Below are 133,144 nucleotides of genomic sequence, written 5' to 3' on the forward strand. Positions count from 1 at the left end.
AGCTGGCAGGAATTGTATTTCAGAACAGGTTTGGGGTGGGGAAAAAAGAAAGCTATTGCTGACAGGGAAGCTCTTTCTTTTTTTTTTTTACCCCTATTATTATGAAAGCTGCGTTCCTTGTATTAGCAGAATGGAGTCAGAGAGACCGTGCAGCCATTCGGAAAGGAGGAGGGGAGTTCTCCCTAGGGCAGGGGGACATGCGGGACCCAGCAGGGGGAGGGAAGCTATTATGAAAAATAAAAATAAGAAAATAGAGCTGTAAAGTGGGTGAGTAACTGGACTGAATATTGGTGCTGAACAGCGTCTGAGCACTAGCTGGGCCTGCCTGAGTAAGATTAAAATCTGCAGGGAAATTTTGTTCTTTAGCACTGGCAGAAATTAGGAATAAATTCAATTGCATTCTGCACAATAGCTGGAAGCGATTGAGGTTAAGTGGCCTCGCTCTCTGATGTGTTAGTATTACTGAGCACTCTCTGCCCATGTGACTCCCTGCAATCTGCTCCTGGAACACGTCGCCATGGCAACTGATGATTTCTATTACAGTACATTCAAGTTCACATTCTAGGCCTGTCATATGCTTGGAAATTTCCAGTTAAAATATTTATTTATGAAAAAAGCAAAAAAAAAAAAAAAAAAACACCCCCAGACTCTTTCAGGGATAGAAAACAAAAAGATGCCACAATGCTGCGTGATTTATCTACAGTCGAGAAGAGAATGTTGCATTTTCAACTTGGCTGTTTGTTGCCACCAAACAGAAAATTCCCCGCAGAGTGGCTGACTTTGTTGGGGAGGGGGAAAGTTGAAATCTCACCTACTGTGGTTTGTGTGCAGGTGTGATGTTGGTCTGAGTGCGGAGTGACAGAAGTGGCCTGAAAAACCTGCAGATCAGAGGTTCTGCTTGGCTTTTTGAGACACATGGTTCCAACCTCAGCCTCCCACTAAGGTTCTGCATCTCTTTATCTTAGTCAACTCTCAGCTGGGAAAGAGCAGCACTCATTCCCCAGCTATGATGAAGGGGAGGTGGGATCCCTCATTGGGTGGGTCAATATTCTGGAGTCCTCAGGAGTTCTCAAGCTGACCCAGGAGAGGAGGAGGGCAGCCAGGAACGTAACAGGGCACACTGCTCTGTCATAGAAGCTGTGCCGTGTTCCACGACAAAGGCTGATGTGACCCTCTGTGAACACCTCCCAGGCACTACCCACAGGGCCCCAGGCACACCCAACTCTTTCAGGAAGACTCTGTTTAGGCTTGATTATGCCAAGTGATTTCTCCCCAGAGAAAGACAATCAGGGGTTAAATAAGCCTTTCCTGAGAAAGAAAGCATTGTTTCCTAGCCCTGCGCTACACAAGGAGGAGTTGCTAACAAGGCCTCCTCTACTTCTTCCCCTTAGTCAAGCACATTAAATATGTTAATAAAAGAGTCCCCAGTGCTTCCTCCATCAGAATCTTCCAGGTAGCTACAATCACCCTAGGTGCCCAATTACCTGGTGAGGGTGTCCCACAACTCACAGATGGTTCTCTCTAGCTATTAACATCTCCAGTATCTTTTATTTTATTTTATTTGCCTTGTTTCTAGCTAGAACCCACTTCATTTAGTGGGGCTGTGTTTTCTTAACTTGATCAGCAGAGTCACTGGATTGCTTGTTTTATATATATACTCCCAAGTGCACCTCAGATTTACTGAGTCAGATTCCCCAGGAGAGAGGTTCGGGAATCTGTGTCTTACAATCAAGCACACTTGAGTCACGCTGCACTTGGATTGTGAGCGTATTGGCAGTGTGAGGGCTATATTGAAAACTTTCTAGTGACACATTCCTGATGTCTCTATGTAAGGTAGTGGGCCAAAAGTCTCCTGGGAAATTCCTAACCATTATGGGTGTAAAACGTGATGAGAAGACTGAGCAGTATATTGAAGAAACATGAAGAATAGATGGATGGTTGTGGTCCTGGAGATTCCCCAGTGGAAGCATGAATGAATCCAGTCCTAATGAAATGAAAGTATTTCATATGCAATGAAATACTCATTCCACGTGTAAGACAATGACTTTTTTCTTAAAACTCAGGTTGACAATATGCCTACCGAGAAGCTCTAAGCATGGAGTACTGTGCAGGCACAGCAGATAAGACTGCTTGGGGATGAGGGGTGATTTCTAGGGTTAAGTTTTTAGTGCCACTCAGCAGCTTTGTCCATGAGGATTTACAGGACAGGTGTTATGTTTACAGACTGCTGACTGCACATGTGAGAAGGTAGGAGAGGCAGCATGAACGATGGCAGCGCTCAAGCCAGAAACCTGACCTGGGAGATGCATGTTCTGCGTTCAGCAGAGAAGATGCCAAGCATGAAAGTGGCCCCCACACCCGATACTCCTTGTCTCCCTACACTCCTAACACAAGTGAGTGAGGCCTGGGTGTGCAAATCTATTAAGGGGCTCTAGATAAAGACCATGGTGCAGATACCACTCAAACTGATAGTTCTCCCATATTGTTCTGTTGATCTGAAAGGGTAAGTAGTCATGTGAGGTGGATGGGCAGACAGTTGGAGAAGTTAGAACAGATATGGTTTGTTTTTTTAATCAGTTTAAGAGTTTCAAAGAACTCCTTCACACACATTTCCATAAGCTGTAACAGAGAGAGAGAGATTTGGCATGCTCTTCTAGAGCCTGGTCTCATGGACCCAGAAATTACCTTTTCAGATTCTGGGGTGGATTACAGACGTGTGGGCTCTATCTAACCAAGGAAACGGCGGACCCCCAGCCCCGAATGGCTCTGTCCAAGCCTAGCTCAGGCTGTCGCCTTAATGTGGGGCAGCAGCGTCACCTAGTGATCCTGTGGTTTAAGTACACGCTCTTTTCCTGAGAACTATCCAATTTGATCAAACTGTAATGAGATCGATTATTCATATTAATGAATGAGAGTAGTTGTACGTATAATCCCAGACTGGAGATGACCTCCAATTCTGTTTCCGTTTAGCTTGAAATATGTTCTATGACTCTGTAGCATTTGGATTTTCCATCGACTAACAAAGGAGAGTATGACTGAGCTCATGCCAAGGCAAGATGGGTGGGGCAGGCAGAGCGGTTGGTAAGGTTAAAGGGGGATTGGGTCCTTGTTGTCAGTTCAGATTCTCTAAGAAGCAAATGCTGAGATAGAGTTAGACATACAAGTGACTTAGTGGTGTTCTCACCTGTCAAAGGAAAAAGGGAGATGGATCACTGGTAAGCAGGGAGAACCTTCAGACCACCATGCTGGTCTGACATCTGTGAAAGAGGATGGGATAAACAGAGCCTCAGGCTGTAGTGTAGCACAGAGAAGGGGTTGCCAGCACCCCTGGGAAGTCTGGTACAAAAATCCAGAAAAGGGGGGTCCCTGCTCCCACCACTGTGCCTGGTCATTGAGTAGCAGCTGCCTTGGAGACATCCATAGCAGGAAGCTGCCAGCTAACTGCACTCCTGAGGACTGATCCACTCTGGAAGGGAGACCTGAGCAGCAGGACTCTATGGCTACCATAGACTGGAAGGGAAACTGCTGAGATCACATACTTGCCAGCAGATCCACGTGTCCACACACAGACCCAGTCAAAAACAGAGAATGAAGGAACACTGTGGTCTGGTGCATTTAAATTGATGAGCATAGAATCTAGTACTTGTCCTCATTTCGTTAATGTAAACTAAAAAGTGGAACTCCTGGGAAGCATTTCTCAATCCCACATTTCTAAAGAGCAAGCTGTTTGCCATCCAGTGTATGACATTGAAACCAAGTTCAATGTCAACAACTTGGAACACCAACAGTATTTTAGCTTTTTTTCGTTGAGGATGGATTTGGGTCTGAAAATGTCTATATCCTGCCTAAGGTAGGAACAATGACCTCACATCTGTGCTGATTCTCTCCTTCCTGTAAACGGTCTTTGTTGCTGTTGACCATGAGACGCCACTGCCCTGGCAGTATGACCTGATCTCTATATTTAAAAACATTAAGGAACTTGCTCAAGTTCAAAGATTTTCAGAAATCCAATTTGGATGAATTAAGAAACCCAGATAGCACTACAGGCAAGGGCAGAAAGTTTCCAAATAACAGTTAAGCCACAAAGGCCCAGGATACCTTGAATTAAAACAAAAAAAAAATACAAGGAGCGCTTGACAAAGAACCTTGAAAAGATCTAAAGGTAGAAGAAAGCCCACTGTGGAAATAAAGGATGAAGAAGAGCACACCGCCCCACCACCACCACCATCACCACTCCAGAAAAAGAAAAATGAATGCACAACTCTCTCTAAGGCTCCTCAAGGAAAGAAAGATAAGAGCAGCGGAGAAGGCAGAATGCATTAGTACCACCAAAGAGGCTGGAGGCAAGGAAAACAGGCTGGGGAGGAAGAAACCTGGGCAATAAGGAGGCTGGCCTAATAAATGAGAAGGGGAGTGAAATTAATGATGACTCTGAGTGGCAGAGAGACCAAGCTGCTCTTTTAAATTGGTCTTTAACAAGAAAAATAAGGGAAGGGAGCATAGATAATTAGGAAGTAATGAAGACCTTTAAATATAGATGTTGAAATAAACCAGGTAAGGGAATACTTGAAAACATAGCACAATATGTACATCAGCAGGTCCAGATAACGCACGTTCCCCAAACTTAAGGGAATTAGTTAATGAACTTGTGCAACTACTGGCCATTATTTTCAAAGGCTCCAAGAGACCAGGGATTATACAATGAAAATATTTGACCAGTATTCTACCAAATTAAAAAAAAAAAAAAGCGCCCTTGATAATTACTATACCTGCCACTGAACACTCTTCCCACCTCATAGCAATGTTATAAAAATAGAAATTATGGAATTAGAAATATTAAACCACCCAGAGGAAAACATGGTGAGGAGGGAAGTAGCTGGTGGTGGTATGGATGATCCAGGCTGATAGACCGGAGCTGGGACATATGATTATGTGCAGAGCTAATGCAGATTTTTTTTTGTTTACTTTTTGTTCAGTGAAATGCATTTGGGGGTTGTAGAATTATATTTTTTGGCTTGTGTGTGTGTGTGTTGGCTGATATAAAATTTGTTTACATCCCCAGAAAGCAAGAGAAAGTCTTCATTGTAGGTGACAATCTATGATGTTAAATTTTCTAAGGATAATCCACAGATTGGATAATGGCATGTAGGCAGTATCAAAAATCTCCAAGCTTTCTCTTTAATAGACTGCCACAAGTTATTTTTATTTTAATCAAGATAAGTAATGCATTATTTTTATAGAAAAAGTGAAAAAAAATGAATAAGCAATCATCATCATCACCATCACTTAAAGTCCATCTAGGCACTATAACATGCACATCCTTCCCTCGTTTAAAATTCCTAAATAGTTATTTAACCAATAACTTTTGGACATTTAGATGATTCCTCCTTTCTTTTTGCTAGCAGTAACTCTGCAGGTATCATCTTTAAACAAACATCTTCATATACTTATTCTTCTCTTCCCTTAGAATAAAATCCTTTAAAAGGAGTTGCCAAGTAAATGGAAAATTTTTTTAGGATTTTTGCTCCATATTGCTAAATTACTTTCAAAAAGGAGGCAATTAACACTCCACAAACAATAAATGAAAATGTCAGTTTTGTCACATTAACACCAACTAGATTTAGTACCTTCTTTAGTCTTCCAGTTCAATAACATGTAAACATCCTATAGCCATTGGAGCTGGATCATTAAATAGAACAAAACACCTAAGGAAATTTATGTATCTTCTATACTAGCCTTAAACTATTTGAAGGGAGTTCTCTTTTCTCCCTCTTTTCCAACCCTTTTCTCTTTTCACCTACCTTCTTTTCTTTCCCTCCTTCCTTCCTTACCTGTCTGCCTGCCACCTTTCTTTTTGAATCACAGCTGCATTGACATATTTTTCATTAAGGGGTAAAAAATTCAAATGGCAGTGTTGAGAATAACAGTCTGGCTCTGTGTTATAAAGTTTGCAAGCCTCTGAACCAGGCATACACGTTAGAGAATCACTTGTACAAGAGCATGACCGTGCCCAAGAGTGCATACAGCGGCCCTGTCTGGCTTAGCTAAGAAACCTCCAACAGCCCAAGTGTACACCTGCAAGACAAGGGCTGAACAAATTGTGCCCTATTCCCAGAATGGGCTGTCACGCAGCAGTGAAATGGATGAACCACACCTAAGTGCGATCACATGGATGAATCTTTGAAACAACACTGAAGGAAAATAACAAGTTGCAGAACATTAAATAGAGTATGATACAATTTTTATAAAGCTCAAAAGCAAGCCAACTTTAAAAAGCTTATTGCTTAGGGGTACATACATATGTGACAAAAGCATTTTTTTCATCAGAAAAGTTATGAACACAAAATTGAGGACTGTGGTTACCTCTCAGGGGGAGACAGGGTCAGAAGAATGAAACACAAGGAACTCTTAGATGCCCCATCGGGAATGGTTCAGCTCCCAGAGGGGTCACACATGTTCACTTTATTGTTCTGTTTTATATGTGTTATAAGCATCTAAATGTATCAGCCGCAGAGAGGTTGGTTATGTATTGCAGAGTCGCTCGTTAGCAAATTTCATTTGCTAATACGGCAAATAGTTCTCTCATGTCCCCAAAGAGCAAAGCAGTTTTTCACTGCTAAAACCAGGCCCCATACTTTGCCGGCTAGATGCCTGCCACCGGGAATACGAAACAGAGCCTCTTGGCAGGATTCCGCAATTCCCCAGAGAAGTGGCTGTGCCCTCACACCTCAAGTGGAGAATTCCCTTCGCTCTGGAGAATCCAGAGGGAGAAAAATGAGCCCACAGGTACAACAGACACAACTTCAGGAGGAATTCCCCAAGGCCCAAGGCTGTGACCTTACCCATTCTCTTCTACTTTTCTAAAAATAGATCTCCAATTCTAGTAAATGCTTAGAGGGAAATAGCCTATTTTTAAAGGAGAGGTACTAAATAGCAAAATCATTTTGCTTAAGCAATGAGCCAAGTCACTTCTAATGAGGTTGTGGCATTACTGGAAATAGGAGAGATATTTAAATAAATAGTCCATACATTACCCCCCAATAAATCACTTGAAAAATATTCTTGAATGTACTGAATGTATTTTTAGTGGCATATGCGTGACCTTTCTGGAAAAAGAAAGATAATGCTGAAACAGTTAAGAATAAACATTTATTCAAATTAGTAGTCAAGACACTAGTGAGGATTGTAGCATGTTTTCTTAACACCTTTAACTATATCCTGTGCTTCAGAAACAACTTATTTTTTCCCTACCTTTAATAAAACACAGAATCTGTCTGTGAAGTAGCAGGAATATGAGAGATGAAACTTTTTTGATGACCCAATGAGAAATCCTATAATGGTCCTATTACTTCAAGGCCTCAGGCAGGATGGATATAGGGTATCTGCAACATTTCATAAAATGATTCCCAGTCCATAAAACGTTAGTTTTTTTTTTTATGACTGTATCTCCAAGTGTTTTATAAGCAGTGTCTTACTCTTTTTTAATAATATTCACAATAAAAATGTAAATAAGACCCATTTATTCATTCAACAAACACATTCTAAGAACCTGCTCTCTACCTGGTGCTCTGCTAGGAACACAACCTCTTCTCTCAAAGTCCTCACAGCCTGTGATGTCTTCTAAAGACCCCTGTATTAAATCTGCATCTGAACCTCTTGACATTATGTTCCACTGCCTGGAAAAAATAATATTGACCTTGTTCTCAGGAAATGCTTCAGGTTGAGGTTTTGCAAGAAGAGATTCCGCACCTCAATCTTACTTGTCTCTGATGCTTCCTCCCCACTCCCCACCCCCCTCCTCATTCTGCTTTTCCCCCTTCTCTGATCCTTAGCCAAGAATCACTGTCTTCCCTTCCTTTCCCTTTACTCTCTCTCTCCCCTCTTCCCTTTACTATAAAACTTCTAGAAAAACATTCACACCACTCTCCTCCAGGAACTCCGCATCAACTACAGCATTCATTTCAGTCCCCTGTTCTACCAACAGTGCTCGCAAAGTCATCGATGGCCTCCTTATCTCTAAAACAATGACCAGGTTCTCCTCATCCTACTTGGACTTCTCTCTCTGCCCTCCCATTGGAAAGGTCCTTCTGGGAGTTCTCTTTCTGTAGGCTCCTTCTCAGCCCTCCCCACCACTTCCCCTTTCTCTTCCCATCCCTCTAAGATTGGGACCCACACCCCAACCACATCCCCTCTTATCCTGTTAGTGACCACGAGGGTTCTCCTTGAATGCCATATGTAGTCACCCGTCAGTAACCCTGGATAAGTTTGTCCCTTTGCCTGAAAGGCTAAGCCTGAAATTCTCATCTCACCCATTCTCTCTTTTTTAAAAAATAGGTAAGTTCAATGTACCAGGACATAGAAGCAACCTCAATGTCTATTAATATCAACAAAGAAACAGATAAAGAAGATGTGGCACATATATACAATGGAATATTATTCAGCCATAAAAAGGAATGGAATTGTGCCATTTGCAGAGATGTGGATGGACCTAGCATCTGTCATAGAGTGAAGTAAGTCAAAAAGAGAAAACAAATATCACCTATTCCTCTTTTCTCCTTCTGCTCAATCCCACTTGTCTTCCAGGGACCACAGCATGTGGTAGCTAGGGACTTTGAAACCAGATGATGAGAGTTCAAATCCTAATTCTGCATTGACAAGATGTGTGACCTTGTTACTCAACCTTAACCTCTCTGTGCCCCAACTATAGAATGAAGGCAATGATCGTACCTGCCACCAAAGATTGCTATGAGAATTAATGAGTTAATATTTGTAAAGTTCTTAGAGTGGGTGTCATTGTAAGTCCTGTGGATGCTTAAGAAGGGAAAAAGTCAACTCTCAAAGTATTTTGCAAATGTCCATGCTTTTAATCACCTCTTATTAGTTGAATTATAACCATATATTATGTTTTTAGATAAGTGTTTTCCCAGTATACTCTGTGCTCCCTTGGTCAGGGACTTTGTCCCTGTCTCTTCTGTATTCCAACCTGGCATGTGGCAATTCTCTGGAAGCATTTGTTAAGTGAGAGGAAGTTCAGAAGAGATAGGTTCACCATGGCTACTCCATCTTAACAGCAAATCAGAGAGCATGAGCCTAGAATTTCCTTGGGAGGTATTTTGGCAAGAAATGAGGTTGGGGTACTATTAGGCACCAGCACTTTCCATTCCTGCAATTTCTTCAGTCCAGTAAACTGATCAGGTGACAGGAGTCATAATGGTGCCAAGCCCAATTAATCTAAACCAGAATGGCACACACTGTACCTTTCTGTATCACATCAGTTGAGTTTTATTTTCCATTCTTCATACCTGTTTCCTTCTCTGTATGTAGCTAATGAGCTTTACATTTAAAACATGAAAGGCCCATAAAACATAAAAATCACAAATCAACAGTGCTTTGTTCAAGAATATCCTATTTAAGCAAGAAACTTTCCCAAGCAATGCAGTCAATTCAGCCACCAGGTGCCAGGTGGCAATGGGTGCTGTGAGGGGAGGGCTGGGAAGAATATAAGAGAAAGCTGTATTCCCTTCCCTTGGGTGTAGGGGCTCACAAAGCCGTAAACCATCCCCCTCCTAGGCAAGCATCTTAAGAAATCAAAGCTATCCCCATACCTTACTAATGCATCTGTACCTTTAATTAGCCCAATCGAGCATATAACTCAGTAGAAATCTCTCACCTTTTTTGCTCCTTTCAACTAATTTCTGAACATTTCATTTTCTAGTAAGCTTTCACAGCATAACAAGCAGTAATGAAATGACCGATATTAACCCATTGTTAGATTAAGCACAGTACATCATTGTCAGATAGCATTCCATAGTATTGAGCCTTGAAATGGGTCCTATCCTATGATGAAAACATTTGGTATTTGTCTAATGAGACCATTCTTGTACCTACAAAGGAAAAAAAAAAAAAAAGACATTGTATTAAAACATTTCATGTTAACAACAGCCTGTTCAGCACTTTCTGCTCCCAGCCACATCTAAGGGTGAAGCAGATTTCTCAATATTAAATGCTGCAGTTGGGCCCATATTCTTAGCGAGCTGTCTGATTGGCTAGTCCCCAAATATAACTTAAATTGGCTTAAAATAGAACAATCACATGCTAACCCGGTAGCATTAGCAACTCTATTAACAGCCAATTTCACATCCACACCAGAGGGAGTAAAAGGTAATTTGCTCATTATCAACACCCTCTGGCAGTGGAAGGAAATGACTGTTCATCAAAAAGTATTTTCCTATATAACAATAGCAGCGCCCATATGTAACCACCTCACTCTCCCTTCCCTCCAAGACTCCATCACTGGAGAACAGCTACAGAAAAAGGACTTTGAAATGTAAATGAGTTTGAAGTATGTAGTCTACTGTCCCCACCCAATTCTAAAACCAGCCCTACCTTCATCTCATCTCAACAACCTTTTAGGGCTACAACTGAGATGTTGGACACATAATTCTATAGGGCACAGGGCAGATCCAACTGCAGCAGAAATTGTTTAGATTGGAAAGGTTTCCAAGTCCCCACAATCCTAGTACCTAAGTCCCCACTAGTACCTAAGACTTCTTTGAGCAAACCGTTCAATGCAGACAGATCTTGGAGCCCATTGTAACCAGATCTAACCTGTAGACTCATCTAGTAATTGAAGCAAATGAACCATTCAGAAATAGGTATCATCCCTTTGGGGTGATTTTAAATCTCACCCACCACCTATCTTTCTTTAGTAAGTATTTCTTTTTTTTCTAATTTTATTTTATTTTTAAACTTTACATAATTGTATTAGTTTTGCCAAATATCAAAATGAATCCACCACAGGTATACATGTGCTCCCCATCCTGAACCCTCCTCCCTCCTCCCTCCCCATACCATCCCTCTGGGTCGTCCCAGTGCACTAGCCCCAAGCATCCAGTATCGTGCATCGAACCTGGACTGGCATCTCGTTTCATACATGATATTTTACATGTTTCAATGCCATTCTCCCAAATCTTCCCACCCTCTCCCTCTCCCACAGAGTCCATAAGACTGTTCTATACATCAGTGTCTCTTTTGCTGTCTCGTACACAGGGTTATTGTTACCATCTTTCTAAATTCCATATATATGCGTTAGTATACTGTATTGGTGTTTTTCCTTCTGGCTTACTTCACTCTGTATAATAGGCTCCAGTTTCATCCATCTCATTAGAACTGATTCAAATGTATTCTTTTTAATGGCTGAGTAATACTCCATTGTGTATATGTACCATAGCTTTCTTATCCATTCATCTGCTGGTGGACATCTAGGTTGCTTCCATGTCCTGGCTATTATAAACAGTGCTGCGATGAACATTGGGGTACACGTGTCTCTTTCCCTTCTGGTTTCCTCAGTGTGTGCCCAGCAGTGGGATTGCTGGATCATAAGGCAGTTCTATTCCCAGTTTTTTAAGGAATCTCCACTGTGTTCTCCATAGTGGCTGTACCAGTTTGCATTCCCACCAACAGTGTAAGACGGTTAGTAAGTATTTCTTCAGAATGAAGTTCTTTTGTTTGCTTGCTTTTAATTACTATTCAGGAAACTTCAGCATGATGTGTTTGTGTATTTGGATATAATATTGTACTAGTATAGTGAAAAACTAAAGACACAGATTTCTTGCCTGTTACTCTACTCAGCTGGTTAACTTTATTTGAAAATCGTCATCTCCTAATTCCTGTCTAGCTCTCTGGGCCTTCTCCTCTTCTTCCTACCTCTGCTACCCTGTCTCCTTACACACAGAAGCCAGGCTAAACTGCCTGGAGCAACTCTTGCAGTGTCACTTCCCAGCTCAAAAACCTTCAATGGCTCCCTATTGCCTCTAGATAAATCCCAGACTCTACATCCTAGCATCGAAAGCTTGTCACAAACCTGACTCTCCTTGCTTTTCTGGCTCTCATTGGAAATTCTCATTATTCCCCAATACCTTAGAATACAACTCATCTTCCCTTATCAGAATCAAAGGCAAGATCAAATGCAGTCATCTCCATGGTCTTTCTTGATTGTTCCAGTGAAAAGTGAACCACTGTACCTCTGAACTGCTATAAAATTTTTGGACACTTTGCCTCTTCATAGTGAATTATGGGGGGTTACCCCAGAACTTGAAAATGAGAAAAAGATATATTATGAATCTAGAGTCCCCTGAGAGAGACAGAATAGCTTCCATATCTGCAAAACCAGACTGTACCAGAATAGACTATTTAAAGAAAGAGATTATCAATCTTGTGATGCATAAAGGGAGGAGGGAGCATTGTCACAGAGGGAATGATGCCTGGACCCTCCTAGTGATGTCCAAGAGACAGAAGGCCTTGGCCAACAGATGCTAATACTAGCTCCATTGGTAACACCTTTGCTATCTGATATGGTTTTATGAGGCCATCCTTGCCAGCTGCCAGTCAACCCTGGACTCTTTCTTTAGATACCCCTTAGTCCTGATTCTGTCAACCAAAATCCTTCTGGGTTTTTCATGTTGGTCTTCCTATATATAGAAAGAACATGCGCTGGTCGCATGGACTGAGAATATTCTAGCTCCTGTGACAGTGATTTCTCACTGTATATTAGTTAGTTGGCTAATCATTCTTTTAATTAATGTTATATCTACTATAAGAAGGAAATGGCAAACCACTCCAGTATTCTTACCTGGAGAATTCCATGGACAGAGGAGCCTGCCAGGCTACAGTCCATGGAGTTTCAGAGTCAGACATGACTGAGCGAATAACACGCACAATGTGTCAGGTATTTATCTACTCATTTGAGATAAGATGGTGAACAAGGCCATACAGTCCTTCAATCTAATGCATTTACATTCTAAAGCAGGGGTCCCCCCAGGGCCACAGACCAGTACCAGTCGGTCAGTGGTCTATTAGAAACTGGGCCACACAACAGGAGATGAGCAAGTGGGAGAAACCAGAGTCATCCCCACCCCACTTCCGGTCCGTGGAGAAATTTTCTTCCACAAAACCGCTCCCTGGTGCCTAAAAGGTTGGGGACTGCTGGTCTTGAGGGAGATACAGACAAGTATGCCCACAGTCCTACAAGGTGCGGTGCCTCGTTAGAAATGTTCAGGAACCCAGGTGGGAGCACACACTTGGAGAAAGAATCCAGGCTCCAGGAGCCAGATAAGCCTTTGTAGAGAAAATAATATTTACCTGAATCCTGAGGCATCAGCTGGAGTTAGCCCAAAGATGATAGGAGGAGGGAAATGGAATGATGCACATAAGCACAGACATCATGAAAAAGATTCAGGGTATGTCTGAGAAACTGAACATAGTTCAGTGGAGCTAGAGTGGGGAATGTGAATAAGGGCAGGGAGGAGGGCCAGGAGAGCAGCACACAGATCAAGGAGGGCCCATAAACCATTTTAAGAGTCTGTCCTCTATCATGAGAGCAATGCAGAATTATTGAAAGGTTTTAAGCAAGTAAATGCCATGATCATATCGCTGGTTGCTGGAGGAGCGGGCAGTGTCATTGGAGATGAAGAAAAGAGGACCGATAGAAGATTTATTTAGAAGATACAATAGGCAGGACTTGGTGAGTAAAGAGATAAAGGGACTAGGAGTGGAAGTGAGCAAGAGAGAGAGGAAGACGGAAGAATCAAGACGGTGCTCGCATTTCTGAGCTTGAACAAATAGAGTGGGTGGTTGTGCCTTTCAATGAGGCAGCATGTGACAGCGATTAAGAGCACAAACTCAGAGCTGGGCTACCTGGGTTTGAATCCTGGCTTTACCACTGTTTCATGTGGGGCTATTTATTTTTCTCATCTATGATGAAGATAACCAGAGTACCTGTATCATAGAGTTGTTATTTGGATTACATGGGTTAATACTGACATGTTCAGAACAATGCCTTGCAGGTAATAAATGTTATACGTGTTTGTTATATAACCAAAATAGATGACAAAGGAGGAGTAGCAGGTTTGGAATAACGGATTATGAATTTCATTTTGGAGATTCTGAACTGCATAAATCTGTGGAGCAATCAAGAATAGATCTCTAGTAGGCAATTGCATACATAGATCTGGAGCTGCAAATGGGATCTGTGCTGGGGATTTTGTTCTGGACTATCTTCATACAAATAGTAACTAAAAACAGTTACCTTTAAGTCTTGGCTCTTCTTCCAAGCCTGTGTTCTCCCCACCTCCTTCCCTTGAACATCCCTAACAAGAAAAGAAAAGGGTAGAAAGTAGCAGACAAAGAGAAACCTGGCCCAATGCCTTTCCACGTTTTGGAATCAGTTGGCTGCATTATGTATTCAAATGTTTAAACCTTTAACTTGCTGATACGAAGAATCATAGAGAAGGAGAAGCTGCAGAACAAGTCTGCACACTGTGTGAGGCCCCTTGCAGGAGAGAAGTGGACTGTTCTCTGGAACCACTATCCTGGTAGTTATATTTGTCTTTGTTCATTTCTGCTTCACCTGATGCATACTGGGTTCTTGGCACTTTTTAATTACTGAATACATTAATATTTGTATTTTTGTATTTCTCTTTTTTTCATCCACTGAGAGGGACTTTTTCTGCTATCACCTAACCTCTTGATTATTTAAAGTGACTGAGGTATATCTCTTTTCCCCTAGGAGATCTTTCAGATATGCCAGTGACTGTAAGAAGAACAGGTCTGGTTTAAAGTATGGGCATATAAGAGGCAGGAAGGGACTCCAGGAAAAGCTTCTGTTTATAGGATAATCGGTAAGAATCATTTCTTTTATCTATGGCTATAAACATTTGCATAACTAAACTTACCACAAAAATTATATTATCTAAAGCTAATACATGTTGACATGCTATCATTTTTCTATGCTTCTATATTAGATTTAGCCAGTGCTTTATTTCAAATAAAATTTTAATTCATTACAGAATTTAGCATGATAATCATCGATAAGAATAACAAGTCTTTTATAATAAAAGCCAGCATTCACATGTTCATAGCAGTTCATCTTTGCAGTCTGAATAACTTTTCATCCCACAAACCGGCACCAGCTATGTGATAGTCTTTTGAGCCCTTGGGTTGGCTTTTCCAAGTGAAGTTAAGGAATTGGATTGTCAGAAGTCTTCAGCTTCTCACACCATAATTAAGGCTTCAGGCCATCAGTACTCTCTCTCTCTTGAAACAGAAAGACCAAATTTGGAAGTCAGTCTAATGACTAGAATATCCATGTGAATATCTGCACACTGTATTATTTACCTATGGCAGAAAAGAAAAGATGCAATACAGAAATTTTTATAATGGGAGGGAAAGGTTGCTCCTGGGTAAATCATTTGAGGAAAATCAAAACTGAACTTCAACTCAATTTCTCCCTCATATGAATAATGGGATTAAGGGAAGGAGAGAGAACAGACCAGAGAACATCAGTGATGCCCAATGAGGAATCCAGGTGCATCAGAGGCATGCCCATGCTGGGCTAAAGGCAGGCAACCCAGTAAAGCAGCATTCAGAATCTTTCCAGGGGAAAAGATATTTGAGAGCATTGTGGAAAATGAAATTTGTGAAGCGGTGAGGAAAAGCAATAGGTAGCCAAAAACTTTAATCTAAAAAAAAAAATAAAAAGAAATTGTAAAAAGCAGCGGCAAAATGGAGAAGTGCAGTGTACCCCACAACCCAAGCTATCTTCAAATAAAATTCATTTCCATAAAGGGTCCTGACCGTTCCTAACTTTTGTAAAAGTCACACCCACATGCTGTAATGCACAGTAATCTTTTAATTTTCCCCTTCATTTTGGGGACAAAAATCCCCTTTGACACCTCCTTGTGATGGAACTGAGGGAGCGCCACCAGCGTTCACCCGGGGCCTGGTGGCCTTCCTGCCTCATTGCCACCCGCGCAGTTGATGTGCTCCTAGTTACACAGCGCCGGACTGCTGCTGCCTTCCGTCAATCCGTTTAGCCGAAGGCCTCTGATTTGTTCACATTTACTACAACACATACAGAGGGCTGGAGGATTTTTTTTTTTTTTTTTTTTACTATTGATCTGGTGCTTTAAGAGGGGAAAAAATCTCCTTGGCTGTCTAAACACTATTGATCCCTGCTTGGGAGTCGCAGCAGAAGTGTAGAAAGGGCGTGGATGAATTGAAATTTCATTTCCGACAACTTGTTCCTGTTATTTTTACCCTTTTGGACGGGGAGAAACACGTTGCTGCGGCTTCAGTCAATGTGGTCGATAGCTCCACTGAGAAACTCAACACGGTTTCTGCCAGAGGTTTGGCAATGAGACATGATGTTGGATTTAGAGTGTATGAAGCTAAAGGATGTTGGCGAAAAGCGCGAGGTCTTAACAGCAACTGGAGGCAGAAAACTAGCTTTGGGCTCGCAGTGACCTAACAGGCTTTGGAAAAAAAGGATTATGGGCACTTATGACACTGCCATTTGGGAAAGGCCCTGAGTAGCCACACCAGAAGCTTCACCAGGTTACAGAGTCCTCACTTCTGACTCTTGGGTGGCTGTATGTTACAAGCAGAGAAGAAACACTCTCTAGCTGAAGCTAAATCTCGGGCTTCAAAGAAGAGCATTGGGTTGAGCTCTTCCAGGAGGTTGTCTGTGAACTGTCCAGGAAAGAACAATATGAAAACCACAGCTGCAGACCCACAAGGAACCCGTGGATGACGCCGGGCTCCCTAGGGCACGCATCTACAGCCCGCGGCCTCAGGACACACACCCAGCCTGGAGCACACTGAGTAGAGGTGGTTGGTGCCAACAGCACCAGCTTTGTTCTTTTATGAGATGTTCAAAGAACACAGGAGAGAACCAGGCTCCTTCTTTCTAATGGCAACATCTGGCGTTTATGCAGCCATGCACCTTTGATCGTTAAGGATCCCGAAACCCTTAACAACTTGCTGTAGTGCTAATGTGGCCAGAGCAACGAGCCAAGTTCTTCCCACACCCGTTCACTTCTCTCCATTTTGCAGTGTACAGAACCATTCTCCATTCTAGGAGGAGAGTCAGTTTGGATCCCAACCAAACACCTCTTTCATTTGTCACTTTTTTGCAGAGTTTGTCCAGTACTGCCTCCTGCCTGTTTTCATCTAGAAGTATTTTATCACTGTTCTTATTATCAACAGTACTTTATTTACATTTCTAATTACTTTACAGGCCCATTTCTGCCCCTATCTCCATCCCTCCCATTCCAGAGAAAGACGAAAATTTTCTCCTCCCCTGGGAGCCAAGAATCTGCATTGCCGATGAGGTTGCAAATTCAGACACAATAAACAGAATTAAGAAAAACTGAGCTGGCATTTGACAGAAATTGTAAAATGACACTCAGAAATGTTGCTCTTGTGGAAATTACTGATATTAAAATATAAATCAGTGTCTTGTGTTTCCCGAAGCACCAGGGGCTCTATTAGGTTATGCAGTTTGATTGCTGAGCTGAACCTAAGAGACTTGGCAGTTCAGTGCTGAAGTTATACCAAAGAATTTAACCCCTCTCCTGCTGGAGAGCAGGCACTCAGGCAAATGCTCGTGAATCATAGCATCTCCAAGAGGCCTGGGCTTCTCCACTGAATCATTTGAAACCTGCAAGAAGGTGGAGGGGGTTAACATGAGGAGAGAAGGTAAAGGAATTGTGGAAAATCCTTTCTCGAGATAAGAATCTTATTGTATGATATCAGGAAGAAAGCAGCAAAGGGCAACTCAAGAAGCAGATTCTATGAAATTTTTTATTAGTTATAACAGGGAAATAGTAACTCAGGAGACACCAACATAACCAAATGACCAAGGTCAATATCATCGGTAATAAGATATACTGATGGTGTGTAAGAGGCTAACAACTGGGGACGCTGAGGAAAGGGTATATAGCAACTCTCTGTACTATGTCTGCAACTTTTCTGAAAATCTAGCTTTATTTCAAAGAGGTCTGTGTGTTCCTGTTTTTTTCACCAAAGTTGACCACTGCTACCTTTGTGGAGAGATAAAGCAAATCACAAATAGCCTAATAAAGGCAGATTTTGTTGCCTTTAAAAAGTGAATAGTTAAGGACTTCCCTGGTGGCCCAGTGGCTATTAATCTGCTTTCCAGTGCAAGGGACACGGATTCAATCCCTGGTTGGGGAACTAAGATCCCACATGCCAGGGGGCAAGTGCCAAGCCCGAGCTCTCTAGAATCTGCGCACCGCAACTAAGACCTAATGCAGGCAGATAAGTGAATATTTTTTTAAGTGAACAGATTAAGTGCCACAGGAGCCTGAGGGGTTACCTACCTGGCAAGGCTGCTATGAGAATTGTTGTTCTTTATGTTTGGTACAGTGCCTCACATATAGTAGCTGCCACACAAGTGTTGATAAGTGCATGTGGTTGGAAAGAAGATGACAGAAATGGCTACTGAGTTGGGTCTTGAAAGTGTGTGTATTTTGGACAGACAGAAAGAAGATGCCTCATATTTGAAAAAGAAAAATACTGAGAAATCAGGTGGGAGAGTTTTCAGTATGTCAGTTTATCCTAAGGGTAACCAAGATTAGATGGAGTATGTGCTTCAAAAGAGGATATTTTACTAAATGGCATGGGAATAATGATGGTGGCAGTAGGAGGACTAAGTATGTTGCTCCCTTCCCCACCCTGGATCTTTGTACTCCATACATCAAGTGGAAAAAGAGAAAGAGTGAAACAAAGAGACTGTATCAAGAGAAAACCAAGTCAAGGAAGAGAAAGGAACATTTGAGAAAAATGTTCATGGGGTCAAAGAGTTGGTCCACAATGAAACACAGGTTCCAAAATGTAGAAGCAGCTAGTGGAGGTGCTATAAACGGAGAGTGAGTTGTGAAGAGGTCTCTTGAAGAGGACTGTAATTAAGGGTACTTTATCCTTTTGCATTAGATTTAACTGCTTAAAAATAGAAAAAATCCAAAACAACCATGACTAAAGATAGAAGTCACTTAAATGATAGAAATTTCTCCAGTGGTTAGGGCTCTGTGATTCCACTGCAATAGGAGCAGTTTCGATCTCTGGTTGAGACACTAAGATCTCACATGCCGCGAGATGTGATGATAAATAAATACATAAATAAATTTAAAGTTGCTCTTTCTCTGTCTCCAGGGCTGGCATGGTGGTTCCATACCATCAAAGACCTAGGTTCTACGTCTATGAGCATCACATCATATCCCAGATGGTTGCTGGAGCACCAGCCCCTAAATCATCATTCCAAACAACCGGAAAGGAAGAAGGAACAAAAAGCTGTACACTACTCTTTAGGATTTCCAGGAAGTCCCCACAATATTTCATCTTACGTCTTATTGGCCAAAACTTAGACATATAGCCATGCTTGGCTACCAGAGAGGCTGGGATAGGTAGTCTTTTGGATGAGTACATAGACACCCTGAGAAAGGTTCTGTTACAATGAAAGATTTATAGTATGGATATTGGAACAGACAACTGACAGCCTCTGTGAGAAGAGCTAGCTGTAGGGAGAGATTTTCACCTGTAGCAATGAGTATGATAAATCCTGGGACCCCTTCTCTTGTTCCTTCAAGACCCTTGTTTCTTTAGCCATTCCAAAGTCTCCTTTAGAAGACCCAACTGGCCCTTCTTCCTCTCCAGAATAGCCTCAGTCATCGGGTTGGACTAGTCAGTAACCTTGGTGTCAGGTTCCTGTCACTAAGTCATGGCGCAGAATCCCTAACCTAAGCAAAACCATCCCCTTCTCCCACCTCTGCTTCTCAGATATGCACTACACGACCAGAGATTATTTTCTTTTTGAACTGGATTTGGATCCAAAGAAGTAGATCATTCATGCCAGGCCTCCACACATGTCTATGTCTATGAGCTCTTGGCAGAAGCAATTTATTGTACAAGGGGCATCCTGTCAGTTCATGGTGTTCACGTATTTGTAAACTGGAAGAAATATTGAACATCATTTCAATAATTAAGACCCCTAGGAGTCGTCACCCTTTTATATTGGTGTGTGCGTGCGTGCTAGTCACTTCAGTCATGTCTGACTCTTTATGACCCTATGGACCATAGCCCGCCAGGTTCCTCTGTCCATGGGATTCTCCTGGCAAGAATACTGAAGTGTGTAGCCATTCCCTTCTCCAAGGGATTTCCCCGACCCAGGGATCAAACCCATGTCTCTTATGTCTCCTGCATTGGTAGATGGGTTCTTTACCACTAGTTTTTATTGGTTCAGTTCAGTTCAGTTCAGTCGCTCAGTTGTGTCTGACTCTTCGCGACCCCATGAATTGCAGCATGCCAGGCCTCCCTGTCCATCACCAACTCCCGGAGTTCACTCAGACTCACGTCCATCAAGTCAGTGATGCCATCCAGCCATCTCATCCCCTTATCCTCCTGCCCCCAATCCCTCCCAGCATCAGAGCCTTTTCCAATGAGTCAACTCTTCGCATGAGGTGGCCAAAGTACTGGAGTTTCAGCTTCAGCATCATTCCCTCCAAAGAAATCCCAGGGCTGGTCTCCTTCAGAATGGACTGGTTGGATCTTCTTGCAGTCCAAGGGACTCTCAAGAGTCTTCTCCATCACCACAGTTCAAAAGCATCAATTCTTTGGCGCTCAGCCTTCTTCACAGGTGGAAAGACTCATGGCTAAGTGTAGGTAAACATGTTAAGTTTGATTAACCCCAAAGGATAGATTTAACTTTAAACTAAATAGTATCTCTTTCTGTGAAAACCCAGAAATGTGTCTTAAATTAAAAAAATAGATTCTTGATATTCTTCCATCTAGGTCATGAAGGAAAAGTAACAGACAGTGTTGCTTTAAGGCCAGTAGTTCATCCATATGCCCAAGCTGTGAGCAGTTTCATGGGGAGTCAGCACCAGTAATCTGTGTTGATGGCATGTGTGTAACCTCACGAAGATATTGATAGATGGTGTAAGAAGTACTAACGTGTGTTTCCCATCCTGCCCCCACTCAACCTATGTTTCATTGAACTTATTCACTTAGACCTTTTTCCTTCCTCTCCCCACAAGGTAACAAGGACTCTCTGAATTAATAAAGAGGAAAGAGAGGAGAATATGAACATAAGTTAGAGAATTTGACCCAGGTAAGGTCAGTATAATTGTCAAAAATTGAGAAAACAATAGAACCCCAGATGGATTTAGCAGTCCAGGGGCAGAAATGTTGATGCATACCAGGAGTGGGGGACAGGGAAGTGAGTGAACAAGATCTTAAAATCCTATCCCTTTCCTCTCAACTGACCTTTCTAGAGAATGGTGGAAGTGATGATGGTATAATGATGGTAGAGCGTCCAAGAGAAGAGAGCCTGAGACCAGTCTCACATGTGTGTGTGTCTTTCTGCATTAGCAGCTTCCTCAGAGGAAGAAAAAGGCCCAGAAAGCTACAGTAAGAAGATGAAGTCTCTGCAGCCTGATGACCAGCACATAGACATCTGGGCACACTCCAGCTGCGAGAGACACCCTTGACCAGGGACCAGAGCAACCAGGACCCCAGAACTGAGGCACACTCTGGAGAGACCTAAATAGGTGGAAGGAATCATGAACTGCTTCATTTTTTATCTGAAAAATGATGGCTATTTCTCAGAAATAACTAAGATTCCATTTTCTGCCATTTGGTATAAATGGAATCTAACAAAGAGATTGAGTAATACAAAAACAGTTACTTTTTCTTTGCACACTTGAGTTTATACTGCTACCCTAGTCACTGATGTGATGACTAGATGTAATATAAGTGTTTCTTGAGAATCTGTAAAGTGCTCTGTGTGGGGGCTGAGGCCAACTTCAGAGGCACAAAACATCACTAGATCCCCTGCCCAAGTTTTTGTCTTTTGTTTTTTGTGGTCCCAACTGTCACCAAGAAAAAGCCTGCTAGAAAAGCAGATGGCAGAACTTTCGAATACGCAAAGAATAGTTCCCTGGGGAGACACAACAGAATTGGAGATGCCAGTGGAGGAGATGAGGCACAAGGATGTGAAGGTCTCAACAGTGAGGCCGGAGACAATAGCACAGGTGTAGAATCAAGAGTTTGAGAAGAGAGGGGACATTCAAGTCCTGTGCCCAGAGATCAGTATCCATGGATCAGGTGGGGAGCCCCTCCCTCTGGGATGAATTCTCTCCTCTACAAAATATTTGTCCAGCCACACTAGACACACACTCCTCAGAAGGCATTGTGAAGGTTCCTGTGATCATTTTATGAAGCAGCTGAGGCTGCCCCACAGTACTCTTCCTTACCCATCTGGCACACATTACTGTCAAATGCTTCCAAACTTATTGTATAACCCTTCCCTTTTTTTTCATCATAAACACTTCCAAATTGCCCACTTCTATTGTTAATGACTCACAGGACTCCCATATTTCCTTCATGGAACACAGTTCAGCTCTCTATTTTTCCTCTAATTTATTTTACTTAGTAAATATATTTCCATGCAAATATGAGAGCCTGTGCCTGCCACTTTTCCTTCCAAATGCTCTTGGCCCTTGCAATGGTAGCTGTGGAACTCCATAGTAGATGAAACGATCATGAATTAGACAATCATTTTTCTGTCTCTGGGACAAGATTTCATTTTATTTAAGAATCATCTCCTGACAATCCAGGAAGTCAGCTTCTGTTGTTAGTCGCTCAGTCGTCAGCCTCTAGAGGAATATTATTCTCAAGGATATGTTTACTCCACTACAACCTTTGTGTGATGCTTGGGCTGCGTTCACGATTCCTGTTAAAGAAGAATGTCCATCAAGGTAGAACCAAAACAGTAAACTTTAGAGCTAGGAAAGAAAGCCATCGTTCAGTACAACTCCTCAGTTCAGAGAGGGAGAATGAAGGCTTGGAGAGATGAGTGCTTTTCCATAGGCTGCTCCTTGACTTAGGTGCTGAACTAGGTTTAGCAGCTTCCTGGCATAGAGACCTGTTCAGTGTTCTTTTAGGCCATGCTATTTTTAATCTTCTTGGCTGTATAACAGTGTAGAGTAAATGTTTATGTCCCTTCAAAACTCATGTGTTGAAATCCTAACCATCAAGGTGATAGTATTAGGAGGTGGGAGCCTTTGGGAGGTGATTACATCATGAAGATGGAGCTGTCATGAATGGGATTAGTGCCCTTATAAAAGAGACCCCAGGAGTCTCCTTTGTCCCTTCTGCCATGCGAATTTACAGCAAAAAAAAAGAAACAGCCATCTCTGAAGTGGGTCCTCACCTAATCTCCTAGCACCTTGATCATGAACTTCTCAACCTCCAGAACTGTGAGAAAAAAGTTTTTCTGTTCTTTATAAGATATGCAGTCTGTGATATTTTGTTACAGCAGCCCAGTCAACTAAGATATCTTGCATTGAAGTGATTTGTAACATTCACCAATATTTCCTCTTGAGGGTAAAGGAAGAAAGTGGGCATAGCCATAGGACTTGTTTTGGCCAATGAAATGTGAGCAGAAGTGAAGTGTGTCACTTCCACTTTAAGAACCTGTGTGTGATTCACCTAATTCCCTTTCTGCTGCCATGGCAACAGGCAGCATACTAGATGATAGAGGTTCTACTAGCTGAGGACAATAAAGAGCAGAGCCCCAGCTGACTCATAAAGGACATGTAGCACAAGTGAAAAATAAACCTTCATGGTTTTATATCACTGAGATTTGTGGATTATTTGTTACTGCGGAATCACCTAGCCCCTCCCTACTGGGTAAGCCAGATGGACATCACCATTCCCATGATGCATCTCTCTGCATGAAGCCGTAAGAGGGTAAACAATGCAGCACATCAGAATACAACCCCATAAAACATTCCAAATTCTCACCAACATTCTTTCTTCCTCTTGGCTTATATTAGGGGTGGGGTATGTGGTTCATTACAAAGAATGAGTATTTTGATAGCTTCTCATTCTTGCAACTATTCTGCAGGTAAGTGCCTGATGGAAACTTCCTCTAGTCTTAGAGTTTAAAACATAATGAATTAGATTATTTTAATAATAAGTACAGTGCATTATGACCTCACATGCATCATCCTATACTTACACACACATATGTGCAAATATCTGTGGTTTTCCTTGAGGCTTTTTATTTGGATAATTCTCAGCACTTTCCAAGTTTCCTAGCTTTACAACCGCCAATATAACAGTAAATTGACGCTGCAAAAAAACATCACATCATCAGATATTTCCAAATTAATAAGTAGAAATTAATGGAAGGGAAGATCCCCATGGAGTAGTAAGAGAGCCTGTCTGACCTTGGGTAAGTCACTTAGCCTCTCTGGGCTTCCATTTCCTCCTCTGTAAAGTGGAGACAGAAATAGTGTGTACTTCCCAGGGTTATGATGAGAATGAAGTTGATGTGTGTGCACATCCCAACTGGTTCATAATTAGTACCTAATATTAACTATATTTGTGCCATAGAATATTTAGAAACCTAGAAAGTAAAATCATTTCAGACCTTTTACTTTCCAAGAAGGATGAGTTCAGAAACTATCTAGCCTACCAACTGGTGATTTTTGGGGAAAGATGTAAAACCACGGTCCTGTCTTCCTAGCAAAGGCTTTAACACACTTTCGAAAACACAAACAGATGGATAGACAAGTAGGTATTGCCAACAGTTCAGAAATTTTTCCAGACTCCCTGCTGAGAGCACATATCCAGGTGGGAAAATCTTTAAAGGGCCAGACTAATTTATGCTTTTTCCATCTTAAATTCTTGGACTTTTTCAGGTTTATAACAAAGCTCAGAAAATGCTAAAACTTAAAGGAGAATTGAGAGGTACCAAGGAAATGAAAGATGAGGTAAGTCTTCTTACTCCTCTGTATAAAGGAATAGAGTTGCTTGAACCTTTGTTACAAGGGACATCTTTTCAAATTTCATGATTCAAAATTCCTATAATAAGCATCCTCAAATCTCAGACAGAGTTGGGCAGCAGAGCGTACATAACATATAAAAGCCCAGACTTGAGTTAGGTGGGTCTGGGTCTATATCTAATAGCAGTGTGATACTGGGCATTTTACTTAACCTCTCTGAGCTTCCTTTGCCTTACCTAGAAAATATGAATAATGAGTACTTATTTCCAAGGCTCACTGTGAGGATTAAGTAAGATACCACATGTAAAAAACCAGTGCTTGGGACTTAAGCACTTATTAAATATTATTGCCAACATTTTCTCTTTATCTGGACTGATATGGAAACAGAGTGCTCTGCTGAGTTTAATATTTCAGTCAAACTGTGTTTATGTTTTCCCTGACTTGTTCCAGAAAGGACTTAAGGGGGATGTTTTTGTTACTGTAGGGCTGTCCCACATGACATATGCTTTCTAACAGACCTCCTACCTAGAGGTAAGAAGTTTCCAAAAGAGGTGTTTCAACTCCTTTCCTGCTAGATTACTAGTGGGAGCCCTTCAGGATTCACTGAAAGTTCTGCAGGAAGAAAAAGGGTCTGATATGGCTTTTCTAGAAGGGCATTTCTTCATTCACTTGTTATCTTTGGGGCACTTCACTGTGCCAGGCATTGCTCTAAGGCCTAGGGATGAAGCAGTGAACAAAATAGACAAAGATCCCTATTCTTGTGGAGCTTACTCTCTAGGGAAATAATTTCTCCAAGGATATGTTGGAGGAAATTATATGCCAATGAGAATTGGCCTATATTCCATAGGCGGTGGATCTCTGACATAGGCCATGTGTATCCTAAGCCATATACTTATACAGGGTGTCAGTTTTTAAAGAATTTAAGACACAATAAAATATACTCAGTCTTAACTATATGAACATAATTGGATCCAAAATTTTTACTCACAGGCTAAACCTTGGGTAAGTGCCCATTAATTCCCATCTTAAGTAAATAAAAACTGTAATGTTTTTATAGATGGAAAAGTAAACTCAGGAATCAAGTTAGTAATATCAATAGCAATGTTTGGAATTACTATAGATAACTTTAAACTCTTTTACTGTAGAAGTAAACTATAAAAATTCCTGTAGCAATGTTAACTTTTAAGATTTCATGCTTTTAAAAACATAACTCTGACTACAAACTGATATGTTTTGAATGGTAGTGAGGCCTAAGGATGGTTTTCCATTGTTTATTGAAGACCTTTCTTTATCCTCACAAAAATAATTTCCCAGATAATAACTTTATGGTATTGTTGGTGGACTCCAGAATTACTCTGGAAACTGCCATCCAAGCTTTATCGTTCAAGTTCCAAATCCTGGGAAATGCTGCCATCTTGAATCTTTGTAATGCTCCTGGGGCCTGAGTGTGCTACTGAATCACAAGCTTCAGTTTAACATCAGCTCCCCCGGAAAATAAGCGTAAGACTCTCTGTCAATACTTTTTAAAAAATCTTTTGTTTAGTTCTATGTTTTGGTTGTGCCTAGTCTTTGTTGCTGCACAGGCCTTTCTCTAGTTGCAGCAAGCGGAGTTGGGGGCCACTCTCTAGCTGTGGTGCACAAGTTTTTCTCTGTGGTGGCTTCCCTTATTTCAGAGCACGAGCGCTAGGGCACTCAGGCTTCGGTAGTTGCTGCATGTGGGCTCAGTAGTTGAGGTGCATGGACTTAAGTTGCCCCAAGGCATAGGAATCTTCCCGGACCAGGGGTCAAACCTGTGTCCCCTGCATTGGCAGGCAGATTCTTAACCACTGGACCACCAGGCAAGTCCTGTCAATACTTTTGAAGCCTAGAGCAAAATTTCGTATCGTCTTTTGAAATATAGTTCAAGAAGGCATGTTCTTTGAAAAAAGACTCACTTAATCAATACAGAAAATTTGCTTCAGTAAGTAACCTATTTTCTGATAACTATCATGAATATAGTAGCAACTGCAGCATCAGCACTCATCACTTTGCCTGGTTGGTAGCTGCTGCTGCTATCACAGGCCTTCAAACAAAGTGACCAGTTTCCAACTCCTTATAAGCAAAACTGGGTACAGGCAAACTTCATTTTATTGAGCTTCACTTGATTGCACTCTGTAGATATTATATTTTTTACAAATTGAAGATTTGTGGCAACCCTATATCAAGCAAGTCTATCAATGCCATTTTTTTTTCAATAGCATTTGCTCACTTTGTGTCCCTGTGTCCCATTTTGGCTTTTGGGCAATATTTCAAACTGCTCATTGTTATATTTGTTATGGTGATCTGTGATCAGTGATCTTTGTTACTTTTGCGAAAAGATTGCAATTCGCTAAAGGTTCAGATGATGGTTAGCATTTTTTAGCAATAAATTATTTTTAAATTAAGGTATTGCAGCCATGAAATTAAGACACTTACTCCTTGGAAGGAAAGTTATGACCAACCTAGATAGTATATTGAAAAGCAGAGATATTACTTTGCCAACAATGGTCCATCTAGTCAAGGCTATGGTTTTTCCAGTGGTCAGGTATGGATGTGAGAGTTGGACTGTGAAGAAAGCTGAGCGCCGAAGAATTGATGCTTTTGAACTGTGGTGTTGGAGAAGACTCTTGAGAGTCCCCTGGACTGCAAGGAGATCCAACCAGTCTATCCTAAAGGAGATCAGTCCTGGGTGTTCATTGGAAGGACTGATGCTGAAGCTGAAGCTCCAATACCTTGGCCACTTCATGCGAAGAGTTGACTCATTGGAAAAGACCCTGATGCTGGGAGGGATTGGGGGCAGGAGGAGAAGGGGACAACAGAGGATGAGATGGCTGGATGGCATCACCAACTCAATGGACGTGAGTCTGAGTGAACTCTGGGAGTTGGTGATGGACAGGGAGGCCTAGCATGCTGTGATGCATGGGGTCGAAAAGAGTCGGACATGACTGAGCGACTGAACTGAACTGAACTGATATACTTTTTTAAATACAATGTTTTTGCAAACTTAATAGACTACAGAATATTGTAAACATAACTTCTATATGCACTGAGAAACCAAAAAATTTGTGTGACTTGATTTACTGTGATATTTACTTTATCTCGGTGGTCTGGAACCATGCCCACAGTATCTTCAAGGTTTGCCTGTATCTAAGTATGTGGTTTATGTACGTGAAACCCATTTAGCAGTGGAGGCTTGTAATTTCGGATTGTTCATGACTTCATATTTAGAGCAGGATCAGATGGCGCCTGAGGGTCAGCATTAGACTCTCAGTTCATCTCGTGTCCCAGTACTGGTTACAGAGCTCTGATTGATGAAATGTCAGATTAAATCAATTTCTACTGCATATTGATACTCAAAAGGCATCTGCCTGGAATTTAGCGTTCATAAAGTAGATAGGATTAGAAATAGTGTACAGTGACCTCTGTGCATGATATTAGCAAGAAATTAAGTTTACTGAAACCTCAGAAACACTGGCCTTTATAGAGTTCTGAGGTGAGCACAGCCCCTTCTTACAACCACTTAGAGTAAAAAATAATACATGGTTCATGGAAATCACCTTAGTACTCTCCCAGCATTTTCACTCTTATTCTGGTGAATCAAAACCCTTGTGTAATTTGGCCTTTAGGAGGGAATGGTTAGGTTCTGATTTCCAAAGCAAATTTCATGTGACATTCAGCAAAATACCTTTGTTATTCAACTGGTTTAGGGCATCCTCAAAGAAGGGATTATTTATTCCAAACTTCTTGTTTTATGAACAAAGAAATTGCCTCAGAGACTCTGAGTCAGTGCTGCTGCTGCTGCTGTTGCTGCTAAGTCGCTTCAGTCGTGTCCGACTCTGTGCGACCCCATAGACGGCAGCCCGCCAGGCTCCACCATCCCTGGGATTCTCCAGGCAAGAACACTAGAGTGGGTTACCATTTCCTTCTCCAATGCATGAAAGTGAAAAATGAAAGTGAAGTCATTCAGTCATGTCCGACTCTTAGCGACCCCATAGACTGCAGCCCACCAGGCTCCTCCGTCCATGGGATTTTCCAGGCAAGAGTACTGGAGTGGGGTGCCACTGAGTCAGTGCTAATGTCCAAATCAGATGAGATCGTGTACATTCTGAAGCCCTGGTGGTGCAATAGAATTGGGCTAGCCGGCCTTCTTCTCAGAGGACATCTAAAACTAGAAGGAGTGGGGGTTTTTTAATTGGCCTGAGAGGGTATTGAGCTTTAACATGGAGAAGCTCAAGTTGTATATCACTGGTACTTTGTTGGTGAGTCCTCGGTGTGCCCAGCTTCATACACAACAATCTGTTGACATGGTCCTCACCTAAGGATGCATATATTCAGCATCCAGGCAAGAGTATAGGGCATGTGGCACTTTCATAAAGCAAGCATTGTATGTTCACCTAATCTGCTCATAAATGCCAAAGAGAGAGTCCTGTAGCAATAGGGAATCCCTAGGCTCCCCACCCCCAAATCCCCAATGAGTCTCCATACGTATTCCCAGTAAGGAAGCCATGAGAAAAGGGCTTTTAAAAGCACTAGAATCAAACTGCTGCTCCTTGTCAGATCAAGGATTTTGTTTTCTAGTTAGAGAACAGTGTCTGTACACCTTTTTTTTTTTTAGCTGCTGTACACATATTCTCTTAAGAGAGTCCCTGGTAATTGTCTTAATGGTAATTACATGCTTGGGGCAGTTGACATCCACTGTTATTTTTCTGAAAGTGGGGAACAAGGGACAGGAGCTGGAGAGGAAGAAGGAGAGTTTTGAGATAATAAAATCCTTTTAATGACACAGCCACGCCGTTAACCTAATTAAACTGTAAAGTGGTAAAAAAAAAAAAAAAAAATGTTCAGGTACTAAATGGAAATGATGGAATAAATCAGCTGAGACAGCAGCACTTCTGGGAAACCTTCTGAATTCCGAATACTCTGACATTGAGGTGTCCGATTCTCGTGGTTATTTCTGCCCCCTCCCACCCCACCCCCAGCCTTGTGCAGAGGTCTCTTAAACTGACCTGTCCAGCAAGGCTTGATTTATGATGTCCATATCAGGTCTCCAGCTCCCCCTGGGAGTATGCCTTATAAAGCTCATATATTTAAGAAGTCAGCGCAATCAGTGGGATGTGGTGGTGGAGCACTGGCTGCAGGGCCAGGAGAGCTGAACTCTCCTCTGCTAACCACCTATGGGACCTTGGACACTATCACTTGGACCACTTTGCCATTTCTGGGCATTCATGGCTTCTGTGTGCTTTTGCACCTACAACTCTCTTAGAAGAATTGCCCTTGGGCATTTGGGGTCACTTTACTCCCAAGAGCAGAAAGCTGGAAGTCCTTGGGAGCTTACACTCCACGAGGCAGCCCTTAACCATTGGCTGGCCGATGCTGAGGCTGACAGCCCGGCTTTCATTGCATCTAATTAGGACGGGCTCTAAGGTGTTACTTAGACTCTGGAGTTCCCTGTGGAATTAGGCTGAAGCCATTCCCACAAAACTTTGTCTGAAACTGTGCCCTTCCTTAGTTTCCTTCTCTTCCCTGTCCTGCTTCCCCCATCTACTTGCTGATTTCTCTTGGGATTGTTTTCTTTAACAGATGCCAGGAATCCTCACCTAAGAGCTTGCTCTGATAATTTACACAAGCAGGCACCTACTATAAAAGCACCAGCCTCAGTTCCAACATCTAAGACTCGGAGATGGAGGTGCCTGTCCTCAGGAGTATCATGAAAAGTTTGCACAGTGATAGGACTAAACCACTGGACAGGTTCACAGAGGGCTGCTTGCTAATATCTTTTCACACCGTTGTCACCCACAACACTGGGAGTGGAAGGTGGCATCCTATATGACAGAGTCCCCACCTCCTTCCCACGGCTGTACGCCCCAACCCCACCCAAGCTACTGTGCCCCACATTCTCTATTTTGATCTTGATCACTAATTTCCATCTGACCTAGCAGTAATTAACAAATCTTCTTCACTTATAATCAAGGACAGGGATCTTATGCAATCAGTCCAGGGATTTTACATTCATTCCCATTGATACATGTCTCCAAAGAAAAGCACAAGGTTTATAGGTGTAAAAAGTGTAAAGTGTGAGTCGCTCAGTCGTGGCCAACTCATTGCAACTCCATGACTGTAGACTGCCAGGCTCCTTTGTCCGTGGAATTGTCCAGGCAAGAATACTGGAGTGGGTTGCCATTTCCTTCTCCAGGAGATCCTCCTGACCCAGGGATCGAACCCTGGTCTCCTGTATTGCAGGCAGATTCTGTACTATCTGAGCCACCAGAGAAACCCAAGTTTGTAGGTGAGGGAAGACTTTAGTTTAGTGGGTAGAAGGGAAAGTGAAGAGACTTTTCAGAAGCCACATCAACTCCAGCACTGATTCACTAGAGTCTTGACAAGTCCATTTGACATCTCACTAGTACATCTCATCAGTGGCAGAGCCATTAATATTATAGATAGCTCACCAGGTGCCTGAAATTGTTCTAGGCACTGACTTTCTCTTTAAAGCAAGGGAAACGTCTATGATGCCCCCACAGCAGTGGGTGAAGATTAATTAATGTAAATAAGTAATTGTCTGAATAATGCAGAGCACTCAGACACCTCGCAAATGGATACTGTGTAAACATTACACAGAATAAGTAATAACAGTGAAGGGTTGATGGACAAATTTCCAGCAAATTTAAAGTCTCTGTCAACCAGTGAACGAAAGTAAGCATTTTCTTGATAGTTCATAATTGATGCTTTTGTTTTTCTGACTGCCGAGGTGGGGGAGAGAGACAGAGACGTAAGCAGTCTGAACAGCAAGCTCTTGAGCCTGCAAGCTGACATCAAGAATCTACACAATGTCTGCAAGAGACAGGGGAAGACCTTGCAGGAGAATCAGCTCTGTGTGGAGGAGGCCATGATGAACAGCAGCCACGTAAGGGATTCACTGTCCACTTCCCACCTCTGCTCCCTCTGTTTCCACTTCTGCCTCCTTGGGTAGGAGAAATAATAGAAAGTTCTCCCACTGGTCATTCAAGAGCGCTTACTGAGCAAACAATGAGAGAGAACTAAACACACACACACACACACACACACACACACACACACAGATGCCATCCCTGCCCTGAGGACTTTTCAGTCTAGCTATCTTATCTCCAAGGTCATTTACATCTGAGCTCTTTTCTTTACCTGGTCTTTCACACTGAATTAGCACCTGAGGTCCATTGCCCTTAAAAAAAAAAACAAAAAGCCAGATCATAGTTATGTAGTTATGTAAAGAGAATAGCATCTCTGAGTGGATTTTACTTTATTTATTTTTTGGCCAAGTCTTGTGGCATGTGGAATCTTCGTTTCCCAACCAGAGATTAAACCTGTACCCCCTGCCTTGGGAGTGCGGAGTCTTAACCATTGGACTGCTAGGGAAGTCTCTTAATGGATTTTGGACAAACTTCTACATCACCCATGAAAATAGTAGCCATTCCACCTGCTCTGAGGTGTCACTTCCTGTCAGTGCAGCCGGAGCTCTTTATTGCCATACCTGCAGCTCTCTGCATATAAGCTTTACTTTTGGGTACAGGAGCCCAGTCACAGGACAAGCTGAAGTGCAGAAGAATTAATGCCCCTAGAAGCAGCCCTAAACCAATGACTGATGGGGAGAGGGCTGATTAGCAACCCGTCTCCCTTACTCTATTTCACTGGAGATAACTCCAGGCACGTTCTTTGCTCCTCCTGGAGTTCCTCAACGGGGCCCAGTACCAGGTGCTCACAGTGGCAACTGGGTTGGCCTCCTTTCACAGTATCCTTCCCTGCTTTGTTCATTTCCCCACTCCCGTACCTGAGTTTCCTAAAATTACCTTCCACACAAGCTACTTACTCGATGCCTGGTTCTTTGTCATAGGACTTGCTTCCAGAGGTGCCCAAGCCACGATACTCGGTAACACTTGTCCTGAACCTGTGTGAGCAGGAGGATCTCCTGGCATGATCATCTTTCTTGAGACTCTGATTTTGAACTAACCTCCTAGGCAACTCATCAGCTGAGGCAACTTCACTTCATTCTGAGGTTTTTTCTTTTTGGAAACTCCAGCTCTAAGCTCTTTAAACCAGTCTCTAAATTTATGCACACAAGCTGGGGAGCCAGCTGGGAGATGTTTTCCCAGAGTTTCCTAAATACTTTGGGTTTCCAAGACTTCCTAACTTGCAGTCGTCATTTCTACTTGGGGACTTGAGTTATTGGTGAACATGAGGCAGGTACTGGTTGCACAGATCTGTTGCCAGGCCTCCAAGTTAGCCTCCTAGGTGCAGTCAAGGATCTGGCCTCTCCTAACTGAGAGAGTTAGAATTAGAGTTAATTAGAACTCTGTTAAGAGTTCTCCCAGGACTTACTACTTCCCTATGGAAACCACAAATTATTCCTCTGTGATGCCCTAAAAATGTTAAAAGCAAAGCAATTCTTTTTTTTCAATTCTACCTTTTCTTACTGAGCACTACTGTCCTTTGGAGAAGGGCATGGCAACCCACTCCAGTATTCTTGCTTGGAAAATCCCATGGACAGAGGAGCCTGGTGGGCTATAGTCAATAGGGTCGCACAGAGTTAGACATGACTGAAGCAACTCATCACACAGTACTGGCCTTTCTGCAGTAAGTCACAAATATAGAAAAATTCATTGGATTCCTTAAATGGATCCCAGGAAGGATACTACTGTAATTTTTTTTTCTAAATATTAACATTTTTGGATATTTTCACCATTACTGTTGCAAGTTTATTCCCCCAGTCAGGGAAAGTCATGTGGCTTACAAATGTACCTGGCAACTTGGAGGGAGAAAGGTATTAAGTCCCATTTTATTATTCTAATTGCCCAAAAGAAGGTCTAACAGCTTGAAACAAGCTTTAAAACAGGCTCTTTTTTTTCCCCCAGCACTTAGCAGAGAATTTAAATTGCAGACTACACATACAAATACACAATTAGATGTAGACTTACACTCATCCACTCAGAAAACCCCTGCAAGACCTGCCTTCCACAAGGAAATATAATATGGGAACAAAGGAGGAACCCAAGGCTTTCTGAAATTTTGACTAATATCTGACAAGGAGCTGGAGAAATAAGCAAGAGGTTTAGAACACAGTTATGCAAAAAATTAAAATATGACATCAGATGTTGTGTGTGTAAAAGAGGGACGGGCAAGGTGACCTTGTAAATCAGGAATACAGTGTGCCCCAAGTCCCAGGAACAGAGAGAGCTGGGCCTGAGGTAAAGCAAGTCAGGTGCCTGGGGTGCAGAATATTAGGGCTCTCGTTATTTTTTTTAACTTGTATTTCTTTATTTTTGGCTGCACTGGGTCTTCGTTGCTGCCCGTGGGCTTCCTCTAGTTGCAGCGAGTGAGGGCTGCTATTCTCGAGGTGCACAGGCTTCTCAGTGTGGTGTCTTCTCTTGTTTCAGAGCCTCAGCTCTAGGGCTCATGGGCTCAGTAGTTGTAGCACATGGGGCTCAGTTGCCCTGAGGCATGTGGAATCTTCCTAGACCAGGGATCAAACCCGTGTCCCCTGCACTGACAGGTGGATTCTTAACCACTGGATCACCAGGGAGGTCCAAGGGCACTCATTCTTTAGGTGCCAACCCTGTACTTGTTCAGTCCTAAGATTGAATGCCTCCTTAAGATGTGCCCATCACTTATCTCACCCTAGTCCCAACCCCGGGATGAACCTCTCTAGTGATATAAGACTAAATCAGGCTTACAGGGGAAATATCTCACTTCCCACCTCAAAGATACGGAAAGAAGTTCTGACAACGACTGGGAAAAGATGGGCTTTTTCCCTTAAATGAAGAAGGATCATCAAGGATTCAGTTTTCAGAGCAGTGCCAACCTGAGACAGAAACTAAAAAAGAGAATAAAATGGTTAAAAAGTATTTTGAAAAGCTGGCTTTAGGCAAAGCAGCAGGGCCTGATGATATACTTCGAAGAGTACTTAAGGAATTGGCAGGTGTTATTACATAGCTGCTAGCGAGTATTTTTGAGAACTCAAGAGGATAAAGACAGTCCCTGCAGACTGAAAAAGGGTAAATGAAGTGCTCATCTTTTAAAAAAGGGAAAAAGGACAATCTCGGTAATTATAGACCTGTCAGCTTAACTTGAATATCAGGGAAAATATAGAACTTAACATCAATCAATTAGCATCAACTTGAAAACCACCAAGTATTGGGTGGAAACCAACATGACTTTTCAAAAGGTGAAATCATGCCAGGCCAATTAATTTCCTTCTGTGATCAAATGGCCACATAAGCAAGGAGGGAGCAATAGCTATAATCTCTTTGACCACAAGGAGAGCTGAAAAGTAGTCTAAATATGAGAACAGGTTCCTACAGGTGGCCAAGTCCTCTATTTTTTAAGACAGCTGAATCCTGGACAGAAATCAATCTGAGAAACATTGGTAGACCAGATGGCCTCCAGTATCATGTCTAACTCTGAATGGTCATCTTAAGAACTAGTCTTACTTCCATAAGATTATTTCCAACTTGCTCATTTTCTCCAGATTTCGGTTTAAAGGTCAAAGCAGAATCTAATAAAATATCTGCCTTCACTATAAAGAATTTTTTAAAAAAAAGAAGACAAAGAAGCAGCAGGAAATGCATTATGCCTTTGTGACACGGCTTCTTGGTACAGATGTAAGTGAAATTCAGGCTTAATCCATAGCATGTCATTTTCTATTCATTTAGAATTAAGAAAAATAATCTTTTGAACACTTAAGGATAAATGAGTAGAAATTTAATAAGTCTCAAATAAGTCTAGGCATTTCTCCAAGTCTTTGAAATTTGATTCCCTTAAACCCATAGGTATCTACAGTGTGCAAATGTTTAAAATCCTCATCCAAGAAAACTCTAGTTTCTCTGCAGGTATGAGCAGTTCTTGGATCTTTATTGCCAGACAAAATAGGTCAGGTGCTACCTTTGCCCTATACTGAAAAACTTTAGTGAACTCTCATCATCTGGTCCATCTACCATATTACCTCAAACCAAGATTAAACCCAGAAGATTGAACACGACCTCTGATGAAGGGATATTATTAACAATTTGCCAGTATCATTGCCAGGTTGCTAAGCTTTACACTAGGAAAAGTCACTTTTTACCCACAGGAGGCTTTAAAGTCAAAGAACAATTATGAACACACCGAGGTATAGATGATATGCTTGGAGGGGAAGCCCTAAGAAAAGAGTTTGGCTTGTTTCAAAAAGAAAAGCATTTTTTTATTCTTTTGGGTAATGAAAAGAAAATGGGGACATGGAAATAAGGGGAGGTGGAGAAAGAATATATAATAAGGAGACTGGTCAGTTTTCAACTGGGGCTTACACATCTGGCAGTAGAGTGGCAGGTCCAAATCAACAATTGCACACAAGTTCTAGAAGGACCAGAACTCCAGTTTCTTAATTTTTAGAGATCAAGCCACCTTCAACAAAGCTAAGAGAAATAGAACTGGAGCAAAATAGGTTATAGGTAGGTGCTTTACTAAAATAAGCCCTTCTGCAATAACCATACCCAGGTGTTCACCCTTTGCTTTAGTTCTACCCACATTAAGTATATTTATCCATGACCATGTCTTTCTCCAAGTAGTTCCCCACTCCACAGTTTCACCTATATAGACTGAGGACTTGGGCTCTTGAGAACCTCCCCCATGCATGTTTGTGTTCATGCACACATGCAAGCATGAGCGCACACACACACACATACACACACACACACACACACACACACATCACTCCCAAGCCCCTTCCCTCTGAACCTCATTCACACATGAGTTGTAAGAATAGCACCATTCTTATCTTGAAAAGAATGAAAACACTTAATTTAAAACATTTATTGTAAATGTTGGCAATTGTAGCTGGGTAAATAAAAAATTCAACTTTGTTTGGCCTAGGAAAGAAGTCTCATCCACTTCCCTCTGGCCACATACACCAAATGTTCAGGTCAAGGGTTCAGCTTGTCTTTGTCTGGAAATTCTTCTGCCTACTGACCATTATGGTCCATTTTATGTCTTCTCTTTCAGATTGAATTGACACAGTCAGCTGTTGTCTTTCTGGTTCTGAACTGGGTTGAGCCTCCCTGACCTTATCTGTGCTGCCCCTACCCACTCTCATTAGAGAAGATTTTTTCCTTTTGGGTGCCAACTCTTACTGAAGTAATCTCTTTAAATCTCCATCTCTCCAGGACTTCCCTGGTGGTTCAGGGGTTAAGATCCATGCTTCCAATGCAGGGTGCACCAGCTCAGTCCCTGGTCAGGGAACTAAGATCCCACATGCCATATGACACAGCCAAAAATAAAATAAAAATAAATAAAACTCCATCTCTCCAGTTACTCAGACCAAAACCATGGAATCATTCTGCCCTGGATGACCATTATCTCCCCTCATTCCACATCTAATGCAGAAGCAAATCCCGTGGAGTCTGCTTTCAAATATGCATCTAAAATCCAGCCACTTCTTCCAGCTTTTACCTTGGTCCATGCTGCTGTCCCTTCTCACCTGGATTCTTGCAGCAGCCTCCTTGCTGGTCTCCCCACTTCTGTCCTTGGCTCCCTCCAGTTTGTTTTCAATATAACAGCCAGTGTGTCTTTTGTGACATCTACAGGAGATCATGTCACTCCTCTGCTCAGTACCCTCCAATGGCCTTTCATCTCCCTAAAAGGAAAAGTTAAGGATTTAAGGATGGCCTACATGGTCCTAAAAGACCTCTCCTCCCTTTCCTTTCTCGCCTCACCTGGTACCACTCTCCCCTTACTTTCTCTGCTACAACCTGAACAAAGTGGCTCCTCAAACACCATCAGGCACCTCCTACCTCCAGGTCTTAGCACTTGCTGTTACTTCTGTCTGGAGTGTTCCTGTTGTACGTTCCCACCAGGCTTCTTCCTTGACTATCTTAACTCAGATGTCACCTTCTCGGTGTGGTCCTCCATGAGAACACTTAATTCAAAATTACAACTGCGTCCATCTTGGCATTCCTCATCTCCCTCCTCTGCTTTATTCTCCTCCATAGCACTTTTTCCTCTTAATAAACTGCACAATTTACTTCTTTAATTTGCTACCTCTCTCTCTCTCATTCCCTCTCTCCGACCCTCACTCCCTCCACACATCTCCCCCACCAGTAGATGCAGACCTCACGAAGGCAGAAATTCTGTTTTATAAAATTCTGTATCCCCATTAACTAGTAGAGTGCTTGGCACATAGGAAGTGTACCATAATATTTGCTGAACAAATTAATTAAATGAAAATATGACATTCACATGACAGCTGTTAATGTTCATAGCAGTATTATTCATAATAGCCAAAACCTGAAACAATCCAAATATCCATTAACTGGTGAACAGATAAACTAAATATGGTATAGTCACACTGTTCAGCAGTAAAAATGAACAGAATACTGATTCTTGCTACAGCCTGGATGAACCTCAAAAACATTACGCTAAGTGAAAGAAGCCAGACACAAAAGATGACATATTATACAATTCCACTTATATGAAATGTCTGAAAAGGGCAAATCCATAGAGACAGAAAGCAGATTAGTGGTTGCCTGGAGCTGGGGTAGGAATGGGAGTGACAAATGGGCATGAGGGAATTTTTGAGGTGATAGGAATATTCTAAAACTGGATTGTAATAATGGTTGTACAACTCTATAAATTTGCTACAAATCATTGAATTGTATACTTAACAGTAGTTGAATTTTATGACATATAGAGAAGATGCTGATAAAACTGTAAAAAAAAAAAACAAATTTAATTTCAGAAAAGTTTGAAAGTACTCTGTTAATTGGGCCAAGGTCACAAGCTCAAATTTTTGGGAGCCAGTTTTCATGTCTTTCTTTCCTTCAATACCTGGCTCTCTATGAATCTGTAATCTAGGCCCTATACGAGTAGACATGACCCCTGACCTTCAGAAATTTATGGTCTAATTAAAAGATAAGATGCACAGAGATCATTACAATGCAAGGCAGAATGTGAAATGCCACATTAAGGACATGCCCAGAAAGTCTATGGTATTGGTGCAAATACAGCTTTGAGGGAAAACAAGAAACAAAGCAGTATTTGGGCAGGGTTTTAAACAATGAATAGGAAGACAGTACTCAGAGAAAGGAACTAAGGGATGCCTACAAGCCAGCTTCTTCATCCACCTCTCCTTCACAAGTCACCATGTTACCGAAAGTGGGACCTGGCTGCTCACCACTCTAAAACCAATACTTGAGAGGCAAGGTTGGTGAAAGGAAAGTTTGCTGTATGTGAGAGCCCAGCAACTGGGGAGGAGGGTGGGCAGACTCATGTCCAAAGGCTGACTCCCGCCACTGACAATCAGTGGCCAAGAGCTTTTAAAGGGGAGTTTCAGGGGCATATAGATGGAGGAAAGGGGCTACATACACAAACAGCACCATCAGCTGTGACAGTCATCTTGAAGTTGGTCATGCAGTGGTCTGATCAAGCGTCATCTTGATTGTTTTAAGTATAGTTGATCTTCAGTTCCAGGGTTGGTTTGTTCCCATTTCTTTGAGGCCAGTTCTCAGAATTGTGGCAGCTTATGTCATGGCTACCAGAGAAGGCAATGGCAACCCACTCCAGTACTCTTGCCTGGAAAATCCCATGGGTGGAGGAGCCTGGTAGGCTGCAGTCCATGGGGTCACGAAGAGTCGGACACGACTGAAGCGCAGCAGCAGCATGTCATGGCTACAGTCTGGTCATCAGGTAGTTAACTTCTTCCACCTGGTGGGGGTTTCAGTATCTACAAGACAGCTCACAGGGTATGGCTCAGAATATTATCTATATAGCCCTTGAGAAGGAGCTAAAGTTCCTTGACTTTGTTTAATGACTAAGCTATTATGGTTTGGTCTTGTTGGACTACTTTCCTTTGCTTCTGCATTTTCTCACTTCTCTGATTAAACTTACGCTTTGGCTAAAGTTTTTCTACAGACAAAAGACAGGTAGAGAACATGCAGGAGAAGGACCATAGGGTCCTGCTTCTGTTTCAACTGGGAATGTTGGGCAAGAAAATATAGAAGCATCCGTGTGAAGACCTCAGTTGTACCAGAATAAACAACTCAGGGATGTGTCCTATGAGCAGAATACCTGATACAATGTAGGTGCTCAACATATGCTTATGGAATGAATGAATGAGTGAAAATTTAAGTGGGGTCTAGCAGCATTTCAGGTTGACTGTGGACTGGCAAGGAGAGATCTCTCTCTCTCTCTCTCTCTCTCTCTCTCTCTCTCTCACACACACACACACACACACACACATACAGACACACACACACTCAGCAACTGCAAGCTCATATCTGCCTTCAAGAGGAGACAGAGTCAGTGCTCAGATGTGCCTTAGCAATATCTCTGCCTCCTGTTTCCCAGCATTCCAGAAAGCTATTTCCCCAAGAGTTTGTCCTTTTATTTGGGCATTTTTAATAATCAAGTTTAGTCCAAGAACCATAACCAGAAATCCATTCCATTCCAGGTCAATTGTGTTTTCTTTTCACTTGAAGACAAAACATAAGCATATTATCGAGTGTATCTTTATAGTGCTCTCTAGGTCCCTTTCGTGTGTGTGTTTTCTTCTGACCTACATAATAGGAATGGTAGATCTAAATAGTAGGAAGTAACTATGGTTTTTTCCTTCTTTTAAATTGTTCATACAGAGTGAAAGTACAAAGTAATGCTTTATTGTGAACAGAGTGAAACATTTAATAAGTGCTCTGGAGATGAAAAGACAAAAGGGTGGATAGATGGATGTGAATGGTTGATCAAAAAAAAAAAAAATCAAAGAGTGACTGCCTGCTTGGTAACAATCTAAAGCCTTTCTCAATTACAGAATAAGAAGACAGCCTTAGCATTTGAGGAGTCACACGTGAATTTTGAGCCTAATAAGCAATGTCATCTAAGGCAACTCCAACAACTCAAGAAAAAGCTGCTGGCCCTTCAGCAAGAACTGGAGTTTCGCACCGAGGAGTTGCAGACTTCTTACTGTTCCCTCTTGCAGTATCAGTCAGTCCTGGAGAAGCAGACTTCCGACCTGGTTATTCTCCACCATCACTGCAAGATGAAAGAAGATGAGGTATAGAGAAAGTAACTATGGAAGTGTCCTATATGACCATGTATCTACAGAAATCAGGTCAAAACTACTAGAAAGCAAGCAGTGGACTTAGAGGAGAGCTTCACATCTTGAGCAGATTTTATCTACTTGCCCTCTTTAACTCTTGATTTCTTTGAAACTGAACAGAGGGAACTAAACAGAATGGCATAACTGGGTGAGAGGTCCAGTATTAATGCATACAGGGTGTGTGGTATGTGTGTGTGTGTGTGGGGTGTATGTGTGCACATGCACACATATGTGTGTGGTGTGCACGGAGGCTTATCATCTCCATTCTATTACCATGGCAATTTAAATGCAAAAGACTCTAGGTCTCTAGGGGTTATGAAAGAGGTATAAAGTCCACTAAATCAATCATTTTTTTAGAAAAATCAGATTTCAATCATGTATAAATTCCTGGCACTTGCATAGCGGATAAGATAACCAGATGTTGAGTCTGAGTTAATCACTGAGAGTACCTCGTCAGTCATTTTTGCAGACTGGAGTTTTAGATCAAGTAGACTCGACTTAAGTACATTCTGGATATTCATTTCTATTCATGTCCCGGGGTGGTATTTTTCTTTTTTTAACCAGAGTATATCATCTCTATAGAATCCCAAGTAAATTACAAAGACAAAAGCCTTAGAACGAAAATCAGTTGGGCAGTGGTAGCACTAGCAGTAGTAAAACCATGGGTTTGAAGTAATGGAACAGGCAGCCTCCTCTGGCATTGTCCTCCTCTGCCTTTGGAGATAAAATTCCAAGGACTGTCTTGAATGGTGCTATTACTTAATGACTAACTCCAGGGAATTTATGAAGGGCCTTGAAGAAACATGGAATTTTTTTTTAAGGAAATATTATGACCAATGAGAATTTGCTGTAAAGGATTGGGAGGGAAAGAAACAAAGAAAGGTTATTCTACAAAATATAATCTGGGACAAAGCCTGTGAGCATAAACCATGGTTTAATAAAGCTAATGCAAAGCTGTATTAAAACTGGTTGGTTCACCCTAACTTAAACAAGAGCCCAGCCTGAATAAAGTGACCCTGAATTATTAATAGTTGGGATTTTATTTGGCTTCATATAACAGAAAACGCCAAAGCAAGTGTCTTAAATAAAATAGTTAGACACTGTTGTTTTTAAAGACACTGGACACCAGACAATGAAAGACAGTAGTCTTGAGAAATGGGAAACGAATGAGGTGAGCACTACTATTGTCCTTGGCTTATTGTTTCGAGTTTCTAGTCCATGACACAAAAATGGGAGTCTGGGAGAGCCTGGTAGACTCCCTTACTTGAAGGGAATCATCTAAGGATCCCAGAAGACTAAGTTCTTAGAGTTCGTAAGGTAGAGTAACAGAGAAGATCGAGTTGCACAGAAAGAGAACTCTGGGGATCACCAGATCTTTCTTTAGTAATCAGAAAATATAAAAAATGTATCAAGCTAGACTTGTCTATCTAGTGGAAGGATCTTTCAAAAAAAATAAAATACTTTTTATTTTTAAAAATAGTTAATTTCTATGACATAAAATAAGAGAGAGGTAGTCTAAGACTGCTACCTGTGTCCTGTCTTTCGGCTCCACCATCATCAGCTGAGAGCTTCCATTTTCCAGGTCACCTAAGATGGCTGCTGGAGCACCAACCTTTACATCTTTGTTCCAAATAATCAGGGTGAGGGTAGGAAACGGCGTAGAGAGAGAAAGGCACACTCCTCCCTTTTAAAGGACACTTTGCAGAAGCCCCACACAATACTTTGACTTATATACCACTGGCAACAATTAGTCACATGGCTGTAACAATTTCTTAGGAAGGCAAAGAAATGCAGTGTTTTAGTGAGGCACACTTTTGTCCCAAACAAAGTCAAGGTTCTGTTACAAGGAGGAGAGGAGGAATTGTTGTGGAATCTGGCAAGCAACAGTCACTGACACAGAGCCCAATATGGGAAAGTCCTGGAAAGTTACTTTCGGCACTCTGCCAAGTTCCCTCAGTACTTTGTTCACAGAAGTATCAAACTTCTAAGTTTGGGTTTCCCCACAGCAGATCCTAAAACAAGGAGATGGCTACAAGTATGTGTTAGTCACTGTCATGTCTGACTCTATAAGTACTAGTTAATTCAGGAGGGAGGTGATCCCACGAAGCACAGTGAAAGAGTAAGGAAGTGTGTCAAACAAGGACAGGAAGCCCATAAAGAAAATTACAATTAAGATCATTGCTGAAACTACTGGATAGCTCAGGGAACTACTCAGTGCTCTGTGGTGACCTAAATGGGAAGGAAAGCTTAAAAAGGGGGGGATATATGTATACATGTAGCTGATTCACTTTGCTGTGCTGCAGAAAATAACAGCATTGTAAAGCAACTATACCCCAATAAAAATTCATTAAAAAAAAAAAAAAAAAAGATTATCACTGCTGTGGGAAACCAGGGTTCAATCCCTCTGGAGAACTCCGGTAGGAAATATAGGACACACTGAAAATTGATCCCAGCCAATCGTTCCAGTCAGTGGTTGAGGGTTGCCCCTGATATTGTTAACTCCCCGTACTTGTCACTTGTCTTGTCTTGCTCCTCGGCTTGAGTGGGCTCCTGGGGCCAGTGCATCCCTCAGGCAAAAAAACTAAAGATGCTTGCAGTTGGAAGGGAGTTAGCATACGGAGGGATGGTGAGTGTCAAGGGGGTATAGGCAGGCCTCCTGACAGCTTCTGTTATAAACATATGAATATAAAATATTCATTTTCTCTTTTTCTTTTTTTTTACTTTATTTTATTTTTAAACTTTACATAATTGTATTAGTTTTGCCAAATATCAAAATGAATCCATCACAGGTATACATGTGTTCCCCATCCTGAACCCTCCTCCCTCCTCCCTCCCCATACCATCCCTCTGGGTCGTCCCAGTGCACTAGCCCCAAGCATCCAGTATCGTGCATCGAACGTGGACTGGCAACTCGTTTCATACATGATATTTCATATGTTTCAATGCCATTCTCCCAAATCTTCCCACCCTCTCCCTCTCCCACAGAGTCCATAAGACTGTTCTATACATCAGTGTCTCTTTTGCTGTCTCGTACACAGGGTTATTGTTACCATCTTTCTAAATTCCATATATATGCGTTAGTATACTGTATTGGTGTTTTTCCTTCTGCCTTACTTCACTCTGTATAATAGGCTCCAGTTTCATCCACCTCATTAGAACTTTTTCTTCCCTAATAAACACCTCAAAGTAAATGATCCTTTCCTAAGATGACTCTCAAAATGGCAGGCAGCAAATACATCAGCTTAAACCAACAGAATGTATTCTATCTGAATTCTGAACTATTTGAACCCAAATAAAGCCTTCCTTGATGACCCTCCTGCTCTTAACTCCTTCAATACATATAATGCAAGTCATGTAATTTAGCACACTCAAGAGTTGTTTGCTAATTTTAAATTGTATCTCCCCCAATAGAAGTTTGTAAATGCTGTGAGGGAGGAGCCTGTGCTGTGTAAGTATAAATATCCCTAAGCACCAAAGACATTGTTCTTGAGCATTCAATAAATATCTGTTCAATTGGTTCACTAATTAACTGATTAGGAAGAAAAAGAACCTAAATAAGGAGGATGCGAATTCTCCAGGAACTTCAGGTCCTATTCCCCCACTGTCTGTAGGGACCTTTGCTGAAGCAGACCTGTGTGCACCAGAGACTCCACATTTTCTAAATTAGACCTCTAGAGAATACCTAGTAAAGAAATAATACTTCCATCTCAAGCCCTTTAAAAATGGAGCTATACATTCATTCCTGTTAATCAACTAACATTATCTTTATTGAATTAACTACATACCAGGAAGAATGGGAAACAGAAATGGTCCCTGCCTTTAAGAAGCTTACCATCCAAACAGGACAATCTTTTAAAAAATTTTTTCTAATCATTACCATTCTGATTTTACATATGGTAGCTTTTAGATCTGTGCTGGGCCTATTCTTTGCATCTGCATTTCTAGTTAAGATAAAAGACTCCTCTGCATGCTATCTTACAGCCGTATCCTTTCGTCATTAGATGCTTCCGTGGGTTCAGTGTGGTCTCTTTACTATACCAACAGGTGATTCTCTATGAGGAGGAACTGGGAAATCATAATGAGAACACAGGGGATAAGCTCCATTTGGCCCAGGAGCAACTCGCCTTGGCTGGGGACAAAATCGTCTCCCTCGAAAGGAGCTTAAACCTCTACAGGGATAAATACCAGACTTCCCTGAGCAACATCGAGTTACTTGAGTGCCAAGTGAAGATGTTGGAGGGGGAGCTCAGCGGGATCGTCGCTCAGGTAGGACTTCAGCCAGACCACTCGGGCCAGGAGCTCTCAGTGGTCCCTGCAGTGGTCCCACCCTCTCTGTCAGAAACCCAAACTTTCAACTAGTTGTCATTCCTTCCCTTGACTTTTGTGGCCCTCAGCTTTGAACTTCCAGCCTTCACATCTTTTTTAAGATTGCTCCTTAGGAATGTTAAGGCTCCTTAATTAACATAAGGAGAAGAAAAGAAAGTGTATTCAACTCCTTGGGACTGTATGGACTGTAGCCCACCAAGCTCCTCTGTCCATGGAATTATCCAGGCAGGAACACTGGAGTGGGTAGCCATTCCCTTCTCCAAGGGATCTTCTCCACCTAGGGATCGAACCCAGGTCTCTCACATTGCAGACAGATTATTTACTGTATGAGTCACAAGGAAAGATAATATAAGGAACCACCACTTCAAATAAGACAGAAAGTAAATTACCAAATGAGCTTCCAAAGCTTCCTTTGTTGCCTCTTCTAGGTCACAAGACTCATGCAAATCATAGCTTCAGAATCAAATAGGAGGAGAAAGTCACGAAACACAGCAAAGAAGAGCCAAAGTGCCTGAACTTGTCTCTTTTTTCTTTTAATTGGTTTTTTAAATTATACAACTAATACAACAATATAGGCTTTCTAGACAGAATTATGGAGATTAAATGTAAAAGTCCACATTTTCCCTTCTCCATCCCACTCTCCTCCCCCTAGGCAGTCACTCAAAATGTGCTGGCAATCTTCCCCAGCCTATTGCTATACACTTACATATATAAAATGTTGAGGTTTTCTTTTTTCATAAATGAGTCACTTTAAAAATGTGGTTCTGTACTTTGCTCTTTAAATGTATATCTTGATGGTTTTTTCTTTTCTCTCTTAATTGATGATTTCTTTTAGTTACTACCTTGTATTCTGTAGTATGACTGTACCCTGTGCCGTCTACTGACCTGTTTTTCTACCACATACAGGGGTTAATTCCTGAAGTGAGATTTTGCTGGGTCAAAGGAAATGCTTATTTTTAATGTTTAAAGAGAATTCTACATTGAATACTAAAAAAGGTTCTACCAGTTTACACTTTGACCAACAATAATTCCCCCACACTCACAGGGCATGTTTTCAGTCTATTTAAGTTGTGTTAAACTGATGGATGGGGGAAAATAAAACAGATTTTCTCATTACAATTTTTATTTCCTTTCATTCTAATAATTGTGGGTTGAGCTCCCCAGGAAGCAGACTCTGAGACAGACTGGCATGTCAGACATTTTTAGAGAAAGGTCTTGGCATCAGCTCCTATGAAGGGAAAGGAAGCAGGGTTGGGCAGAAGGAGATATTGGGCTGTCCCAGCAAATGCCTTAGTCAACCTCATGGCGAGCTTTGAGACTGGAAAGACCTCTAGAGCAATTATAAACTGGGGAGAAGGGAGCTGGCCTTTATACCTCCATGGTGGTCAGTGACTGGATGTGAGCTGTCTTCCTAGGGAAAGACATGACCTTGGGCAAATGTTTTCTTCAACCCAGGCAATCCCCAAGAAGGGCAGCACCCCCGCAGCTAGAGGAGTAAGTCTTTCACTGCTGAAGGGGATCGGGGAGGCAGGTCACAGTGCCCACCTCATGAACAAAGTATTGAGCCCTGTTCGTAAGTGTATAACCATTTTTTTATTGGATTGTTAGCCTTTTTTGTGTTGACTTATAGGAGGTTCTTTGGAGAAGGAAATGACAACTCACTCCAGTATTCTTGCCTGGGAAATCTCATGGACAGAGGAGTCTGGCAGGCTACAGTCCATGGAGTCCAAAGAGTCAGACACGACTGAGCAACTAAACAGCAACCGCATAGACGGTTCTACACCTTCTATGATATAGATTTAGAAGGTTCTTCTATATCTATATTATAGGTAATAATGTTTCATTATATAAGTTACAAATATTTTCTCCCAGTTTGTAATTTTTATTTTTTCTTGTTAATGGTGTTTTTCAGCATACAAAAGTTTTTAATTTTATGAAACTAAATCTCTTGGCCCTTCTTTAAATAGATCCTAGGTTTTATGTCTTATTTAGGAAGGCCTTCACTACCCGCCCCCCCCCCCAGATTGCAAAAGTTTATCTTATACTGTCTTTTAACAGTTTTATAATTTTGTAGTTATATTTTATATATATATATATATATATATTTCATTTATAAATAATGAGCTGCTGTTGCTGTTTTGTTGTCCAGTCATGTCCAACTCTTTGAGACCCCATGAACTGTAGCCAGCCAGGCTCCTCTGTCCGTGGGATTCTCCAGGCCAAAATACTGGAGTGGGTAGCCTTTTCCTTCTCCAGGGGATCTTCCCGATCCAGGTATTGAACCCAAGTCTCCCACATTGTAGGCGGATTCTTTACCGCTGAGCCATAAGGGAAGCCCAAGAATACTGGAGTGGGTAGCCTATCCCTTCTCCAGCAGATCTTCCTGACCCAGGGCCAAGAAGCCCCATATAAATAATGAGAGAAGGCTGTAATTTTATGTTTATCAAAACGGATCTCCAGTTGTCCCAGCTCCACTTATGAAACATCCCCACCTTTTCCCATTGACTTGAAGTGCCAGCTCAAAATACATACTAATCTCTTTCTGGATTCTCTGTTCTTTTGATCTACTTGTCAGTTCCTGCACCACAATCAGAGTTGTTTTTGATAGTAACTGATACTATGTTTCCATACCTCCTTTTAGGGCGGTCCAACTTCACTGTTTTTTACATTCAAATATTTCTTGGTCTTTTTTGTATCTCTTGTCTTGGTGAAATTCATATTGTCTTACTTTCAAACTTTATATTCATTTGGGAGAAATTATCATACCCTATAGAACATGACAGGCTTCCCCAGTAGCTCAGCAGTAAAGAATCCGCCTGCAATGCAGGAGACACAGATTTGATCCCTGGGTTGGAAAGATCCCTGGGAGGAGGGCATGGAAACCCACTCTGGTATTCTTGCCTGGAGAATCTCATGGACGGAGGAGCCTGGTGGACTACAGTCCCTGAGGTCGCAAAGAAACAGACACAACTGAAGTGACCTAGCACGCACACACACATGGAACATGATATGTTTCTACTTTTAGTCAAGGCTTCTTGTGTGTCCTTTAGTAAGATTTTACACTTTTCTTTATAGATCTCACATATTTCTTGCTTAAGTTTATTCTTAGATGTATTACAGTTGTTATTATTTTATGAATGAGCTCTTTTGTACATTTAATTGTGTTAATTATTGTTGATGTAGAGAAAAACTCTTATCCTGGTATTTTTGAGCTCTGTTCCCAGATTTTTAGTTGACTATCTCAGGTTTTCCTAAATTGCTTTCCTTATTGGCATTTATACAATTTATTTTCCATCTTACCACATTGACTAAGACCTCCAGAACAGTGTAGAATTGTAGCATCCTTGCCTTGCTCCTCATATTTTTAAATGTTTCTAATATCCCACTTTTAAATATAATATCTGTTCTTGGATTCTTGTTAATATCCTTTTTGAAGTTAAAGATGTAACTGTCTCTACATAGCTTATCAAGAATTTTTACCAGGAATAGATATTGGATTTTATTGGATGTTTTTGTTAGCACCTATCAAAGTAATCATAGAGTTTTTTTCCTGTAATGAAGTGTAATAAATTAATAGATTTTAATTTATAGAACAATCTTTACATTCCTGGAACCAATCCTCCTTGATATATGTTATTATTTTAATTAAATAATTTAATTTTAATTAAATAATATATATCATAATAAACTGCTAAATTAAATCATAATAAACTGCTATTATAAGCTTATTAGCATTTAGTTTTTATCTATTTTCAGAAGTGAGATTATTTTGATGACTTAAATTTATGTGTTCTCATCTCATATTGGTGTCTGGATTATGCTACCCTAATGTAAATGAATTTGAAAACTTTTCATCTTTTCTTTAATTTCTTGAGCTAGTTATATGACAGACAAAATGTACATTTCTTTAAGATTACAAATAAAGCCAACTTTTACTTACTAAGCGGTATACTCCACCTCTTCTACATTCTTGGACTTTTCCTTTTGCTGCAATAATTCCTTGTTAATTCTTTCAGAAACAACAGTGAATGGAAAAAATTCTCAAAATTTCCATGTCTGAACAAGGTTTATTTTGCCATCATTTGTGAATACTATTTTGATTGGGTATACAGATTTACAACTAAGTCTTAGAAAACTATAGCTGTGTTGTATTATACTATGCAGTATTAAAGAGGAATTGTTAGTTTTCAACCTGTTTCTCATTTTGTGTGAGTCACCTGTTTCATCTCTGAACTCTAGAGGTTTTTAGGCTCAGGATTTTTTAAAATTTATTTCTCATTAAGTCTCTCAACACTTAGCTGATCCTTTGAAGATCTACATTTTTTTCAATTCCAAGAATTTTTCTTCTATTACTTTAAAAGTAATTTCTATTTTTCATACTGTAAGTATTAAGATATTGGAATCTGTAGATATCATCTTTCTGTTTCTTAACCTTTTTATTGTTCCCCATTCCTTTTTCCACATAGACACTGAATTATTTATATACTCATGGGCAACTTTCACGCTCAGTGAACATGAACTATTTCTAACTTTGCCTGAAAAAGCCCAGTTAGGGATATAGTTTAATGGAGAAAGGATCTACCATCCAAACTAGGACTTTTTGTTCTTTTTTGCTTCTCTGCATCAGTTCACCCCATTATTAGTGCAGACCAGTGAACAGGTAGTAACCTTCATGCATGATTTCAGATAATCTAGAGAAAGACATTTAAAAATAAAAAATGCAGTTCTAGGAAAACAGACACATTCATGTTGATGAGAGTGTCAATTGGTAATTTCCTTGAAGGATAAGCATGCAACAGCTATCAGAGCTTTAAATAGACCCTGTTTAGATAGATTCCTATAATACATCTACAGATTTAATCTACACATAAACTACAATAGCTACTCAAAGATTTACGTGCAAAAATATTCATTGCAGCTTCATTTTAGAAAAATACTTGGAAACAGCATATATTCCCATCAATAGGAAACTAGATAAACATATTTAAAAGAGCCAAAATAGAGGCACATGTACCAACATGGATAAATTTCTAAGACATCTTGTTGAGAAAAAATTTGTTTCAAAAAGTGAAAATAATATCTGTATTCTGCAATATTCATTTGTATGTATGTAAATGTATAGATAAAGTTCTAGAAAAATATGCACAAGTTATCATCTCTGGAGAATGCAGTAAGTATGTGAGCAGAGGTGGTGGTCAAAGAGAAATTTAGACTTGCCTGTAATATTACAGTGTTCTTCGTTTTAGAGGTTTGGGGTGGGGCGGTTTAGGGTTTGCTTTTTTTTGTTTTTGTTTTTGTTTGGCTGTCAGGTCTTAGCTGCAGCATGCAGGCGCCTTGTTGCAGCACATGGATTTCTCTCTAGTGGTGGCATGCAGGCTTACTTGACCCTTGGCGTGTGGGATCTTAGTTCTCCAACCAGAGGTTGACCCTTGAGTCCCCTGCATTGAAAAGTAGATTCTTACTGGACCACCAGGAAAGTCCCTACAGTGTTCTATAAAAATTTTATGTATATTTGTGTGTGTATTACTTGAAATTAATTTGAAATTAATTTGACATTTTGAAATTAATTTTAAAAGAAAAATAAGATAGATCTACAAATAGCAATATGGAAAATATCCTAAATAAATGTTTAGAATAGTATGCAGAAGACTTTCACTTGGGTAGGGAAAGAGTAAGGGGTTACACACACATATATAAGTGATATGTAAATATGCATAAACTCTCCCCAGAAGGATATACAAAAAACTGGTACCATAGACCATCATGGAAAAGGGGACCTGGGTCACGGAGGGTCAAGATTTACTTTTCAGTGTTTTCTCTTGTGAACCATTTGAACTTCTTACTGTATGTGCACTTTTTAATTTGTTTTCTTTTGTTCTGGAAGATCTGATTCACATATATGAATCAGATATGTGAACATGAACTTTTAGAATATTGGTCTAGAGATTGTTTGTGTTCATGGCATTCTGAAATTGATTCCAAAATTGGCTCAAAATCAACCTATCATTTTTAAATATCTCAGGATCCCGAGAACAAGGGTGATCATTCAAAGGTGCGTATATTCACTTCTCCCTGCATGATTCAAGAGCATCAGGAGACCCTGAAACGATTATCTGAAGTCTGGCAAAAGGTCTCTGAACAGGACGATCTAATACAGGAACTTCGAAATAAGCTAGCCTGCAGTAATGCTTTGGTAAGTGTCTCCTTCTAGAACATTTTCCCAAGAGACCCAAAATAAAGTCTTGAGTAAAGGAAAGAGGGGAAAGAATCGCCTAAAGTAATCTCTTCGCCAGCACTCCTCACATGTCTTACGCATACATGCCCCTGCCTCTTGTTCATGTTCTACTTGCTGTGCATCCCCAACTCACACTAAGTCTGAGATTCTAAAGAGACTTAAAATCTCACTCAACAACCAAGGAGTCCATCAACAAGGAAACAGTTAAAGAGATTAAAAGAAATTATTAAAGAGACATCCATATTATGGAATAATAATATGCCAAGGAAAAGGATTAAGTAGATCTGTAAGGGCTGCATGGAAGGATATTTGTGGTATATTATTGAGAAAAAGTTTCAGAATCCTGTGTAGAGTCCAATCCAGCTTTTATTTTTTTAAGTCTTAGATCATAATATAGAAGTATATATCAGTGATCCCCAACCTTTTTGGCACCAGGGACCGGTTCCTGGAAGACAGTTTTTTCACAGATGGGGGAGGGGGTGGCGATGCTTTCGGGATGATTCGAGTGTGTTACATTCATTGTGCACTTTATTTCTATTACTATCACATCAGCTCCACCTCAGATCATCAGGCATTAGATCCTAGAAGTCGGGGACCCCTACTGTAAATTATCAGTAGTGTTCCTCCTCCTTAGCAGAAGTGAGAAAGAAGAGAATAACTAAATAGGAGAGTCTCACTTCTTTTTTTTTTTTTTTAAGTATTTATTTATTTGGCTGTGCCGGGTCTTATCTGTGGTACACCAGATTTTTAGTCGCATCATGCAAACTCTTAGTTACAGCATGTGGGATCTAGTTCCCTGACCAGGATCAAACCCGGGCCCCCTGCATGGGGAGCTCAGAGTCTTAGCCACTGGACCACCAGGAAAGTCCCTCACTTCTTATTTTCGATGCTTGGGTTCTATTTGAATTATTTTCAACAAACAAAAACTAAAGTTTCTTTTTTTATTATTTTAAAAAACACACATTCACTCAATCCATAAGAAGCTTCCTTCTTTAATTCTTGAACTTTGAATCCTATCTTCTGAGAGATTCAGTACATCTTTCCATCACAGTCTCCAAAGAACCTTCTTCTGCCTCATAAACTGGACCATACAGAGAGGATCAAGAGGGGGTCCAAAGTGTGGCCATTGATGGACTCAAGAAAAACCACTGTCTGTGCCTTAGTGAGCCTTGATATAAGACTGAAAACATAATTCTTTCTCCCTAGTTTATATAATGTGAATTACACAATGCTGTAATAAACTTGGGCTGACAAAAGAACACCTTGCAAAAATAGCACCAGTAACAGCCACTGTGCTGATGATCCAGAGTAACTGATCTGTGCTACGTTGCAGGTTCTGGAGCGCGAAGAGGCTTTGATAAAATTACAAGCAGACTTTGCTTCCTATACAGCCACCCACCGACACCCCCCTAGTTCCTCAGAAGATTGTGAAGACATCAAAAAGGTGGGAGAAATTTGCCTATTTGTGCTGATGGATGGGCTAAGTTGGGTTTGATTCTGGGCTCTCCTTCTTGTTAAAATTTTTATACTACATTTTATATTTTATTCTATATTTGCCTCACTTTGTTCAGCCCTGCCATAAGGATACTGTATATAATGTACCCAAGGAATGTGTCTGGCATGATTAGATTTTGAAATTGAATTTTTGCATTGCATCTATCTCTTCATTCATGTCCAACGGTATAGCTAAACAAGACAGAGACTCCTGTTGGCTTGCTAGACTCAGAAGAATCATCCAGCCTTCTGGTTTCTGGCTGAAATTGAAAAGCAACAAATTTAGGGAAGATTATTAATTCAAATTCACTCCCTTTTTAAAAACTCTTATGTTTTCAAAATTCAAAGCCATCTCAAAAGTTGACTCAAATAATCAAAAAGCATTTAAGCCAGATAAACAAATCGTAAGACTTGACCAACCAATAAATAGTGAAAACAAGGCGAGGGTCCCTTCTAGGAGATCTGAAGTCAGTCATACCTGAATTTGAGATGTAAAATAAAGCCAGCCACGTGAGGCCATGCCAATGCTGAATACTGTAGTGGTAAAGGGAAGTGGCAGAGAGAGTCAACACACATTAGCTCTCCAAGGGATCCCCTGGTTGGGGAAGATGCATCTTTTCCCAGGGCTTTCTATTTCCATAGAGTCTGGATGAACTTTGGAATTTCTCCTTGTATGTCTGTCAACATATATATTTTTTTTTTTCTAACTCCTGAGTATACACAGTGCATACTAAAATAATATGTAAATAATTTTTTCTTTTATTAACTCTTTTTTTTTTTTTTACGTTGATAGTTTACCATGAAGAAATTAAGAAAAGAGAATAGTTTCTAATGTTTATCCATGTATTGACTGTTCGTAGTGCTCTTTACTCCTTCCTGTATTTCCCAGTTTTGTTTTGATATTATCATCATTCATAAAGGACTTTATCATTTTCTATAGCTCGTGCATGCTTCCTTAGCTTTCATTTCTCTGAAGGTGTTTTCACCCCCATTTCAAAAGATACTTTCAATAAATATCTATTACAGAATTGACAGCTTTAATTTTTCAGCACTTTATTATTTTTTTTATTTGATAAATTTAACGCCTTTTATTGCCATACCTCATTTTACTGTGCTTTGCTTTAGTGAGCTTTATAGATACATGTTTTTGTTTTTGTTTTTTTTTTTCCTTGTTAATTTTCTGTTTAGTTGATCTATCCATAAGTGTGAGTGGGGTATTAAAGTCTCCCACTATTATTGTGTTATTGTTAATTTCTCCTTTCATACTTGTTAGGATTTGTCTTACATACTACAGTGCTCCCATGTTGGGTGGATATATATTTATAATTGTTATATCTTCTTCTTGGATTGATCCTTTGATCATTCTGTAGTGACCTTCTTTGTCTCTTTTCACAGCCTTTGTTTTAAAGTCTAATTTATCTGATACGAGTATTGTGACTCCTGCTTTCTTTTGGTCCCAATTTGCATGGAAAAGCTTTTTCCAGCCCTTCACTTTCAGTCTGTATGTGTCCCCTGTTTTGAGGTGGGTCTCTTGTAGACAACATATGTAGGGGTCTTGTTTTTGTATCCATTCAGCCAGTCTTTGTCTTTTGGTTGGGGCATTCAACCCATTTACGTTTAAGGTAATTACTAATAAGTATGATCCCGTTGCCATTTACTTTATTGTTTTGGGTTCGAGTTTATACACCATTTTTGTGTTTCCTGTCTAGAGAATATCCTTTAGTATTTGTTGGAGAGCTGGTTTGGTGGTGCAGAATTCTCTCAGCTTTTGCTTGTCTGAAAAGCTTTTGATTTCTCCTTCATACTTGAATGAGATCCTTGCTGGGTACAATAATCTGGGCTGTAGGTTATTTTCTTTCATCATTTTAAGTATGTCTTGCCATTCCCTCCTGGCTTGAAGAGTTTCTATTGAAAGATCAGCTGTTATCCTTATGGGAATTCCCTTGTGTGTTATTTGTTGTTTTTCCCTTGCTGCTTTTAATATTTGTTCTTTGTGTTTGATCTTTGTTAATTTGATTAATATGTGTCTTGGGGTGTTTCTCCTTGGGTTTATCCTATTTGGGACTCTCTGGGTTTCTTGGACTTGGGTGATTATTTCCTTCCCCATTTTAGGGAAGTTTTCAACTATTATCTCCTCAAGTATTTTCTCATGGTCTTTCTTTTTGTCTTCTTCTTCTGGAACCCCTATGATTCGAATGTTGTAGCGTTTAATATTGTCCTGGAGGTCTCTGAGATTGTCCTCATTTCTTTTAATTCGTTTTTCTTTTATCCTCTCTGATTCATTTATTTCTACCATTCTATCTTCTAATTCACTAATCCTACCTTCTGCCTCTGTTATTCTACTATTTGTTGCCTCCAGAGTGTTTTTAATTTCATTTATTGCATTATTCATTATATATTGACTCTTTTTTATTTCTTCTAGGTCCTTGTTAAACCTTTCTTGCATCTTCTCAATCCTTGTCTCCAGGCTATTTATCTGTGATTCCATTTTAATTTCAAGATTTTGGATCAATTTCACTATCATTATTTGGAATTCTTTATCAGGTAGATTCCCTATCTCTTCCTCTTTTGTTTGGTTTGGTAGGCATTTATCCTGTTCCTTTATCTGCTGGGTATTCCTCTGTCTCTTCATCTTGTTTAAATTGCTGAGTTTGGGAGTCCTTTCTGTATTCTGGCAGTTTGTGGAGTTCTCTTTATTGTGGCGTTTCCTCGCTGTGTGTGGGTATGTAGAGGTGGCTTGTCAAGGTTTCCTGGTTAGGGAAGCTTGTGTCGGTGTTCTGGTGGGTGGAGCTGTATTTCTTCTCTTTGTTCAGTCGCGCTGTGGGGAGGGAGGGAGGGATGCTGCAAACAAATGACACTGGCGTGCGCTCGCAGTGCCTCAGCCACACTGGGTCTGCCCCCGCTCATGGTGCGTGTAGCCTCCCTGCCCACACTGCTCAGGCTCTAGGTTGTTCCGCCGGGAACAATCCGAGGCTGGGCCTGGGTTGCATGCACCTCCCAGGTCCAAGCCGCTCAGGTTCAGGCACTCAGGTAGTCCTCAGAGGCGCAGACTCAGTTGGGGCTGCGTTTTTGTGCTCTTCCCAGGTCCGAGCAGCTCAGGTGATGAGGTGTTTGGCGAGCGCCAATGCTGCGACTTATCGCCTCCCCGTCAGTTGGTTATCTGGGTGTAAAACCGGCGCACCTTCTCAGGCAGATGTTGACCGTCCAGACCCCTAATAAGTTTTAGTTAGCAAAGAAGCCAGTTTTATAGATAATGTCTCTCTGGGGCTGCAATTGCCCCCTTCCGGCTCTGGCTGCCTGTCACCGGAGGGGGAAGGTTTGCAGCCGGCTACCTCTGTTTAGTCCTTTGATCTGTGCGCGGGCTGGCGGTGTCTTAGGTTAGGGCTGGCTTTTCGCATGGTAGATATCCCACAGTCTGGTTTGCTAGCCCAAATTATTTCGCTCAGATAGTGCTCAGGGTATTCAGGCCAGATTCTTACTCTCAGCGATGCAGCCCGCGCCGTGCCTCCCTGCCCAGCCCCCGCTTGCTAATGGCGGATGCAGGCGTCTGCGCTGCTTCTCCGCTGGAGGAGTTACCGTAGGGCTCGCAATCTGCGAGTTTTAATTGTTTATTTATTTTTTCTCCCTGTTATGTTGTCCTCTGTGCTTCCAAAGCTCGGCACGGATTCGGCAGTGAGAAGGTTTCCTGGTGTTTGGAAACTTCTCTCTTTTTAAGATTCCCTTCCCAGGACGGAACTCCGTCCCTCCCTCTTTTGTCTCTTTTATTGTCTTTAATATTTTTTCCTACCTCCTTTCGAGGAGTTGGGTTGCTTTTCTGGGTGCCTGGTGTCCTCTGCCGGCATTCAGAAGTTGTTTTGTGGAATTTACTCAATGTTTAAATGCTCTTTTGATGAATTTGTGGGGGAGAAAGTGTTTTCCCCATCCTACTCCTCCGCCATCTTGGCGCCTTCCCCTGTCAACATATATTTTAAAGGTCAGTCCCATGTTATTCACATCCTGACATATAGCAAGATCTCATACACTCCATGTTTGGGAAATGTCTTTATTCCTCCCTCACTTTTTGATGTTTCATAATGGAAAAAAAATCATGACATTAAATTGACCACCTTAACCATTTTTAAATGTGCAGTTAGTTGTGTTAAGTATATTCCCATTATTGTGCAATAAATCTCTAGAACTTTCTCATCTTGCAAAACTGAAACTCTGTATCTACTAAACACAAATTCTTTAACACTCTATTTTTTTTTAAAGGTACAGATTTCTTCAAGAAACAGAATCCAGTTTCCCATATGTTTTATATATCCTACCCAAAGCCATTATGTAAATATTCTGTTAGGACTGAGACTACTCACATCTCACTTAGGGCCAGCCACCTCTCTTCCCTCCCTTGGCCCTTCAGGGCCACACCTAGGTCATACGGTGACTGCCCTGCACTTCTGCAGCTGCTCCCCTCAGTCCTCATAGCGCAACCCACCATCGCTGTCAACTCTGAAATCACATAAACTATGTCCCCAGCATCCCATCATGCCCAGACAACTAACTGTTCCTCCTTGGTCACCATCTCACTGAGGCTAACCTATCCAACCTATTTAAAGTTACAGTACACCTCACCTCCACCCCATACATCTCCATTCCCCTTTTGCTGACCTGTTTCTTCCATGGGCTTCCCTGGTGGCTCAGACAATAAAGCGTCTGCCTGCAGTGCAGGAGACCCAGGTATCAGCTGTTCATGTTTTCTGTTAGTCACTACTTTATGCTCTTTGTTTGTCTCACCCCACCAGAAGGTCAGCTCCCTGGGGTAAGAAGTGGTGTCTGTGGTGTTTGCGGCACCCCCGATAGTGCCTGGCACACAGTAGTGCTTCATGAATGACACTGAGTATGGCAAGAAGGAAGGGGGTGGCTTTTGTGCACATTCCATTCTGTGTGAGCAGGTGAAGCCGGCCATATCTTTCTTTTTTTTTACTCTTTATTTCTTAATTGAGATGTAATTACATACAAGAAAAGTGTTAGTCACCCAGTCGTATCTGACTCTTTGTGACCCCACAGGCTGTATCCCACCAGGCTCCTCTGTCCATGGAACTCTCCAGGCAAAAATACTGCAGTGGGTTGCCATTTCCTTCTCCAAACATACCAGAAAACTCACCATTTAAAGTGTACAATCAGTGGTTTTTAGTATATTCACAAAATGGGGCAACATCACCACTAATTTCAGAACATTTTCATCACTCCAAAAAGAGACCCATATCCATGAGCTATCACGGATCGCTCCCCATCCTCCCCGTCCTCACCCCATCCCCCACCCCCCACCCTCCCGCGGCAACTACTCTGCTACTTTGGGTCCCTCCGGATTTGCCTGTCTGGACCCTCGCCATTCTAGGGAACATTCTCCCCGCAGGTCCTCACCCCGCCCTGCTCTTCTTCCATCTGCGCAGATACTGAAGCACTTCCAAGAGCAGAAAGACAGCCAGTGCCTGCACGTGGAGGAATACCAGAACCTCGTGAAGGATCTGCGCATGGAGCTAGAGTCCGTGTCAGAACAGAAGAAAAACATCATGAAGGGTAAACCGTGGGCCAGTGGCGGAGTGGGGTGAGGGGAGCCCCGGAGGGTGGAGTGCCCCTCTGAGCACGAAGCACTGTCTCCTCCCGCTGTAGACATGATGAAGCTAGAGCTGGACCTGCACGGGCTGCGGGAGGAGACATCTGCCCACGTGGAGAGGAAGGATAAGGAGGTCATCATCATGCAGCGGCGGCTGCAGGAGCTGCAGACGCAGTTCACCGAGACCCAGAAGCTTGGTTTGAAGAAAGACAAGGTAAAGCGAGGAGATCCCTGATTGGAACCGCCACAGGGCAGGTGCGAGACTAGGCCTGGCGCGAGCGGGCTCTGCGGCTCTGCCATCCTCAGTGCTGCTTGGAGAGGACCTACGCATGCGCAGTGAGATTGCGGCGCTTTAGACACGGGGAAGGACGTGTGGGGGCCAAGGGGGTGTGAGGGCCAAGGGGGTAGGGGGGCCACAGGAATGGGGGGCGGGGTGGAATTCTGAGCTCTTCCTTGAAATTTCTTGTGGCACACTCGAGTATTCTTGCCTGGAGAATCCCATGGACTGAGGAGCCTGGCAGGCTACAGTCCAGAGGGTCACAAAGAGTCGACATAACTGAGTGCCTAAGTACACATACACTCTGGGCAACGCATATATATGGAATCTAGAAAGATGGTACCGATGAACCTATTTGCAGGGTAGCAGTGGAGACGCAAAGGAAAGATATACCCATCTGAATGCAGAGTTCCAAAGAGTAGCAAGGAGAGAAAAGAAAGCCTTCCTTGGTGGTCAATGCAAAGAAATAGAGGAAAACAATAGAATGGGAAAGACTAGAGATCTCTTCAAGAATACTAGAGATACCAAGGGAACATTTCATGCAAAGATGGGCACAATAAAGGACAGAAATGGTATGGACCTAACAGAAGCAGAAGATATTAAGAAAAGGTGGCAAGAATACACAGAAGAACTGTACAAAAAAGATCTTCATGACCCAGATAATCATGATGGTGTGATCACTCACCTAGAGCTAGACATCCTGGAATGCAAAGTCAAGTGGGCCTTAGGAAGCATCACTACAAACAAAGCTAGTAGAGATGATGGAACTCCAGTTGAGCTATTTCAAATCCTAAAAAATGATGCTGTGAAAGTGCTGCACTCAATATGCCAGCAAATTTGGAAAACTCAGCAGTGGCCACAGGACTGGAAAAGGTCAGTTTTCATTCCAATCCCAAAAAAAGGCAATGCCAAAGAATGTTCAAACTACCACACAATTGCACTCATCTCACACACTAGCGAAGTAATGCTCAAAATTCTCCAAGCCAGGCTTCAGCAGTATGTGAACCATGAAATTCCAGATATTTAAGCTGGATTTAGAAAAGACAGAGGAACCAGAGATCAAATTGCCAACATCCATTGGATCATTGAAAAAGCAAGAGAATTCTAGAAAAACATCTATTTCTGCTTTATTGACTATGCTTTATTGACTGCTTCTTTGACTGTGTGGATCACAACAAACTGTGGGAAATTCTTCAAGAGGTGGGAATACCAGACCACTTGACCTACCTCCTGAGAAATCTGTATGCAGGTCAAGAAGCAACAGTTAGAACTGGACATGGAACAACAGACTGGTTCCAAATAGGGAAAGGAGTACTCAAGGCTGTATATTGTCACCCTGCTGATTTAACTTATATGCAGAATACATCATGCAAAATGCCGGGCTAGATGAAGCATAAGCTGGAATCAAGATCGCTGGGAGAAATATCAATAACCTCAGATATGCAGATGACACCACCCTTATGGCAGAAAGCTAAGAAGAACTTAAAGAGCCTCTTGATGAAAGTGAAAGAGGAAAGTGAAAAAGTTGCTTAAAACTCAATATTCCGAAAACTAAGATCATGGCATCCGGTCTTACCACTTCATGGCAAATAGATGGGGAAACAGTGAGAGACTTTATTTTGGGGGGCTCCAAAATCACTGCAGATGGTGAGTGCAGCCATGAACTTAAAAGACACTTGCTCCTTGGAAGAAAAGCTATAACCAACCTTGACAGCATATTAAAGAGCAGAGACATTACTTTGCCAACAAAGGCCCATCTAATCAAAGCTATGGTTTTTCCAGTAGTCATGTATGGATGTGAGAGTTGGACTATAAAGAAAGCTGAGTGCCAAAGGCTTTTGAACTGTGGTGTTGGAGAAGACTCTTGAGAGTCCCTTGGACAGCAAGGAGATCCAACCAGTCCATCCTAAAGAAATTAGTCCTGAATATTCATTGGAAGGATTGATGCCGAAGCTGAAACTTCAATACTTTGGCCACCTGATGCAAAGAACTGACTCCTTGGAAAAGATTGATGCTTTCCCCTGATGCTGGGAAAAATTTAAGGCAGGAGGAGAAGGGGACAACAGAGGGTGAGATGGTTGGTAGGCATCACCGACTCGATGGACATGAGTTGAGCAAGCTCCGGGAGTTGGTGATGGACCGGGAAGCCTGGAGTGCTGCAATCCATGGGGTCACAAAAAGTTGGACACAACTGAACGACTGAACTGAACTGAGTGGAGACACAGCCATAGAGAACAGACTCGGACACAGTAGGGGAAGAAGAGGGTGGGACGAATTAGGAGAGTAGCATGGAAACATATATACTACCATATATAAAACAGATAGCCAGTGGGAATTTGCTGTAGTGACTCAGAGAGCTCAAACCAGCACTCTGTGACAACCTAGAGGGGTGGGATGGGGTGGGAGGTTGGAAGGAGGTTCAAGAAGGAGGGGACGTATGTATATCAGTGGCTGAATCACATTGGTGTATAGCAGAAACCAACACAATATTGTAAAGCAATTATCCTCCAATTAAAAATAAATTAATTTTTTTAAATGGAGATATTTGGAGAGATGACAACAGGAAGTGAGGAGTCTGGATAAGCATCTTTGAGTCACTCGTATGTTCATTCAACAGATATTTTTTAATTTCTATGATACTCCAAGCACTCTTCAAGGCATGAAGAATATGATAAAACATGTGCCATCCCTTCTTTCATGGAGCTTGCGTTCTAGTCTATGGAGACAGACAACCAACAAATAACAAAACTTACAATAAAATGTTAGGTACTAATGAATTCCTAACACAACTTGGTGGCTGTTTTACTCAGGGTAGTCAGGGAAGGCCATCTTTGATAAGGTGACATCTGGGCATAAATCTGAATAAAGAAAGAGGGCCACCCAAGCTGAGATCCTGAAGAATATTCCCGGCAGAGGCAATAGCAAGGGCTGGCACCCTAAGGCGGGAGTGAGCTGAGAAACAGATCAAGTGTGGGGTGGCAAGAGGTAAAGTCAGACAGGTAGCCAAGTACCAGATTGTGAGCATCCCGGGAGGTCTTTGTAAGGACTTTGGCCTTCTTCCACGTGAGGTGGACCCAGTGGAGGCTTTGAACAGAAGCATAACAAGATCTGGCTCGCATTTGTAAAGCCCACCTCTGGCTGCTAGTCTCTGTCAGAGAATAGCCCGAGGGGAGGAAGGGAGCCCAGGTGGAGGCTACTACAACATCCTGACAAGAGAAGATGGTGGCTCAAGGCGATCTCTAGCTGACTTGGCCCTGCTGCTGCTCAGGCCTCCATCAGCATTAACACTTCACTTTCTTCAGCTCCTCCAGGAGAAAGACGAAATGCTGCACGAGCTAGAGAAGGAACTGGCGCAGGTTCAGAACAACCTCGTGAAAAAGGAGATGGAGCTGGAAAAGCAGCAGTGCATGACAAACGAACTCGAAATCGCCATCCAGGAGGAGAGGCAGGACAAGTGCAAGGCCGAGTACGGGCACCTGCGAGCTGAGATCAAGAAGCTGAAGGAATGTCTCGAAGACGCCAAACAGCAGCAGAGGCTGGCTGGTGAGGCCCCTGGGCAAGCACTGTCCCCACTGCCCCCAACGCAGTGGACCAGAGCAGTCCCCTCCCCTCTCCATTGTCTCACTCCAATCGCCTCAGGATCCCATCTCACCTCACAGCAGTTAGGACCGCCCTCTAAGCCCCTTCCTCACCCCAACCTTATGCTCCCTGTGAAGCGCCCGCCACACAGCAGGTGCTCAGGCTGGGAAAGCAGACTGCTGCTCTCACATGCCCACATTTTCTTGGCAGCCTCTCCTTTCCTCCACACAGGAGCACAGAGCTCTGTACCCTGCTTCTTTGCACCACACTCCTCTCCACCTTCTCTGGGACCTTTATCACACCACTCACTTCTTCCTTCCCTGCTTTTTAACTCTCTCTCTCTCCTTTTTTTGCCTCCAAACACATTCACTTAGAGCGTGGGTTATGTTCTTGCCCCTCTGCTGAAATTGCTTTCTCAGAGGTCACTAGTAACTTCCTGCCTTGGATATGGGTTGTTTGGGGATGATAAAAAATGTCCTGGAATTATATGCTCATGGTCACACAACTTTGTGAGTCTATGAGAAACCACTGCACTGTACAATTTACAAGGATAAATGTTAAGTGAGCAATGTATCAATTTGGGGGAAAAAAAAAAAGTTCAAAGCTTGTGTCTTTCCTCACCCTCCTCTAACTCTGTGTATGTCCACGCCATTGGCCCCCACACCTCAGTGATTGTCTCTTAGCTTTGGAGACACTACAGGTCCCTCGTTCTACCACAGATCTGACCCTTTCTTCCGCAGATCTCACCTCGTTTCCCTCCTGCCCTGACCCTGGTCACCCATCTCTAAGACCCCACCCTCCGCCGTCTCTCCTCTCCCTCTGCTGGTGAGCGCCTCTGCTCCTTGTGGCCAAATTCCTCTGCAGGCAACTCCAACGCCTGGAGCCCCAGCCCTGACAAGGCACCTAGTCAGTCTTGTCTTTAGAAACTAGCTGCATCCACCTTCCTGACTAAACCAACATTCCCAAAGCTGAACCTGCTCTCTTCCTTGTTAAAAAAAAAAAAAATCCTCCTCCCTTCTGCTGGGTATATAATCATTTCCATAGTGACACCATCTTTCTTCCAGTATTCCAGCCCCCCCCCAAAAAAAGGAGAGAGGAGTAATATTTAACGTAGAAATGATAGGAGAAACAACAGGAAGTGGGGAGGTATTTGTGTTGAGAAACTCCAGTAAACAAATTATTTGAGTGCTTCTTCCTTCATACCCTGAAGTATGGACTTCCCTGGTGGCTCAGACGGTAAAGCTTCTGTCTACAGTGCCCAGGGAGACCTGGGTTTAATCCCTGGGTCAGGAAGATCCTCTGGAGAAGGAAATGGCAACCCACTCCAGTACTCTTGCCTGGAAAATCCCATGGACAGAGGAGCGTAGTAGGCTACAGTCCACGGGGTCGCAAAGAGTCGGACACGACTGAGCGACTTCACTTCACTTCCTTCATACCCAGTGTAGACAAGGATGTGGGCTAAAAGGATATTAGGAGAAATCTTTCTCCATTCTAAGACATTCCACTTTTCCTAAAACACTCTTTCCTTTATGGCAGGTCCCTGCTCAAGAACCCACTAAATCACGTCTAAATATTTCTCTCAGCCTTTTGACATTCTTCAAAACCCGCCTCGAGTCCATGCACTTAACTGTCTCCCACCATTCCTTTTCACTTTCCAGTTAAACTGGTATCTTCCCATCCTCTTCAGACATGCCCCCGCTTCCTTTCACTGTGCATTTCCTCTAACAATCCACCTCTACCCCCCACCAATAATTACCTTTCTCGTCCTTCTTCTAAGGCCCGGGCTCTACTTACCCACACTGATCTTGCTTCCTGAGATCACAGTCAGTGTGAGTTTAACATTACTGGTTCTCAGGTGAACCAGGTACAGCTAAACTCCATGAGGTCAGGATTTGTACCCAGAGACAGGGTGAGTCTCAAAACAGATCCTGAGCAATTTCTACCAGTTTGTTTAACTTAACAAGAAGTCCATGGCTGGTGGGTAGGTTGAAGACAGATAGTTTAACCAAGCTCCTCAGGAGTGATAATGAAATAGAGAGGAGGACAGATTGGAAACTGAAGTAAGTCACAACATGAAGGAGCAGACTTTTTTAAACTGGTCTCATCTGAGACTCCAATCTTCACACATACTCCTCTCACATGTGGACACGCCCCAGGGGTCATCTCCTGTCTTCTGCAGCTCAGCAAGCAGCCGACTACAAAGAAGAGGTCTTTATGGCAAATGACAACCTGGAGGACTGCCAGAGGAAGCTGCAAAGCTGTATTTGCCTGGAGAAGCAGAAGGCAGAGACCATCCAGGAGCTCCAGAGGGAGCTTCAGAAGTTGCAGAAGGATTCCTTGACAGCTGAGGAGGAGCTCGCCCCCAGCAGGTATCGCAGGTCCACCTCCAGACAGAGGTTCTGTCCCCCGTGAGCCAGTTGGGCACCATGGGTTGCTGCCCAGGAGTGGGGTAGCAAGCCCTGTTGCAGCTAGCCCACAGTCCACTGACACGGACCCTGAAGTCCAGCCACCTGTGTGTGTTTGTTTGTTTGTTTGTTGCCATTTTGCTTCAGAAAACGGATAGAGGAGCTGACGTTAGAATTCTCTGAGGTCACAAGAAAGCTTGAGCTTTCAGAGAAGGAAAAGAGGCAGCTTCAGAAGACACTGGCTGAGCAAGATATAAAACTGAATGAACAGCTAGATCGTATAAACCACATTCAACACCAGGTACGGAAGGCAAGCAGGTGGCCAGCGCAAGCATTGGCTCTGTTTAAGACTAATTGCACAGCTCTTGGGAATTTCCCAGCAGTCCAATGGTTAGAACTCCCCTCTCTCACTGCTGAGGGACTGGGTTTAATCCCTGGTCAGAAGCTATGATCCCACAAACTCAGTGGCGAGGCAAAAAAAAAAAAAAAAAATTGCATTCTTCTTTATCTGGGAAGATGCTACCACCAATCCATTGCAAACTACTTATCCAGAATTTGTGTTAGAATTGCCAAGCCAGCCAGTCAGCTCCAGTTCCCACCACCAATAATAAGCATTTTCAAGGGCTAAGCTTAAAAACAAAAAGACAATATTATTTCTTTTTCTAGGACTCATAAGCTCTCCTTCTCAGTCAATTTAAAATTTTTTTAACTTTGAATTATTCTTTTTGTATTTTTCTACGATTTTTAAAAAATTTATTCAAAGAGGTTTTTATGTGGAAAGACTTGGTAAATAAGTGAGACCTGTATCTATAAATAGAAAATATGTCTAATTGAACCAAAAAAGAGTTGCTCAGCCTGAGGGAATTTTTTATTATACATGCTAAATAACCAAGGAGTTGTCCTCATATTTATTTCAGTCATCTCTGGATTGGGTTTCCACCCCTCCCTGCCCAGCCAAATGGAGTCTAACACTGACTTTCAGCCCAGCCTTTGTTTTCTCAGAACAGGGAGCACGCCTCCTCCAAAAGCAGTCTAGAAGAACAACTTCAGGAGATAAGCAGATTGCTGGAGGATAAAAAGGAGCAACTGAAAAAAAGCAAAGAGCAGCAGAAGTTAGTGGAGCAAGAGCTCGAGACATTCCGACTAGAAGGGAAAAGGAGAGAAAAGATGGTGAGGATAATCTGGAAAGACTCAGGGTTAAGAATCCCAGGGCTGGACCTGAGCCCTGCATGGCCTGGCGGGATATAGAGGCTGAGGGTACTCAGACCTCAGGAGAGAAGGGAGGGAAGGTGAGAAGGACGTGTGAAGGGGAGAAAGAAGGCCTGAGATACACCAGGCACAGAGCAGAGCTGTGCCTGAGGGCAGAGGAGGAGGGGCTTCTCTTCTGGTGATGAAGTAATGCCTCCATTCTGGGTGTTGTTCCTTAATCCGGGAGCAGTCCATGGAGAATCTGAGAAAGATGGAGGAGGAGAATGATAACCTCAAATCACAGGTAAAGCAATTTAGTATGCAACTGGACACCTCTCTCTGCAAACAAAACAGCACCCAGCAAATCAACGAGGAGCTGACTAATAAGGTGAGTACACAGAAACCCCAAGGGGGTGAGAAATTTGAGCTCTGTGACTCTTGACCCTTAAGTTGGCACCCAGCTCTTCTGCATCACAGAAATGCCACTAACTGCCTAGTCCATGAGCATTCTGGGGTGCCTGAGGCCCCACTTCTCTCCTGAAGTAGGGTATGCCTCCATCACCCACCTGCTGGCTGAGAAGGATCTCTTCCAGTTGCGGAAAGTCTTAATATCCGGTGAAGCCCCAAACCATCTGTGCTTTGGCATCAAGTCTTCCAGAGTTGCCTTTTAGACCAGAGTTGGGGGAACTCATTGTTTGGGGGCAATTTGCTAGGGAACACTTCCAGAAATAGTCCCAAAACACAAAAAAATGAGGTGGAAGGGGGACTTGGTTCTATTTCATTACATGAATTAAAGACAAAAAGGAGTCACTGGCTTCTAATGTATGTGAGGCACTGTGCTCACATTCAGTTATCACTGATTGACTATCTAGTTAAGTCCTTGACATGGCTTCCCTCTGCTGGTTTACAGAGGAGAGAAAGGCTAAGGCTCAAACTGACTTAATTAGGATGTGATGGGATGGAGCAGTGTTTGAACCTGGACCATCTGGCTGTCGCACCAAACCTCTTTTTTCTCTTCATCATGAATGGCAGTACTCCCACCTTTCCGGCCAAGAAAAAAATACAGCATCTTTATTAGGTGGTCTCCTGAATTATAAATGAGAGACCAAGCAGCTCTGATTCCTTCATAATAAAAAAAAAATTCACCTTAAAATATTATGACTATTCTAAGTGTAAGAATAGCACTACCCAGTAGAACTTTCCATGATGATGGAAAAGTTCTATATTAGAGTTACTTGATACTACATGCACTAGCCATATGGGGCTATTGAGTGCTTGAAATATGGCTTAGTAGCACTGAGGAACTGAATTTATAAGCTTAATACTCACCAATTTTAGGTTCTTTTAAATGTCTGTAGTCTCATGTGGCTAATGGCTGCCATCTTAAACAGCAGAGGTCTGAGGCACCAATGTTTCTGGAGTTTCGTCTCTCCTCTAGTGTGATCCAGACTTGAGGCCTTAATCACGCAAATCCCCAAGGAACTGTTCTCAATATAAGGCATACTGCCTAAATATTTAACATAGGCCTGTTATCACATTTGGGCTTCCCAAGTGACGCGAGTGGTAAAGAACCTGCCTGCCAATGCAGGAGACATAAGAGATGCAGGTTCGATCCCTGGGTTGGGAAGATCCCCTGGAGGAGGGAACGGCAACCCACTCCAGTGTTCTTGCCTGGAGAATCCCATGGACAGAGGAGCCTGGTGGGCTACAGTCCATGGGGTCGCAAAGAGTCAGACATGACTGAGGCGACTCAGTACACACGTTATCACATTTGCCAAAAGAACGTTAGTTATGTAAATATGCAATCTGCAGCACTAATTTCAGAATTCCTTTGATGGAAATCCAGAGGGGTCTGGGTGTGTGTAAGCACGTTCTGTTTTCTTAACACACGCCCCACATATAATAGACCTTTTGAATCACTGGAAACAACCCTTAGAAAGAGGCTTAGTTTTGTGTTCTAAACTGCATTTCCTTTCATCAGTAGTCCATATTTCAATTTTAAACACACTCTGTCAGGACTACATGTTCAGTTCATCCCTAGTATTGCCCAATGCAGTATTTCATTCAGTCTAAACAAATCATTTGGAATATTTAGTGAGCACCTGTTTAGTGTGCCACGCCCTAAGCTCTGGGTAACGGGGACACAGTGATGAAGAGAGCACACACCTCCATTCACGGTGCGTTAGGTCTAGTGGATTATGTCAGGGATTGAGGCACAATGCACACAACTGAAATGTCGCATCATGTTTATAACCCAGAACTGACTTCCAGGTTAACCCTAATCCTAACTCTAACCCTGAGACAATTAGCTGTTACCAGAAACCATCCAGTTACGAGTGTAGGGCGCATGCTTGGTTGGCATGCATCAAAGCTGTGAAATCTGTGAAAAAGACTTTTCATGTGCTTGCCACATCAGGGCCCAGTGCTTCCAATATTCCTTGTAGTTGGGGGATGTGCTAACTATTAATAGAAAGGAAGTTTGGGGAGAGGAGTGCAAAAGACTTTGGAAAGCAGCTTTTCCTCTTACAACGGTGAGGGGAAGTGAGCATTATCACAGACTGCTTGGCAAGCTGGTGCAGAGAGGAGAGAGACCGGTGCTTGTTTATCTTCCGTGAACACAGAGAATGCCTCTGTGGCCATGAACCCTGACAGTGATGTTCCCCCGCCCTAAAGATAACCTCTCAGAAGGAGATCATAGCGAGTCTGAAGATTCAGCTGGACAAGGCTGGGGAGAAAGAGAAGCATTACCTCCAGACCATGATCAGTAAGGACGTCTATGAGGAGTTATGCCGGAAGTCAGCCTGCTGCCAGGACGACCTCACACAAGCCCTGGAGAAGGTGGGCCACACCCTCGCATCTCCTAAGAGATGTGTGCTAAGTCACTTCAGTCATGTCTGACTCTGTGCGACCCTATGGACTGTAGCCTGCCAGGTTTCTCAGTGCATGGGATTCTCTAGGCGAGAATACTAGAGTAGGTTGCCATGTCCTTCTCCAGGGATCGTCCCAACCCACGGATCGAACCCATGTCTCCTAAGTCTCCTGCATTGGCAGGCAGAGTCTTTACCAACAGCGCCACCCATCCCAGGGCTGTTTAATATCAGAGTTTCCCCAAAAGCATGAGAGGTGCAGGAGTCAATTTCCTGCATGACCGGCTGTCACCAAGGCCATCTGCAAGCCCTTGCATCGGCGGGGATGTCTGTCCAGAGAAGGCTTGCTGCTTCTTAGTGAGGCTTTGGGGAAGAAGGGGATAGGGGCCAAATTGAGCAAGTCTTTGTGAAAATGGGTGACCTGGAGCAAGGTTTTCCCAATACCTGGGTTTTCAGGGAAATTCATGCTCTACCCCTGTGCTGATCACCCCTGGCTGATCAGTTCATAGAATTGGAAAGAGAGGAAATGGGAGCGCGAAAGGGGAGATGCAGAAGACTGAGCGTTGTCACCTTTCACCCCTCTCTGGGACACTAAGCAAGGTGACCGGGTGTCTCTGCCACCCTGGGGAGAAGAGGGTGGGGGATGTAGAACCCTTCCCCGTTCAGGTCTCGGCAGAGAGGGCCCAAGCACGATGACAGACACTCTCTACCCTCCTCCCCACATCTTTGTCTTTATCAAAGCTCAATCATTCGACCTCAGAGACAAAGAATCTGCACCGGAGCCTGACACAGGCCCAAGACAGGAAACTTCAGCTGGAAGAAGAAATCATTGCCTATGAAGAGAGGATGAAAAAGCTGAATGGGGAGTTAAAAAAACTGCAGGGCTTCCAGCAGCAGAGTGAGCTAGAGGTGAGGAGCAGCCGAAGGCTCGGGCTGCTGTCCCATCCAGGGGCCCAAGGTCACCTCTTGCACTCAGAGCTGTACACTTCGCCCTGAGCTACCCTTTGATTAACAGGCTCGCTCCCTTTTGCTGGGCTCCCTCCCTTTTGCTGGGCTCCCTCCCTTTTGCTGGGTTCCGCAGGTTTCTGGAAGGTGGCAATGAATCAGAGCAGGGTCGCCCTCTGCTGGCCGCCGAAAATAAAATACTCCCAGAGACTCTCCCAGAGGAAGGTCCCTCCCGCTTTGTCAGGGGTACTCAAGATCTGGGTGGCAGGCCAGGGTCTCCCTCCTCACCATGTGCTCCCGAGCAGGTGCAAGCCTTCGACAAAAAGCTGGAGGATATGAGCAGCCAGGTGCTGCAGTGGCAGAAGCAGCACCAGAGCGACCTCAAGATGCTGGCTGCTAAAGAGGAGCAGCTCAGGGCATTCCAGGAGGAAATGTGCGCCCTGAAAGAGAACCTCCTGGCGGATGAGAAGGAGGTGGGCGCCCCTCGTCTTCCGATCACTTCGTCCCCCAAGAACATCCATAGTCCACCCCCAAGAACATCCCAGGACCACACATGGGATGACAGACTCCCTTGGGTGGGGCTGGGGGCGGGATGCCTGGGAGCAAGGAAAGGACATCTTCCCCATTCAGTACCAAAGCAGGGTCTGGGTGTTCAAGGCCCACAGCTGCTGTCTCAACCCGACCATCTTCCTGTGACTTTATTGATAGAGATATTGAGCAGAGCAAAGGTCCCAATCCAGAGGGGAGAGAGTGCCATCTCCCTGTCAGGTACCCCAGCAGCCCCCTGACTTAGGTAATCACTGGTCCGTACCCCTCCAGACCGCGCCCCTTCTGACACCTCAGAATCGGCTGAGAGCTCCGTGGGCATGCCCAGCTCTCTGAGCAATGAAGTCTGTAGCAGGAGGCCGCCACGTGTCTCGGAGTGACTACAGGCCTTTGCTCAAATTAGGGGAAAAAAGAACACATCTCTTCCTACCCGATATTTTTTCTTCCATCTGTTTTTTAAAAGGTTTAATACACTGCTTTTTTAGAATAAGTCACTTTGATACCCTGAAAATCATTATTATAAAGGTACAAGCCTACTCTGTCTCTAGCATAAGTGGTATCTGCTCAGAGAAATCACCTTAGTGACAGTGCGCTGCTGTAGGAGAAGTCCTGCTGCGTTAGTTCCAATTCCGGCCTCGGGGTGCCTCCGGGTTGGACAGCAGAGTCAACGCCTCCTCTCCCAGGAAGAGAGGAGGCCTGATTTGGGAGTGGGGAGGTGGTAGGCCTGCGCTCCCTCCCCTTACTATCTCGTTTACTTCTTGTGCCAAAGCCCTGCCTGCCCCAGCGGTCTGCGCCCAAAGACAACTGCAAGATGCACCGAGAGAATGATCAGATTATGTCCAACATGGAGCAATGGGCAAAAGAGCAGAAGTAAGTGAGGAAAAAGCAGTAAGGCAGGGTTCTAAGGGCTGGAATCACACATGTGCTAAAGAATAGTGTCACACAGACACACAGAGCCCCCCTGGGAGGCTGATCCAGTCTCAGCCTGGCCCAAAGGTTAGGAATAAGATGAAGGGCCCTCAACCCTTCACACAGGTTCAGAAAGCCCATCCACCCAGCAATGGAGCAGCTCCCTGACAGAAGGGATACTTCCTCTTCCCAGCCTGGCAACGGACTTTACTGCCTTTCATTGCCTGGATCCCTTGAATGCTCTTGGGACCACAGTGGTTTTCCACTGAAGTATAGCAAGTCCTCTTCATTGCCAGTTGCAAGGAAGACTTTAACTCTGGGGGCTGAGGAACAAGTGGGGAGTGGGGGTCTAGGCCCAGCAGAGGCCTTGCCAAGAACACCCAATGTCCTTTTCAGCCAACTTGCGCTCTTGCTCACAGGGGTCTGGGAAACTCTTTCTCTTCTGTGAATTTTATTATAGGATCGCCAATGAGAAACTAGGAAACAAGCTCCGGGAACAGGTCAAATATATCGCCAAGCTGACTGGTGAAAAGGAGTAAGTCATCCCATGCCACCCTGGCTGCAGCTTGGCCCCCAAGGAGAAGAGTCAGCCGGGAACCAGGGATTCCTGGATGTGTACAGAAGGACCCCGAGTCCTGAATCTGTGTCTGTGTGACCTCTTGACACACCACTTGACCTCTTTGGGCCTGAGTCCCCCCACCAACGACTAAAAAGAGGTTTAATAGTCTCTTTGTCCATCTCTGTCACCTTCCACAGTTCTCAGGGGTCAGAATGCTAAGAAGGAAACAGGAACTGAAAAGCCGACTGTACTAGTTAGGGTAGTGGCTAAGCTGTGGTAACAGAGAGTCCCTCTCCAAGTGAGGGACATAGAACAAAGAAGGGACTTCTCTATGAGGGGAGCAGTCCTCCCCTCATAAAAGGAACACCATCTTTTAATCTTCATAACAAGAGCTCAACTAATATTTGTTGCTTCCACATATGAGGCCCTGTTCTAAGTGCTTTACATGTATTCATTTATTTAATCTTTATAAGACCTCACACGTGCAGTGCACTTATAATCCACATTTATGGATATAGAAAGGGAGGGATTCAGGCTACATACCTAGTCCGTGATCTCATGACCAGTAAGCAACAGAGTCAGAATCCCAACATGGGAGACCTGAACCCAAAGCCCCTGTCACCCACTGCCCTCAACACTGGTTTTGGAGAAATGCGGCTGTTAGTATTAGCAGTTGCCATTTATTGAGCCACAGGGTAATGCTCAGTTACCTTTCCCCTCACCTACATGGAGCTGCCATTGCGTCCATAAAGTGGGGACACATAATTTGCCCAAGCTCTCAACAGAGCCAGGACCCCCTGTTCTCTCAACCTTTCAGCTGAGAGAGGCGAGAGAACTTGGGCATTGGCATCAGAACTGAGTGCAGATGTTTCCAAGGTGTGGCCATGAGAAACTGAGGACACGCAGCCCGAGTCCTTCTGGATCTTCTGGCTCTTTGAGTCAGATTTCTATAATTTATCAAACTGGATTTTTATATGAGCCCCAGAAGGCAGATCAGGCTGAATTGTCCCCATCTAACAGTTAAGAAAGCCAGCCCAGAGCTGACATGACAGAGTGGGTCAGGAGTGCCCACCCACTCTGGGCCCACCCCAACCCCAGACCTGGGCTTCTTCCAGGGGATGCACATAGGCCTCCATTTCCACAGAAGACATGAGAGCCCTAGCTCTGGAAGGAACTGGGTGTCCACAGGGCCAAAGCGGACCAGACACCCATCTGTCCTTCCCTCTCCTTCCCCAGCCACCTCCACAATGTGATGGTCCATCTGCAAAAGGAAAACAAGAAGCTAAAGCATGAAATAGAGGAGAAGAAGCTGAAAGCTGGGCCCTCGAGGGTGTATGCCAAAGCCCTCTGCCAAAGCAAAACAGAACCCACAATCAGGGGGAAAGTGTACGGTACCTTGGGCTGGAGGGGGATAACCCAGGATGTGAGCCAAAGAATGGACATCACCAAGTTTGTCGGGATACCTCACTGCTCAGGTATGTCCACCATGGCTTCTGCTACTTACTAGGATGTTGTCTTAGTCCAATGAGTAACCACCCACCAAAAAAAGCATGATATTATTTTTCAAGAGATCACTAGATTGGAAATTCAAAGAGGTGGGTGGGAAATGATCATTTGCTTAGTTACTCTGGACCAGTGGGGAAGGAAATGGCAACCCACTCCAATATTCTTGCCCAGAGAATCCCATGGACAGAGGAGCCTGGTGGGGTACAGTCCACAGGGTTGCACAGAGTCAGGCACGACTGAAGCAACTTAGCACACACTGAACCAGAGATCACTGTTTTCTCCTCTGTAAAGGGAGGAGGCGAATGAATTAAGGCTCATTCTGATCTAAGATACTTTGATGATGACCCAGGTGCCTCCTGTCTCAGACCTATCCCTTCCCCAGACCCAGTCTCTTTTGGGAGGTGTGGAGACAAGAGGGGGACAGACAGAATAGGCATCTTTCTCCTGTGATGTGTTCTGGAAACCTCCAAGAAGCCCTGGTGTCCGCTGCACAGCCTGGGTCCCAGGCTACCTTTTTTGCCACCTCTAGACTCCATGGTTCCCCCCTCCCAGGGAAGGAGTCACGTGCCACAGAGCTGCCTCACCACAGGACTAGTCCTTAAGGAATCACCTCACTAATTTCTTCTCAAATTAAGACTGTCATTTCTTCCCTGTTCCCTCAGGTTCCTCATTTTGCTAGAATCAGCACCTTGCCCTGAGCATCATTTCCACGCATGTTTTTCAGAGGACAGTGAGTTCCCATCCCTCTCTCTTGACTTGGACCAGCTCTAATGGGAATATGTCAAGGTCCCAGGCTATTCTGCAAGATGATAACGTTTTATTGAGTTTTGTCCACTTCCTGCCGTGGAGTGAGCCTTGTGAACTATACTATACCCTCTCCGGGCCCAAACTCTAAAATAAAGACATGAACACAGACGTCTCAGTGCGCTCTCGGCGTCTCGCAGACACTTGTGCCTACTCAAGTCCCCAGCAACGTGCTTACCTCCATTTTCTCTGCATTCTAAAAAAACAAGAGCTCTCTTTCACATATGTAGTGAAAGTCACTCAGTTGTGTCCGACTTTGTGTGACCCCATGGACTATAGCCCTCCAGGTTCTTCTGTCCATGGAATTCGCCAGGCCAGAATACTGGAGTGGGTAGCCGTTCCCTTCTCCAGAGGATCTTCCCAACCCAAGGATCGAACCGGGGTCTCCTGCATTTCAAGTGGATTCTTTACCAGCTGAGTTATGTATGTAGGGGGACTGTAATTCCCAAAGCAAGCTTCTGGCTTGTCTGGATTCGTTTTTAAACCAACAAGAGATAATTCGCTCCTTTTTTATTCATTTCCGGAATTTAAGAAGAAAAAAAAAAATACTTAGAAACCTCAAAAAGAAAAGTAATCCTGAGATCCAAAAGAGAGGGAGATAAATAAATTATGCACTTTTCAAATGGAGGAGGAAGAAATGGCCATCTACTTTCTCACTGCCCACCATATTCCTTTAAGTTTTGTTTTTTTCCCCAGCCAGCTCAGTACAAGTAAAATTCCAGTTATAACAAACTCCAAGGACAGCTAACCTATTTTATTGTGGTTGGATTTTGTTCAACTGAGTACATGTCTAGAATTTGTATTTCTAGTCTATAGAAAATTGAGAGAAATATTAATATGAAAGTGAAAGTCACTCGGTCATATCCGACTCTTTGTGACCCCATGGACTGTATGTAGCCCACCAGGCTTCTCTGTCCATGGAATTTTCCAGGCCAGAATATTGGAGTGAGTTGCCATTCCCTTCTCCAGGGGCTCTTTCCAACCCATGTCTCAAACCCAGGTCTCCCATATTGCAGGCAGATTCTTTACCGTCTTGAGCCACCAGGGAAGCCCAAGAATACTGGAGTGGGTAGCCTATCCTTTCTCCAAGGAATCTTCCCAACCAAGGAATCAAAAATAGAAAATTGAGAGAAATAATAATAGCCAAACGTAAAGTAAGAGAAAGAAATCAAAGAGCTTGCATTTCTGGGTGAGGGGAGAGGAAAAATGAAGGAAGAAACCCACTAGTTGGTAGCAATTCTTAAAATTTTTATAATTTTATTATTTGGCTGCGCTGGATCTCCGTTGCTGGGCACAGGCTTTCTCTAGTTGCAGCAAGCAGAGGCTACGCTTCGTCCCAGAGCACAGGCTCTAGAGCGATGGCTCAGTTGCCCTGTGGCATGTGGAATCTTCCCAGAGCAGAGATTGAAATTGTGTCCCCTGCACTGGCAGGCAGGTTCTTAACCACTGAACCACCAGGGAAGTCCCGCAATTCTTTAGTATCTCGCCTTCCTCCCCAGCTAAACTAAAGCCAAGAAAATGCTCTGCTGATCGCAGCAATCTGTCATATAGGATGCCCCTGCTACGACCCAGGAAGGGCAAATACTGGAAATGCAGCGTGAGGCAGGAGTGATGGGCTCGTCTGGTGGTGACCCAAAGGGTCAGATACACAAACCATCACCTCCGCACACTGCTGAGGCTGCCTAACACAAGACTTGTGATTCCAGTGTAGGGATCACCTTTTACGTGAAAATCCATAAGCAACATCTTATGCTATTTTCCATCAATACATAATACTATCAGAAAGTTAGAAACTTCTACCATTTTAAGCAATACGGCAGCCAACCCAACCATGGGGGACAGAGGGTAGGCGGCTGGTCGCCTTCCTCCCATGCCGGGCCATCAGGGCCAGCCTTGCTCAGCAACCTTAGAGGCAGCCAGGCACCCTGAGAGCCTGACCCAGCTGGTGCTGGCACCCCAAGCCGTCCTCCTTCCCTGTCAGCTGAGTCCCGCCCCACTGGCCCCTCCAGGCACCGCCTGAATAACAGACAAGGGCAAGCTCAGGCCCTAGGAGGCGGCGTCTCAGGAAAGCCACGCCAGGGCTTGCCTGTTCTCCAGTATGTGACTCAGGGCAGTGAGGGGGAGAGAACCATCAGAAATACAATAACATTTTACAAACAATAAATTTATTTCCAAATCCTGAATTATAACCAAATTATAGTTCCCTCTAGGTCTTACTGTGCTGTTTTACACAAGAACTTTTTAAAAAAACATAGTCACAGCCATGTCATTGATACACCAAGTGTCCTGGAACAACATATTTGTATTCGGTGGGTCCGGCCACCTCTTGTGGTCCTGGCAGCCGCTCTGCGGCCCTGCGCACACACCAAGGAACTCCAGCCTCCTCCGTGGCAGAGCCTGGCCTCAGCAGGGGCCCCGGGGCCATGATGTACACAGATGAAAGCTGTGTGCAGTATTTTGTCAAAGTGGCCTGGGTTCTCAGGGTTTGTCGATAGGCCGGGGCTCGGGACTCAACACCTGGCTCCCCTCCCCTGCAGGGACAGCCTCGGCTCAGAGCCCAAAGCGGGCTGGCGTGCGGCGGGGGGTCATAGGTTCCCCCTGCTCCTTCCGACCAGGAGTGTAGATCTTCGTAGACCTGGAGACACAGAAAAGGGATTAGGAATCACACTGCGGCTCACTTTGACCAGGACACACAGTAGAACGAGGAGCCTGAAACCCAGCTGTTTCTAACTGTGTATGAGCAGGCTCTGGGGCTGCAGGGTCTTCTCCCCTAACATACTTCCACTCCCCTTGCCTTCCCTATCTGTGATTGGGAGCAGAATGAGATGGGCCTTCTTATATCCACTGAGGCACTGTGAGATGGCTTTACTAACAAATCCTTTCATACCCTCTAGGTGAGCTATGAGCTTCCCTGGTGGCTCAGCAGTAAAGAATCTGCCTGCAATTCAGGAGACTCAGGTTTGATCCCTGGGTGGGGAAGATCCCCTGGAGAAGGAAATGGCAACCCAGTCCAGTATTTGTGCCTGGAGAATCCCATGGACAGAAGGGCCTGGCAGGCTACAGTCCATGGAGTCACAAAGAGTCAGGCACGACTGAGCGACTCAACGACAACAGGTGAGCCTTGGAGGAGGTCTCCCTTCCGCCTCAGCAGGCCGCCACTCTAGCTGAGGCGGGCCTTTGTCCCCACATCCTGGAGTTTATCTCTAGACCCTTGGAATTTCCCTTGGCCTTGGGCACCACAGTGGGGACCCCCAAATTTGTAACAAGTTGGTGAGAAATGAGGGTGACCCTGGGTACCCCCCACCTTGCAGGTGGTGACTGAGGCTCTGAGGGTGGTCTTGCCGGGATTGTGCCCTTCACCTGTGGGGTCTGACCCAACTCCAGACACCAGGGCAGACACACAGGCCCAAGAATCTCCCCGCCTCACCTCTCCACCATGATGCCCAAGCCCTCACTCGCTGGTGAGGCTGTGAGAGCCACTCTGCACTCCAGCCCACCTCGGGCCCCTTAACAATGCCAGGAGTTTCAGGCGGATCACCACCCCTTGAAAATGTGTCCGGAATTCCTCCATGTGACCACAGTCAACCTGTCACCAAGTCACCTCTGCATGTTTAACTTCTCTTCAATCACGGCCTCACTCGGGGCCTGGCGGGTCCAGCCAGTGGCTCCCTCCCAGCCCAGGTCCTGAGGCCGCACTCACCTGACGCTGCCCAGCGGGCTGCGCTTCTCCTGCTCCTGCCGCCGGGCCCGCAGCTGCTCCTCAGCCAGTGCCATCTCCTCCTCCATGGCAGACGCTTCCTCTTTGGCCCGTCGGCGGTTCTCCTAGAGAAGGGAGAGGTACTGGGGTCGCTGGGGACCAGCAGTGAGGAGGCCTGGCATGTACCCACCCTCTGCTGCCAGCCAGCCACAGTGTAGACTGCACCAGCTCCCAGAGACAGGGCCACACAACACCAGGGCCGAGGCCTGCTCTTCTCACCGAACCAAGACACAGCTTGGAGGACTGAGTCCTAACCCTATCACGCCTCAGCCCTCTTTCAACCTGGTAAGTGCTTACATGTTCCTAGCAAGTTCACAGCCATGCCAGGACACACGGGAAATAGGGAAGGAGCAACATCTGAGTGGAGAGGACGGACACGGGAAAGCAAAGGTCTACGATCTTATGCAACCCTGAATAATGGATCCAGGTGGTGGCCACCAGTGGACACTTAGACTGTCAGGAGGGATCAAGTGGAACCACTGAGCACCCTTATGTCACCAAAAGGGGGGACCAGAGACCATATGTGCCTCCTGACAGAACCTAAAAGGAGGTTCACAGCAACACGTGCATTTATGCATTCCTACTCCAAAGAGCTGAACCCGAATCTAACCAAGACTTTAGATTAACGACTAGTTTACAGAAAACACATGGGACAGAGGCACAAGTTAAACATTCTGAGGAACCAATTAGCCTAAAACTATGTGGAACATTCTACAAGATGACTGACCTGTTTTCCCAGTAAGTCAATGCCATAAAAATGAGAGGGGGCAGAGCTTGTTCTCAAATAAAAGACTTAATATATATAATGACAAATTCCAACGTCTGGATCCTAATTCAAGCAAAGCAATGATGAAAAATTATCTTTGAAATATGACTAAGAACTGGAGACTTTGGTGACATTAAGGATTATTTTTGTTGAATAATACTGGTGTGGAGGTTATGTTTTAATTTTTGAAAGTCTTTTTAGAGACACCTATTCAAGATTTGAGTGAAAAACCACAATGTCTGAAATATGCTTTAAAATATTCCAGGAAAAAGATCACTGTGTATGGAGCAGGGTGGGAATAAGAGAAACGAGGTTGGGAAGAATGTTGATAATTACAGAGGCTAGGTGAGGAATCTGTGACTCCTTATCCTGCTTTTGTCCACTTTCACAGATATTTGGACTTTTCAACAATAAGGGTTTTTTTTGGTTTGTTTTGTTTTTCAAGGCTCAGCAGACCAAGCAAATGGAGTGGGTGGGAGAAGTGAGACAGACCAGCCTGCCTGGGTCACAGCTCTTATGTCTGACAGAGAAGTAAGGGGAAGCCAGATGATGATGTGTCTTTAATACCAGGCTGAGGGGGAAAAACAGATCCCAGAGGCAAACAGATCCACCACAGGAAAGCACAGGACCCTTACCTGCCGAGACTTCCCAGCCTGTTTCACGCTGTAGAACATGGGGCCCAGCTCTGCCAGCCACTCTCCGTCCACGGCAGTCACACACTGCATGTACTCCTGCAGCAGAAGGGCCACCAGCAAGGGTCACAGACAGACCACTGCTTTGAGCTGTCCCTCCCGGAGCGGTTCCATAACTAGGATCCTCACAGGCAGGGCCCTACCCCCAGCCCTGCCAGGCTGAGAAAGGCAAGGAAAAGCCACAGACAGTGGCATTCTAATCCCTTCTCCCATCCAAAATCCTCCACACTTGTGAGAAAGCCCTCCAGTGTCCAACAGAACAGGCCCAGCCCCTCAGAAAACCCTTCTAACACCACCCAAAGGGGCTGCTTGTCCCAGGCAGCAAGCAAGAAACAATCCAGCTGGCATAACCGAGGCCACCGGAACCTAGAGGTCAATTAACTTCCCCAAACCTCCCACTGGAAACCAACCTCAATTCCCCTCAAAGCAGCACCTGTGGCCCCAAGTTCTCCAAGGTCAAAGCTCATCCCAGAAGGCAGCAAACAGTTACAAAGGCCTGGCCCAGCCAAGCGGGCTGACGTCATGCCAGCTACCTTGGAAAATACTCACCTTGGTGGTCATGACCAACTCGTGATACACAATGTAGTCGGGGGTGTAGCCCATTCCAAAGAGGGAGCTGGTAGGGTGCAGGTGGCAGGGCATGCCTGTCCGGATGTTCACATACTCCCCGATTCCCTAGGGAAGCGACCCAACAGGTGGCTGCCTCAGCAAAACACTGCACATCTGGGCAGCCTCCCCCACCCCTCCAATGCTGCCTTGACACCAGCTTCCCAGGGAAGCCCAGATCTGCAGAACTGTACAGTGAGAAAGGAGAACTCTGCGCTCGGACAAAGTGTCAGGCCAGGAAGGGGCCACAGCTCCACCAGGCTCACCTTGAGCTTGGCTGCCTGGTGGAAATAGGCAGCACAGATGCACTTCCTGACGATGTCCCAGTCAGTGCCACACGAGGCCAGGCTCATCCGCTGCTGCACCATGATGTCCTTGAGCTGAGCCCGCACCTCCCGGACCTGGAGCGGGACGCAGGTGGTCAGGGATGGAGCACCCCCTCTTTGCCCCGCAGCCCACCCCGCCTCCCAACACCCTGCTTATCCGGGCCACAGACTCACCTTCCGCATGGCCTTGGCGTGGATGAAATGATCATTACACCAGATGGTGGAGTAATTATTGTTCTTCCACTGCAGGTAGACGTTCAGGTAGCTCAGGTGGTCACTCTCAGGGACTGCGAACTTCTCCCGGATTTGATCGCTTTCCTCCTCTCGGCCCTGGGAAGGGAAAGGGGAGTCCAGGACGCTGAGAAGAGCTGTCTCAGGCTGTCTCCTACCCGTCCCCCAACTTAAAACACGTTGGTGTGGTGCCACATGATACAGCAAAAACAAAGTTCATTTATAGCAAAATATTTATTCTAAGATGTGAAGGCTCAGGCACAACATCCTAGAAAAAAAGGATGCAAAAAAAGGATTGCAAAACACTCCCTGAGAACCATGGATCTAGCCAACCCCTTCCCCCACCCCAACCGGCTTAACGTAACACAGTAAAATCACTCTTCAGAAACTCCAGTTCCACCCCCTCCATTCCATCTTTACAACGGGGGACCCTCTCCCCTCTCTCAACCTCTCTCCAACCCATATACTCCCGAGACCCCTGGGAGGACAGGAGCCGGGCAGCGCCTCCCACCTTGGGCCTGTAGAAGATGGCTGGGACCGAGAGCATGGAGACGATGAGCAGGATCTCGGAGCTGCAGCCCATGTCACAGGACACGATGAGCATCTTGGACAGGGCCGGGTCCAGCGGGAACTCCACCATCAGCCGCCCCGTCGAGGTCAGACCACCTGAGAGAGAGGAGCGGACCCAGACAGTCAGCAGACACGCAGCTGTAAGATGGAGAACCCAGGCCCCAGAGCCCACGGAGCCCTGCCCAGCACCTGTGTTGTCCAGGGCCCCAAGGATCCAGAGCTGGTACATGGAGTTGAGCATGTTGTCCTCCGGGGGCGGGTCCATGAAGTGGAACTGCAGCAGGTCCTGCACCCCCAGGGACTTGAGCAGCAGCACCACGTTGGCCAGGTTGGTCCGCTGGATCTCGGGCACCGTGGTGGTCAGGAGCTCGTTCTTGTAGGCACTCTGGGTGTAGAGTCTGCCAGAGAGAAGACCCAGTGCTGCCACGCCTGCCACCACAGACCGCCCAACTGAGTCCCTAGAACGTGCCCAGCTGCCTAGGTGAGCCCACCAGCACCGTGGGCTCGTGCAGCCGGAGCAGCCAGTGCTGATGAGAGCCACAGGTAGGGAGGAGAAGGCCTCATTTCTTCCAACTCCCCTTGTCTCTCCACCTATTTAAAACTCAGTCATGCCAATTCACCCTTCTGCTGGAGTCTCTTAGATCATCGTTTCATTTTTGGAACCATTGAGCCTGGGACTAGAATTATGGCTGGGTTATAATTTCTTTATATTTTTCTGTATTTTCTGAATTTCTATTATTTTTAAGTCAGAACGAAAAAAAGAATAATTAGAGAAGTAAAAAAAAGAACCAGTGATATAATTTGTTGACATTTATCCTCTTAGGATAGGCGCACTGTAACACTGGTCATCCACTGCAGGGACGTTCAACAGAGGTCCTCCTCAAACACACACTCGGACCTCAGGACTGCCGGGAGGGTGACTGCTCCCACTCAGTGGCATGAACATAGGTCCTCCTCAAACACACACTCGGACCTCAGGACTGCCGGGAGGGTGACTGCTCCCACTCAGCGGCATGAACATAGGTCCTCCTCAAACACAAGGCCGCTCGGACCTCAGGACTGCCGGGAAGGTGACTGCTTCCACTCAGCAGCATGAACGTAGGTCCTCCTCAAACACACACTCGGACCTCAGGACTGCTGGAAGGGTGACTGCTCCCACTCAGCGGCATGTGACGAGAGAACCAACAAGTGGCAGCCCCACCACTGGTCCCCAGCCTCAGGGATCACCCCTCTGCAGGAACGAAGGCCAATCCTGCCTGCCCCTGTCTGGGCCCCCACCCTGGAAAGCAGGCAAGCACAGCGCTCCTACCTGAAACACTGACCTGGGCCCGTCCTGCCGGCTCGTCCCGACCGCTGATTGGCATTGGCCTGGCTGATGGGGTAGATCTGCAGAGCATCCATGCCAATCCGGGGATTGAAGACCTAGAAGAGGGCAGAAAAGACATGATTAAGGACACAGCGAGGCAATTAATGGGAGGCAGCCTTGAGACAAAGAAAACCCTTGGCTGCTACACGCTACAGAGTGAAATGTCTCAGTGATGCAGGCAGCCATCTTCTGGAGTCAGGAACCTCAAGGAATTTCCCCTCATCACCAGCTCCGCAACCTTTATCAAGTTAAACTGTCCACCCTGAGTTATCACAAGGATTGGATGAATCAGGAACATGGCAAAATCAGCACTCAAACCACCACCTCCACTTCCACAAGCAACCATTGTTCAAGGTCTGAGGACCCAGGTCTTGCCTTCCCACCTCCTAGGCTGGGTGAGCCTGCGTGAAGGCCCAGGGCCCCAGTGCCTGTGTCTCCTCTTACCTTTAACTTACAATAACCGGAATCGATAACAAACATGATGCCGTCGACAGTCAGGGAGGTCTCAGCAATGTTAGTGGCAACAATACACTTCCGGACGCCATCTGGAGCCTGGAGTCAGACAGGACATGCAGGGAGGGAAGGCTATAGGCTGGCAGGTAGGAGAGACCTCACAAGCAGAAGAGGACACCCCACCCGTGCCAGGAAAGTAACACCTTCTCCCTCTTGCCCTCCTGGGGGGAGTCTGGGAGGTTCCCAAGGTGGAGACCCAAACCAGACACTCTTGCCGTCTCACCTTCTGGAAGATCTTGGCCTGGAGGTCAGAGGGCAGCTGGGAGTAGATGGGCAGCACGGCCAAGGCGGGCGCGTTCTCTAGTTCTTCCAGGTGCTCCACGATCTGATCTGAGGTCACCTGAGGGCAGACAGGAGTCGTCAGATGCCAGGGCCCCCGATCCTCACCAAAGACCCACCCGCTCACCAAGGTCGCGACCGAGGCACGCACCTCAATGTCCTCTTGGCCAGGCATGAAGATGAGGATGTCCCCGGGGGCCCCCGACAGATGCACCTGGAGGGACTGCTTCACCGCGGCCTCCACGTAGTCTTCCTGCGGGGTCTGCAAGCCAGCCAGGGGCACCGTCAAAGGACATGTGGGTCAGGCCCCCTCTGGGAACCAGCGGCCCAGTCCCTGGTCTGGGGCCAGAGCTGGGCGGACTCTCGGGGTTGTGCACATGCAGATGGGCGTTATGGCCCTCCCTGGGTCCCAAGCCTCCATCCACCCCAAAGAAACAATCAAACCAAATGTCCCCAGAGTACAGTCTTTCGCCGCCAAGCCCAAAAGCCGTGGGCTTCCATGGCACCCACAAAACCTTTCCCCACTCAGTACCCCATCCCAGGCCCCCCACCCGGCTCTTCATCTGAGCTCAGGGTCAGTTAAGAAAAAAAGGGCCTTGGTACCTTGCTGAAGAGAATGTCCACAGGGAAGGTACGTCCAGGGATGTGGAAGATGGGGACGTTCCCAAAAAAGGAGGCAAATTTCTCTGCGTCCATGGTGGCTGATGTGACAATGAGCTTCAGGTCTGAGCGCCGAGCCACCACCTAAGAGAAGAAGTCATTCAGAGGCTTCCCCACGGGTTCGGAACCTTTGGCTTCTGCCCTCCAGTCTCATCAGCATCACTACCAAGTGAAACAGAAGCCCAAGCTGAGGGGGGCTCGTTAGATTTGTAACAGTCCTAAAGGCTGAAGCACGGAGCCACAGCCAGGAGAACCACGAATCACTCGGCTGAGCCAGAACGGAGTGAACTACCACTGGGCAGCCAGAGGCCTCAGGGGCAATTCTGGCCTGTCAGAGGCCCCTCAAGCTTCCCCGGGCTAGACCCCAGACGTCTCGTCACTGCCTCCCAGCCCCACAGGCACAGAGGCCCAGACCCACACCTCCCGGAGCAGCCCGAAGAGCACGTCAGTGTTGAGGGAGCGCTCGTGGGCCTCGTCCATGATGATGGCGCTGTAGTGATCCAGGTCCGCTTCCCGCAGGGACTCTCTCAGCAGGATGCCATCAGTCATGTACTTGATCAAGGTGCTTTCTGAAGTGCAGTCTTCGAAGCGGATGGCATAACCCACCTGGAAGCCAGAGAGATGGCTCAGGGACTCTGGGCACCCGCACACTGCTGCACACCCCGAGCTGGGTCTAGGCCTCAGCGGATCAGGTCAAGTGACAGAGGCCACAGGTATGAAGTTCACGGCTCGGCCCTCGGGCCCACTCACCTCCTCACCGAGGTTTCCCCCCATCTCTTCACTGACTCTCTTGGCCACCGACATGGCGGCCACACGGCGGGGCTGGGTGCATCCGATCATCCCATAGTCCGTGTAGCCGTCTTCATGCAAGTACTGGGTCAGCTGCGTGGTCTTTCCACTCCCTGTCTCCCCAACCACGATCACGATGCTGTTGTCTCTGCAAGGGGAGAAGAGACTGGTGAATCGGCACGAGTGGAAGGCCGCCTCTAGCCCCACCTGCAGCTATTCAAGGAGCATGCTTGCTCGGAAAGGAGGATTTCCCTGGGAAAACAGTCTCATACTGAAATCCCCTGAAAAGTCTAAAAGGCAGTAAGGTTGAAACAAGTGCCATGCTGTTTCATGAGGCCATGTTGCTTATTTCAAGCAGAGTAGCCGGGGGCACTCAGGAGAGGGGGAAAAAAACCTTTCCCTTCTCCACCAAATGTCATACCCCAAAGAAAAAGCGCCACAGAGCACGCACAGCACACCTGAGCTGGGGTCCCATCCCCGGGCTGGGGAGTCACCTGATGATCGTGAGGAGCTCCTGCTGCACGGCGAAGATGGGCAGGTACTGCCTCTGCTCCAGAATCGACTTCTTCTTGGCAAACTCGCTGCTGGCCTCGCTCTTCTTCTTCATGTGGTCGGCAAACTTCTGCTCTGTCCTGAGAACACACCGCACGTGGCCTAAGTGCCCTGCATGGTCTCCCGCATCTTTCCTGCTGACTGGGCTACTGCTCTGCTTCCTATGCCCCGAAGTGAGAACTGCTCCTAACACGCAGCAAATCTTTGAGATGCGAGGGCTGCCAGCTGCTGCTCATCTCCTCCGGCCTAAGGGACCACACTGCTGTCTAAGCATCCATCATCCAAAACCTGCTCAACACCCTTGGGACGGAAACCCACGGAGGGCTCAGAAGAGCTGCAGATTAGCAAGCATGCACATCCTCTGCCCTGGAACAGTCCACCCAGACGAGGAGCTGAGATGCACAGGCCATACCTCATACAGAACGACCCTGGGCAATCTCAGTACCACACTTACAGGGCTGGAAGGAGGAGCCGTGGGAACAGTCATGACCAAGGTCAGACTCCCTCCCACCTCTCAGCAGGACAGCAGTCTGTAAGGCTTTAGCTTCAGAGAACTGTGGGAACAGCCCTACTTGATGTTTACAGACATCTTCCACTAAAGCACTGAAGTGTCCTACATGTGTACACCCCCAGGCCGCACAGCAAAGACGTCCCAGTCCCACTATGTAAATCTACAGTCTCCACCCGCCCCTTCCCCAGGAGATTTTTCCTCCATCAGATCAAGCCTGTGCCCTGTCAGCTTCCTGTTTCTAATGCCCCAGTCACTCCTGGTCAGCTAAAACTCAATACCAGCAGGATTAAAGTAACTAGAGACTAACAAAGCGATCAACAGCACCAGCTTCTCATTTCCCACAGAGGTACAGAGAATTATTAACTGAGACAACAGTTTGGAAGGACTTTAGTGTGTTCAAAGGATGAGTTTCAGAAGGGACATCTGAGTTCAACCACCTACATGATGAGGGAAGCGCAACAAGTGGTCATCCAACATTGGCTTAAACACCTCTATGAATGGGGAAGCTCTAGCTGAGAAGACAACCCTTTCTATTTTCAAACCTCTGTTAAAAAGTTTCTTCCTTCAGTTCAGTTCAGTTCAGTCGCTCAGTCACGTCCAACTCTGCATCCCCATGAACCGCAGCACGCAGGCCTCCCTGTCCATCACCAACTCGCGGAGTCCACCCAAACCCATGTCCATTGTGTCGGTGATGCCATCCAACCATCTCATCCTCTGTCGTCCCCCTCTCCTCCTGCCCTCAATCCTTCCCAGCATCAGGGTCTTTTCAAACTCAATACCTGAACTAAAATCTAAGAGGGCAAAGCACATGTTCCCACACCAAACATCTAAAAGGCTCTCTAGCAGAGCGGCTAAGAGCACAGTCTCCTAAGCTAGACTGGGTGGGATCCTCACTCCACCACTTATCAGCTGGGTAACCTCAAACAAGTTACTTAACCTCCCTGGGCTGCATCGTCCTCACATGAAAAATGGGAAAGATTACACCTGTCCCACAGGACTGCCATGAGAATCCAACAACCAAGTATCCGTGAGGCGTGTGGTGCTGCTCAGCACAGAGGAAGCGCCTACGGTGGCAGCGGAGGCAGTTGGGGTATTATCTGGAGAAAGGTGAAGACAGACCAGGAGGAAGGAACCACAGACTCTCAAGTGACGTCATACTCGTATTAGTGAGTGACAAGTCATGTCGGTCCTCTTAAAGCCTGTCTTCAGGGGTGCCGGCTGCCGCGAGACTACCTGTAGTCCACTTTCCCATCCTCGGTCAGAGATTTATCCGGCTCTTCTTCTTTTTTGACGCCCATTATATCTCCCAGTTTGGTTCCAGCCAATTCCCAATGTTTGTGTTGAGCCTGAAAAAGACATGGAAAGTCAAGTCTGCTCCATCCCGTGATGGAAAATCAATCCCGTCTGACAACAGGCTTCCTCCAGCAGCAGTAAATTCCCACGGCCAGCGGCGGCACCGAGCCAGGCCCGCCTCCCACCTTCCCTCCTAAGTTCCTGAGCCCGCGGCCCCACACTGTCCTAACTGAGCCCTGCAGGAGGAACACAGTACCCTCCCCCAGGGGCTGACGCTCGCCCTGTGAGTTTCCTCTAACTGCTGAAGGAGCCCTACCTGCAAGATACAACATGATCCTTAAAAAGAAGACCAACAAAAGAAAACAGAGACCCTCGGGCCCCAGATGACCAGAAACCAACCTTCTTGCGCTCCTTTTGCTCCCTGTGTTTCCGCACTGTTTGACTGCCTTTCCGAGCAATGATGGCTAAGTCTGAAGTGGCGTCCTTGACTGGAATCACAGGCTCCGGCTGCAGGAGGTTGAGGATAAAGCAGAAATTCCACACTGATCGTTCAAACTCCACAGAAAGATCCGCTTCGTGATGGCACTGGTAAACGAAGGGCTGCTCCCCACCGCCTCTCCCTCTCCCTCTCCCTCTCTGTCTTCTCCCACTTTGGGGCCCTCCCCTCCGACTGCAGAGGACCCCACCTGCTTGGTGAAGACGATGCGCCCGTCCAGAAAGGGCGGCACCAGGTTGTGCACCATGAGGTGCACCTTGGCCGCGCTGTCCTCCTCGAAGTCCTCGTCCACCTCCAGCCGGTGCACCACCCCGCTGGTGAGCATGCGGTTGGTCTCCCAGCGCTCGTTGTCCTGTGAGGACACAATGGGAGGAGGCCACGTTCAGACTGCAGCCACGCGAGGTCGTCCTGAAAGGGCCCAAGCGAGGCCACGCAGCAGATCCCGAGAGAAGGGCGGTGGGGATGTCATCAGTCTCTGGACCCTGCAGCTCCTTAAGACGGCAGAGGCCCTGATCCCAAATCACTTGCAGCGCATTTTCCCAGAAGCCACCTTTTATGTCTAAACCAGAACCTCCATGGACGCACAGAGTGGCCGTCCCCCAGTCCCACTCAGAGACACAGAGGACACAGAGCCAAGCCCACCTCTCAGCTCCCATCAACAGCTCCCTCCAGGAAGCACTGCCAAAGAGCTAAGTTGGGATTTGGGTTTTTTTTCTTTTTTTCCAACCTACTGAAAAGTTCCCCACCCACCCCTCCGCTTCCAGGGGTATCGCTCCTTCTGGGACTTCAGCCATGGGGAGAAGAGCCGTGCTGTCGGCTGGGCTGCGACCTGCTGCTACTCCAGCGGGGTCCGCTCTGCCTCCCGCGGGCAGCCTCACCTCATTGATCTGTCTCCGCTGAGCCGAAATGCGCTTCTGCTTCTGTTTGTGTAGGTGCTGCTCCCGCCTTCTCACGTAGTCGTCGGAGGAGTAGGCCAGGGGGTTGTGGAACTCATCATACCCCTCGTCCATCATGTACCAATCCCGGTCGGCTTGCTGTAGTGCAAGAGACAGAGCCGTGAGAACAGGGAATACAGTGAGTGTATGTGCAAGACAGGGACAGAACAGGAGGAGATGCTTGGCAAGAAGTCACTGGTGCAGTGAACAACTCAGGAGAGGCCACCCTGCTGGAGGGCCAGCTGCCTACAGAAGCACGGTTTGCAGCCCAGGCCACCATGATGGCACTTCTTAGGTTTACCACACAGTGGCGCCAGCACGCAGAAGTCAAGTCTGACCTGCACTTGGTGAGAAGTTTCACCAGGGAGCCTGTGCCTGGAAAAGGACTCCAGGGCTTCGGGACTGAACGCAGCTCAGCCTTCCCGAGACTGTCCGGATTCACCAGCGTGTCACCCGCGGCCCCTGTACTCTGACACACCTGTCACTGGCTTACTGAAAGACGGCCACCACCCCTCATTCAGTCGCTCGGAGATGTATTTCTTACCCTCTGGTCATCCTCCCACTGCTGCCGTTCCTCTTCTGTGTCAAATGAAATTCCTTCTTCGCCATCCTCACGTCTCCCTGCGGGAGAACACGTGGCGGGTCGGTGTGCAAGGCCCCAGCTTGTCCCCAGTGGCCTCACGCAGACCAGCCACACCAGGAGTGTCCCACCCTCCCACTTTCACCCTGTCTTACCTCGGCCCCTGGACAGACGTGGGGTGGACCCCAGGTGTCTTCTGTCATCGGCCCACTCGTTGTATTTGTAGGATGGGGTTGGCAGAGGGGTGTCATCTGAGTACCTGCTCCTCACAGACCTGGGAAACAGTAAAACCAGCTTCACTAAACAGTCACTAAGCTGAGACATGTTCCCAGCCACCATCCGCCCGCCCAGCCCCAGTCACGCGCACAGAACATCACCTGTCCCTGTCTCGACCGGACGGCCGATGACTCCGCTCGGAATCCCGATAGGAAGGCGTGGGGGAGGGCGATTCCCACTGTGAGCGCCTCGAGGAGCCATAGCCACTGTCCTCTTCCTCCCAGGTAGACCGTGAAGGGGTGGCAGCATCTGGGCCACAAAAGACATGAAGCTCAGCATTTACTTTAACTCAGACATGGTGCTAGAGCCATTAGGGGAAAATCAGTTTGCCAAATTTCTTTCTTCTACTCATAAACTTTACACCTGTTTGCAATGGATATGATGGGTTTGACAGCTTTTAAAGATATCTGAATTTGAAGAGTTCCATTTTTCATCTGTGTTTATAAGAACATTTTAAGGAATATCCAATTTGTCTCTGTGAACATATCTCTTGAATATATGTATTTCTTTTTTTTTTTTTTGAATATACGTATTTCTTTATAATCAACCCTTCTTCTGCCCCTACCCCACTCTTACTCCCCCTACTCCCCACCCCCAGCTCCCTATTCTTTCCTACCATTTGGAAAACTGGCCACTCAGCAAACGGGCAAGTCGCATTAAGGAAGCATATCAGTTTCCAAAGAAGTCCATGGCCTTCCCAACTGAATCAACCAAGTATTCCAAGTCATTCACGGTGGAATCAGGAATTCCAACCCAGTTCCACTGAGGATGGGAGTCACTCACCGTGCCCCTCATATACGTGGCTCTCAGAAACCACCATAAGCAAGCTCGGACTACCTTTAGGCCGGTGTCGGGGGCTCTCGGGTTCGTTTCTTCTGCTGCTACGATCTGACCCTCCATCTCGCTCCGATCTGCCGCTGTGCCTGCTTCTGTCCCGCTCATCTGTCGGGAGTCACCAGCAGAGCTTAGAAAACAAGTGCCTGTCCTAATTTCCACCCATCTTCACCCAAGAGAAAGGACAGGCCTCCCCACTCACTCACAGGAGCAACCTCACTGTTCTAATGCGATCCAGGGGCTCCTGAATCTCACATATCCCCATTCTTTCAAAGGGCAAAGATTAGTTACTGGCTACAAAGTTTCAAACTCACAGTAACAGTTATTTTCCTGCAAGAATTCAAAAAAGAATAGTTACAAGTCTATCCTGAATAACTATTTAGTAGTTACAAGTTTACAAGCTACAGACCTTGACTATTACCAAGGAAAGCCAGCGATGGACCTTACGCCCAGCTGCCCCACAGCACTGTCCTTTCCCTCTCACCGACACTACTGTCAACTGGTTTCTCAAACACATTTCCCACTATCACCTTTAGCGCCAGTTTTCAAGATAAAGTGCAAAGAACCACACACTCAAGCAAAGCAGCTATGTTGCAAGTAACAGTTCTTTTCTTAGATTGCCTGCTCGTGCCCGCTTGTCCCAATACCAACAGGGTCAAATACCCAATACCACCAGGCTGACATGAAAATGGATCTCCCTAATTAACAGGCATTATAAAAACTCCCACGACAGCAAAAAGGCCAATGTTTTACTTTGGGTGCCTAGCAGGCCCTACGAAGTCTGCTGGGCAGTTTACCTCTGTCTCTCTTGCGGTCACAGTCTCGATCCCGCGACCTCTCCTTCTTCCGATCCTTTTCGTCTTTGGATGAGGCATAGACGCCATGCTCCCGCCGCTCCCGCTCTCTCTGCCGACTGCGTTCCCAAAACTCTTCGCTTACACCACCAGGATGGGATGGAGTCTCCACCCGGGCTGATCGGTAATGCCTAAAACACAGAGGGCAGCTGGTGAAGGGCTCAGCCAGAGAAGAAAAACCTGCCCCAAACCTGTGGCCATGCCAAACAAGCAACCTGGCCTCTTCCACTTTATCTCCCTGGTACGGCAGGCTTGCATATGGCGATAGCCATAAGCACTTCTAACCCCCCATCACCTACTCTTCAGTTGCTTTTGACAGTTTCCCCAAATCTGAAAAAAAATACCAATTCCTACCTAGCCTCAATGTTATAGAATCCTAGTAAAAATTAAGCCCTAAATATCCAATAAGAAAACTGAGAGATAAACATGAGACATTATTTTCTGGCCTCTATTTTTATTCCCTCTCGGGCAATCCGCCCAAAGGCTTTTACCTGTCTTTTCGGCCACTTCGGCCAGCCTGGTCACTGTCTTCTGCCTCAGCGTCCCTCTGGTCATCCTTGCTCTCTTCCCAATCCTTGTATGAAGAGATTCTGGACTTCTTCTTGTCCTCGCCATCATCCTTCTCCTCTCTCTCCTTCCTCTTCAGAGAAGCCAACAAGTCCAGTCCCAGCAATGAAGGCCGGGGTGCAGGGGCCTTGAAGACATGCTGCTCACTAGCCGCACTTTTGGTCTTAAAAATAAGGCCGCCAACCTGAGAGTCCACGTCAGTGCCTTCCAACCGATGGAGCGAGGCATCCTCACCACTGTCCTCCATGACAGGCTCCAGGATCCCCTGCGAGGAAAACAAACCACTTGCTATCAGACGTAAGAAGGAAAAGACTTGGCTCCACTACATCCCAAAATAACTGTGAATATATGTATACCGGGGTGGGGCTGACCTCCCCCTCAAGACCTGAATTCCTTTAGTTACCTCTTCGCAAGACTCTTCCATCAACTCATTGACAATCTTAATCTTAAAAGATCTATTTCCACCCAACACACGTCAGAAATAGATAAACACATACACACACACACCCCCCAAGATCCAAGAGGGTATCATTCAGATAAGAACAGACCTCACTAAGGAGCACTTACTAGAGCAGGACAGCATCTATAAAAGAAGTGCAGGGAAAACACTAGATCTGAAGTCAGAAATCTCAATTAGAACCCTCTCAACATTTTCTACCTGTATGATCATAAGCAAATAGATATTAATCTTAATCTTTGGTTAGGCATAACTTCTATACCTGAAAAATGGAAGTACTTTTTGCTCTCTTAAATCCATGAAGTTACTGTATCAAACAAGAAAGTTTATATGAAAGCATTCACTCTGTAACCACAAACAGTTACATAAACGTCATTGTTACATTATTTCATTTACTGTGCTCTTGGGTACTGATTGGGTTCCTCACCATTTTTTACACAAGTTCTTCCTACTCTCTACTCCTTTAAACTACAGATACAGTAGAGTAGAGTTGTTGAGATATAAGGCTACCATCCATGTGATCCATTCTTAAATGAGTTTTCTGGGCCAGTTTTGTTTTGTAGAGAAGAATTACCTCACAGCAGTCGAAATCTATTTAACAACGATTCAAGTTCACCAAAAAAAAACTGGATGAGAATCACCAGGCTAGGAAATGGTGTTTCTGAAAAGTATTTAGGTGACTGTAAGATTTCCTGGCACTCAACTCATAACAAATTCCTCTTTACCTCCCACTACACACCATCTGCTTATAAACATATCCCATTTTGTGCTTGAATAATTTCCCTCATTCCAACAAGTCAGTGAAGCAAAGAACTATCAAGAGAACCACCAGAACCCAGAATGTTTCACGCAGCTCTAATTAACTATAGAAAAATATAGCCAAACAGACTGGACACACAATATGGACACAGAAACAAGAGCTGCATTTTGGAAAATGCCATCACACAGAAGAGAAATGGGAAAGCTAACTTTTAGTGACATCTGTACTCATGGGAGGAAATCTACACGGGAAGGTAAGATACACATGCTCTGCTCAGTAGTCTGAACTAGAAAATACACCCCTAGAACGTCCTTTTATGCAGGAGAACTTTGTCTGTCTTGTTGACTGCATTGCCCAGTGCCTAGCAAAATAAACATTTGAGGAATAAATAATTTTAAACTGATTAAAGGAAACAGGGAGCCAGAAATCTCTAGAGACAGTAAAGAAAGGTGCCAAGCAGCACAGGAAAAAAAAAAAAAATCTGACAAACAGGACAACTAGCGGCTGAGAAAAACAAGAAGTTTAAGTGTTGTCTTCTGAAAAAGGATTAGTGGCAAAGAAGTCACAAGAGGTACAAGAAAAATAATGAAGAAAGAAACTGCATACATTCATCCAATAATTACCGAGTGCCTTCAGTGAGCCAATCGCTTGTTCTGGGCATTAGAGATAAGAGACCAAAACAAAAATCCCGATCTTTTTTGGAGTTGACATTTTATTAAAAGATATCGCCTGGAAGAGATACCACTATGACAGAGAAAAAGAAAACGAAAAGAGCCCTTCTGGGCTCGGTGTCTGTCTGGGAGTGGGCTAATGAGAAGGTCTAAGGACGTGGGCGGGGTGACTCCCGGCCAGCATCCCTGGACCTCTGGGAGGCCGCGTCAGTGTGCACGATCTGACCTGATCAAGGAGAAAGGCCGAGGTCGGCAGAACCTGCGCAGCATTCCTACAGTGAGTAAGGCAAGTTGGATGACAGGGACACGACTTTACAAGCCCGGGCCCGAACTTGAGCGAGAGGCCGAGATTCGCCTCTTGGAGCTGCCACGATTGGCGAATAAAAGGTCGGAAAGGAAAAAGGGACACTCACCTCACCAAGCCTGACTCTCAGGACCTGCTGTCCGGGATTCTGGGGCGCTAGCGCCGTCAACCCCTCGCTCAGACCGCTTTGAGAGCCAAAATCAACTACATGAGAGCGGCCATTATTGTCCCATAATACTTTACGCGGCTCCTTCTATCCATCCAAAAATACCATCGAGAGCAGCCCGGAAAACGCCCGTTCCCGGTGCGACACAGAACGCGACCACGCATGCGAGACTAGACTGTCTTTCTCTGGGCCTCTGATCAGAGACACTTCCGAGTCCCCTGGCGACCAATCATGCTTAGTGTAAGAGACGAGGCCCCGCCTCTAGGTGGGGCGTGGGAGGGAGAAGTAAAGAGACCGGTCAGGTTTAATAAGGGCGGGAGTGACCCTTGGGCTTCCGGTCAGAGCAGGGTTAGGTGGGCGGTGACTAGAATAACCTCTTGTGCTCATTGGGTTATTGAGAGCGGAACGCGCGTTCATCTCTGCGCCTGGGCGTTTTCTTTTTCAGTTTCCATCCGCTCTGGTGGTCGGCCGAGAGTTGCTAGGCAACGGCTCCAGGCTACTTTGAATTGGGGTCGCCGCCGCGGTTGGGGCAGGGGAAAAAAAGCCGTCTGAGTCGGCTTTTTCGAGAAGGTGTCGGGGTTGTCCACAACCCTGAAGTGGAAAAGAAGGAGGTGACGTGTACAATTAAAGTAAGTAGCGTTTTCCCCAGCAGTTGTGGGCCAGAAGTAGCCCAACCACAGGCATCATTAAAAATATATATGTCGGATATTTGGGAGAAATAAAGACGCGCGCCCACAGTGTAAGTAAAAGTCACTTCGTCTGTTCACACGCAGAGATAATCTCTGACGGAGTTGAAAGTGAAAGTCGCTCACTCGTGTCCGACTCTGTGACCCCATGGACCATACAGTCCATGGAATTCTCCAAGCCAGAATCCTGGAGTGGGTAGCCTTTCCCTTCTCCAGGGGATCTTCCCAACCCAGGGATGGAACCCAGGTCTCCTGCACTGCAGGCGGATTCTTTACTAGCTGAGCCACCAGAGAAGCCCAAGAATACTGGAATCGGTAACTTATCCCTTCTCCAGAGGATCTTCCCAACCCAGGAATCGAACTGGGGTCTCCTGCATTGCAGGTGGAGTCTTTACCAACAAAGCTATCAAGGAAGCCCTGGCATTTTCATTTTTATTTATTTTTCTATGTGAATATTTATATATGCATTATACTTAGGTTTTTGTACAAAAGTGGGAGCACACTTGATATACTACTGTTTTATAAAGTTTTTTTCTTTATCATGAGGGTTTTTCAATTATTCACCTCTAACCCAGTATATAATGACACTGTGCTAGTACATCATTGGGCTATATTATCATTTATTCCCTCTGTCCACTACTGATGACTGTTTAGGTTGTTTCCAGTTTTTCACACTTAGCAATGGTACACAAATCTTTGTGCACATGTCTATTTACTAGAGATTCTCAGAAGTGGAATTGTTGGTCAAAGAGTATTTCAGATTTCTTTTCTAGAAAAGTTTCGTTTCTCTACCTTCCATCAGGTATTGAATGCCTGCCAGTTCACTCACACTCTTGCTGTTTTTTTTTTAATCTTTGCCAAATGAATGACTTTTAAAGATATATCTTTTAATTTGCTTTCCTTTGCTTACAGGTAAAGCTTAACTTTCCGAATGTATCTGTCCATTTTTACCTCTTCTTTTGTCAGTTCTCTATTGGTATCCTTTGCTGTGGACATTTTCTTAGGCATGGTCTCTCCCCATGCCTAAAGAGAAATTTCCCTCTCCTCCTTCCAACACTTATCCAGTCCCACTGTCTTACCTGCTTACCTCCGCACTCCCTGTTGACTGCTTCCTCCTCTCTTAACAATACAGAAGTTGCTGGTCATTTGATTTCTAGTGGTGGGACAAATCCATCTTCTCTTTGACTTTCCCTTTCATCAGTAATTTGTTCTGCCACTCCCATTTGACGAAAGTCCCTTTTGGCAGTCTTCTTTCCTATTAAAAGTATGACCTATTACTGGGACAGTTTCCCTTCCTACATGAGTTTTATCTTAAAATGTGACTTGTCACTGAAAAAGAGAGAATGAAATCGTCCCTTTTCATAGCATTCAGTCCCCTGGGACTGAATTCAAAAAATCAAGTATCTCAGTGGAGTCTGTTGTAGATCAGAAATAGAGCTCCTTGATCAAAGAGTATTCTTGATCATAAAAATAGGACTTATTGTAGTAAATAAGTTGGGCTTCCCTTGTAACCCAGCTGGTGAAGAATCACCAGCAATGCAGAAGAGCTGGGTTCAATTCCTGGGTTGGGATGATCCCCTGGAGAAGGGAAAGGTTACCCACTACAGTATTCTGGCCTGGAGAATTCCATGGACTGTGTAGCCCATGGGGTCGCAAAAAGTCTGACACAGCTGAGCAACTTTCACTTTCACTTCCATTGTAGTAAAAGGAATACTGGACTAGAAATTTGATGGCATGGATTCTGGTCCTTGTTTTTGTAGCTAAAAATGTAACTGTGAACCTGAAAATGAGAATCCCCTTCTATCTCAGTGTTCTGCTCTGTATTGTGTGTGTGTGTGTGTGTGTGCGCGCGCGCGCGCGCGCACGTGTGGTTTTTACGCCCTCTTAGTTGATCTGTTTGCATGTAATGAGGTACACTCAATAAGACATACACCAAGAATCTTTAAACTAGAACTCATAATAATATAAATGTCTGTCTTTAAAAGGCTGTACAAAAGGGATGGAATGTACAAAAGGGATGGAACATGCATGAAGAGTATGGTACTGTAACAAGCAATGTGTGAGTTTTCTGCTTAGAGCAATGGGAAGATACTCACACGTGAGGTAAAGTGCAGAAGAGTGGGTAAAGTATGTGTGCTGGACATCTGTCGTTCACCCTCCAGATCCACTCTTCCTCTCTAGACTGCTCTGTGTCAAGGAGACTTGTTTGCCTCTGCAGCTCCCCCGCCCTCTTTGTTCCAGTTGGAGTCAGTCAGTGGGAGCGTTAGTGTTAGCCTCAGAGGGTGGGAGGAGAGTGGCTGCGTCCCCTCTCTGCAGGCTGACCCCCTTTACAGCGGCCCTGTCCACCCATCAGCGTCGGCCACGCGGTTCTGGTAAGTACTCGCTCCTGTGGCTCCTCCGGGCCTGGGGTGAGAACAGAGCCCCGTCCTGGCCCTCCTAGCCGAGGCTTCTTCATTACACCCTGTTGTTTCCTGTGCCCCGCCTCAATGAAAGTCTGCCAATGACCAAATTGGAAGATGGCATCTCTTTCCCGCTGGAACCAACTGATAGAATACACTATCTTTTGAGTGACAAGGGGAAAAACATCTTTGTATTTTCTTGTGAACGCATAACAAACTCTGAAAGATATCTGAAAAACTAATGAAAGTTGTTGCCTGGTAACTACCCCAGGGCGCTGGCAACCAAGCCCTCTGAGGGGAGAGAGAGGGAGATTTTATTACAGTATAGCTCTCTGTGTTGTTTCTTGATAACTGGTGGACTTACTTGCCACCTGTTTGTGCATTTAGTGTATTCCTTGTACTTTTTTGTTACTATGTTGTATGAAACATTTTTTCATTTAAGAGGGAAAAATATACATGTCACCTACTCCAAAAATGAACAGTGTTTCAAAATTAGGGACTCATGCACTTAATCTGTGTTTAAACATTGCAACTTTCAGGACCAACAGTGAGGATTGATAATCGGATTATTTCAACATGAGCTTCCTCTTACCCAAACTGAGTAGCAAAAAGGCAGTAGACCAAGCAATAAAAAGTACTGCAGAGAAGGTGCTGGTTCTCAGGTTTGGGAGAGACGAGGATCCGGTCTGTCTGCAGCTAGACGACATAGTAAGTGAATTTTTTAAGATTTTTATTAAAAACCTATACGTTCTTACGCCAACGTCTGCAGAGTGCATGAGCAGGGGCAGGCAGGGCCCAGGTGTACAGCTGTTCGATTGTTAGCACACTTCCACCAAGAGCCGATGATGTGCCTGCCTGAGTCGAACCGCCTAGTCTGTGATTGTGTGGAATCCGCCCTAGATGTCCTTCCCCACTAGCAGCTGCCGAAGCTCGGTTTCACCAACAAGCAGTGGAAGACCAGAAACGCTACAAACTAGAGTCTGTGAACATTGTCTCATTCAGTGCTCCCCACAGTGGGATAATCAGTATTCCCAAGAGGGGAGATGCATGCCAGGGAGGTCAGGTGACTTCCCACGGGCCCAGAACCACTAAGTTGCAGAGCTGGGATCTGAACGTTGTTTTCTTTGCCTGCAAATATGCTTTTCTGGGGTGCCGCCTCCAGTGTGTGCCTGATGGTAATCTATGATTTCACAGCACATCTCCACAGTCTGATGAGTCGAGAGGGGAGTACAGGACAGAGTAAGCTTATCCTGGTCTCTGACTTACCCAGGACTAAGACCTCACCCACGTTTTCTGTTGCTGCCACCCACAGTGTGGATCCAGTGTTAGAAACCCCATGACTGTGATCAACAATGAGGGTGTGATGCATTAACCTGGTGGGAAAGCGGCCAGAGCATTTTACCCTCAACTGTGGGGGTGTGGAGTATCACAGAGTGTAGACTGTGAAGCCAGGCTGTCCGAGTTCAGAGCCCAGCCTTACTGCTTACAGCTGTGTGACTGGGGGCATATTATGTCCTCGTGGCTCGGTTTTCTCATCTGTGAAATGGTGCCTGTAGCCTTGCATACCTCCTAGAAATGTTGTATGGATTAAAGGAGCCAACAAGTGTAAAGCACTTAGAACACTTAGCACACAGCAAGTGCCACGTAAGGGTCTGCTGTTTCGTCATAACTCTCATTTATGAGTGAGATTGGAAACAAGGAGATTTGGGAGAATTGCAGTATCTGTACCACATATTTCTGAGTTTACTTTTTTATTTAAGCAAGTATGGATTTTATAAATCCATGAAAAGTTTAAAAACACATATTTTAATCAAAAATAGAAGGAAAAAAGAAGAAATATATTCACCCAGTTTTCTCAGGGCCCTCTCATTACCCTACCAATAGTGATTCAGACTCTGAATAGGGTTACACTGTCTCTTAACGTGGAACTCCCAACAGGCTAGATTCTTGGTCCGGGAATTTTTTTCACACAGAAAATTCTTCTAGTAAAAAGGTTCACAAGAGAAACGGTAACAGTTGTAATCCACATCTCTCTCTCCATCTGCAGCTTTCTAAGACCTCTTCTGACTTAAGTAAAATGGCTGCTATCTATCTAGTAGACGTGGACCAAACCCCAGTTTATACACACTATTTTGACATCAGTTATATTCCATCTACTGTGTTTTTCTTCAATGGGCAGCATATGAAAGTGGATTATGGGTAAGTTAGATTGACATGAAGTCACTATAGTCTTCAAAGTTTCTTTTCTCCAGTCAGTCTCAGTAGCTCACCCACTTGGATGTGATGGGGGCTTTGTGTGTCTTATGTTGGTACTGTTTCCTCAGTTGATGAAGTTTCTAATGTGTGTGTGTGTGTAACTCTGGTACAAAATGAGAGTGTTTCCAGTATGAGTGGCGAATGTTAACTTACTACTAAAATCTGAGAGACTAGTACAGTTTGTGAAGCACTCACCATCCATCACTGCAGAAAATACAGAACAGCTTTTGTCAGTTTCCCAGGAGTTTTATTTCAAACAAAGTGGGCCATTGTTCTTAAACTCTTGATACTCATTGGCTGCATCTGTGAAAGAAGTGATCCTTCAGCAAATTAAGACATGCATTTCCCTTACCAAGCGTTCTGTCTGCTTTCAGTTAGGAGAATTTTGAAGCCATCCTTTCTCAGAGTCTGTCAAAAATAAGTAAGATGAGGGACTTCCGTGATGGTCCAGTGGTTAAAACTTCACCTTTCAAAGCAGGGGGTTCGGGTTCGGTCCCTTCTGGGGGAGCTAAGACCCCATATGCCTGGAGGCCAGAAAGCCAAAACAAAGAACAGAAGCCATACTGTAACAAATGCTATAATGACTTTAAATGGGCCACCTGGTAGGGCTTCCGTGCTCTCCCAGCAGCCCCCAGCACTGGTTTTAGTCATGTGTCAAATGGGCCCTGTAATCACAAATGGAGAATCAGTGTCAGGCTTTGTGTCTGAGGGCTCCCTGACCAGAAGAAAGTGAGAGAGCTGCTGTTTACTTTGTTTATCCTGAAGGCTTTACAAGTACTTTTGAAAAGTTCTGAGCAAGGTTGTTTCTCTCCTACACTATTTAGGTCTCCAGATCACACTAAGTTTGTGGGAAGTTTCAAAACCAAGCAAGACTTCATAGATTTGATTGAAGTAATTTATCGAGGCGCAATGAGGGGGAAACTTATTGTGCAAAGTCCTATTGATCCCAAGAATATTCCCAAATACGACCTCCTCTATCAAGACATTTAGTGCTTTCACTGCCATCAGAGTTGAAGAGAAAGGCCCATCTCGAAACAGTACCTAACTCCAGCTGTGCGGTTTTCCTGGGGTCCTTCAGAAACATGGTCAGCATCCCAGAGAATAAGAGGTTTGACCTCAACAGAAAGTACCGGCCGCCAAGCAGAAGACCGCACTGATGCTGGGACATTCGGGGATGCCCAAGTGTCTACACCCTGCAGATCTCAGAGAGGTCAAGCCAGCCGTGGTCAATTTCCCCAGTGTGGGTGTTTTAATTTCTCTGTATATTGTGCTTTTCTTTATTCTTTAAGATAATACAGAATCCTTCTAAATTTGGCTAGGACAGTTTGATTCAACTATGTTTATTTGATACATTGAGTAAACTAGAAAATCAGTTCACATAAGAGCAAAAACACTTGTTTTCTACCCTACGTGTACATACCCACCCCTTCCTTCATCCTCAGCCTCGCCTTCCCTCCGTGCATGTATTTATCTCATGCTCACCTACTATCCCAGGTTCTCTTGGAATAAATCAGTCTCTACTGATAGTGGCCAAGGTGGTTTTATCTGCAAGACTTTCTGGCTCAGAATTTTAAAGGTATCTTGGCTTGTTCATTTTACCAGCTTTTATGTTATTAAATTGCCCCAGGGGTGAGAACTTGGACTTCCTTTACTGTCCAGCACCCAATTTGAGCTAAACAAAAAATTAAGTACCCTTAGTCAGTAGGAGCCAATCTCTCCCGGAGCTCCGTCTCTTTCTGAGGAGAAAACTGTACTTCAGAGACTCAAGACTGGAAAGAGATCTCAGAACTGCTAGAAAGAAGTATCATCTATATAGGACTTGCCGGTTTTAATAACTTTATGAAGAATTCTTGCTCTCTCAGGGCCCCCTGGCACAACCTTCACCACTTGGACAGGTTCCTCTTCTCATGGAGCTAATGGCACTGACTTTCTAGAATAAGAACGTATGCAGAACCAGAAGGCAGAGCGCCAGACAGCACACGACCCGCTTGGCAGCTGTTGGCTTTCAGGCAGGGCAGCACGGTCACTGCACAACTGTCCCCCTTTGCCGGGTGCTTCCTTTCCAAGTCTTCTGTGACAAACGTGTCAGGAGGAAGGTTGCTGGGCACCTGGGTGGCCTTCATTGATAAAGGAGAGAGCACTTCAGGAATGAGACAACAAAATCCTTTCACCACCACCTCCATTGTCTCCTGGCCCCCACTTCCTGCTTACGTTGGTAATCGTGATGCATGGAACCACAGCAGCCATCTTAGGACCATGAGGCAACCAGCCCTGGGATGAAAAATGAACATGCTGAAAAGAATGATGAAAAGAGCCTGGGTCCCTGATGACGATATCAAGCTCCCGAGTGGACTCTAGACCTGCCTGGCTTCAGATTTCTGTGAAAGAATAAAACGTCTTTACCACGTGTCACTTTGGTTGGATTTTCTGTCCCTCATAGCCTAAATTACACGGCATTTGAGGTGTGAGAAGTGCTCAGATAACAGCAAAAACTCAGCACTGTCACGCATAAGATTCTCATGCCTTTCCTCCTGAGGGCTTTTTGGTGATGCTTCTCTGAAGTCCAGGTTTGTGTTTTTTTTCCCATCATAGTTGCTCTCCCTTCCACAGTGTTTATTAATTACATACTGTATGCCCCCATCCTATGCCAGGTACTGCACAAAGCAAATGACTCCAGGATGGAAAAAAAGCTTAGAAGAGACAGTTCCTGAGCCTTAAAGGAGAGTAGGAAGTACTCATGGAGAAGGGGGAGGGCATTAGGGGGAACCAGGGGGAGGCAGGCCCAGGGGCTGGAGACAGCATGCGTGTTGAGAGGGCTCCACAGAGTTCAGTGTCACTGAAACCCGAGGGGGAGGCAGGTGGGCAGGAGGTGCTGCCGGGGAGGAAGGTAGAGGGGATAAGGAAAGTGACAAAATAGCGAAAGTTTTATTTTTCTCCTTAGAGGCAGAAGCCACTTAATACAATCAGATTTTTCTTCAAAAAAAACTTGGATGGTTTATTCTTCAAAAAAACTTAGTGCTGAAGGTATTATTAGAAGAAAGAGGTATAACTGTATGCTTAGAAGCAGGATTTTACATGTTTGTGTTATTTTTGACTTTCTGGCCATCGTCTCTTGTGCAGGTTCTAGAATACAGGTCTCAGTTGTTCCTTGGCCTGTGAGCTCCAACCTGCTTTTCATTATCGATGGGTCTGGAGAGCGCCTGTGACAACATCACAGGGAAGGACAGAACACTAGAGAGAGAGTAGTGACACCAGTCGACATTTTAAGCCCTAAGCAGGGGAGGCCGCATTTTGCCGTGACAAGACTGTATGCTGGTGAAGGGCCAGTGTGCTGAGTAAAGGTGTGTGGCTCACTTAGAACTCTTCTTCTTCAGTTAGAAGGAGAGCTTCATGGGCTGGGCTCCGGAACTTTTGTTCTGGGAAACTGTTCATAGCAAGAACAGTTTATCTTTGTGAAATGAAAGACTCAGATGGCTGTGGTTTGAGTCCTAGTTGAGGGTTGCTTTCTTCCAAATGGGAAAAGCAGCCCCTCCTCAGGAAGAGACTTCTGACTCCCCCCAGCCCCAGAATGTTTCTACTGATGGCGCTTTAGAGCCTGTCTGGGTTACGCCCCCCGTGGGAGAGCCCAGGACACTAATGGGCAGGGAGCTCAGGGAACTTGGCAGGTTTGTCATTGAGCTGTGACTTGGACCCAGCAAATCTAGAAACCCTGCCTTTATACATCTTACTGTGTTAGCCGAAGTGCTGGTGTGTTGGAGCACAAGCAACGGAGTAGTATCTGTTAGACACTCGTGCCGCTCAAGCCAGTGTCTTTCTCACCAGCCTTCTCTCTTTCTCCTCCTCCACTCGGAAGAAGCAGAGGATGCTGTGAAAAGAGCTCAGGGTTTGTGTTCAGACAGACCTAGGTTCAGAACTCAGCTTTGGGCTTCCCTGGTGGCTCAGTGGTAAAGAACCCACTTGTCGATGTAGGAAATGCAAGTTTGATCCCTGGGCTGAAGATACCCTGGAGAAGGAAATGGCAACCCACTCCAGTATTCTTGCCTGGGAAATCCCATGGAGAGAGGAGCCTGGTAGGGTCTTCATGGGGGTCGCAGAACTTAGTGACTAAGCAACAACAAAGGTTCAAGATTCAGCTTTTCTATTTAATAGCTGGGTAACCTTCAGCAAATCACTTCTCTGACTCTCTATTTCCTTGTCTATAAAACAAAGGATAACTGTGACCTCCCTGAGGCCTGCCATCGAATAGGCGCTCATTCAGTGATCATGAGTTCCCCAGTGGGACAGTTCGTATCACCTTAGGGATTTCCAGTTGGCCCGGGTGTTTTCTGCCACACTCCCAGTAAAGTCTAGAGCACTTGGCTGCTGCTGTACCGTCAGTGAGAGAAAAAAAAAAAAAAAAAAAACAAGGCTAAAAACAGCACAGACGGGCTTCCCTGGGGGCTCAGTGGTAAAGAATGCAAGACACATTGCAGAAGTGAGGCAAAGCAAGCTGTTTATTGGCTGGAACCCACCAGCGCCACACTGCACTCGTGTCCCCTCCACTCCTGTGCAGCTTTCCCCTCGTCCTTCCAGGCAGCTGCTCCTAGCCAGCCCCGCCTTAGTTGTTAGCGATGGTTTTCCGAACCCAGTCCAGAATGGAGGTCACCTTCACGTACACACCATACTCAGCCACAGCACAGCTCTTGTCAAAGCTCAGGATCCCGGCCGCATACCAGGTGTCGTCTTCCTTGTCGTGAACGACGAAGGCGCTGCCGGCGTCGCCATAGCAGGTGTCGTCCTGGTACTTGGACAGGCCGACACAGAAGGTGTTCTCATTCAGTATGGGCTGCACCCCTACGGGGCTCTTAGCTGTCTTATTTTTAGGTGCGTCGACGCCCTCATAGTGTTTCACACACTTGTCTTGGTCAGCCACAGGCAGCATGACATACTTCAGATGCTCCGTAAAGTTGAAGTTTTCATTTCGCCCCCAGCCAGACACATAACCCACACGACCCACCTTCACATAATCTTTTGAAGGTAGGCAGATGGGCATTACTTTGTCATTGACAGGTACCTTCCGTCTGAGTTTGATGAGCCCAATGTCTACCTTGGAGTGGTCAGGGTGGAGAACCACCTTCTCCACCTCTACAAGCTGGTTCTTCCCCACATAGAGTCTTAAAGTAGGAGTGATGTCCTTTGCTTTTTTGTCACTACTGTGACCCAGGTAGAGATTTTTAGCTGTGGTGAGGAGCCATCGTTCATTGATGAGCGTGGCTCCCGAGATGAGGTTATGCTGGGAGACCATCTTGGCCTGCCAGGGAAAGCTGCCCTTGGCATCCAATGAGCCACCGATGATCCTCTGCACCTGGTCCACGGGGTGCTTGGGCTTCCCGCACACTGTTGAGAGCAAGACCATCATTAATAGGAGCGGGGTGTGAGTGTCCTCTGGGCCGGGAAACATAAAAACGCCAACTCTTGCTGCTGTCCAAAACTATCGCTCTTCATGTCTCCAGGGCTAGAAACATTTACATGCTTTGCCCGTACCTTCTGCTCCTCCCGTCCCCAATGCTTACAGTTTAAAAAAATTTTTTTTTAATGTTCACATCACTAAAGCAGAGTTCTGTTTCCTGCTTTTCTGACTCACAAACAGCACTGAAATTTTCAAACCCCAGCTGCTGAACTCTAGGTATATTTAAGTGATTTATCACAACTAGAGGTCCACGATCCCTGAAATTGAGTGTAAGGACAAGGAGCTACCAAGGTTCATTCTCTCTGAATAAATAGGGACATGAAGCAATGTTGGCCGGAACACAGGTTTTATAGATACTGCAGTCGATACCCAGCAGGTTAGTGGTTCCACAGCCCAAGTAGCAGAAGAGGGTGGACAAAACCCTCTTGTTCCAGGAGGGAAAGGAGAGAGCACAGCCCCTCCTGGTGAGAGTCCTGACCCTCCTCCAGCCTGTTGTAGTACATTCCCATGGATTACGGTTTTGTTCTGCCCTCCCTCAACCTATTCTTCCTGCAGCTTGCTTTACCCTTGGCCCAGGGCTCTCCAGGTGGGCTCTCTATACAGAGTCCCCTGATCCTCTGTGGACAGTGTAGACAGTGGACTCGGTCAGTGCCTCGGAGGCCAGATGAACACATCCTTAGTGAACTTCAAGGGGCGGCGTCACCTGCATGCGCACATCTCTGCCCAGCCACCTCTGGTGCCCCCGCTCCCTGTCCTTGGCTTGTGTGTGCCCAGAGGAAGCCTCATAGGGAGGATGTGCCTTGATGTTCCAATCAAGATGCTTGTCGTGCACCAACCCCTCAGTACCCACTTTCAGTCTGCTTCCCAGGCCCCTGGCTTCCTACCTGCCTCACATTCAGGGAGTTGCTGTCCAACGTTCTTATTTATCCACTGCTTCTTACTGTTAAAGGTGTACATTCCTGAAACAAAATGAAAGAATACAAGCTGAAAGGGACACTAGCTGGACCTAGCACTGGGAGCGAGCATATTTAAAGAGCAGAGTCGGAGAAATAGGAGGAAGGAGGGCCAGGGAGGGGGAGGAACAGAAGAGCTCGGTGCTAGAAGCCAAGTGCTGGGGGCCGGTGAAGCCCAGCAGACGGATGGTGGTCTAGGTGGCCGAGGCGATTGTGTCAAGGCAGTACAGGGTTGGAATCAGGGTTCAAATCCTGACTTTCCCTCATACAGGCTACCTGAACTTGGGCAAATTTATCAACCTCTCTATGCCTCAGTTTCTTCAGAAGTGAAATGAGAATAATAATCCTCTCTTGGAAATTCCCTAGTGGTCCAGTGGTTAGGATTCCAAGCTTCTAATTTGGGGGACACAGGTTCCATCCCTGGTCAGGAAGTTAAGTTCCCACAAGCTGTGCAACTTGGCAAAAATAAATAATAGTGTCTCCAGAGGGGTGTTGTGAGGACCTCTGTGAGCAAATCTGTGGAGAAAACTACCCAGTGCGGGAGCGTGGCGCTCATGAGGTGAGGGCTCCCTGCCATCATCACCATCACCATCCTGTTTTATATAGATCTCACCCTGAGATGGGTAGGCTACGTGGCATCTCCTCTGCTTAACAAGGAAGAAAACTCGAGGCTGAAGAGAGTTAATTTTCCCAAAAGGCCACAGCTGCCAGTGACAAAACCCTCATTAGAACCTGAATCTCCTGGCTCCAGAAAGCACATGCCCTTTCTGACCAGTCACCTTGGCTCCATCCCCCGTGGAAGTGGAGGGACAGGAGGCATTCGTCTAGGCCTTACCATCTCCACAGGTGCGCAGTGTGTAATAGGGTTTGCACTGATAGCGAACCAAGTATTCCACGTAGCCATTTTCAATCTTGGGGGGCTCTGGGCAGCTGTCATCTGCAAAGGAAAAGAGGAAGAGAAGGTTCATATTGGGGAACAACCCCTGGAGATGCGAAAAGTCAGAACAGAAGAAGCTGGTTTGCACATCAAACTCCCTCCCTCCCAGAAGGAGAGAGCACCAGCTCTTCCTGGTGACGGTGGAGTCCTGACCCATCTCCAGCCGCTTGTAGCACATTCCCACGGGTTGCGCTTTTGTTCTGCCCTCTCTCGACCTGTTCTTCCCGCAGCTTGCTTTACCCTTGGCCCAGGGATCTCTAGGTGGGCTCTCTGTACATACAGGGTCCCCTGATCCTCTGTGGAAGTGGATTCAGTCAGTGCCCAGGAGACCAGATGAATGCATCCCTAGTGAACTTTATGGGGAACCATCACCTGCCTGTGCACGTCTCTGCCCGGCCACCTGTGGTCCCCCCAGTCCCTGTCCTCGACTGGTGTGTGCCCAGAGGAGGCCTCACAGGGAGGATGTTCCTTGAGGATGTTTCGATCAAGATACCTGCCATGCCCCAACCCCTCAGTACCCACTTTCAATCTGCTTCCCAGGCCTGACTTCCTACCTTCTTCACATTCAGGAAGTTGCTGTCCAATGTCCTTGTTTATCCATTGCTTATTGTTAAAAGTATACACCCCTGAAACAAAAAAAAAAAAAAAAAAAATGAGCAAAAAGCTGGACCTAGCACTAGGAGAGAAGGTATTTAAAGAGCAGAGTCAGAGAAGTAGGAGCAGGGAGGGCGGGGGAAGAGGAGCAAGGGAGGAGCGCTATGCTAAAGCCAAGAGCTGCGGGTGCCAGTAAAGCCCAGCAGGACAGACAATGGTCAAGGTGACTGGCAGTCGTGGCAATAGTGGAGACTGTGTTGAGGCAGTCCGGGGTTGGGACAGGAGGACCCGGAGGCGTTCGCCCAGGCTTACCATTTCCAGCATGCAGTTTGTAATATTTGTCACACTGATAGCGAACCGAGTACTCCACATGGCTATTAGCAATCTCGGGGGCCTTTGGGCAGCTGTCGGCTGCAAAGGAAAACAGGAGGACAAGGTTCATTTTCAGAAACTGCCCCTAGAGACTGGAAAAGTCAGGAGAGAAGAAACAGCATATCAACCTCCCACACCCGAAATGGAAGCCCAGGAGAGATTGCTGGCTGGCTGGCTCCCCAATGTTCTTTACGATACTGAAAGACCAGAGATCAGGATAAGGAGCAACTGGATTTTCCCAGAGAGGATGCAGATCTGATGGGCCCAAGTGGGATGCAGCAGTGCGGCCAGGTACAGCCCTCGCCCAAAGGCAGACCTACCTGTGGCCTCACTGCCGGTTTCCACCGCGAGAAGCTGCCCGCAGAGCAGGAGAGTGACGACAGCTTGCAGGGCGCTGCAGAGAAGACAGAAAGGAGGGCACTGCTGGTCTCCCCACTTAAACACACACACTCCCCGCTCCTGTTACCTAGAGACCCCTCACCCACCCACATGCATACTTTAGCAGCTTCCCAGTCACAGAGGTTCCCGTGTGTTCCGTGCTGCTGGGAATTCTACAGCAGCTTCAGAGTAGAGCAAGCAAGATTAGGAAGGGATCGGGCCTCAGTGTGTAGCAGGATTCAGGAAACACTAAATTGTTAGCAACATATGAGCTCCTCAGCAAAGAGAAGCCTCCCTTGGAGTGGGAAGCACCCTGAGGTGCTGGGCTACGAGGATTCCACTAATGCATGTGGATATCTAGACGATGGGGTGGGGGTGGGCATGGGGGTTATCATTATGCTACTCTCTACTTTGGGGAGATTTCATAATAAAACACTGATGTAGTTGTTTCTATTATTTTATGATAATTTGACTTCAGGAAGTCGTATAGCGAACTCCCAAATTCCAGAAGGTTACCTGGATGATAACTGAGTCCGTAAAAGCTTGCCTGTGCACATGGGCATCAGCACACAGGCCATACCCACCCGTGGACCATCTCCCTGGAAGATGGCAACTACTCAGAGATGGCTTGGTTAAGTTCCTAGTTTCATTATTTCAACATTTCAGAAAAAAAAATTTTCTGTTTTGATAAAATCTGAGTGCCTTGTGTCACTCAAATGTTTCACTTTTGGTCTTTCTCATTATACGTTTTTTTAAAATCTGCTAATAGGCATATTCAAAATGCCAGGGAGAACTCCCTGGCAGTCCAATGGTTAGGACTCAAAGCTTTCACTGCCTGGACCCAGGTTCAATCTCTGGTTGAGGAACTAAGATCCTGCATGCCATGTGGTGTGGCCAAAAAAGGGGGAAAAAATGTCCGGAGGCCTACCACAGGAGCTTCCCCACAAAGATGAAAACTTTATAATCTCAAGGAAAAAGCTATTCCTTAGAGAAAGTCACGTCTCATGGGAAAGACAGCACCACCTGAAAACATCACCTTTTATGGACACAGAAAAGCAGAGAATCTTTGCATAGTAAACCTTTACTTACTATGTGTGTGCTCAGTCACCAAGTTATGCCCAACTCTTCGCGACCCCATGGACTGTAGCCCACCAGGCTCCTCTGTCCTTGGGGTTTCCCAGGTAAGAATACCGGAGTAGGGTTGATCTCCTGGAGAAGGGGATGGCTTCTCCAGGAGATCTTCCCAACCTAGGGATCGAATCCTGCATTATCAGGCAGATTCTTTACCACTGAGCTGCCAGTGACACCCCAGAGAGAATGTTACAAAAAGAATAGTAGTATGGGCAGCACAGGAATATGGTGAGAACCGTGAAGCTGATGTGCAAATGAATGAAATTTGGAAAACAATGAGGTAATGACTGAAAGGACTGCTCCAAACTCATAATTCCTAGAAGTCAAGGACCAAGCTTTAATCCATTTCCAATATCTCCTCCAGAACCTTATGCAGCACATAGAACATAGAGGATCCTCTACAAACACGCTAATATTTGGAAGATAATTCTTATAAATACAGGTTGAGCCTTGGTGCTTCCTGGCTCTAAAACCAAACACATGAGTAGATTCCCCCAGGCAAAGAAGAGTGAGATCCATCCTAAATAATCGGGAGTCAGAGCCAAGGACAGAACAAACCCTGAGAAGCTTTACGAGGATAAAACATTGTTTGCACGCTGTGCATCAGAAAGCAAACAAAGTCTATAATTTAGTCCATTTGCCTTATTTATCTTCGTTATATTTTTGCATTTCTCCTGTAGGCCTCTCCTATACTCAGGCTGTCATGTAGATAAAAGATATATCCAAAGAAGGATGAAATAATCCAGAGAAAAGTGAGGGATAGGAGCAAACTGTGGACTCACCTCATCTTTGGTGTGTCTGGCTCTGGAAGAGCAGTGCCGTTGGGGGCACCTGCTGATGCTTTTATGTCCCCAGTATCTCACTCCACCCCCTTCTTCATTTTGTAATTGCTGTGTCTCCACACTTTGGCCTTATTAAGGTTACTCACATTTTCCAGTAACAAAGCCACAAACAACCTCCCTGTTAAAGAGTCCAGCTCTTGCTTCATGCTTGAGTTTCCCCTGGTGTTCTTCATGCTTTGAGCCGAAGAATCCTGGCCACATCACTACCCTGTGCAGCTGCCAAAGGGTTTCCCGAAATGAGCCAGTGTGCAAGACTTGGGGAGGAACCGTCAATCTGAGTCTGTTTGTTCTGAATCCTTTTCAACACTGGACAAAGCCCTTCTTGGGGTTGTTTCAAATCCATTAGAGACACTCCTGCAACCTGGCTGAGACAGGGCTCTCAAGTAAACATTTCCTTTTCACAATCATGTCCCCCACACTGTGTTGCCATCTCCCTGTTTTGCAAAGCTCTCCAACCTGAAATCAGTAAAATGTACTCATTGTATCTTCTCTGATTGCTTGTTCCAACAAATCACACAGAATGGATAAGGCTATAGTGTAGATGCAAACCATACTCAATGGCAGTGGTTATCATGGTTTTATTGTTGTTGTTGTTCAGTTGCTCAGTCGTGTCCAACTCTTTGCAACCCATGGACTACAGCACGCCAGGTTTCCCTGTCCTTCACTATCTCCTGGAGTTTGCTCAAACTCATGTCCATTGAGTCAGTGATGCCATCCAACCAGCTCATCCTCTGTTACCCTCTTCTCCTCCTGCCTTCAATCTTTCCCAGCATCAGGGTCTTTTCCAGTGAATCAGTTCTTTGCATCAGGTGGCCAAACTATTGGAGCTTCAGCTTCAGCATCAGTCCTTCCAATGAATATTTAGGGTTGATTTCCTTTAAGATTGACTGGTTTGATCTCCTTGCTGTCCACAGGACTCTCGAGAGTCTTCTCCAGCACCATAGTTCAAAAGCATCAGTTCTTTGGCACTCAGCCTTCTTTATGTTCCAACTGTACAGACCTTGTTGGCAAAGTGATGTCTGTGCTTTTTAATATGCTGTCTAGATTTGTCAGAGCTTTTCTTCCAAGGAACAAGCGTCTTTTAATTTCACAGCTGCAGTCACTGTCCACAGTGATTTTGGAGCCCATGAAAATAAATTAAGTCTGTCACTGTTTCCATTGTTTCCCCATTTATTTGCCATGAGGTGATGGGACTGGATGCCATGATCTTAGTTTTTTTAATGTTGCATTTTAGGCTGATTTTCATTGTCCTCTTTCACCATCAAGAGGCTCTTTAATTCCTCTTCATTTTCTGCCATAAGGGTGCTGTCATATGCATATCTGAAGTTACTGATATTTCTCCTGGCAATCTTGATTCCATCTTGAGCTCCAGCCAGCCCGGCATTTCACATGATGTACTCTGTATGTCAGTTAAATAAGGTGACAATATACAGCCTTAATGTATTCCTTTCCAAATTTTAAACCAGTCAGTTGTTCCAGGTCCATTTCTAACTGTTGGTAACTGCAAATGTCTGCAGCTGAGTACTATTCAATTTTAATAATACTCATTTCATTTATAAAAGCCCAGTGGTTCTTAAAGTGTGCAGAAGAATCCCTCTGGGATATTTAAGGTGGTGCTGATATAATAGCAAAATAACTGGAAACAGCACAAATGTTTATCAGTAGGAGAATGGCTAAATAATGTGTGATCTATTTGTATAACAAGATTACACAGCCATGAGAATGAATGAACTGTGAAAGAACATGGATAGTTTTATAAACATAATTTTTAAAGAGAACTTCAAGTTTCAGGAAACTATATTGTGAATAATACTGCTTTTATAGAGCTCAAAACCAAGCAAACTCAGTAATGGATTCTAAAATATGACACCAAAATCGCAAGCAGCAAAAAAAAAAAAAGGATAAGTTGGGCTTCATCAAAATTTAAAACTTTTGTGCATCAAAAGATAATACCAAGAAAGTAAAAAGATAATCTACGAATAGGAGAAAATTTTTACAAATCATGTATCCAGTAAGGATTTACTGTCCAGACTATATAAAGAACTCTTACAGCAACAAAATGAAAAACAACCCAATTAAAAATGAACAAATGATATGAATAAACATTTTTCCAATAAAGATATACAAAAATGATCAGCAAGTACATGAAAAATGGTCAACACTGTTGGAAAACGTCATTAAGGACATGCAAAATCGCAGGATACCAGCTTACACCTACAGCAAGCATGTGCGTGTGCCGTCAGTCGTGTCCAACGCTTGATGACTTCAGCATAGCCCACCAGGCTCCTCGCCATGGAATTTTCCAGGCAAGGATACTGGAGCAGGTCGCCACTTCCTCCTCCAGGGGATCTTCTCAACCCAGTGATCAAACCCGCATCTCTTGCATCCCCTGCATTAGCAGGCTGGTGCTTTACCACTGAGCCACCTGGGAAGCCTCCACCTACAAGTATGGCTACAAATAAAAGAAAAAAAAAAATGTAAGTCTTGGCAAGAAGGTGGAGAAATTGGAACTCCCAGCCATTGCTGGTGGGAATGTAAAATGGAGTAGTATTTGGAAAGCCGTACGACAGTTCCTCAAAATCCTAACCTAGAATTATTAATACCATATGACCCAGTGATTCCACCTCTAGGTATTTAAGCCCAAAACAATTGAAAAGGGACTCAAACAGATTCTTGTACACCAGTGTTCATTGCAACATCATTCACAATATCCAAGGGTAGAAACAACTCAGATGTCCTTCAACAGATGAATGGATAAAAATACATACAGTGGAATATTGTTCACTTATAAGAACATCTGATATATGCCATGACATGAATAAACTTTGAAAATATTATGTGAAGTGAAAGAAACCAGAAACAAAAAACAAACACATGATTCCACTTGTATAAAATGTCTAGAAAAGGGAAAATCATCAAGGCAGAAAGTAGAATAGAGGTCACCAGGGGTGCAGGGGAGGGGTGTGTGCAGCAGGGGAAGGAAAGGGAAGATATTGCTTAATGGGTACAGAGTTTCTGCTTGGAATGATGAAAAAGTTTTGGAAACAGTGGTTGCACAACATTGCAAATACAATGAATGCCACTGACTTGTATACTTCAAAACTGTTAAAATCAGAAATTTCATATTATATATATTTTATTACAATAACAAATTCAAAAAAAGTTAATGAACTTTTTCTTGGTCAATTAAAAAAAAACAAGCAATACTAAACAATATAATGTTGAGGCATAGATACCAAGAAGACAAAAACTTTATTTTTAAAAATTTTAATAGAACGGAAAACACAAAATATAAAATATTACCTCTCGTAGGGAGGCAGAAGGAAGGCATAAGAGAGAGGCATGTGCAGTTCAGTTCAGTTCAGTTCAGTTCAGTTGCTCGGTCGTGTGCGACTCTTTTCGACCCCATGAATCGCAACACACCAGGCCTCCCTGTCCATCACCAACTCCCAGAGTTTACTCAAACTTACGCCCATCGAGTCAGTGATGCCATCCAGCAATCTCATCCTCTGTCGTCCCCTTTTAGGTAAATATAAATAGAAATACATTCTTGTTAATGATCCAGCTTTTGGACTGGGTAATGGGCTCATGAAAGTACATTTTATTGTGCTTTATTTTAAAAAAGATGTATCACACATATACACATATATCTCTCACATGCAGTATTTATGTGTTGTGCTTAGTCACTCAGTCATGTCCGACTCTTTGCAGCCCCATGGACTGTAGCCCACCAGGCTTCTCTGTCCATGGGGGTTCTCCAGGCAAGAATACTGGAGTGGGTTGCCATTCCCTTCTCCAGGAGATCTTCCCAAACCAGGGATTAAACCCAGGCCTCCTGTATTGCAGGCATCTGGATTCTTTACCCTCTGAGCCGCCAGGGAATCAAATAACATTTAAGAATAAAAAGGTAGAGGAGTCACCTGATAGACTTAAGAAGCAGAGCCCAGCCCCTCCTTCCAGAGATGTGATTCAGCTGGTCTGAGCAGGGTCTGTGAATCTGCATTCTAAATGGCCATAACTTCTCCTGGCCTGCACTCACTTCCATGGTCTCGTGAAATCAGGCAGAGGCTTTCTCTTTGGGCTGCAGCTGCCTCTTGTAAGGGATCTAAAATGAAATATTTCTCACCACCACTATCAAAAATTCAGGTGCACAAAAATTTGCACTTCTCTTCCAAACAAAACCTAAACTCTGTTACACCAACCCCAACTCTGGGGTAACAAGGGAAATTTACAGCCTCCCTGCCCTGGGCATGTTTTATTAGCTTTAACAATAAGCTGCTTGACAGTAAAGCTGCTTTGAACATTCTTGCACATGTCTTTGGAGAAGGAAATGGCAACCCACTCCAGTGTTCTTGCCTGGAGAATCCCAGGGATGGGGGAGCCTGGTGGGCTGTCGTCTCTGGGGTCGCACAGAGTCGGACACGACTGAAGTGACTTAGTAGCAGCAGCACATGTCTTTCAGTGGATGCATTATTTTTCTTGCGTAAATACTTTGTTGTATTTAAACATTTAAAATAAATGGTGGGAATATATTTAGCTTTGATATTAATAGATACTACCAAACAGTTCTCCAGTATACACTCCCAACAGCAATATGACAAAGCTCTTATTGATCCATATCCTTGCCAACGCATTACAATTTTAGCCCTTCTGGTGCAGTGAAATATAATAATGGCTTTAATTTGCATTTCCTGAACATCAAATGATAACGTACTCTTTTTTGTATTCTTGTGGGTCCTTTTAGATATCCTCTCTGTGAAATGTCTTTGCTGATTTGATTTAGGAGTTGTTTTTTTTTTTTTTTTTCCTAAGATATTTTGAACACTCTCCTCTTCCGTTAGGTAAATGTATTATCAACATCTTTCATTCTAAGACATGCCTTTTCACACTCTTTGTTGTGTATTTTCATGAATAGAAGTATAAGTAGTTCTGAATTTTAATAAGTCCTAATTTATCAGTTTTTTTAATTTTATGGTGAGTGCTTTTTTGTGTCCTGATAAGAAATCTTCACCTGTAAGATTATGACAACATTCTCTTTTTTAAAAAAATCTTTTTATTTTGTATTGGGGTATCAGATCAGATCAGTCACTCAGTCGTGTCCGACTCTTTATGACCCCATGAATTGCAGCATGCCAGGCCTCCCTGTCCATCACCAACTCCTGGAGTTCACTGAGACTCACGTCCAGTGATACCATCCAGCCATCTCATCCTCTGTCGTCCCCTTCTCCTCCTGCCCCCAATCCCTCCCAACATCAGGGTCTTTTCCAATGAGTCAACTCCTTGCATGAGGTGGCCAAAGTATTGGAGTCAGCTTTAGCATCAGTCCTTCCAATGAACACCCAGGACTGATTTTCTTTAGGATGGACTGGTTGGATCTCCTTGAGTCCAAGGGGCTCTCAAGAGTCTTCTCCAACACCACAGTTCAAAAGCATTCTTCAAAATTCTTCAGTGCTCAGCTTTCTTCACAGTCCAACTCTCACATCCATACATGACTACTGGAAAAACCATAGCCTTGACTAGACAGACCTTTGTTGGCAAAGTAATGTCTCTGCTTTTTAATATGCTATTTAGGTTGGTCATAACTTTCCTTCCAAGGAGTAAGCGTCTTTTAATTTCATGGCTGCAGTCACTGTCTGCAGTGATTTTGGAGCCCAAAAAAAGAAAGTCTGACACTGTTCCCACTGTTTCCCCATCTATTTCCCATGAAGTGATGGGACCAGATGCCATGATCTTCGTTCTCTAAATGTTGAGCTTTAAGACAACTTTTTCACTCTCCAGTTTCACTTTCATCAAGAGGCTTTTGAGTTCCTCTTTACTTTCTGCCATAAGGGTGGTGTCTGGTATTTTAGGTATTCCAAATTTATTCTTCTTCCTGAAGATTGTTCTGACTAACTACTCTAGGTGCTTTACATTTCATATAAATGTTGGTTTTTATTGGAGTATAGTTGATGTACAACGTTGTGTTAGTTTCTGCTGTAGAGCAAAGTGAATCAGTTGTACATACACATATATCCACTCTCTTTTAGGTTCTACTGCTATATAGATCATCACGGAGTATTGAGTAGAGTTCCCGGTGCTTATCAGTAGTCCTTATCAGTTATCTATTTTATACACAGTAGTGTGTATATGTCAATCCTAATCTTCCAATTCATGCCTCCCTTCCCCCTTGGTAACCTTAGGTTTGTTTTCTTCATCTGTGACTCTATTTCTGTCTTATAAATAGATTCATTTGTACCTTTTTTTTTTTTTTAGATTCCACATATAAGTGCTATCATGTGATATTTGTATTTCTCTGACTTACTTCACTCAGAATAACAATCTCTAGAGCCATGTGTGTTGCTGCAAATAGTAGTATTTCGTTCTTTTTCTGGCTGAGAATATTCCACTGCATATACATAAGCCATGCCTCCTTATCCATTCCTCTGTCGATGGCCCTTTAGCGTGCTTCCATATCCTGCTGCTGCTGCTGCTAAGTCGCTTCAGTTGTGTCCGACTCTGTGCGACCCCATAGATGGCAGCCCACCAGGCTCCCCTGTCCCTGGGATTCTCCAGGCAAGAACACTGGAGTGGGTTGCCATTTCCTTCTCCAATGCATGAAAGTGAAAAGTGAAAGTGAAGTCACTCAGTCGTGTCCGACTCTTAGCGACCCCATGGACTGCAGCCCACTAGGCTCCTCCTTCCACGGGATTTTCCAGGCAAGAGAACTGGAGTGGGGTGCCATTGCCTTCTCCTAGTTACTGTAAATAGTGCAGCAATGAACACTGAGGCACATGAGTTTTTTCAAATTATGATTTTCTCTGGATATAGGCCCAGGAGTGGGATTGCTGGATCCTATGGCACCTCTATTTTTACTATTTTAAGGAACCTCTATACTGTTCTCCATAGTGGCTATACCAATTTACTTTCCCACCAACAGTGTAAGAGGCTTCCTTTTTCTCCACAGCCTCTCCAGCATTTAGTTTGTAGATTTTTTTGGTGATGGCCATTCTGGTGGTCGTGAGGTGATACCTCATTGTAGTTTTGATTTGCAGTTCTCTAATAATTAGTCATGTTGAACATCTTTTCATGTGCCTCTTGGCCCCCTGTGTATCTTCTTTGGAAAAATGTCTATTTATATCGTCTGTCCATTTCTTGATTGGGTTCTTTGGTTTTTTGATAATGAGCTGCATGTGCTGTTTCTGTATTTTAGAGGTTAATTCCTTGTTAGTCACTTCATTTGCAGATATTTTCTCCCATTTTGTGCGATGTCTTTTCATTTTGTTTGTGGTTTCTTTTGCTGTGCAAAAGGTTTTAAGTTTAATTAGTTCTCACTTGTTTATTTTGCTTTTATTTTCATTACTCTTAAGCAGATCAAAAAAGATCTTGCTATGATTTCTTGCACCTCTTTCACTAGATTTACTACCAAGTATTTGATTATTATGCTGTCATAACTGATATTTTCATTTAATGTGCTGTTTATTACTAATATAAAAAACAATTTTCAAGTACTGACCTTGTATCCAGCAACTTTGGTAAACTCACTAATTAAATCTAATGTTTTGATTAATGTTCTACATTTTTCGGAACACAGTCATGCTATTTGCCAATAATGGCTCTTTTACCTCTTCTTTTCTAATCTTTAACTTTTAAACCTTATTTCTTTTTCTCACTTTATTGCACTAACTAGGATTTTCATTACACTGTTACCTAAGTGGTAAGTGGACATCCTAGTCTTGTTCCCAAGCCCAAGGAGGCAAAAAGCATTCAAAATTTCACTCTTAAGTTAGTTGTAGACTTGTTTTGTTTTGAGGTTAGTTTTGTTTTGTTTTGGCTTTTAAATATCCTTTATAAGATTATGGAAGTTTCATTCTAGTCTCAGTTTGTTGAAATGGGCTTTTTTTTTTTTTTTTTTAACATAAAGAGATACCAAATGCTTTTTCTTTTTTTAATTAATTTATTTTAATTGGAGGGTAATTACTTTACAATATTGTAGTGGTTTTTGCCATACATTGACATGAATCAGCCACGGGTTTACATGTGTCCCCCATCCTGAACCCCCCTCCCATCTCCTTCCCTATCCCATCTCTCAGGGTCATCCCAGTGCACTGGCCCTGAGCGCCCTGTCTCATGCATCGAACCTGGACTAGTGATCTATTTCACATATGGTAATATACATGTTTCAATACTATTCTCTCAAATCATCCCACCCTCACCTTCTCCCACAGGATCCAAAAGTCTGTTCTTTACATCTGTGTCTCTTTTGCTGTCTTGCATATAGGGTCATCATTACCATATTTCTAAATTCCATATATATGCATTTCATCCACCTCATTAGAACTGATTCAAATGCATTCTTTTTAATAGCCGAGTAATATTCTATTGTGTATATGTACCACAGTTTTCTTATCCATTTGTCTGCCAATTTACATCTAGGTTGATTCCATGTCCTAGCTATTGTAAACAGTGCTATGATGAACATTGGGGTACACATGTCTTTTTCAATTCTGGTTTCCTCGGTGTGTATGCCCAACAGTGGGATTTCTGGGTCATATGGCAGTTCTATTTCCAGTTTTTTAAGGAGTTTCCACACTGTTCTCCATAGTGGCTGTACTAGTTTGCATTCCCACCAACAGTGTAAGAGGGTTCCCTTTTCTCTGCACCCTCTACAGCATTTATTGTTTGTAGACTTTTTGATAGCAGCCATTCTGACTGGCATGAGATGGTACCTCATTGTGGTTTTGATTTGCATTTCTCTGATAATGAGTAATGTTGAGCATCTTTTCATGTTTGTTAGCCATCTGTATGTCTTCTTTGGAGAAATGTATATTTAGTTCTGTACAGTTCTTCTGTGTATTCTTTCCATCTCTTCTTAATATCTTCTGCTTCTGTTAGGTCCATATCATTTCTGTCCTTTATTGAGCCCATCTTTGCATGAAATGTTCCTTTGGTGTCTCTAATTTTCTTGAAGAGATCTCTAGTCTTTCCCATTCTGTTGTTTTTCTCTGTTTCTTTGCATTGATCGCTGAAGAAGGCTTTCTTATCTCTTCTTGCTATTCTTTGGAACTCTGCATTCAGATGTTTATATCTTTCCTTTTCTCCTTTGCTTTTCACCTCTCTTCTTTTCACAGCTATTTGCAAGGCCTCCCCAGACAGCCATTTTGCTTTTTTGCATTTCTTTTCCATGGGGATGGTCTTGATCCCTGTCTCCTGTGCAATGTCACGAACCTCATTCCATAGTTTATCAGGCACTCTATCTATCAGATCTAGGCCCTTAAATCTATTTCTCACTTCCACTGTATAATTATAAGGGATTTTATTTAGGTCATACCTGAATGGTCTAGTGGTTTTCCCTACTTTCTTCAATTTAAGTCTGAATTTGGCAATAAGGAGTTCATGATCTGAGCCACAGTCAGCTCCTGGTCTTGTTTTTGCTGACTGTATAGAGCTTCTCCATCTTTGGCTGCAAAGAATAGAATCAATCTGATTTCGGTGTTGACCATCTGGTGATGTCCATGAATAGAGTCTTCTCTTGTGTTGTTGGAAGAGGGTGTTTGTTATGACCAGTGCATTTTCTCGGCAAAACTCTATTAGTCTTTGCCCTGCTTCATTCCGTATTCCAAGGCCAAATTTGCCTGTTATTCCAGGTGTTTCTTGACTTCCTACTTTTGCATTCCAGTCCCCTATAATGAAAAGGACATCTCTTTTGGGTGTTAGTTCTAAAAGGTCTTGTAGGTCTTCATAGAACCGTTCAACTTCAGCTTCTTCAGCATTACTGGTTGGGGCATAGACTTGGATTACTGTGATATTGAATGGTTTGCCTTGGAAATGAACAGAGATCATTCTGTCGTTTTTGAGATTGCATCCAAGTACTGCATTTCAGACTCTTTTGTTGACCATGATGGCTACTCCATTTCTTCTGAGGGATTCCTGCCCTCAGTAGTAGATTTAATGGTCATCTGAGTTAAATTCACCCATTCCAGTCCATTTCAGTTCGCTGATTCCTAGAATGTCAACATTCACTCTTGCCATCTTTTGTCTGACCACTTCCAATTTGCCTTGATTCGTGGACCTGACATTCCAGGTTCCAGAAAAGATCTTCATGACCCAGATAATCACGATGGTGTGATCACTCACCTAGAGCCAGACATCCTGGAATGTGAAGTCAAGTGGGCCTTAGAAAGCATCACTACAAACAAAGCTAGTGAGGTGATAGAATTCCAGTTGAGCTATTTCAAATCCTGAAAGATGATGCTGTGAAAGTGCTGCACTCAATATGCCAGCAAATTTGGAAGACTCAGCAGTGACCACAGGACTGGAAAAGGTCAGTTTTCATTCCAATCCCAAAGAAATGCAATGCCAAAGAATGCTCAAACTACCGCACAGTTGCACTCATCTCACACGCTTGTAAAGTAATGCTCAAAATTCTCCAAGCCAGGCTTTAGCAATATGTGAACCGTGAACTTCTTGATGTTCAAGCTGGTTTTAGAAAAGGCAGAGGAACCAGAGATCAAATTGCCAATATCCGCTGGATCATGGAAAAAGCAAGAGAGTTCCAGAAAAACATCTATTTCTGCTTTATTGACTATGCCAAAGCCTTTGACTGTGTGGATCACAATAAACTGTGGAAAATTCTGAAAGAGATGGGAATACCAGGCCACCTGACCTGCCTCTTGAGAAATCTGTATGCAGGTCAGGAAGCAACAGGTAGAACTGGACATGGAACAACAGACTGGTTCCAAATAGGAAAAGGAGTACGTCAGGCTGTATATTGTCACCCTGTTTATTTAATTTATATGCAGAGTACATCATGAGAAATGCTGGACTGGAAAAAACACAAGCTGGAATCAAGATTGCCAGGAGAAATATCAATAACCTCAGATATGCAGATGACATCACCCTTATGGCAGAAAGTAAAGAGGAACTAAAAAGCCTCCTGATGAAAGTGAAAGAAGAGAGTGAAAAAGTTGGCTTAAAGCTCAACATTCAGAAAATGAAGATCATGGCATCCGGTCCCATCAATTCATGGGAAATAGATGGGGAAACAGTGGAAACAGTGTCAGACTTTATTTTTCTGGGCTCCAAACTCACTGCAGATGGTGACTGCAGCCATGAAATTAAAAGACGCTTACTCCTTGGAAGGAAAGTTATGACCAACCTAGATAGCGTATTCAAAAGCAGAGACATTTCTTTGCCAACAAAGGTCTGTCTAGTCAAGGCTATGGTTTTTCCAGTAGTCATGTATGGATGTGAGAGTTGGACTGTGAAGAAGGCTGAGCGCCGAAGAATTGATGCTTTTGAAGTGTGGTGTTGGAGAAGACTCTTGAGAGTCCCTTGGACTGCAAGGAGATCCAACCAGCCCATTCTGAAGGAGATCAGCCCTGGGATTTCTTTGGAGGGAATGATGCTGAAGCTGAAACTCCAGTACTTTGGCCACCTCATGCGAAGAGTTGACTCATTGGAAAAGACTCTGATGCTGGGAGGGATTGGGGGCAGGAGGAGAAGGGGATGACAGAGGATGAGATGGCTGGATGGCATCACTGACTCGATGGACGTGAGTCTCAGTGAACTCCGGGAGTTGGTGATGGACAGGGAGGCCTGGCGTGCTGCGATTCATGGGGTTGCAAAGAGTCGGACACGACTGAGTGACTGCTCTGATCTGATATTTAGTTCCTTGGCCCATTTTTTCATTGGGTCATTTATTTTTCTGGAATTGAGCTGCATGAGCTGCTTATATATTTTTGAGATTAATTCTTTGTCAGTTGGTTCATTTGCTTTTATTTTCTCCCATTCTGAAGGCTGTCTTTTCACCTTGTTTATAGTTTCCTTCATTGTGCAAAAGGTTTTAAGTTTAATTAGGTCCTATTTGTTTATTTTTGCTTTTTTTCCATAACTCTGGGAGGTGGGTGATAGAGGATCCTGCCGTGGTTTATGTCAGAGAGTGTTTTGCCTATGTTTTCCTCTAGGAGTTTTATGGTTTCTGGTCTTACATTTAGATCTTTAATCCATTTTGAGTTTATTTTTGTGTATGGTGTTAGAAAGTGTTCTAGTTTCGTTCTTTTACAAGTGGTTGACCAGTTTTCCCAGTACCACTTGTTAAAGAGATTATCTTTTCTCCATTGTATATTCCTGCCTCCTTTGTCAAAGATAAGGTGTCCATAGATGGGTGGATTTGTCTCTGGGCTTTCTATTTTGTTCCATTGATCTATATGTCTGTCTTTGTGCCAGTACCATACTGTCTTGATGACTATAGCTTTGTAGTATAGTCTGAAGTCAGGCAGGTTGATTCCTCTAGCCCCATTCTTCTTTCTCAAGATTGCTTTGGCTATCTAAGGTTTTTTGTATTTGCATACAAATTGTGAAATTATTTGTTCTAGTTCTGTGAAAAATACTGTTGGTAGCTTGATAGGGATTGCATTGAATCTATAGATTGCTTTGGGTAGTATACTCATTTTCACTGTATTGATTCTTCTGATCCATGAACATGGTATATTTCTCCATCTATTTGTGTCATCTTTTATTTCTTTCATCAATGTTTTATCATTTTCTATATATAGGTCTTTAGTTTCTTTAGGTAGATTTATTCCTAAATATTTTATTCTTTTTGTTGCAATGGTGAATGGAATTGTTTCCTTAATTTTTCTTTCTGTCTTCTCATTGTTAGTGTATAGGAATGCAAGGGATTTCTGTGTGTTAATTTTATATCCTGCCACTTTACTATATTCATTGATTAGCTCTAGTAATTTTCTGGTGGAGTCTTTAGGGTTTTCCATGTAGAGGATCATGTCATCTGCAGTGAGAGTTTTACTTCTTCTTTTCCAATCTGGATTCCTTTTATTTCTTTTTCTGCTCTGATTGCTGTGGCTAAAACTTTCAAAACTATGTTGAATAGTAGTGGTGAGAATGGGCACCCTTGTCTTATTCCTGACTTTAGGGAAAATGCTTTCAGTTTTTCACCATTGAGGATAATGTTTGCTGTGGGTTATATGGCTTTTATTATGTTGAGGTATGTTCCTTCTATGCCTGCTTTTTTGGGGGGGGGTGGTTTATCATAAATGTTGAATTTTGTCAAAGGCTTTCTCTGCATCTATTGAGATAATCATATGGTTTTCATCTTTCAATTTGTTAATGTGTATCACGTTTACTGATTTGTGAATATTGAAGAATCCTTGCATCCCTGGGACAAAGCCCACTTGGTCATGATGTATGATCTTTTTAATATATTGTTGGATTCTGTTTGCTAGAATTTTGTTGAGGATTTTTGCATCTATGTTCATCAGTGATATTGGCCTGTAGTTTTCTTTTTTTGTGGCATCTTTGTCTGGTTTTGGTATTAGGGTAATAGTGGCCTCATAGAATGAAATTGGCAGTTTACCTTCCTGTGCAATTTTCTGGAAGTGTTTGAGTAGGATAAGTATTAGCTCTTCTCTAAATTTTTGGTAGAATTCACTTGTGAAGCCATCTGGGCTTTTGTTTGTTGGAATATTTCTGAATACAGTTTCAATTTCTGTGCTTGTGATGGGTCTGTTAAGATTTTCTATTTCTTTCTGGTTCAGTTTTGGGAGGTTATACTTTTCTAAGAATTTGTCCATTTCTTCCAAGTTGTTCATTTTATTGGCGTACAGTTGCTGATAGTAGTCTCTTATGATCCTTTGGAGACTCTTGGAGGGCACAAACAAAACCTTGTGTGCACCAGGACCCAGGAGAAAGGAGCAGTGACCCCATAAGAAACTGACCCAGACATGCCCACGAGTGTCCAGGAATCTCCAGCGGAGGCATGGGTCAGTGGTGGCCTGCTGCAGGGTCAGAGGCACTGAGTGTAGCAGTGAGTGCCTGGGACCTTTTGAAGGAGGTCACCATTATCTTCATTACCTCCACCATAGTTTGGCCTCAGGTCAAGCAATAGGGAGGGAACACAGCCCTGCCCATCAACAGAAAACTGGATTAAAGATTTACTGAACATGGCCCTGCCCATCAGAACAAGATTCAGTTTCTCCCTCAGTCAGTCTCTCCCATCAGGAAGCTTCCATAAGCCTCTTATCCTTATCCATCAGGGGGCAGACAGAATGAAATCCACAATCACAGAAAAGGAACCAAACTGATCATGTGGACGACAGCCTTGTCTAGCTCAATGAAACTATGAGCCATGCCAAGACAGACAGGTCATGGCAGAGAATTCTGACAAAATGTGGTCCACTGGAGAAGGGAATGGCAAACCATTTCAGGATTCTTGCCTTGAGAACCCCATAAACAGTATAAAAAGGCAAAAAGATATGACACTGAAAGATGAAACGCCCCAGGTCAGTAGGTACCCAATATGCTACTGGAGAACAGTGGAGAAATAACTCCAAAAAGAATGAAGAGACAGCCAAAGCAAAAACAACACCCAGTAGTGGATGTGATGGGTGATGGAAGTAAAGTCTGATGCTGTAAAGAGCAATATTGCATAGGAACCTGGAATGTTAGGTCCATGAATCAAGGCAAATTGGAAGTTGTCAAACAGGAGATGGCAAGAGTGAACACTGACATTTTAGGAATCAGTGAACTAAAAGTTCTGTTATTAAGTACATACAAATTTAGGTTTAAATTGACTCTATGTCATTATGAAATATCCTGTTTATCTAGTAATTCTTCTTGCCATGAAGTCTCTTTGTCTCCTGTTACTCAAGGCACACCAGCTCTCTTTTGGTTAGTGTTTTTGTGCTATATATTTTTCTATTTACCATATAATTGGTATTTGATTTTTTAATCAATTCTGACATTCTTTGCCTTTCAATTGGAATTGTTCTTATTGCATGGACTGTTCAATTGCTCAGTCATGTCCAACTCTTTGTGACCCCATGGACTGTAGCCCACTAGGCTTCTCTGTCCATGGAATTCTCCAGGCAAGAATACTGGAGTAGGTAGCCATTCCCTTCTTCAGGGGATCTTCACGACTCAGGGATAGAATGCACGTCTCCTGCATTGCAGGCAGATTCTTTACCATCTGAACCACCATACCTTGAACACTAGAAAAATAATACAAGAATATATAAAACTAATAAGAGGATGTTTTTGAAAACTGAGTACTAAAAAAAAAAGAGCAGGAAAGGAGAAATAAAGAGGAAAGAAGGATTAACTATAAAACAAGTAGCACAATAGCAGATGAAACCAATTCTATTAATTACATTAGAGGCAAATAATTATCAAGGCTTGAAAATGATTCAGGATTATAACCTTGAGACTCAGGGTCTTGAGTGGGTGGACATGGAGAGACTAGGACTGAAATTGTGAGGGGTGTGTGGGAAGAGAAAACATTAAGCTCAAGATTTGAAATGAATGTTATGTGAAAACCGGGGAGTGAAAGATGAAGCAGAGGACTAGATTTGGGAATCACCTGAATGTATAACACTTCTGCTACAAATTGGATGAGAAATGAGTTTATTAGGGCACCAAATATAAAAGGAGGAATATTCATTCATCTAATATTTATCAGGTGTCTACAATGTACCTCGGTGTCCTTGGTGCTGAGGACATAACAGAGAAGAAATCAAACAAAACCCCTGCCCTCCTGGAGCTGACAGTCTCCTGGAGTATGATGGATAATTAGTGGCTGGAGTTGAAAAGACATTATTACTTGAGACAGAGGAGTGTGTAGTATATAAGCAGAATCTGTAAAGATGCTGTTCATGAAACCTAGGAGTTGAAGAAAAGCTTGAATAAGGCAGAAATACTGTATTTCAGTGGCTCCCAAACTTTTCTGTACTTTAAAATCCTGATGTCCAAGTTGTAGCCCATCCCTATTACATGGCGCATGTAGGTGGGCACCAGGATCTTTTAAAGATAGCTAGGTGATTCCAAATGCAAGCAAAGTTTGGGAACCACTGTCATATTTCATCTAACTTAATATGCTATGAATTGTAAGAAAAAGAAAACTCTGTCAATTAGACACTGGCAAAATGCCTAAGATCCCACCAGTTTTTGTTGTTGCTCAGTCATGTCCAACTCTTTGCAACCCCATGAACTGCAGCATGCCAGGCTCCTCTGTCCACCACTATCTCCCAGAGTTTGCTCAAATTCATGTCCATTGAATCAGTGACGCTATCTAACCATCTCATCCTCTGCCACCCCCTTCTCCTTTTGCCTTCAACTTTCTCAGCATCAGGGTCTCTTCCAATGAGTTGGCTCTTTGCATCAGGTGGCCAAAGTAGTGGAGCTTCATCTTTTCAGCGTCAGTCCTTCCAGTGAATATTCAGGGTTGATATTGACTGTTTTGATTGACTTTAGGATTGACTGTTTCTATCTATTGGCTGTCTAGGCAACTCTCAAGAGTCTTCTCCAGCACCACAATTTGAAAGCATAAATTCTTGGGCACTTAGCATTTATGGTCCAACTCTCACATCCATACATGACTACTGGAAAAAAAATAGCTTTGACCTTTGTTCGGAACGTGATGTCTCTGCTTTTTAATATGCTGTCTAGGTATGCCATAGCTTTCCTTCCAAGGAGCAAGCATCTTTTAATTTCATGGCTGCAGTCACCGTCCACAGTGATTTTGGAGCCCAAGAAAATAAAATCTGTAACTCCTTTCACTTTTTCCCCTTCTATTTGCCATGAAGTGATGAGACTGGATGCCATGATCTTAGTTTTTTTAATGCTGAATTTAAAGCCAGATTTTTCACTCTCCTCTTTCACCTTCATCAAGAAGCTCTTTAGTTCCTGTTTGCTTTCTGCCATTAGAGTGGAATTATCTGCATATCTGGGTTGTTGATATTTGTCCCAGCAATCTTGATTCCAGCCTGTGATTCATCCAGCCCAGCATTTCACATGATGTACTCTGCATAGAAGTTAAATAAGTGGGGTGACCATATACAGCCTTGTCGTACTCCTTTCTCAATTTGGAACCAGTTGTTCCATGCCCAGTTCTACCTGTTGCCTCCTGATGCACATAGAGACAGGTTTCTCAGGAAGCAGTTATGGTGGTCTGGTACTCCAATTTCTTTAAGAATTCTCCACAGTTTGTTGTGATCCACAAAAATCTTCAGCATAGACAATGAAGCTGAAGTAGATGTTTTTCTGGAATTCCCTTGATTTCTCCATGATCCAGCGAATCAATGCAAGATGCATCTCAATTCCAGAAGAGTTAAAATGGAACAATAATAAGCATCTTAGAACTGCTGAAACTCTGCAGTCACAAGTGCATGGACAGCCATGGAATGAGACAATTGGATCTTCCCAGGAGTATACATAACCCACTCCAGTATTCGTGCCTGGAAAATCCCATGGACGGAGGAGCCTGATAGGCTACAGTCCATGGGGTTGCAAAGAGTCGGACACGACTGACTTCACTTCATTTCATACATGACCCTAGAACAGAATGACTAGTGGGGTGTTGAATTCAGAACAGTACATGTTGTTCAACATTCCAGTTTGTGTCAATAAGAAAATTAAACAAAGACGTTCCCACTGTTATGCCTCTCTCTAGATTATCTCCCTTTATCTCAGGGACCAGGGACCAGGAACCAGGAACCATGAAATCCTGCTGTCCCCAGATTATGGACATCAGTTCCCAGCAATACTTCCTTAGTGCCAGTAATTCTCTTTGTAAAAACTGGGCCAATGGCAGACACACAGGCAGATATTTCACATCTTTAAAAAGCTTCTCAAAAAAAAAAAAAAAGCTTCTCGAAAGTAACATCAACCCTGACACTTTATAAATGAGGAACTTCCAGGTTTCAGGCTTCTAAATCAAATATTATCCCTGGACCAGCTTCCCATTGGTAAGGACAGCCAACCAGATTTTGACAGACTTCAAATATAATCTCCCTTCCCTAATATGAAATTGATCAGGGATCAGAGTGTAAGGATCTTAGGATAAATTTTAAAACTTGAATCTATATTCAGAAGAATTAGTGTAAATTTTCCTGTTTCTTCAACCTCACCCATAGGACAGAAAGCAAGGCCTTCTTCTAGGCTCCTGAAACAAGGTAGGGACCAGGTTGGCATTTGTTTTTCACCTTAACCACTACACCCAGCAGCGCCCTGCACACACACAGACACACACTCACTCAGTCAATTCAGTTTGCCAAATTGAATGAGTAATAAACAGCCTCTACCCTCAAAAAGTTCAGAGAGGTGGAAAAATGACTACCACAACATAACTAGATGCTGCCAGTCCCATCAGCTTTCATCTGGAATAAAGATTGGGTCCTCAGAAGCGTGAAAGCCATCAGCAGAACCAGCTCTACAAGCGTTTCCAGGAGCAGGCACCCGCGTTGTAGTAATAACCGCTAGCATTGCTGGAGTCCTTCCTATGCTCCAGGCACTGCTGTGTGTGCTTTCCTTGTGTTTGTTCATTTAATTCTTCAACAATCCTGAGGCAGATGAGCCTTTTATTACCTAATAACCCCATTTTTACACCTGAGCACAGAGAGGGTATGGAACTTGCTCAAGGTAACACAGCTAGTGCGTAGAGCAGGCAGGGTTCAAACCTGGGCAGAGCAGCCCTGGGCCGCTCTAAGGTTCTGCCTCCCTTGCTTGAGGGACGCTACATGGTTTTCAGGGCCTCCTCATAGAAGCAGGTTTCTCACAATTAGAGTCACTTTTAAGGGTCCATTAGAAACAAAGCCTTTACTGAATTAAGGCGTTACTTACCAGAAAGGGATAACAAACTCGCTAGCCAACCTCACTAGTCAGATAAGGGTATCAGTTTTGAGTGGCTATCAAAACTTGTTAAGAACCATTGTTTTTAGGCATTAAGTCCTATTGACTCTTTTGTGACCCCACGGACTGTAGCCCACCAGGCTCCTCTATCCATGGAATTTCCCAAGCAAGAATACTGGAGTGGGTTGCCATTTCCTCCTCCAGGGGATCTTCCTGATTCAAGGATTGAATCCTCTCCTGCACTGGCAGGTGGATTCTTTACCACTGAGCCACCAGGGAAGCCCAGTGTATCATTAAAACCAGGACCCAGGCAGTGACATCCAGCAGAGAGGGCAGAGGAGACCCTAAAGCACTGGTACCCTAAGCTGGAGAAACCTGATACTGCAGAGAAGTGGGGAAGTGGGAAAAGACCACGTGGGCCACGGCAGCAAAACACATTAGGAAACAGACCAGGGAAGCTACCTGGCAAGCATTTGGGAACAGTCACCCCTGGGTGCCAGCGGGCTTCTGGGAAGAGTCGATCCCAGATTCACTTCAGACCCATGACAGATCTCTCTAGAAGGAATGGTGGTAAAATTGGGCTCTGCTTTTGACTCAGTGCAAGAAATCAGGAATTTGCCTAACTATGGTACCAGGAAATAGTATGAAATATTAGTCCCAGCCACAGGGAAATGAATGTAGCTATAACCTGCTAAGCCCCCAGGCGGCCCTTCTCTCTGCTAGGGAATCCTAGGCTCATTCTCTGTTGTTGAGAACCCAGTGGATTCTGACCAGTTGTGTCTGTACAGTTGACCCTTGAACAAGGGTTTGAACTGCATGGATCCACTTATACACAAATATTTTTCAATAAATGCATATGATAGTTCTGCACAATTTCTGGTTGGTTGAATTCAGGAACTATAAAGTTATACATGGATTTTGGACTGCACAGACGTCAATGCCCCAACCCCCACGTTGTTCAAGGATCAACTGAATTTGTGTCTTCTGAGATTTGGAAGGATGGTGGAGAACTCAGTTATCTTCATTCCAAACACATAGCACCGCTGACAGGAAGTAGGATCTCAATAAGTGATTCTTAGAAGAATGAGCCGGAGAAGGCAGTGGCACCCCACTCCAGTACTCTTGCCTGGAGAATCCCATGGATGGAAGAGCCTGGTAGGCTGCAGTCCATGGGGTCGCTTAGAGTTGGACATGATTGAATGACTTCCGTTTCACTTCTCACTTTCATGCATTGGAGAAGGAAATGGCAACCCACTCCAGTGTTCTTGCCTGGAGAATCCCAGGGACGGGGGAGCCTGGTGGGCTGCCGTCTATGGGGTCGCACAGAGTCAGACACGACTGAAGTGACTTAGCAGCAGCAGCAGCAGCAGAAGAATGAGCAAGGGAAAGAACGAATGAATAAGGGTCAGCTATATTCACACACACATACATGAATACATACATGTGTGTATGTGTGCGTAGAACCACATATTTGTTTGGTTCTTGTGCTTGTTTTTTAATGGTTGTATCAGTGTCTCAACTGTAGTTGAAATTCTGGTCTAACCAGAGTGAAGTTTTTAGGATCCAAAACATGGATGTTGCACTTTTTGCTCAGGTAGGAAGATGTCACTAAATCTAGAAACCCTACAAACTCAACCTCCAGGAGATGGTCGAAGCTCGACAGGCTACCCAGCTTCTCAGATGACCAGGGGCTGAAATGGCAGCACCTCAGTTATAGCTTGTGCATGCCTGGGCGGGAAGGGGGTCGTGCTGCCCCAGGAGGCCTTCTGCCCCTCCATACACAGCTTTGTTCCTGAGCCCAGCCCAGCTGACCCCAGGGGTGGCAGTGCTGCAGGCAGATGGCCTTCACGTGCTGTAAGTTCCTGTTTCCTGTGGGACACTTGCCAAATGGGGTTTTCAACACCCAGGAAACCTCTCCCTGTCAGGCAAGATTGCAAGGAGTTTGTATGTTAATTGCATCCCCCCCACCCCCCGCCCCATAAGGCCCTGCCCTTTGGAACCTGGCCCCGGTGTTGCTGCCCAGCTATTTCACAAACACCCGTTTTGTGCCAATCCAGGGGTGTTCCCACCCTGCCCTGCACACTCACACCTCTCTGCCCTGTCCCTCAGAGTCCTCTTACCTGTGACTACTACACTAATTTCATTTCCCACATCTACAGCCACAAGTTTCTTACAAAAAATTTCCCTGAACACCAAGATTCCACAGGTAACATGATAGTCTGAGCATGTTCTCACACCGCGCTGGCCCCAGGGAGCTGCACCTGGACGAATGAGAGCTCCTCACTGAATGAAATGTATCTCCCAGGCAAATACAAGATTACGGTAGATCTCAATCTGCCTTCTGCATTAGCTGGATTAAATTTGACTAAATATAAAGCAAAATCCCAATAAACAGTGACTTAAGCACACAAGGTTTTATTTTCTCAAATAAAGGAGGCAGGGAAGTAAGCACACAGAACTGGTATGAAGCTCTTCCCAGCTTTTGCCTCTGGGTTGACCCTGATCCTCAGGTCTAAAAAGGCTGCCAAAGCTCCAGACATCATGTTCCGGGCAGCAGCAGACTTACCAGAAGTTGTACACAGTACCTTCACATGCATCTCACTGGGTAGAATTTACTCACATATTCACACTCAGCTCCAGCGGAGATCAAAGGCTAAAGGAAATATAGCCTGTATTCTGGGAATCCAGAATGTAGAACTGTTTGTAAGACAACCGGACTCATCTCTTCAAAGGTGACTGCTTTAGTTTTTAAAAGGCTAAAGAGACATATAGGTGAGCCTTTATATTTATATATAGTTTTATATATATACATATATATATGTAGAATGGTGAGAAGACCGGATCTGTTGGAGACAAGGTCTAATGTAGCAACTGTTATTAGTCACTCATCCATGTCTGACTCTTTGCATCCCCATGGACTGCAGCCCGCCGGGTTCCTCTGTCCATGGGATTTTCCAGGCAAGAATACTGGAGTAGGTTGCCATTTCCTACTCCAGGGGATCTTTCTGACCCAGGGGTTGAACTCGATTCTCCTGCATTGCAAGTGGATTCTTTACCACTGAGCCACCAGGGAAGTCCCTAGGTGAGACTTGATTGATGCCAGAAGTTATTTTTAGGATGATAGGGAAGCCTGGAATATGGACTGAATGTTAGATGATATTACAAAATCATGGCTAATTTTCTTAGGTGAGATCACAGAGTTATGTTTTCAGAGGAACATATTCTTATTTTTAGCAGATAGAAGTTACAAAGTACTTAGGAGAGAAGTGTCCTGACATCTACCACTTCCTTCAATATGGTTCATCAATCTCTGAAAGAGAAGCAGCTATCCGGCTGAGTTGTTCAGCCTCTGCCTGGCACTGGGCCCCCCTAGGAGACCATCCTGTGAGTCTTAGAGCCGCAGGCTTGGAGGGCAAGACCCAGGTCTGAGCAGCCTGCATGGAGCTGGCTGTGGGGCTCAGGGATCTACTTAAAAAACCTTTTCATGGTACTTACTATGTGAAACATGGATCTATAGGTGCTTTACAAATATTAACTCCTTTACACTTTATAATAACTCTGTAACAAAAATGTTTTTGGTACCCTTAAATTAAGGTGAGGAAACAGAGGCACACAGAGCTTAAGCAACTTGCCCAAGATCACACAGCTGGCATATGGCCGTCAGGATTCCAAACCAGGCAGTCCATTCCTAACCAAAACACTGTGCTGACTTTTCTTCTTTTAAATTGAGGTAAAATTTGCATATTATAAAAGTAACCATTAAAATGTACAGTCCAGTGGCATTAAGTACATTCACAATGTTGTACACCCATCACATCCATCTGCTGCTGCTGCTGCTAAGTCGCTTCAGTCGTGTCCGACTCTATGAGACCCCATAGACGGCAGCCCACCAGGCTCCCCCGTCCCTGGGATCCTCCAGGCAAGAACACTGGAGCGGGTTGCCATCCCCCACCCCTGGCAACTTCTAATTACTTTCTGACTCTTGGGTTTGCCTATTCTAGACATTTTATATAAATGGAATCATATAGTAAAAAAAAAAAAAAAAAGGTTCATCTTGGGTTTGCCTGTTCTCTTTTATATAAATTCAAATCATACAGTAAAAAAAAAATGGTTCATCAAAATCAAAGTATATAAATAGGTTAAAAAATTGATAAGAAAAGCACAGAAAAGATAGAACTACTGAGTCTAAGTGAAGCGGGTATGGATATGTTACTCTTCTTTCAACTTTTCTTATGTCTGAATGTCTTCTAAGAATTGGGGGAGGGAAACTGTATTTGGTTTGACTGTTCCAGTCTTCTCACGTGAAGTCGACTACCTCATGGTAATCAGGAATGCTGTTCCTGTCAGCACTGTGGAACCAATCACTTCAGAGGGTCTGCAGTTGGTGGCTTCAATCCCCAGTCAATTAAATTTGGATTTCAGACAAACAAGTAAATTTTTTATAAGTCCCAATTATGGCATGGGATGTATTTATACCAGAAGCTTATTTTGCTGTTTATCTGGAGTTCAAATTTAACTGGACGCCCTGTTGTTTTCATTTGTTTTACTAAAACTGGCAACTCTTCGAATGAAAAGAATGAGCACGGCCTGAGTAATGGTGTTTGACTGCCAGGTCGCTGCTGTTTAGTCGCTAAATTGTGTCTGGCTCTTCTGCAACCCCATGGACTGTAGCCTGCTCAGCTCCTCTGTCCAAGGAATTCTCCAGGCTAGAACTGGAGAGGATTGCC

At 44.4% G+C, this 133,144-nt stretch overlaps 4 protein-coding genes and 1 long non-coding RNA gene across 9 annotated transcripts; 2 read left to right on the forward strand and 3 right to left on the reverse strand.

Moving 5' to 3' along the window:
- Window positions 1-24,584: 24,584 nt before the first annotated feature.
- On the forward strand, window positions 24,585-74,102 carry PMFBP1 (polyamine modulated factor 1 binding protein 1). Its single transcript, XM_086351585.1, has 20 exons — window positions 24,585-24,635; window positions 31,414-31,569; window positions 40,468-40,710; window positions 44,800-45,021; window positions 51,104-51,274; window positions 52,650-52,760; window positions 58,243-58,369; window positions 58,463-58,620; window positions 61,986-62,226; window positions 64,442-64,631; window positions 64,815-64,968; window positions 65,670-65,837; window positions 66,106-66,243; window positions 68,529-68,693; window positions 69,464-69,631; window positions 69,973-70,140; window positions 70,983-71,083; window positions 71,583-71,657; window positions 72,918-73,156; window positions 73,850-74,102. The coding sequence occupies exons 1-20, from the start codon at window positions 24,585-24,587 to the stop codon at window positions 73,864-73,866; spliced, it is 3,063 nt and encodes a 1,020-aa protein (XP_086207711.1). The 3' UTR covers window positions 73,867-74,102.
- On the reverse strand, window positions 40,297-42,459 carry LOC147353511 (uncharacterized). The gene is made up of 2 exons (XR_015145712.1): window positions 42,284-42,459; window positions 40,297-40,688 (listed from the first exon to the last, which is right to left on the reverse strand). It is a non-coding gene; the product is annotated as an uncharacterized LOC147353511 (long non-coding RNA).
- Window positions 74,103-76,139: 2,037 nt separating the features above from the next.
- Window positions 76,140-94,067, reverse strand: DHX38 (DEAH-box helicase 38). Of its 2 annotated transcripts, none has more exons than XR_015145707.1 (27): window positions 93,746-94,067; window positions 91,369-91,709; window positions 90,821-91,008; window positions 90,027-90,131; window positions 89,291-89,438; window positions 89,069-89,187; window positions 88,878-88,954; window positions 88,277-88,432; window positions 87,589-87,750; window positions 87,302-87,409; window positions 86,843-86,955; window positions 85,041-85,178; window positions 84,508-84,694; window positions 84,178-84,363; window positions 83,701-83,841; window positions 83,249-83,359; window positions 83,042-83,158; window positions 82,750-82,857; window positions 82,262-82,361; window positions 81,129-81,337; window positions 80,881-81,035; window positions 80,313-80,468; window positions 80,079-80,213; window positions 79,756-79,881; window positions 79,150-79,245; window positions 77,692-77,813; window positions 76,140-76,626 (listed from the first exon to the last, which is right to left on the reverse strand). XR_015145707.1 is itself a non-coding variant. In XM_086351565.1 (27 exons), exons 2-27 carry the CDS (start codon window positions 91,689-91,691, stop codon window positions 76,542-76,544), a joined length of 3,684 nt encoding a protein of 1,227 aa, XP_086207691.1. In that variant the 5' UTR covers window positions 91,692-91,709; window positions 93,746-94,067; the 3' UTR covers window positions 76,140-76,541. The 2 variants fall into 2 exon arrangements, 1 of the variants encoding a protein (XP_086207691.1); XM_086351565.1 differs by having other exon boundaries at window positions 82,249-82,361.
- A 114-nt stretch (window positions 94,068-94,181) lies between these two features.
- On the forward strand, window positions 94,182-101,555 carry TXNL4B (thioredoxin like 4B). Of its 4 annotated transcripts, none has more exons than XM_086351582.1 (5): window positions 94,182-94,431; window positions 96,474-96,860; window positions 97,427-97,595; window positions 98,935-99,086; window positions 99,968-101,555. In XM_086351582.1, the coding sequence occupies exons 3-5, from the start codon at window positions 97,464-97,466 to the stop codon at window positions 100,131-100,133; spliced, it is 450 nt and encodes a 149-aa protein (XP_086207708.1). In that variant the 5' UTR covers window positions 94,182-94,431; window positions 96,474-96,860; window positions 97,427-97,463; the 3' UTR covers window positions 100,134-101,555. The 4 variants fall into 4 exon arrangements, with proteins under 4 accessions (XP_086207708.1, XP_086207709.1, XP_086207710.1 ...); XM_086351583.1 differs by having other exon boundaries at window positions 96,474-96,591; XM_086351584.1 differs by having other exon boundaries at window positions 96,707-96,860.
- Window positions 101,556-103,618: 2,063 nt separating this feature from the next.
- Window positions 103,619-109,774, reverse strand: LOC147353514 (haptoglobin). The gene is made up of 7 exons (XM_086351572.1): window positions 109,740-109,774; window positions 107,769-107,842; window positions 107,389-107,487; window positions 107,037-107,108; window positions 106,381-106,482; window positions 105,477-105,551; window positions 103,619-104,519 (listed from the first exon to the last, which is right to left on the reverse strand). Exons 1-7 carry the CDS (start codon window positions 109,742-109,744, stop codon window positions 103,741-103,743), a joined length of 1,206 nt encoding a protein of 401 aa, XP_086207698.1. The 5' UTR covers window positions 109,745-109,774; the 3' UTR covers window positions 103,619-103,740.
- Window positions 109,775-133,144: the final 23,370 nt, after the last annotated feature.

The sequence above is a fragment of the Bos grunniens genome, chromosome 18 (genome assembly GCF_055505025.1).
Source record: "Bos grunniens cultivar Pamir isolate PY7600 chromosome 18, Bosgru_T2T1.0, whole genome shotgun sequence".
Classification (NCBI taxonomy): domain Eukaryota; kingdom Metazoa; phylum Chordata; class Mammalia; order Artiodactyla; family Bovidae; genus Bos; species Bos grunniens.

What these genes read in the sequence shown, in the direction of transcription:
- LOC147353514 (XM_086351572.1), bottom strand. An exon ending in CAAACTGCATGCTGGAAATG is followed by an intron (nt 107,109 to 107,388) that starts GTAAGCCTGGGC and finishes TTTTTGTTTCAG; the next exon opens with GGGTGTATACTTTTAACAAT. An exon ending in ACTGCGCACCTGTGGAGATG is followed by an intron (nt 105,552 to 106,380) that starts GTAAGGCCTAGA and finishes ATTTTGTTTCAG; the next exon opens with GAATGTACACCTTTAACAGT.
- PMFBP1 (XM_086351585.1), top strand. Translation starts at nt 24,585, where the DNA reads ATGCTAAAACTTAAAGGAGAATTGAGAGGTACCAAGGAAATGAAAGAT. An exon ending in TCACACAAGCCCTGGAGAAG is followed by an intron (nt 68,694 to 69,463) that starts GTGGGCCACACC and finishes TCTTTATCAAAG; the next exon opens with CTCAATCATTCGACCTCAGA. An exon ending in AAGCTGACTGGTGAAAAGGA is followed by an intron (nt 71,658 to 72,917) that starts GTAAGTCATCCC and finishes CTCCTTCCCCAG; the next exon opens with CCACCTCCACAATGTGATGG.
- TXNL4B (XM_086351582.1), top strand. Translation starts at nt 97,464, where the DNA reads ATGAGCTTCCTCTTACCCAAACTGAGTAGCAAAAAGGCAGTAGACCAA. An exon ending in GTCTGCAGCTAGACGACATA is followed by an intron (nt 97,596 to 98,934) that starts GTAAGTGAATTT and finishes CTCCATCTGCAG; the next exon opens with CTTTCTAAGACCTCTTCTGA. An exon ending in CATATGAAAGTGGATTATGG is followed by an intron (nt 99,087 to 99,967) that starts GTAAGTTAGATT and finishes TACACTATTTAG; the next exon opens with GTCTCCAGATCACACTAAGT.
- DHX38 (XM_086351565.1), bottom strand. Translation starts at nt 91,691, where the DNA reads ATGGAGGACAGTGGTGAGGATGCCTCGCTCCATCGGTTGGAAGGCACT. An exon ending in GAGCTCCTCACGATCATCAG is followed by an intron (nt 84,695 to 85,040) that starts GTGACTCCCCAG and finishes CTCCCCTTGCAG; the next exon opens with AGACAACAGCATCGTGATCG. An exon ending in GGGGAAACCTCGGTGAGGAG is followed by an intron (nt 84,364 to 84,507) that starts GTGAGTGGGCCC and finishes TCTGGCTTCCAG; the next exon opens with GTGGGTTATGCCATCCGCTT.